This window comes from Lutjanus erythropterus, chromosome 17, assembly GCF_056507025.1.
Source record: "Lutjanus erythropterus isolate fLutEry1 chromosome 17, fLutEry1.hap2, whole genome shotgun sequence".
In the NCBI taxonomy this organism is placed as follows: Eukaryota; Metazoa; Chordata; class Actinopteri; order Lutjaniformes; family Lutjanidae; genus Lutjanus; species Lutjanus erythropterus.
The window spans coordinates 5662691-5783565 of record NC_139333.1 but is presented as its reverse complement, the minus strand read 5'-3'; the positions used below and the strand labels follow the sequence as shown (position 1 = coordinate 5783565).

The window sequence follows — 120875 nt, the reverse complement described above, 5'->3', positions numbered from 1 at the left end:
CTCCATTAACACAATTTAGCCTGATGTAGTCAACGCTAACTCAAGCCAGGCTACAACAAGCTTGCATTGTGAGTGTGCAGAGAAGACGTAAGCAGCCCAGAACAGCTGATTGCCGAAAAGAGGATTCTATGTCACAAAAAAAGGCAGAACAAACCCTGCAGATTTGTTCATTTGTCCCAAATCCTGTCCCTTTTATCCCTAAAATTAAATGTTATAGTAATAAATAATGAACAACGTATGTATGTGTAGCATGGCTCCTATCCCCACTCTTTTCAACTCCTCTGGGGTTGGTCCACAGCGGTGCATCCGACCGTGTTGTCAGCACTTTCACGTTGGAACTATTTGCTCTCTACCTTTGGCCAATCATACCACCGTGAAGAATGAAGTGTGCATCTACTCATGGACGAGAGGCTCGTGTAAACATTAATGGCGTCCTCCTTGACTGAGCTGTAACTGCTCATCCATGAGTAGATACATGCTTCCTTCTGCGCAGTGTGATGATGTGCAGCTCGCAGCAAAACTATCCAGATGGAGCAGTACAAACTAGAGGGAAAATATGTGGCGTTATGTGTTCCTCAAAATATACAAATATAAGGTGTGGGGTTATTCAGGTCCTCACAAAGAGTAGTAGCTGGATGGCGTGTGTTGATGAAGTGTGTTGTGCAGCTTCCAGCGTAAATGTGAGCTACAAGGTGAATGTGTGAGAGTGCTGACAAGTCCGTGATTGTGCAAATTTCCTGGGAAAGAGTGTCGATTTCATGACACACAGAGCTCATGCTCACGCTCACAGATCAGCCCCTGAGGTCACCTGTGCCTTCACACCTCTATAGCTGAATACAGGCATTTTGAAGGGGGTGTAAACTGGGATCCCACAGGGGTGCTTTGTGGGTGGTCCCCAGACAAAGGAGAAATAGAACATGTTCACTTTTATCATATTTTTTGACAGTTGGACCAACAAGTGAAGAAATAAGGTTGGCCGTGAGTTGTGTACTTATATTATCCCGAATGTTCCTGACGATGTTCACACACAGAGATTCATTCATTCATTCGTAATTTTATCAAGGTGAATCAAAGTGCTAGTTGCTATAACTTCCAGTAAAACTTGCGATACATCAGACTTGTCAGAGAGTTAATAAAACATGAATAAATTTTAATATTACGTCGTCCATAATCATGATTTCTTCCTTGTATCATGTCAAATAGATAATAATCACTACTCCTATGGTCCCACTTCACTTCAGAACATCATCAAATGTTGTCTCTTGTTATTGTTTTATTGCTTTAATAATTCTCTAACATTTGGGCTCAGTGTTTTAATGTGCATCTATGGTGGGAGTCCTTGAGTTTGAGTGTCCCTGGACTAATTTAGTGCATAAATTGACAACAGTTTGAGATCAGCAGTTACAATGATTACTTGTCGTTTCTTGCTCTGCGGGTAGAACTGGAGGAAGAAAATGCAATTGTGCTTTCCTGCAGGGTATTCAAGCAATTCTGCACACCAGTAGTTTAGCCCTGCCCTTCAATAAAGTTGCGAGTTGCAGCAAGAAAGAGAAAGAAATAAAAAGATTGATATTATGACTTTTAGTCACTACTATGAGCCAAGCTCCAAAACACTGGATCCCCCATTTCCCAGAGTATAACTGGATAGCATAGAATTGTAACATTTACTTTCACGTCATTGAATTTACTCAGTATCTTTTTTGAGTACAATGATTTGAGTGTCAATTCAAAACTTTAAATTTATCTAAAGAAGAAAAGTAAATTAACTCAACAAAACTCAGTAGTTGGTAAAACTCTTTTTAAACTCTTTTTAAACTTAGGAGTTTAATTTTTACAGTGTGGGATAAGCTAAGGGGTTAGTAAAAACATGAACAACGGCTGTGTTGTGTTCAAGTGTCCCAGTAAACCATGACAGGACCCTGAAACTGATGGCCATCAGTCATGTTGTTATTTACACCTGCAGTTTTCTTGCTCATATAATTGAGCAATCTTACCATGTCAGTTTACACTCAGTCAGTGGAGAAATGGTATCTTGTGACATACACATGAGCCATTACATCCCGCAGAGCCACCAGCAGTGATGGTAATGGACCTCACCAGAGGGGGAGCTCAGGTCTGTACAGCTGCGCCGTCTCTCCTGGCACACCAGGAATAACAGTAGCAGATACACACCCAGCAAAGCATCATGGGGCTGCACGGGACTTGTCTGTTAGGCCTGCTTGTACTTGCATGAGTGAATAAAGCACTTTAAAACCCAGCAGTCTGAACACTACGACGGTGCCAGGTGTGTATCTCTCAGTCTGTAGAACTGGGACAAAACTGGAAATATGCTGAGAAAATATATTTTAATGGATCAAATTCTTCGCTATTAAAGCCTGTAAATGGCCAGTCTCTTAGTGATTGTTTTTTTTTTTCTTTCAGATGGAAAATCTGACAGAGCTGACATCTTACAGAAATGAAAAATGTTACATTTTATCATTTAACAGTACAGTTGTACTGAGTAAACCAAAATTATAACCGAGTAAAACCATAAGTTTTTATTTAGCTTTGATTTAAAAAGACTATAGAGATGACATGTTATGGTTGAGACACATCTGATAACAATATTATTCAATATTATTTAATGAATTTGGCAAACAATAGGAAGTCTACCAGTGCTTGAGCAGTATTCCTGCCTTTTATTAAACCAGGAAGTGAGACAGGGGTCCTTGGGGTATAGCTAACACTTTTTATGCCTAATTAAATCATGTTTTTGTAAAGCAAAAAAAAATAAGAGACACAACTTTCAAATGTATTTTGAAACAAGGATGATTATAGTAGCTCAGGTTTATACCTATGTTATCAGTATCGTTAGTTTTAGATTGACACCGAAGGCTTTTAACACCTTTATTAATTGTTTAAAGTTGTGAATTCTTGTCTGACACAGTGCAAGTTTAGAGATTAAAAAAAGTACACCAAAACATTTAATGACTTACCTATTCTTCATATATAGAAATCATTAAAGAATATTTTTTCTCCAAAAAATTGGAATTAAAGTTTTTTTTTAATGCATTTGTCACCTTGTGTAGATAACAGTATGATATGGAATTTTTTGCTGGACTTGCCATATGATCAATTCAAGCGCTGGTGTGCAAATTTCCCATGGTTCAAGTGGCTCTTTAATGAATATTGAGGTTTTGCATCCAGGGCCAAGTCAAAGACAATAGAGATGGAAGAAAGATACACTATTCCAGCCACATCTCAAGGAATCTTTCCCTCAAAATCACAAATTTAATGAATAATTATTTTAAGTTGATATGCACTGCAATACTACAACAGCTAGAATCTTTCCTACCATGGCCCTGGATGTGATTCATCCCTCAGGATACAAGCAAACAGACTCCTGTAGTGGATCACTCGCAGTCAAACCAGAAAAAGTATTTTGCGGGGAAATAGAATTATGTTTACAGAAAGCCCAGGGTTAGCTTAACCTCATTTCACATTAGCATTCATTTAAAAATAACAAATGCTTGCAGAGATTTAATATCTTCAAAATGCTCACAGCATGTGACTTGTTTACTCTCACAACATAACAGATGCGTGTCTCTGTTCAGAGGCACTGGCCTCAGAACTCAAGCTTGCTGCCCCGTGGCTACCGGCCTTCTAAATAGCCAGAGTGGGTCAAATGTCCCTGCAGGATCAATGACTGAAACCTGATTCACGGTAGTTATTTCAACGTTTCCTTTTCAGGGATCTCTGAGAAAGGCCGGGGATAACCCGACTCTTGAGTGGCATTAGGTAAACCCTGCGATCAGGGTGCAGTATCCCACATTTGAGGATGCAAATGTGCAACAGCTGGTAGCCCAGTGCTAATGAAGCTGTAAGCTCTGGGCTAAAGGTTTCAGTGTGCTCCAACCAAAGTCGACCCACCACACCTTTCTGATGTTTAAATAGGAAAATATTTTGCTAAGTATTGTGTGTGATGTGACGAAACAGGCAGACAGGACGTAACGTTGGGAGGAATTTGATATTAACATTGAAAATTGGTTGCATCGTAACTTGACATACCATGCTACCATGCTAGCTAGCTAATGAACTAATGAATCTCTGTGCTGGTAAAAGTTGCAGATTGTTGCATTTTTCATTTCATCTTCTGTACAATGACAACATAACACGCATAAGATCAGTCATTCTGCAACTTGGAGCTCGACATGAATGCTATTTACAACTCAATTTCCGGTTACAGTGACTCATGACTTGAATGCGGCATTAGCCAGATGTGCAGAGGTGTGAAAGTAGGCCAGTTTGGAACCTCTCCCTTTAAGCTCTCTTTTTCCATTCGTCACATACCAAGTACAAACTTGTGAGTGTCTGCCAGGAAACATGGTCAAAGTCTGTCCCTCGTTACTTTATCTTAAGGATTAGTGCAGTTTGATGTGACCTAAAACACAGTGTATAGGAGGCAAGAATGCACCCTGAGAGCTACTGAGCTCCTTCTCTTTCGGTTTAGGCTTGCTGTTCTTGTGCACCCTGGAAACTGCAAGGTTATCATCCTGAGATAAACAGCTCTGAGATACTGAGCTTTTAAGTTCTCAGTAATCTTTGAGTTGTGGTGGCGGTTTATGTGTTTAATCAGTTTTGACAAAAACATCAGAAAAAGCATAAAATACCAAAGTCACGCTACTGCGAGCAAGTCAGTTCAGGTCAAATCATAGAAGACAGACTTTGTTTTGGGTTTGGTGCTGATGTGTTGGTTGTTGGTGGTGTGAAAGCAGTGGATAGAGGGATCTTTTTGTGTTCAGCAAACCCAGACAGCACTGACTTCAAACTGATCTACACTGTACTGGAATTCCTGCTCCACGGGCTGTGAAGGCACCCAGCAGTAAGGCTTTGTTAAGTCTCCTCCTTGTCCAACAGGGGATCTGATTACCAGACGTTAAGCCCTTCTGTTCTCTTCCTATGTTTCAAGAAGAGCTGACCTTGGCCCACGGGCCGACGCTTCTGTGTCCACGATTAGTTGGATATCCTCTCCTGATGCAGTGCAGGTAAAGAAAGCCGTCCAGCAGAGGGCCTGCACGGCGCAAACTGACCACGACATGTGAGGGAAGCCCTGTGTTGTATTTACACTGCAGGAGCTGTTACAAGTCCTCAGGTATCAGCAGTGTCACGTTATGCAAGTAAGGCCTATAGAGAGCAGCTCCGCCCCCCTCAAGACCTGTAAGCCCATTTATCTCTCCAGGCGGGCCAGGAGGGATTTCCCTCTGGCTCACTGGCTGCTGTTTGATTTAAACAGGAGATCCAAAGCTATGTTCGAATAGATTGTGTCACAAAAGAATATATTAAAGTTTAATGTTATAAATCACTAAAACTGGGTTACACCAACAGAAATGTATTTAATCTAAGATTAGTTCAAATCATAGCAGCAAACTTCCATTCCTTTAGAAGTGCTCACATCTTTGGCTCATCTTTAAATGTCTTTTACATCATCTGTCCTGAAAGAAACATATTGCTGTATATTGGCTACTATTGCTACTATTCCCCTTATGTTGATTTTGCTGCACTGTATGTTTTGCAACCTGTAAAACTGTCTTTTACATGAAACTGAACGTGCTGCCATCCTGACCAGGACTCCCTGGAAGAAGAGATCTAGTATATCCAGGCCTTCCTGGGTTAAAATGATAAGTAGAATAAAAAAATAAATAAACAATCAGAGTTTAGCAAAACTAGGTTTAAAATTAGCAAATCCAGATTTAGAATCTAACAGAGTTCTGTTGCAAGAGTTTACTGATGAGTTGAATATGGAGATCCTTGCTTACTCAAATTACAATAGATAAATAAAAAATACATTAGTGTGCTGCTGGGGCCTCTGCTCAGATGTCATATATATATCATATACATGGTGCAGGCAGTGTGGTTGCTGAGCAACAGTAACATGGATGTCAAAACAGGAAGGAAGGCACCAAGGCTAACAATTTAGCAAGAAAGCAAGTTGGTAACATAATGCAGGACATACAAAAGCACAATTAAAATATGAGGTTGTTGTGAATATCAATATTTAATGTAGACATATTATAACAGCATGAAAAAATATTAATTATATTAATTATTATTAATTATATTAACTTACCATCCACCATCAAACCACCAGCAAACACATCACAACTTGAACACTCTGAGCTATTTGAAGGCAGCAAAAGTAAATGTACAGAATGAGGGAAAACTGTTATCTTTTAGCTGCTCAGTATTAACAAAAAGCTGCATTGTTGGTAAGCTAGCTAAACACTTAACTAAACATTATATTGTTTGTTAGCTATCTAAAAACTTAATTAAACTTTGTATTGTGTGCTACTAGCTAAAATGTTAACAAAATGTTATATTCTTTGCTACCAAGGTAGCTAAAAAGTTAGTTAGCCCTGTTAGCCTACTTATAATAGCTTGACAGAAAGACTCTAGTTTCTAGTTCTGTTGGCCAAAGTAGTGGAACAATACAGCCAAATAATAGAAGAATGAAAAATGGACAACAGTAAAGTAAGGAAAGACTGCAACTGACAGCAACTGACAGACTGATGTAATGAATCAGTTAGCAAAACAAAGAGGAGACGCATCACAGTACTCAATTAGGTTACGTCTGTCCTCCAACTTTCTTTGAGAAATTTTATTTTTTTGCTCAAATCATCTAAAAAAGGCAACCATTTTAACAGTTAAACTTCCTCAAGAGTAGGTTTAATGCTAACACTAATACTAAACTGAGATTTAAAGTTTAACCATGATTTAATGAAGTATAAAACTTAATCCTTGTCAGTGCAACCCAACCTAAACCCTACAAAGAATTGAGGATGCTTAGGAGAACACTGCCTTTGTTAAAACGGAAAAAAAATGAATAAAAGCCACATTTAATACTGTGATATATGCTGAGTTTTGTCAGATTCGTTGTGCTCCTTGTATTTCCTTTTGTACGTTCCTGTAAACAACGACAACATATAAGCAGATCTCCTCTTGAAACCTGTTCAGTGTGTCACACCTGGTGTTTCCAGGGCTGTGCACGCCCTCTAGTGGTCAGCTGGGGAAAACTGTGACATACATACAAATGGCATTAGGATCAGGATTATGTATGTTACTGGCATTAATACTCAAGTAAGTTTTAGTTGTAGGAGTCGTGGTAGTAGCAGCTGTTTAAGCTACAATAATATATGTTTAGTATTGGCCTGAGAGTTAGTATTTATGTTGCCATGACTGTCCATGTTTTAGTGATATCACCAATAGTTTTACTATAAGAATAAATACATTCTGCGTCATTGTTAGCATTGTACAGCCTGGTAGCAGTATATGTATCATAACACAGTCAGGATTATAATCAGTAAGATTGGCAGTGATCCTTTGCTTAAGCAAAAAGTAAAGTAACAATACCTGATGGAAAAGTACTCAGCTAAAATCAAAACGTCCACGCAGCCTACAAACTTCACTAAATCTATACATCAAGTTCAGTTTATTTGTCAAGGGTATTACTTAGCCTCTGTAAGCAGTTGTATAATCTTCTGTGCCTCTGAAGAGAGCTTCAGCATAGACATGTAAAATGTCCTCATAATCCGTCCCAGAAGACTCTTTGTTTTGCTTTTTTGAAGTCGCTTTACATTTCTTTGAGGTCATTTTGCACCGTTTTAGTGTCATTTTGTGTCTCTTTGTAGTTGTTTCATCTTTGTGTAGTTTTGTGGTCACTTTGCGGTATTCAGTGTCTCTCTGTAGTTGTCCTGTGTGTCCTTGTGGTCATTCTATGTCTCTTCATTGTTGTTTTCATCTCATCTTACATCTCTCTGTGGTCATTTTTTTCATCCCATCATGTTCAGTATGTGTCTCTTGGAGTGACACTTTGCATTTCACATTAGTTTTTTCTTATTCTTATTTTATTTTTCTTTTAACACACGTATTACTGAGCTGGTAATTGGAATCACTCAAATAGGCCTGCACAGTCTATATACCCCCCACACGCCACCCATTGGCCCCGGTGTAACCCAGGGCAAGTTTTTTTTTTTTTTTTTTTTGGATGGGTCATTGTTCTTAAACTATAATAATTAGATGCCTTGTTCTAATTTCTATGGGTAGACTGCAGCCTGAGTTCTATACTATTGCAACTACAATTTGAAACAAATCCAGCAGTGATTTGCGGGCTAACAAAATAAACCTGACCTTCGACTGGCATGAGGGTGAGTAGAAAATGACTGAATTTTAATTTTTAGGTGAACTATCCCTTTAAAGTGTAAATGCGATACAGAGAGTGTCTGACATATTTTTCAAACTGTAAAATAGAGGGGTCTCACTAGAGGTTTTAACAATCGTAAAATCCATACTGGGAAATCTGCTTAGAATTTAAAGGGACATTTCACCCCAAATCAAAATTACACATATCCCCCCTAGCCTGTAGTGTTATTTACCCACCTAGACCTTTTTCGGTGTGAGTTGCAGAGTTTTGGAGATATCAGCCATAGAGACGTCTGCCTTCTCTCCAATATAATGGGAGTAAATGGTACTTGGCTTGTGGTGCTCAAATAGCCCCACAATTTTTTTTTAAATCTCAACAGCAAAGTCTGTTTCCAGAAATCATGACCTGGTAATTCAAGTCAATCCACAGACCTTGTTGTGAGCACTTTCATGTAGGAACTACTGTGTTCTGACAGTAACCACATGACATTTTAGGTTTCAATAACTTGAATAAATTAAGCTTGTACATTCACATTAAGTTAATGAGAAAAAATAGTTAATTCCACAAAATTCCTGTACGACTTTTAAAGTGTAATAAAATTATGTAAAACAACGATGTTCTAGTTTCTCAACTGCTACAGAAATCTGTGATCTGTGCGCAGCCAGAAGATGGAGTCATAGACGCGGTAATGTTTGCTCCTTTGGTTCATTCGGTTCAGGAAGAACAGGAGAACCGTTACATTTGATTTGACAAGAGGTGCAGAAAGTCTACAGATTCAATCAAGGAGTCTTCCTCAACTAGAGCACTGCCGAGAGATTCTTTAAAAACAACAGAAAGGTCTGAGGCGCGCTTTTTCTGCGGGGATTTTATTTTGAAAGTTTTAGTATGGGTGGGCGGGTGTGCGCACTTGGCATCTCCAAGCATTTGCGCTGTCGAAGCACATCTGGAGAGCGGGTTCGTTCTGAATTTGAAACAAGCTGCCTCATCCTGCAGCATGCGCCATACATTATGCTATACAATATAAACAGTGTTCAGATCTGACCACCTTCTGACCTGTTATTAGCCAATTATATCTTACTCATGTGATGTGTCAGCGTGTCAGAAACAGTGTGAAGTAAACTGCAAGTCGAGCCGTCGTCGTTGGACAGAGCAGCCAGGCTGCAGCATTCCCAACAGCTGGATGAGGGCTGGAAACATCTGCAGCGCCTGTTCCGGAGTGCGTAAAATGAAGCAGCAGCTGAATGGCTTTGCGCCGCTGGTCGCGGATGAAACATCCCAGGAATGAAGCATCACAGGCTGGTGGGACATGATAGGAAGGCTTTGTCCTGATTTAACATTATCTAAGCGCGAGTAGCCAAGTGGATCAGACAGGAATGAATCACATGAAACTTTCCTCTGAGGAGTTGCGCTCTCTCCCACCGAGACCCCCGGTTCTACCTGCAGCTTCACCCAAAAGACGTTTTGTCAAGTTGGGAAGGAAGACAAGTGATGGCTCTCAGAAGTGAGTATGAACCACTGGGCCACAAACACTTTGCACAAATGAATTCTATGACAGTTTGGATGATTACTCTGTCTTCTGTGACTTTATTCTTGCTTCTCATTTATAGAGTGAGTAATTTTCTTCTCATGCTCTTACATATTAATTGAGAAACACTCAGTGTATGTTCTCTCATACAGTTAAGTGTGTTAATTGTGGGAGACTTATTTAATAGAATTAAAAGCACAGGTAAAAATCTAACTTTAAAGTCATATTTTCTAAATAACATATTTTTAACAAACCACACAGCTGAAAAATAAAAAATACTTTTGCACAATTGTTATTCATCAGAAATCTTTAATATCCAAGTGATGGCGTAACTGCAGAGACCTTTGAACCGTAGTGATGATAAGAGGCTTATAGGCTTGGTCAGCAGTAAAACAACACTTCATTATTTCATTAATGTACTGAGGGAGCTGAGGGAGGCATGGTGACGGAGACTGAGGACAGACACGTATGTATGTGCTGCATTGTAGCATGGTGATAATACTTTGTGATGTGAGTTTATGGGAGCGATCCTTATGTGTTGTCTACATGAAGAATGTTTTGGGCACATTTTTCTGCTACCTGTGCTACTTTTTTCCCTTCAGCAAATGCCTGTTTTTCGTGTTACCATCATATTTACCTTTTATTTATGACTTTCTTCATTTTCTTCTTCTATCTTCTGTTTTTCCCTATTGTAAAAGTCAAGTCAACTAATATCAAAAGTTATCTCACTTCTTATATAGAGCAGGTTTAGACTGTACTTCTTATAATAGTATTTACAGACACCCAGCAATTCCCATCATGAGCAAGCACTGGGTGACAGTGGTGAGGAAAAACTTTGCTTAGTTCTTAATTCTGTTTTTCTATGTTCTATTTTTCCCTCGTGTACAAGTCAAGTTAAGCTAATTTTATTTATATAGTACCAAAGTATAACAGAATTACTCTGTAATATTATTTAGAGAGAATTCATTTATCTAAGTTCTTAATTTTGTTCCTCTAGCTTCTGGTTTTCCCTCTTGTACAAGTCAAGTCATTTTTTATGTAGCTGCAAATCAACAGAAGTTTTCTCAGGGAACTTTACACATAGAGCAGGTCTAGACTGTACTCTTTGTAGTATTATTTACAGAGACCCAACACTTCCTAACATGAGCAAGCACTTAGCAACAGTGGCAGGGAAAAATATCAATAACAAGAGGTGCAATATTTGCCAAAGACAAAATGTGTGTCAGCATACCATTTGCAGAGAATCTTATCCTACACCTTATAGAGACTTAAGAAAACATTCATTTAGTACAGATCCCTGCAAAAAAATATAAATATATTTTTCAGTGAAAATGGGAATAATTGTGTAAAAATTATAATTTCCTCTAAAGTTGCAAATCATATTGCAATTGCAATATTAGTTCAAATAACCACAATTAGGTACACTGAGCCCTGGGAACCAACTCCTTCATTTATCTCCTTTTAGAACAACGTTTCTTTCTTTCTCCCATCTCTTAATGTGATGGTGAGAGACTCTGTTCAGCCCCATTGGGAATCCTCTGACCTTCCTTCCACAAGAAGCAAAGTTAGAACCAAAGGTACCTAACAGTAGGTAAAGATTCAGTGTCTTGCTTAAGGACACTTCTACAGGATATCAAGGACTCTCATCCCTCTCCTCTGGTCATCAGATCAGCCTCGTCCACTGGCAGCTCCACCACCAGCAGGTCGGCAGAGGGCGTGGCCGTCAGACAGCCCAGCAAGAGCCGCATCCGTCGCCATACCAACCGCCTCTCGGGTGTCTTCCTCCGTGGCCCCGCCTCCAGCTCAGGCTCCATGGCGCTGACAGCAGGTATCAGGTCCTCACTGTCCCTCCAAGCCAGGAAGGGAAGCGGTACGTCAAGAAGAAGAATAAACTTAATTGATAATTTACTTAATCATACACAATAGTGAAATTTGATCTCTTAGACTCATCGTAAGGAGCAGACTGAGGTTGAGCATCATGGCCCAGTATGGAGATACTTGCTTACCCAAATTAAAAAGAAATAATAAAAAAATAAATGTGAGTGGTGTTGTGACGTTTAAAGTATAAAGAAAACAAAAGACCTTTTGGCTGCTCTTGATTCCTTAACAAAATGTTGCATTGTTTGCTAGCTAGCTACAAAATATTAGATTCTTTGCTAGATAACATTAGCTAAAAAATTAGAGAAGAAAAGATATAATTTCTCTTCCCGTGAGAAAAACTTGTTGGCTGAATTAATGGATATGGGCAAATACTAGAAGCTTAAAAAACGGACAACAGCACAGTAAGGAAAAAAGACACTGCTGTTTTAATAGATACAGTAGTGAAAAAACAGAGATGCATCATAAAAGTCAGTTGGGTTGAAGACTCTTTCTTTGTGGAATCTGACTTTTTTTTCTCAACCTATCTCAAAAAGGCAGCCATTGTAAAACTTAAATCGATTTAATGTAATCTAGGTTTAGAGCAGAACTTAATTTAAAGTTTAAAAGAGAGGTCTCAGTTTAATCTTTTCTTAATTTTAACATAGTTTTAAAGTTTATTAAGTTAAGCCATGATTTAATCCTTGTCGTGCAACCCACCCGTATGCCTATTTATAACAAAAAGCCTGTATTATTTGGTGGGGACATGGCAAGACAGACATGGCTGTATAACAAGCAGGGAAGGTCTAACAAAAAATGCTGTATGTTGCATTATGGGAAACATAGGATCAACCTATTCCAGAGCTTGAACCAGAGCAATAACACTTCTGTCTTTGCTGCTTCAATTCTGACCATTCTTTTTTTCAAACTAAGTCTCTTATGAGTCCCATAACATTAAGAAGATAATTTAAGGGCATTACACAGTTGCCGGAGGGGTCTGTAATCATGGTACACTAACAAAACTGTTGGTGAAACAAGTGGCAGTCAACAACACTGCATTTTATATTGTGTTGAAGTAAGAGGGAGGCAAATATCAGCTTTACCTGTTTTCCAAATGCATAACTGTGCACTAATTCTAATTATAGCTTGACTATATTTTATAGTTACACTGGAATATTGATTTTACAGAGTATGCACACAAATACCAGTATACATATTTAAATGGCCAGATTTTTAAATGTAGTTTTGAATTACGTAACTCCGTAAGAGAAATGTTAATACTGATACTGGTCAGCACATGTATTTTGTCATTTCTTGTTAGTACAAATCATTTGGTTTATTATATACAAACTGCCAAAATAGTGCACTATGAAGATCGACATATAGTGAATAAATTATATAAGTATTTCTGTTATATACAGATTGTCCTTCCTACTGGGTTCATAGTAAATGTCTATCTGACATCAGTGCTAATGAACCACAACTGAGACGCAGCATTAAAGCCGCTTTCCTTTGTTGTCACGCAGTGATCTCTGCAGATGTTTTACGAGCGGCCGACCCATCTGAGCTGTCCAATCAGATAACCGCTCCAGGAATCCTAAAGATCTTTGGGAATGAAATCTGTGAAGGAGCGCACTACAAGAGCGTCCTGGCCACCACACACTCGAGTGCAAAAGAGTTAGTCAAAGAGGCCCTTGAACGGTAAGGCCATGTGTTATCTGTGCACGACACGTGTGTGTGAGTCTGCCTGCCATATGTGTCTGCTTTGCATGTGGGTCCTTGTGCACAGGGTGAGTTATATTATGTCCATCCACATGCTTCCTCTGCCGTAGTATACCTTTGTGCTACATCATTTGTATATAAAAATGATCAGAACAGTCCTGGATGGACAAAACTTTGGCGGCTGATGAAAGGAGAGCGTGATCATGTTGTTGTGATTAGTATATTTCAGATGAACAAAATCGACTTGACCCATTGTTCTGTTTATTATAACTCCAGTACAGTGCACACAGTGTGCGAGTGTGCCAAAAGGTTCATTTAGTAGTTATGAAAAGGTCTAGAGAAAACCACAGACTTGTGTGAAAGACAGCCAGTGTCGGGCCGGGCTGTGAGGCAGCCTCTCCGGAGAGTGAATGTCGGTCAGTCTTTGCTTACGTTTCAGCCAAAACATAATGGAATGATTAATACACATGGTATTCAGCTTGTAGAGGAAAGAGTAAATCACTTTTCTTTTCCCTCAGTGAAAATTTACACTGTGGCAGTGACATTTAGCTATATTGTTTCTAGATCTTCTATTACCTCAGCCATGGGGGTTTTATTTGTCCGTCTGTCTGGTTGTCAGCAAAATTTCGGAAATACTACTAGCCCAGTTTTCATGAAATGTGGTAAAAGGGTGTAGCACTGGTCTATGAATAACCCATTAAATTTTGGAGTGGATCCAAATCACTGGATGGATACACAAATCATTTTAGACTTTCACATTGCAAGATAGGTCTATTGGACTTGGCAGAGGTAATGATAAATGATTGATAAGTTCAGCTCTTGTATGCAGGATTAATGGAATATCCATGATAAGGTGCTACTGATTAGTTTGAGGAAACAGCTAAAAACAACCCTCTATGAGTCAGCAGATCTAAATGTTTGCACATTGAAGTATTTTAAATTAAAGCTGATCAAGTCAATACTTCAAGACTGATGAAGTATGATGGATCAAAGCTTTGGAGTGTTTTCATGTTTTGGGGCTCTTTCATTTGTTTTTATAGCCAACATCTTTATACTCTCTTTTGGTTCACTCTTGTCACTCTCACTTCCAGCTGCAGCAGGCGGCTCTTTTTTGTTCGCGAAACTCTGATAAACCCTACCTGCCTAGCATCAGAGAGCAGACAGACAAAGCTAAGGACTAGCTGGCTAACAAAGTGGAGAATACAGGTGCTAAAGAGCCAGACGTTTCCTCAAGTTGGTTGAGACCTAAAAAATAGAGTGAATATTGTACTTAGCATGCTAATGTTTCTGGAAGTGCAAATATATCAATCTATACTGTATATCAAAAGCATGAATACGTTAGCTGTTGGTCAAAAGACCAAGTAAGACTGTAACAATAAAACACTGAGTGTATTCAATTGAACAAGGGTGTGTTTTCCAGCTTGTGAGAAGAAAAATGTGTTTATTTTTCTTTCAGAATTACTTAGTCTGACTTTGCAGCCCCTATGACTTGAATTGTTATGTAAGAATAGCTGCTTTCATTTAACTAAAAATAATCACACAAAAATGAGACAATGTTGGAGAGAATTGGTTTTGTCTGTGCTGCTTTCAAGTGATCCAGTCAGAAATCCAGCCTAGTGTCACGCTACAGCATGCCGCTCTGCTAGAGCAGTGGTTCCTAAATAAAGTCTGCTAAAGTTCAGGAAAGTTAAGGTGTGCCCTGGGATTTTGTGACAACCATACATTGTTACTGTATATACAATTTTACAAAAAGTCATAACAGTATTTTTTATTTACTATATCAGTACAGAACGATAGAATGATAGAACGAAAATTCACTCAATATCTACTGACCCCTGTGCTGATGTGAGGTTCACAAAACACACAGTACAATTGAAGTGAATGGTGACCAGTTTTAAAATGTAAAAAATAAACAAAAACAACAACAACAAAATGTCTCCATGCTGCTCGCGTGGTGTAATCCAAGTGTCCGTACGCTGCGACATTAAAATCTGACCCAAAAAGACGCCATTTACACCATGTTTTTAGCCTAGATGTCAACTGCAGCCTCTCAGACCGGAGCCGCGTGCACACACCTGAAGTGGTACTTGTATATCTCACTTGGACCAGAGCCTGTGTACCAGTGAAGCTTGAGTGAATTTTAATTTTTTGGTGAACTATCGCATAAGAAAATTTTCTTCAAAAACCTTCCATCAAAGTAAACTCCAGTTTTGATTATTGCTAACTTGACCACAGTAACAAGCTAAAGTGAGTCAGCGTCACTCTTTTCCTTGCCTGAAAAGTGAAACGTATGTGATGTTCTGGCTTGTTTATAACACACTTTGGGGTGATAGATACCAGGCTGCAATATCACTGGGTTGGACGCCTCAGGGATGATGGTACGGCGTCCATTGCTGTCTACTACAGTGTCTTCTGATAGGACCACTAGGAGTTGCCATGGTCTGAAATGTTCAAATCTTACACATAGGTGATTTAAGCAGAATAGAGACCAGAAGTTTCCAAAAGTTTTTATGAGCATAATGATAAAATGTAAACTGAGTGTGTCTTCCAGGTATGGCCTGGGCAAGGAGGAGGCAGAGTCCTTCGTTCTCTGTGACACCATCGGCTCCACTGGTAACCATCAGTGGAGGACAGAAGGGTTTCGAGTCGTGGGCGACAATGAGAAGCCCCTCCTCCTGCAGTCACTATGGAAACCCAGAGAAGGGCTGGCGAGACGGTTCGAAATCCAGAGGAGAAGCTTGGTAGAGGAGAAGACATCCAAAGACAAAGACACCATTACAGCCGGTACAGTGTCTGACTGTGGCCTCGGGGTGCACATTTCACAGTGTGCCACATCCTAACTCAGGGTGTCTGCATGTCCTGGAGTCGAAGATTTTACCATTAAATGAAACATTGCCAGTATTAAAACCAGTTTTAGAGTTCTCACAGTGAAAATGTGGTTTGTTGGCACGCTGTTTTTCCAGTGAAAATCAGCCAAGCCACACAGACCAAACTATATTTTAATAGGTCTACAATTTCTTGTTTTCTTTTCTTTTCAATTTCTGTTACAAATTTGGACTTTTATTCTTGAAAGAAACTTTAAATTTAATGAACACTGCAGACACCCTGTGATTTAATTAAACTTCTTCCACTGACACACCCTCTCTTTAACACTTAATTGTTTTAACATAACACTATAAAAGCTTTATAGAGCAAAATATTGTATCCACTTATATTCACAAAGCATGATGAAGCAAAAAATACCCAGAACTTTCCATAAATGTTGGACACAAACACTTTATGGCACCGTAAATGTGCAGGGTGGACCACTTTCTGTCATTTCTACTGGAGTCTCGAGCTGTGGTTGACACAGCTGTGGTCGTGGTGTAAAGAGTGCGTCCTGTTTTGTATTTTGCTTTTATGAATGACGCAGCTTGTGATAGCCTTCTATCAGTGTCAGCTTGTGGATGCCTGCCTGCTCCGTGGGTGAACTTTTTTTTTTTTTTTCATTTCCATGAGCTCTGTCTTTCTTTCCACTGAGGTCTGTTTCCTGTGTGGGGCTTCTCCGTGTTGACTCTGGCATAAACACACCATGTACAAATGACTGAACATATACAGGCTCACACACACTTCTCACCTTGCTGCAGGAAAAAAAATGGGTGTTGCCCTATCACTAAATTCCATTACCCCTGTGCTTAATGTATTTATATTAGAGCATGTATTAACAATGAATGTATGTATTATGTATGTATTAAGTATGTGGTATTAAGTTTATATTAGCTTGAATTGAGAAAAATGATCAAATAAATAAAATACTGCCTATAAAACTAAAACAATATTTATATAGAGCATAATATACAGAATATGGAATATATTCAAAAACATTTTTGGACTGATCCCTCAAAAGCGCCTAACAAATACATGTAATGGAGGCAGAATCTTTAAATCTGAAATAAGAAAAAGGATCAAATATACAGAAAATACTGCCTACAATAAAGCTAACGAAATAAAAACAACCTGCACAGGTTGATGCAAAGGTTTCATAGGCTGATATACAGATATACAGATATACAGTAGCTGTGATAGGCCAATATCACGCTGATAATATTAGTTAACCAATATATCGTTGGGCTCTAACAAAAAATGAATGAATAAATAAATAAAATAAAAATGAAAACAAGCTGCATTATGTTATGTAAATAAAAAAGTTTTCATAGACCGATATAGCTGCAATTAGCCAATATCGGGCCGATAGTATCAACCCATATATTGGTCATGCACTGACCAAAGAAAAAAAAAAATAGATTATAAAAATAAAATAAAAATGATGTGGATTATGTTATGTAACAAAAAAGTTTTCATAGTTAGTTTTCATAGCTGTGATGGGCTAATATCAGGCCATTAATATTGATTGATCAATATCTTCATGCTTTAGCTAAAAAACAAAAATAAAAACAATCTGCATTATGTTATATAAGAAGAAAGTCATAGATCGATATAGCTGTGATGAACCAATATCCAGCTGTTAATACTGATCAACTGATATATTGGTCAGGCTCAAACAAAATAAATAAAAACAACAACAATGACAACAACAACAACAACAACGACAACAAAACAACTTGCATTATGTTATGTAACAAAAAAAAAAGTTTTCATAGACAGATATAGCTGTGATGGGCTGACATCAGGCTGTTAAAATTGATCAACCGATATATTAATCAGGCTCTAACTAAAAAAAATAAAAACAAAAAATGAAAACAATCTGCATTATGTTATGTAACAAAAAAAGTCTTTATATCTGTCAGTATTGGATAAAATGCATGCCAGTACCGATATAGACAAGTATAGCTGTGATGAATCAGTATCAGGGTGATAATATCAGTTGACTGACATATTGGTCAGGCTAACAGAATATATAAATAAAAACAACCTGCATTATGTTGTATCACAAAAAAGTTTTTATATATGGGATAACATACATGCTGGTACCGTTATAGACAGATATAGCTGTGATTGGCCAATATTGCGCTGACAATATCAGCTGACCGATATTTTGATCAGTCTTTTTATAACAGTTCAATTTGCACATATTTTAAAAGCAGAGTTCAATGTAATTCCCAACAGTGTTATTTTTTTTGGTTCATACCCTGTTAGGTATCAATGCTCAGGCCCGAAAGCTGCAGAAGAGCCGCTCCAGAGTGACCTCCACCCTCCTCGAGAGGACCATGGGGCGCAGCCACAAACTCTGGAGGAGCAAAAGTGAGATGGACCTCTTAGATTCTGAGACAGAGACCAGACAGGACACAGATAATGATAAATGCCATCAGGATCGGAGCGAGAGCCTGAATCAGATTTCAGTGCAGACTCACGAGCGCCCCAAACCAACCCAAGAACAGAGTCACATTCACAGCCTCGCGGTTCCCTCCGAGGGGGACGGCGAGTCGCAGGCCAAAACAGAGACCCTCTGTCCGCCGCGGGCGAGGGGCGAGCGGGAAGGAGAGGAGTCAGAGAGGGAGGAGACGGAGAGCAGCGACGATAACACCACACAGTACTCCATTCACCCTCCTCACGACTGTCCGTACCTGCTGCTGCTGCAGGGCTGCAGCCTCACACAGGTATCTCATTCACACACACACAGTCTGGTTAAATCATCACTCTGATTAAGAACTGTGTTAGAAATACTTTGGTCTTTCATAGAGAGTTGTAGGTACAACCCTGTGTCCACACAAACCTGCAAGAAACATCCAATCACAGAGCTTTGATTTCTGTTATATGTGCCTCTGATGTAGAAGCTCAAGATAACAGATTTAATCAATGGTGTTTGGACTCAGCAAATATGGGGATGTGCTTTCTTCTAAATTGTAACAATGAAGTATTGTACTGAATTTGCTGCTGCCAAAGGAGGAACAAAGGGTGGGTAAAACACAAAACTTTGCCACAGGGCACCAGGGTTCAGTTCCTGTATGAGGCAAACAGTCAGTGTTGATTGATATTAAGAAGTAATTCTTTTTAGTTGCCAAAATCAACCCAAACTGTGACCATCGCCTGAACTGTTACTCAGCGAGCTTCATTTTTAAAGTCTAACCAGACATGTATAGTAACATGTGACAGTATGCATATACTACTAACCTGACTGCAGAGGGAGAGCATGTGTACTTTTAAAAACGTGACACTGACATGGTGAACCGATGGCTCTTGGAAGCTGTGTTCGGTCCTGGTCCAACTGTGTTCAATGAGAGACGGCTAAGCCTGGCTCTGTTGCCCACGGTGTAAGCACAGATCCCTCACCAGAAATCAGAGCTCTAGAAGCAGACAATCTCCCAGCTTTCTTTGCTAAAACTAGGTGGAAACAATAAACTTTGTATGGGTCTGTAACCTTTCCCAAAACCAAAAACACCCAAAGTATAGGGCTAAACAGTGTGTTCATCTGCTCAAACATAACCTTCAACTATTAGCAAGGCCTGCTAACTAGCGTACTACCTACAGTAGTGTAACGTCTGAGCTTGGTTGGAGCCCACCAAAGAGCCAAGGGTCATCTAGCCTGGGAATCAATCTGGGGATCCCTCGTAACACACGCAGCTGTGTTATCCATTCAGGTAAAAAGCCAGGCCCTTTAGCAGGCCCTAGCGAGCGGTCATGCAGCTGTTTTCGTGTGTTACAATGGCAACTGAGCGTTACTTCCAAGGTCGAGGATCAAGGAACAGCATAATTTGTTGCCGAGTGCTTTCCCACTGTGTAGTAGCCACTCCTGGATGCTATCACAGTTAATGCTAATGGCCAACATTAAAAGCTCTGTCTTGCTCTTTATCAGATTTAGAAAGTTCAGACTCCGACAACCCTGGCCAATTATTTTTTTTTTGCCAAACACATCAGATAGTTCTCATTCTAAAAGCCTTTTCTCTTGTTACATTGTGAAAAAACAAAAAGGTAAGCTGAGTGACCAAACCAGGACATGCTCAAATACTGAAACTGTTATCTTACATTTTCCTGTGTCATACTCACAGGCCTAACTAGCTCTGCCCTGCAATACTGCATGTCTTCTACATGGATCATCGTCTCACACAGATCACTCCCATGCTGACTGATTTTACAGATCTTTACAAAATATTCACATGTGCATTCTGTTACATTCAATCTGATCAGTGGATTAACTACTGTGTTCTACCCTTTACTCATTGTAAAATTCTTCAGAACTGTGGCTTTGACACCATGTTTTCTCAGTGTAAACAGACAGAGGGGAGACTCATTGTGTGGCGGGTCAGTGAACTGTAGGTAGAAAAACGGTGTGTGTCAAAACACTGATCAGGAAACAGAAAAAGACAGCCCTGGCACTGCTTCCTGGCTGATTACACATGGTTTTAACTGTGGCACAGCCACACACAGAGGCTAATCCTCACACACTGCTGTGGTTCTGACTCTGCGTCACAGTTGTTTTCCCAAAAGGCCCTTTATAAGAGAATAATCATCTACCACGAGAAATACTATTATGAGCAAGGTTTAGGGAGTTTATCTGTGAATTAATTCAGCTGGTTAAATCTGTCGCGTTGGAAAAGACAGGCATCACAAGGGCAATGTCAAACATAATAATCCCTGCACATTGTGCTGCCACTCACGGTGGTTAATAAAACATTGTTTGCCTAATCAGGCTCGGATCAAGACTATTATTCTAATACCTCCACATGATCAGTCTGCTTTCACTGAGAGACTGTTGTTATGTAGCTGCTGGTGGAAGTAATAAATCTCTAATTTCCTACTTTGTCACAGACTGATGTAAGAAAATAGCGATTCACCTTCAGTTTAAGTTTTGTAATACATGATGCACAACAAGTGATACACCAACAACTCACTGAATCATTTGCAGTGGTGGCAGAGTTGCTCTTTTGATTAAAGGTGGAGTAAGCAGTTCTGGACATAGACAGTTGCTTACTCAGCAATCAACTATCTTTCTCCAGAATCACTTATTCCACCTTTAAGTCAAGTATCAATACCACAATTCAAAAACATTTCATTACAAGTAAAAGTCATGCATTTCACAATTTACGTGAGAATCAAAAGTGAAAATAAAAGCAAAAGTAAGAACTCATTGTGCAAGTTTGCACTTTTTAAAAGGTTTATTATTACATACTTTATATTAGTATATTAGACTGGACAGAACGGGAGGAGGTGGGAGAGGGGGCGAAGATATCGCCAATCGCAGATGGATGGGCTGACGATGATCATTTGGAAAATTTTAAAATATCGCCCAATTCTAGAATGTAGGCTACTTGGTTGCTTTACACCACCGTTTGTTTGGAACTGAAGGAAAACAGAGGAGATGTAAGGTGGTTAAATAGTAAAAGCAAAGACAAAGACAAGAATACCACATTCAAGAACATATCAATAGAGAATCAAAAGAGGTTACAGTACTGAACACAATGAGTTTGAAAATATCCACTCCATTGTTGTAGATCATTTGCTTACTTGTCATTTTTCTCTGCACTTAGGATTTCGTCATCTACCTACTCGCTGGGCAAAACGTTGTCTTTGGTCGACAAAGTGATCATGAAGATGGGTCAAAGCCCGATGTCCCTCTCTTTGCTGATGACATCTTTCCGAGACACTGCTGTTTCCATCGCAACAGTGTTGGCAGCCCCACCATGCTCTGCCCTTGTCAGAACAGCATGGTCACGAGGAATGGTGAAGCGCTGGCAAAAGAAGTGCAACTCAACCCTGGTGATGTCATCGGGTTGGGACAGCGCTACCTGTTTCTTTTCAAGGATCCCTTAGCTCTGGCATACAAGGTAAGAGTGACATACAGGAGTAACAGTAAGGTGACAACAGAGTGAGATCTTTGTTCCTTGTCCCTTGGTTTTAAACATAAAAATACTTATAAGTCATGTTTTATGATTCTTGTTTCTTTCTTGGATGTAAAGGACATGAACAATGCTGCTCCTGAGTCCAGCATGACTGCTGTCCCCTGGATGCTGGGTCAAACCACTTCTGCTGCTGCAACAAACCATACTGGAGAAATGATCTTCTGTAACACCTGCATCACAACCTGCACGGACCTCCAGGACTCAAGCAGCAAACTGTCCCAAAACAGAGGCCCACCCTTTTTAAAATCACCTGAGGGACGCGGCATGATTCTGAAATACGAGACTGAGGATGAGAATTGTATTGTCAAGGAGATCGTTGCAACAGGAAGTAGCAGCGTCAAAGACAAACCACCGCTGACTGCTGCATTTTTGCTGTGCCTGTGTATTCAATATTCATCCACGTGTCTTCATACCTCAGACCTGCGTAGGCTGCTGTTGCTTATTGCAAGTGGAGTTCAGAGTGCCATGTGGGTGAGTTGTGGGAAGAAACATAAATTGGGAGATCTGCTTGTATTTTAGGATTTCCCTTTCACACTAGAACTGTCCTGGATCTGCTGAAATTCAGTGGGTGCAAAGGGCGATGCCATGTTCTTGTTCTGTCAGCCTGTTATTTTGGAAATGCAATGTTTAAATATGAACTTACAGAGTTACGTTTACTAGTAACTGACAATTAGCATGCCCTGTTATTTAAATAACTGTCAGCCAGCTTGTTAGTCCTGAGAGATTTTTCTCCCTTCCTCAATAAAAGAAATCTCTAAAATTAACAACTCAGTGTAGAGAAAATAGAGCTAGTGTATATTGTTTTTTTGTTTTTTTTAGTGCCTGCAGGTACACTGCTTGCTTGCATGTTAGTGTTTAGCTCAACACTAGCACTAGTTTACCAGGAAGCATTTCTTAGGGTCTTTTGCTCCCAGGGTGCCAAGTTCCCAAGGTCCTATGTTCCCAGTGTCTTATGCTCCCATAGAGGGCCCTATGTTCTGCTAATCCCCAACCCTAACCCATTATGTGCTATATAGAGCTGGGGAACATATAGGGACATAGGACAATGGGAACTTGGGACTTTGGGACCATGGACCATGGGGACATGGAAATGAGCCTGTCCTTTGAGTAGTCACTACATCACCAAGTTTCTAGAACCACATAGTTTGTGATGCACATGTACTTATTGCTGTGCCACTTTCTAGTGTGACCAAGCCTTTAAGGCCTGAAGTCCAGTATTTTCATCTGTTCTTCAGGCTTGTCGATGGGCCACAAATTAACTAACACACAACAAACCTGGGACAAGACAGTGTCTCTAAGATTATGAAATATCTTGATTCAATACCACAGTTGTTATTCTTACCTTCTTGTCATTTTTTACTTTATGTTTTCTCCTAAACATCTGTAATTTTGTAAAGATGATGGTTGTTTCTATGATATTATTACTACATTTTGATGTCCTCATTGTGGAGCCTGTGTTTGTTGTCATGCAGGAGCACACCAAGGACCTTGCTGCAGTTCAGCCTGAAGTGTAAGCACATAATACTGTTCCTCTTCAGCAATCGGTTATATCACAGTTCACAGACCACACTGCAGATCTCCTCTCATGTATTGCAGTCTTGATGGTGAAGGCTCAAACCCAGAGGACTTCCAGCTTCTCAGCCTGCATGAGGTGATTTCAGGACTGCGCCCGCTGGTGGTGTGGATGTCCAACAGCCTGGAGCTGCTGCACTTCATCCAGTTCCAGCTGCCTCTTATTCTGGAGTGGAGAACCCGAAAAGAACAGGGACAGGAAGATAAGGAAGAACAAGAAGAAGAGGTGGAAAACTTGGGTCAGTGTGACCGTATGAAAACTTAAAGCTGAACTAAGTATCTTTTTTAAGTGGAATGTCACCTGCTTTACGGTTGCAAAATGTAGAGGGTTGAAAGCTAAGAGTTTAAAAGTACAATAAGCAGGATTTTTAGTTTAAAACATTGAAAAATAAATGAAAACTATAAACAGAGATATGAAAGAGTAATGGTTTGATGTTATGTCAAAGACATCTGTGTATTGTACTTGCCACAGCCCATCTTGTCTCATATTAACACTTTGTACTTCAAAAGGCAATGGTGAGTCCCTGTAGCATCCAACATGGGTTTTAGCTCCTAGTACCCTGGGGCTGACCCCACCGTAACCCCCGCTCGCTCTACTCTTTCTCCTCACTGTCTCAAGCGCATCCTGTCCCCGCTTGTCGTGTCCTCGTCATTCCTGGAGTCAGAGCCTGGTCCTAGCCGCTGTAAATCGTGTCTGTACCATATTTCATGTCATCAAACTGTCCTCTGCTGGTCTCTGAGGCTGTGTTCTGTCCCAGTCCAGCCGTGTTCACTAGGAGCCTTTTGAGCCCGGTTCTGTTGCCCACTTGCCCACATGGGCCCAGTTCCAAAGTTCCTGTGCCTGCGATGTGAACACTCTCCCGATGCTCTGATCTACGGGGAGAGACACTAATATTTTTCAGCACCAAGCCCTTGTATTTGGAAGCCAAAGTACATTTTTGTGGCCCAAATGTAAACTTAAAAAACAAAAGGCAATTTAACAGAACTTGTTTTGTCCCCATGAACTGTGATGAGTTGTGGGCTTTTGGGGGAAAATGGCGGGACACACCATAGTACATTACATTCTTAGATGTGTCATATTCTAACTACGTAAACTCCTGTTTCTATTTGCTCCTTTGTTTTCATTGCATGAGAGTGAGTTTCGTTGTTGTTTTGTTTTCTGCAAGCTGGCTTTTGTGTTTTTGGTACTTCTGTCGGGACTGTATTAGCAGATTGAGTAGGCTTAGTAAACCCAGACTTAAGTAGACCCAACATGGGCCCTGATAGATCACAGGGCAATTGTTACTGTTGAACCCTGTGCCAGCTGCACAGTTAATTGAGCTAATGGCAGCTAGAGTAAGCAACAGTCAGCATTTACTGTGGTGTTGTGCTGCCCCCATTTGACTGGAGTATGATTTTAACCAGCTCTAACAGATTCTTACATATTACACTTTTTAATGTTACCTGCGAAAAAAAGGACATTTAACTGATGACATATTAGGTATTTCTGAGCATCTCACTTGCAAAAAGTATGAAGGTGAAACTAAAACATACATTCAATATGTCACTGGAGCATAACTTCACCTGTATCATTTATTGAAACACCGTATGTTTGTGTGTGATTTTCAGCACTGTTGGAGCTTCGTCTGTCCTGTGTCCGTTCAGCCAGTGAGGAGACGATGGCTGTCCTGGAGGAGGTCATCATGCTCGCCTTCCAGCAGTGTGTGTACTACATCACCAAGGTGAGAGGAAGACCAAGCACACAGCTGTAGCACAGTCAGAATTTAAATAGAGCTCCAGCACTTTCGTAGGAAGGTCAAGTATGGCTTAAATATATTTGTACTCCAGAACATCTACCTGATCTGACCCAACAAGGCACTTTTCTTGGCCAAAGGAGCTCTTTCTGTTCCTCTTACAGATGATGATGATGTGTAGGTTAAGAAAGGAAAATAATCAGAGGCAGCCCTGGAATAAAGAGCCCTGTTAACCACGCTGACAGCTTTCTAATAGAGCAACCAGCCACACCACCAGACCACACTGGGGGCTTTATGACATGGGAGAGAGACAGGACACCATGGGCCTTTGTGTGTGTGTGTGTGTGTGTGTGGGTGTGTGTGTGTGTGTGTGTGTGTGTGTGTGTGTGTGTGTGTGTGTGTGTGTGTGTGTACTGGGGGAGGATGAAGCCCTGGATTCCCGAGTGCGGCCAAGGAAGCTTTACATTGCATCCTATAATATTTCATCTGACAGAATGGAGCAGAAGATGTGTTGAAGAGCCAAAGTCTTTCCTGTGTAAAATACTGAAAGACGAGGTTTCATCTGACCTGTGACAATAAACCAGATGATTACATGTAGTGTCAGAGCAGTCACTGTTAAACCAAACCAGAAGTGACTCAACTTCAACTCTTCAGAGCTGCTCTCATCACTCACTTTACCAGACACAACAAACAGCTGTTTTTACCAAAAAAAACCCCAGCAGCATCAAACAACAGACAAATAAAATTAGCACCTAGCTTGAAGCATTTCGCAGCTACAGACACAGACAGGACAGGAGTTGTTGACCAAACAATGATTAAAAAAAAAAGTGAATATTGGATTTACATGTGTTCAGTGGTCAGAAATACAACTAAAAAAATGCTGATGTGGCTAATGTCTGCTCCATATATAATTATTAAGGGTGGGATCAAGTCATGTGAGTTGTTAGTCTGATTGATTTACAAACCTTAAGAGATTCTTACATTCTCTTATTGTAAAAATCTTTGTCATGGCCTAAATCTTCAGCTCAGCATCTGTTCCTCTGAATTTTGCTGGTGGGTAGGCTTGAGGCAAGCTGCCCAATTTTCTGCGAAAAATAGAGACAGATTTAAGACAGATTTTGTTTTATAGTAAAGCTTGCATAAACTTTTTAAATAATATAATTTTAAATCTTCACACCTGGGAAAAAAATAAAGTTTTTATGTTTTTGTTAAATTGAATCTAAAGTCATTAAATTTGTGAGTCCACACCTCAGATAATCACGTTAGCCATAACAATTAATATGTCAATAATGGTTGTACAAGTTGTTCCACTGCCTCCAAGTGGCCATAAAATGTACAAATATTCCTTTAAATTAATTTGATTCCAATAATGCCTAATTTCCACTGCATCGTACAGCTTGGCTTGGCTCAACTTGGAACTCACTTTGAACCATTCTTTTTGACTTTTCACCGGCAAAAGTTATGGATAACCTGGTGTCTGTAACTTTTTTTGGCATCCCCCTCGGTCGAGGTTCCAAGTGAGCTGAGCTGATATGCTGCAGATCACTGAGCGGCCAGACTGAATCATGGGTAGTGCGACAGACAACTGCAGTCGATTGTTGTCTCCGCTCTGATGGAGAATCATCTTAAACTGCTGAGCAACCACATCCCGATAAATCAAAAGCATCATCCCTTCAACATCCTCTTTTGTTCCTGCGTTTGTGTCACATTGAAGGTGATCCACAGCAGTTAACGCAGCATCGCTATGACGATCAACTAAAAATCCCGCCTACATTAAGGTGGTACTATCAAAATCGAGAACAGTACCTGGTATCAAAAGTGAGGTGAGTCGAGTACCATGGAGTGGCTCTTAACACTGGTGAACTTTCCTCCATCCCTGCATTACCTCATCACCACCACAATAAGAAAATTAATTTTTGGTCTGAGGAGAGGTTTAATGACACAGGATATCTGGGTAATGAAGTCTTTTCACATGTTGCCAATTAAGGCTCCCTGTCTGCGATGATAAATAGCATGAGTCTGAATGCTGTATTTGATTGTGAAAAGTTTGTCTCATTCTGTACTCTCACAGAGTTTGACTTGGAAGAAGAGTAGATGGTCTTTCATTGTAACCACAGTGCTCAGTTTCACTGAAGCACCACACCCAGTACATGGAATTGTGCCGGGAAAGTTTCAGACAAATTTCCAGTGGAGCTGTGTGGGTGTGGATAAAAAACACTCTCCAAAAAATTCTAATGAGGAGATGGTCTATTTACGTTCATACAATGACATCCGAACTGGAACTCTGTTAGGTGAGCTGCACGTCCAGTCAGACTCTCCTCCCTTCCACTGACCTGCTCCAAACCAGCAAGACCCAGAGCCAGGGAAAGGAAGCCCCGTCAAGCTTTGAGCCACATCAGAGATAGCATTAGCACAGCGCTGGTCCAACGGGCAGCCAAGCCGAGGTCTCACATGTCCTGCCAGTTGGGATTCAAACGGACTTTGTGCTTGATGCTCCTGCTCTGAGGTCTCCTCTCTTCCAGTTTCCCTACAGGATGGACGTCAGTGATATGACATTGGCTCTGTAAAGAGGAAACTATAGGAATCCCTCAGTAGTTGCTGTCCTGTAAGTTTTTAGACGGCACATTTTCTGCTCAGTCAGAGCAGGAGGATGTGGTTATCTAACTACCTGCCTCAGACAGCATTTATTTCTCTCAGCAAGTCTGCCTGATGAACCAAATGACTTCCAGATGTGGTTTGTCAGTAAATCCATAAATAATACAGAATTGTAACACAGTGTGCTCATGCTGTTTCAACTTGCAGGATCTCATTTAAATTTGAGGTTTAATTAGCATGTGGCGTTATGGTCTGAATTCCCTTGTCATGACAACTTATGAGTTGACAGATTTGCACCCCGGGACATGGGCAGGTACCAGGTTTAGTACAACCTTCTTATAACTGCCTTCTTATAATAGCTCAATTAAAGTAAGCTTTTATTTCAATTTCTAGAAAAATGGTTTGAAGAAACCAAAATTACGGATATCCACACATATTAAACAAAAGTTTGGTCCAGAATCATGTTATATCTCATTTATCTAGAGTCGAATAAAACTTGCTCATTAGAGGTAATTTGGTATCCTTCCCCTGGCAATTATGGTTTTTTCTATTACTGTAGGTATTATGATGATTTGAAGAGCTTTTCAAATGGAAACCCCCACTCAGTCATTAGAAAAAGCAGCCAAATTACAATCTGTACAGCAGCACTTCCACTCTATTGTCTTCAAAGTTGTGTTACATGAGTGTCAAAGTAAACGAGATAGAGGACCCAAAATGCAGACCACTAGGGAGAACCAGTTCAAAAGTATTTAATAAAGTGAACAAAGGAACAAAGGCTTACAAAAACACAGGAGAGTAAAATTCGGAGTCCAAAGAAACAAAAGAATCCACAAGAGGGAAAAACTCAAGAACAGTCCACGAAAAATGATACAAGGTCCAAACACAGGAAGGCAAAACAGGAGACGGCAGGATGACACACATGGGCAACAACAAACTGACCATGAAACAGAGAAACATAGGGAACAAAGAACTAATAAGACACAGGTGAACAGGACAGGTGAAACAAATCAAAAAGAGCGGGAAAAGGACAAAGACAGGATGTAAAGATAAAACACATGAGATAAAACAGGAAGAAAAATCAAACCATGACAAGTTGAAAAGTTCTTCAGCTTATATCTTTTCATCCATTGATATTCTCTCGTCTCTCTTTGTAATATTCAGATTTTTTCCGCTAACACCTCGAATTCCGTGTGATCGACTTTCATTTCTCGTCCAGATTCCTCATGGTGAGCAACTGTAAAGTACACAAAATACTGCTGTCTCCACAGTGTTTTCCACCTGTAGTCACTGCTGCCTCACAGAAAGAAGATCCTGAGTTCAAATCCCCTTTCTGTGTGGAGTTTGTATGTCGTTCTCCTGTCTTTGTGGGTTTTCTCCTCTCACAGTTCAAAAACATGCCCGTAGGTGTTGATCTGAGCATGAATGGTTGTCTGTCTGTATGTGTCAGCCCTGCAGTGAACTGGGTGTACCCCACCTCTCCCCCAGTGTCAGCTGGGATAGGCTCCAGCCCCCCAGCGACCCTTCAAGAATAAGTGGTTACGGACAATGAGTGAATATTTGGGATCCTATTGAATCAGGCCCTAAGAAGAACTTGCTCAACCAAAAGTCTTTGATAGTCTCTCCAACAATCACCAGCTGTGGTTTGGTTGAAAATAAATGCTTTAATTCACCGTGTTCGATGTGAAAATACCGTGGCTCTCCTCCTCTCTGATGCCTGACCTCCCTCTCGCTTTTCTCAGCCTCACATCTCTCCTGTCTCCGTGTTCATCGCTCCCGAGTCAGAGTCCTGATCAGAGCCGTTGTACATCAGCTACAGTACTCCCTGTTGCCAAACTGGTCCCAGTTCAGCCGTGCTCACTCAGAAGCTGCTGAGTCCGGTTCAGTTTGCCACAGTGTAAACATAAATTTTCCCTTTAAAATTGCCTGTAGATGTTCTCTCAGGGTTGACATTGTTCACTGTATAGTAATAGTTCACTCCTGATTTCATCAGGAAAAGGTTGTTGAATTTCCTGCACTGAAAGGCATTCTGTAATGGCCACCCACCTTGACGTGGTCAGCTGGTCGCAGGCACGACAGACTCAGGTTGCCTAGAACGATTGATTTGATTGGCAGAAGAGAGTCAGCACATGAATGTTTCATTTAAATTTAATGACAATCCATCAGTTATTTCAGTCTGGACCAAAGTGGTGGACTGACTGGCATTACCATATAGAACAAAAGCCATAAAGTATATGAAAACACAGTATTGGTAAATATGGAAAGATGGAGGGAGGAGTTTTGTTGTTTTCTCACCAAAAGAGATCTTTTCCTTTTATTTAAGTTCTTTCAGTGTGAATGGGGAGCTCTACAAAAACAGCACAGGGACGCACAACATTTTCAGATTCAACTGGCCCAGTGTGGACACGGTCTGAGTTTTTCTTGCCAGTTAATCCAGGCGCGTCGTGTCATCCATCATGACTGTCACTTCACAGCGAACTCACGTCCACTTCTCTTCTGAACTGACAGGCCAGAGTTTGTGAGGAATGTGGTGAAGTCACCAAGTCAAGCTGGATAAGGCCTGATGATTTACTGCAGTATCTCTCCTTTCACTTCACCACTGCACTGAACTGACATGATGATTTATGTCAGTGTTCACTGCAGTGTAGAGGTTTGTGCAGGGGAGGTTTGAATGATCCAGGTTGTAAACAAGGCAGATGTACATACAGGACGGTGTTAGGGCCAAGCACATGAAATGAGAGGAAGAATTTTTAAATTTTGCATTTTAAGAATAAAGTTGAAATATTGAAAGTGAGTCAAAATGTGAAGAATTATGTCAAACTGTTGAATTATTAGTACTAAAGTTGGGTACCGTTCATTTGAACTGATAAAGTACCAATACTGGTAAATGGACTTGTACTGGTACCCAACTTTTTTTGGGTATTTCACTCTCTAAAAAAAGCAATTTAAGTTGTAAAATATGAGTCTAAAATTCTCAATGTTTAATTTGCAGTTACAACATGTTATATAGAGCATTGTACACAACACACAACATGAAGTCCCTCCTATGTGATATCCTCCTGCAGTGCTTGCTTACTTTACTATTTCCTAAGTAGTAGTACTAGTAGCACTAAATAGCATGTTGTTATAGGATTTCAGAGGCAGCCAGTGGTTAACGCTATTAAAAATGCTAAGTTAATGTAAACCAAGACAAGGGAAAAAAAGCCCAGTTATCTCAAACAACAACTTATAAAACAAGGTAATTAATCACCTGAAGTTGTCAGTTAAGTTGTTGGTGACTCACTTAAAGTTTTGTTGTCCAGTAAGGGTTGAGTTACACTCAACGCTGGCTGCAGGCATGCTAACGTTAGCTGCAGCTACTGTGTGTGTCTTTGCTTTCAGGCTATAAAAAGTGGTGAACTCTTTAGTTTGAGATAAACTGCGTTTTGTGTTTGGTTACATGTGTTGCCCTCACCAGATTTGCATTTCGCATTTCAAATATTGCAGCGAGTGTTGCCTGCATCAAGTTTTGAAAAGTTGAACTGCCGGCTGCGGCTGGCTGTTGCTGTGGCTCACAGTGACTCGCTGCAGGGTTACTGTTGCTCTCTCTTTTTCTCTTTACTCTTTATTACTCTCTCATCCAGTTGTGCTCCCAGGTGATGCCAGGCACAGATACTGAAAGTTTGACTTTACTCTTGACGGTGACTTTATTCCTGACATTTCAACTTTTTCTTTAATTAAAAAAAAAGAAAGGAAAAAAGTCCTACTCTGATGCCAAATATTATTTCTTCTTATTATCATAATTTGGTTTGATTTTACTTTGACCTTATTGTCATCATTTCAACTTTATTCTCAACATTGACTTTATTGTCAAGACACTAAAATAAATACATAAATAAATCTTCCTCTGTTGCTTAGCACTAATACTGAATGTTCAAGTTTACTCTCAACATTTCTGTCTTCTCACCGTTTTGACTATTTTGAGAACATTTTGACTTTATTTTCAAAATGCAAAAAAAAAGGGAAAAAAAATCCTCTGATGAAACCAACAAGACAGAAAGTGGCACCAAACGCTACTATGTTCAGAGTAAAATCAAATCTAAGTCCAAACATGTTTGTAAATCCGTTTATTTTTGGAGTATTTCATATTCCTCCATCTGATGTTTAAGGGAAATTGCTGCAGGATGGAAAACAAAAGGCGCCACTGGTGAGTCCAGGACAGACGCACTTTAACAGGCTTGTGGGCAGACTGTGTGTTTACTTGTCCATCAAATGCAATGAATGCACAAATAAGCGAGCAACACAGAATACACAAGTTTTGACTCTGGCATACTACATGCCATGGATGCATGTGGTAATCCCAGCATGAATGAATCCTCTCTGGCTTGGCTCCGCTGAGCGATATTTTCCAACCAGAAACAAGATTATTTGGCTTCACGTTCACCCATTTCCATTGTCTCATGTGCGATGGGAGCCGTGGCTGCTCTGTTCTACTGTTCATGTTCAGCCTGCGTGCCCTGGCTGCGGGGCCTTACAGTAAATGTAAAATGATCTGCTCGGGGTGGATTCCTCCAGAACTCTTCACTCAGCAGGCCTGTCGCAGCGCCATGCCAAGCCCACATGAGCCATATTCAGCTTTTTAGGAATGTGGATCCACGGCTGGCGCTGGCCTCGGAAGCTTGGTGGGTGTAAGAGTGAGATCGGAGGGGAAGGGGGATGTCTGTGGACAATTAGCCCGAACAAAGCTGTCCTTGTCCGGGCTCGCTGCGAAGAGCAGTGAGGACCTTTGGCTTAGAAGGAGGAAATGTTTCAACCTCTGTTTCTCTAATTTCTGCTGATTTCTCCGTCTGATCTTAAATCAGATGTGTCGTAGTGTGAGAAACTCAGAGAGAAAGATGTGCACATGCTATTTGGGTGGTCTGAAATCTGGGTTAGAGGGTTACATGCTTTAGTTTACCCCAGCGATCAGAGCATCCACCGCACAACGTTAACTTTTCCAACCTCAAACTGACCCACAGGAATTGTCAACAATCTCCAGCTCCACATGGATGAATCACTCTCATACTGAGCCGCACGCTTTCACACTCTTTATCCAACCAATTATGTCTTATCAGGTCCTCTACCCCATCCTGCCGCACCTTCTCGACTGCAACCCGTTCAGGGAGAGGAGCCCCGATCTGCAGGGGACTGGCAAGCGTGCTCGGGTCCTGGGCGGCGGTGGACTGCAAGTCCCCGGTGAGATCCAGCATCTCGTGGAGGTTCTCACCGACACCTGGAGACTGCTGTCAGACTGTCGGCTCCACCCGGAGATTTCCTCACAGCTTATTGGCTACCTCTTCTATTTCATCAACGCATCACTCTTCAACTCACTCATGGAAAGAGGTACCAGTGCAGGAGTGTAGAGTGTGGTAGCTAGCTGGTACACAGAAGGTTATACAGGCCTACCATCACTGGAGGATAGACAGACAGACTGAAAGTTTGGAAATGGAATATTCTTGAATTTGAAGACACTTGAAGACAATCTTTTAATATTTGAAATGAAGTGAGCTCTTTACACAAAGCATTAAATAATCATAATCAAAACATGCAATCATAGTTTATATGAACAGCTGGTAAAAATAAATAAAGTGACAGTATATGCTGGTTTAAATTTTTCTGGGAGCTTTTTCTCTTGTTTATGTACCTTCAAAATGCTTGAATTTTACTCTTATAAAGCTGTATGAACCGTGATGACAAAACCAGCAGACAGAGGGATTGTACAAAGTACTGACATTTTTTGGAAAATAAAAAATAAATACAATTTTAACCATTTCAAGGTTAGCAATATACTTGAATTTGAACACGCTTGTTGAAAAATACTTGATTTACAACATAATCTGGTGTTTAACTGACACAATCACTCATGTAAACTGATCTTAATGATCTAAACATTCAGTAACTGGTAAAATAAATAAAGTGACTGTACACGCTAACAGAGTTTTTTGGATAAAGTTTTTGGTTCAGTTACCTTGAAATTGCTTGAATTTTACTCATGTAAAGCTCTGTGAACCCTGAAGACAAACAGACAGTCATGTTTGACTGTGACTGCCCTGCCCTCTAGTGGCTGTCAGGAGGCGTAGCAGTGTCCTCAGAACCTACAGTAATTCTAACACAGCTGAGCTGCGAGGACTGACGCATGCAGCGCATTTAAATGACAAATATTTCTGCTGCAGAACCGAAAAAGATAACTAAAGAAAAGAACTAAATAAAAGACACCAGCAATGTTTTAGTCCGTCTCTCTGCTTTCTGGCTTCACTAACCATATAGTACTCAGCCACAGGACTATTCATTCTGTCTGAAGACATAAATCTTTCAAGACCTTCTTCAGACTGAAACCAATGACACTGCAATTACATGGTGAGCGTAAACCTCACAACCACCACGATGCCACTTGTTGCTATGTTGATGGAGGTCTACGGCACTGAGGTATAAGCTGTGCTGGGGAGGAACTTGAAAGCACTACCACTTATCTTTAGTTTGGTTATTTAAAGTTACTTAGAAAACATAGCTGAAAAATAAAAAGTCGCAAATTTGACACTGAACATAATATACATAATACAAAATAAGTCACATGAAAGCTAAAATGCCACTTAATTGAATTTATTGCAAAACATGCTCACTTGTTCAAAGGTAATATAAAAAACAAAAACCTCACTATTCATGCTTTCCATTCATTTTCATTCATTCAACCTTTATTTCAACATTGAGATAGAGTCCTCATTTACAATGTAGCTGAGTGAAACAATACGACAAAAGATCCTAAACACAGAGAGACTTACATAAAAGTGCCAACAAGAAGTTAAAAAAAAAACAATAAAAAACACAATTTTAAGAATAAATGAAAACCTCAATAATGAATAAAAACAATCAAAATTCAAGGCGTATGAGTCGACTAAAACAGTAACACCTGGAAGTATAATGTGATACAGTTAAAGATTTAAATGAAAAAGATAAAAATGAAATTGTTCTGCATGTTGTTCCATGCTGCTGATGCACAGTATGAAAAAATATTTATACCACGGCCATCAGTCAGAAGAGAAAAGAAGCAATGGTAAAATAATAAGAAAAAATCATCGCTTTCCTTATGGCCTAAAGTTGTTTGTAGTTTCAGTACAAGTGGCCAAAGAGTAATGTAACTATGTGAATAAGTATGCAAATATGAATGTAGTTAAACTACCAGCAAGCTGCTGCAAACTGTAGTTCAACTACTAGTTTAAATACATGTCCAATCTGCATTACCTATTTTTCATACAAAGGCAGATGATGTCAGTGTATGAAACACCACGCAGAAACATGCAAAGACAAATAAAAAAAAGACTATTGTTGCTGTTTTTCTAAGAGTAAATGAAGAAAGAAGTGATTTTAAAGGGGATGTTCTCCTGGTGTGTTCACAGGCTCAGAGCCAGGGTTCTACCAGTGGTCCAGAGGCGTTCGCATGCGGGCCAACCTTGACTTGCTCCTGGACTGGGCCCACGCTGCTGGGCTGGGAGAACTGGCCTTGGAGCACACACACACTCTCTCGTCAGCTATCAATCTGCTCGCTACACCTAGAAAGAATTTACTGCAGGTAAAACACACACACACACACACACACACACACACACACACACACACACTGAGTATCATTTTTCATCCACTCTGCAGAAATCCCTAAATCCTCAGCCTGTTATGTCTCAGGTGATTATTTATAGAAGAATAAATCCTGGTCTGCTGAATGAGGAACGTGTGTGTGTGTGTGTGTGTGTGTGTGTGTGTGTGTGTGTGTGTGTGTGTGTGTTTGTACTAGTTTATATTACATATTTCATAAAATATGTACAATATAGATAGAAACATTGCATTCATTTTTGAAAGATGTATAGTGAATAATACATGATTAATAAAAACTGTAATTTTTAAATAAAATAATACCTTTTTTAAACTTAAAAAAATACACTTATTTAAAAAAATGTGTGAGTAGATGTTATATGTATTTACAAAATAATTATGGAAAATAATACAGTGATTTAAAGGTTCATTCCAGGCCTGTGCTGCCTTCAGGTCCAGTCCTGCAGACAAGAAAAAACAGCAGCAGAGCAAGCTAGCAGTGGGTAGTCACAAAATAAACAAATCTGAAGATAATTTTTTAAAATTATTTATCTAATTGTGGCTGTTTAGTGTAACTTCACCCCCCGGTCTGAGCCTAACTTCACCCACTGGAAAATTTCAGAAGGAAAAAAAAACTAAAAATGTGGGGAAGGGGGTGAGGGAGGGGTGCAAGGACAGGCTGAAGAGGAATGTCTGCTGGGAAGGAGATGGTGGATGTGTGAGACAGGAGTTGCTCAGTGAAGTGGGCTGCCCACCTCTTTTTTTTTTTAATATAAATTTCATGATATTAATTACTCACTAATGGTCAACTCTGTCAGCTCTTGCCTTGCAAAGCTCAGGATGATTTCAAACAGCAGATGTTCAACCAATGAAAAGCAGATCTCTAAGTGTTGAAGTGTGCAGTACCTCTTTACCAAAGGCTTTGTCAGTGTTGTTCATGTGAAATACCAAATTAAGCAAGACTTAAACTTAAAATAAAAGGATAGATTAAAGACTAGATAGGTTACTTTTGGTTTGTCTTTTCTATTACAAAAATGTATTTGCATAACTGAAAACTAATAAGCTGTCTTTGTGTGCATGCGTGTGTGTATGTGTGTGTGTGTGTCTAGGCATCTTGGGTGTCCTTGCGGTCTGACTACCCTGCCCTGAGTCCGGCCCAGCTGAACCACCTGCTGAGTCTTTACAGCCCGGCGTCTCCGTGCAGACACACATGGACTCCATCTGTCCATGAGCAGGCTGCAGCTCACACAACTGGTCAGGCACTGGTCAACACACTGGTCAGACATTATTCTCACCTTAATTCTTAATGCTTATGATGAATGATATATGGCTCTTCCTTCCTCAGCTGATATCCTGGAGAGTTTTGACACCCATCATCCTCTGGTGCTGCCAGATGGGGGTTACCAGTTCCAACTGGGGAGGGAGGTAACAGATTCAGCCCTGGAGGTAGAGCTGGACAAGCTGAAAGAATTCATTTCCACGCTTTCAGACTCACAGCCCAGTGAGGTCACAGCAACAGAGGAGCAAAAGGTACAGAACATGTCATGCCTTTTGATTTTCACATGCTACAGGAAGCAGATATACTGAACAATGTAGTCTGAGTAATACTGAAAAAAGACAAGAAATATGACGTATTTGGCCACAGTGGCAAAGCTGGCATATTGATTAAGACTGGGCGCCATAAGGGCTGATGGGAACCTGGAAAAAGAAAACATTTCTGAATAAATCACAATAAAAACACATGAGTTTCACATGTGCAAAGTCACATATGAAACATGTTCTCTGCATATGGGAAACATGCAGTTTTGGAGGTGTAATATGTGAAACCCATGTATATATTCCCACGGGAAACATGAATTTCTCATGTGCAAAATCACAAAATCACATGTGTTGCTGCTTTCCAGTGTTATAAAGTCCCACTGTTCTGGCGTTTGCATATTATATCATGAACATTTTCATGGTATAATATGTACATTCCTGAGTGCAACACATGCCACATGTGGTAACATGTTTCCTACATACATGTGGCCACATGTGGGAAACATGGGAAATGTGTGTTTTGTTCTATAGGAGCTGCTTCTCCTTCCTGTTTTGAGAACCTAGCACAGGTGTTTCTGCCACTCATCACTCCCCCAGAGACCTTATAAACATGTCTAACTGTGAGCAGCTACAGGCTAAATACACCTAAATTATAACATGCTACATGTTAACATTCTCACAGTGACAATGCTAACATGCTAATATTTAGCATGTATCATAGTTAGAATCTTCATAATCATACTTCAGTGTGTTAGCATGCTAACATTTGCTAATTGGCACTGAACACAAAGTACAGCTGTGGTTAGTGCAGGGGTCAGGTCATGTGGCTCTCCAGTAGCTCCCTGTGGCTTTGACAAAAAATTGAAAAAAGTGAAGAGTTGAAGCTCTGGAAAGATTATTTATTCCTTTTCTTTTGCCAAAAGTTGCCCTTTTGAGAGTAAAGGTTGCATGTTAGTGCAAGTGCAGTTTTGCTTCGATCTTGCTGATTTGGATTTGACGGTCACAGCTTTCAGCCAAGAAATAGTTTAGTCTTTGAACTTCGGTTTCTGTGAAGAATAAACAAGAGATGATGATGATGAGCCATGCTTTTTAAACTTTCAGTGGTCCAAAGATAGCTCTTTAGCTTTAGCTTGTAGTTTCATGTTGAACGGTTTCATCTTACTCTTACCAAGAAAGCAAGGAACAAGCTATTAGTCCACCAATTTAGCATCGCTCATTCATTCGCAATGGACAGTTTGTTAAAAGTAGTGAAAACAAAGCAGCAGAATATTGTCTTTTTTATTCCATTCACTCTTCTTTCTTTTTCACAACCAACATTACACAAAGCAACTTGACCACTAGTTTGGTTTATGATTCAGATGTGTTCTGCTAGTAGCGGCTAATGCAGCCTCAAGCTGCTAACCAGAAGCGATGATGAAGAGCGGGCTACACAGGTCTGGTTTCTAAATCCACATCCCCAGATTATGTTTCAGTTTCTAATTTGTAGTCTTCAATCCTACGCTGACTCAAGTGACTTCACTTGAGGCAATTTATCAAAAAACGATTTATACAACTTTATTCAACACTATTAAACACACTATGACTATCAAATGTGGTTTTGACTGAATGATCCTAATTGTTCTGATGCTATTTAACTTTCAGGATGGTACCATTCCCATGGAGGCTAAACTGACCAAGACTGACATCCTTCCAAAGGCCAGTCTGAAAACCTTGGCTACATCTCCAGTTAAGATGGTCGTATCTCAGGCTACTGTCCATGACCACCCGTCCCCTTCTACTACCTCTGGTGGCATACCCCCATCACCCCCATCTCCACCCTCTCCTTCCTCCACCCAGTACCTGGATGAGTTCAGCTCCTGCGGTGCCCTCCTTTTGTCCCAGAAGCTCAGAAATCTGGAGCTGCAGACCAGAGCGACTGAGAACAGCGAGATGAGGAGGTCAGCTCTGGACCCCTCCTGTCTCCTCACCCCACCCAACACCCCCCACATCGTACATCCTGTTGACTTGGATAAGGCCTACCAGGATAAATGGGTGAAAGGTGACAGTGAGACGCTCCCCTGGTCCTCTGGTGTAGATGATGAAGGTACAGTACAGAAACACCTTACCATTCATGTTTTTGGTCTGTTTAAATAGTAAAAGCAGTAAAAGAAATCTGAACGTGTCCTTTGTTTTGTCCTCAGGTGGACTTGTGTTTGAATGTCTGGCTGCACTGAAAGCAGACATAAAATCAGATCCCAGCCTCAGTATGAAAAGATTTGTTGAACTAAAAGAGGAAGAGGAGGAGGAGGAGGAGGAGGAAGAGGAAGATGACCATTATGATGACAATAATGATGAGCTTTTTAGTTTGGAGCTGGAGCGAGGTGAACGAGGACTTGGTCTTGCTCTGGTTGACACAAGGGTAAGTGAAAGAGCTCATAAAACAGTTAAAGGTGCAACGGACGTGAAACTTCCAACCAAAGATGACAAGAAAATACTGTGAGGATGCGTAGTTGCCCCAAAGCATTAAGTTATAGCATGTTTCCCAGCTGCTGATTGCAGTGGTCTTGCTTAATACTGGAACCACAGCAAATTATTGCCCCCATTAGTCACTTTCATACAAAAACATGGGGAGATACAGCCCAAGGTGAAAAACCAGTTACCCCTAAACAAAACACAAACTGTAATAGTTTACTAAAACAAAGCTAGAAAGTTAAGATTAAGTTGATACTGAAAAGTGTTTCCCCGATTTAACATTTTGACTGAGTTCCTTAGTCTTTTCTGCAGCATCACAAAAATGCCTAAACACTGTTTGTATAGGAGGGAAGTTGTTCAGTGAGTGTTATGGGCAGTAACTGGTGGAGGGTAGTTCACTGAGCAGACCCTCACCCGTCCACCGAGTTTTGTTTGCTTCTGATTACACATTCTTGGGTGTCAGTGAGTCCTTGACATTTTGACCTCATCTTCCAGGACACTTCCTTGAGGGTGAAAGGTATCTTCATCCGTGCAGTGGTCCCAGACTCTCCTGCAGCTCGCTGTGAGAAACTGGCACCAGGAGACAGGATCCTGGCTGTTAACGGAGTCAGTCTGCTTGGACTGGACTACCAGAGGTGAGGAAGAACTCAAGTCCAAGTCTGAGTAATCTCACGTTTAAAAAAGTCTGTTCAACAGTTTTTTTTTTTTCATCTCTTCCACCTCTTTGTCTCTGTTAGTGGAAAGGAGCTGATCCAGTCATCGGGTGACAGACTGAGGTTACTGGTGGCCAGATCTAACTGGATGGCCAAGGCTATACGGGCTGAATGCTGACAGTGTTTCTCACGCTTGTTGAACAATGAAGTTCAGGACATGGACCTTAAAATAAGGATATGGGTGTTAAGAAGACAGAAGTGCACTATAAAATGATGTCCTGGTGGAATTGTCTACTGGGTGTTAGCTGCTCAGTGTAATTTTGCAGCTTTTACTTTACATTGTAAGAGCATGATAGTGATTATTGATGCGGAGGGTTGGGTTCAATCATCATTTGTTTTCTGGACACCACTGTGCAAAGCCTTCATTTTAAACCAGTGGCAGAAGAATATTAGAACAACAACTGACTGTTTCCAAGCCCAAAGGCCCTCGATGCCACCAGCAGCAGGACAACAGGAGTGAGACGCCACTTTACCAAGGACAATGTGGAACATTTTATAACCAGCATGTCAACAGGCCTGGAGAGTCGGGTATGTTTAGATGTTTGCCCAAGAAAGGTCAGCTTCTGCTTCTACAAAGGCAGCCTTCTATCTCAACAAAAATGATTTAGTTCACTAAAGGAGAAGGGAGGCTTCCCACAGGAAGCTTCAGTGAAAAAATATAAGTCTCTCTCTATTTTTACATCCACCATTTGTTGGTCTGAAAAATAACAAGCACCCACTAAGGTATAATCTTGAATTTAGCTTTTTATTCATCATCTGGATTCAATGATCTGATGTGTGATTGCTGTTACATGTTGTTGATCCATGCTAGTCTGATAAATGAACCATAAAAACATACAGTCACATGCTTGTTTTCATGAGCTCTCACTGCCATGTTACACCACATGCAGCATGTATGCAGCATCTGCAGCAGCCAAAATATGTTCATTGGTAGCAGATAGTGTGTATTTACATCAGATGTGAATGCAGCACGTCGCTGCTGCAGCAGGTTTGCAGCATGCAGCAAATATAGAATAGAGTTGTATTTTTGCTGTGTGCCACAGGCTCGCTGCAGCACACAAAATAGTTTTTAAACACATTAAATTGTGTCAAAATAATGTCCTACACGTTATCTGATTTTTTTTAATCATCTGTGTATTTCTTGTATTTTTTTTTTTCTGATGGAAAATAAACCTGAATATGAACCTTTTCTGTCTCATTCTATGAAGGTACTGATTGAGTCTGAAAATATTTAACTGTTGTGCACTCGATTTAATTGGGTGCCTGATATTGTTCACCTTTTTTCTGCCAAAACTTTGGGATTCTCTCTTCAGGTTGTCCCCCGTTTGTGCAACCGCCCACAAACGCCTTAGCAACCAAGTGCGCACTACTCACAGCACGCCCCGTTTGTTGTCATCCCGTCTTTGTGTGAATTCAGTTGAGAAATGGAAGAGCAAAGACTGATTGTCGAGATGGAGAAACATAAAGAACCAGCTTAAAAAAAGATTTGGTGCACTGTTGCCGTCGCTGTTGGAGCTTCTGGTATGTATTAAATTGAACGTTTTCCAAATTAACATTAAAATATGAAGAGAATCGATTCTGTTGTTTCTGAACGGAGTCAGTGTAAAATGATGAGCTGCACCAGCCTTGCTGCATGCATATTGCTGCCGTACAGCATGCAGTGTAAAATAGTTTTCATTTGTCACAGAAAGTCCACCAGTTTCTTTTTCCTTTAGGGCAGGGTGCAGATTTTATTGTTATTATTATTTTTTTTATTAATAGGCTTCTTCAAGCTGCTTTTGTTGTTCATGCTCATGTCTGTTGTGTTTCAGCAATAAAAAAACATTTTGACCCCCAGCTGGTGTCACTTCCATTTGGTCACACTGAAACAATGAATTGGTCTTGTCCAGAAACAAAAGCAGAAAACACAGGAGGTCCCCAAGACTAGGGTTAGGGACGGGACAAAACAAGACAAGACAAGACAAGACAAGACAAGACAAGACAAGACAAGACATAAGTTCTAAAAATGAAAATGATGACTATTTTGGACATTAAAGCTTTGGAATGAATAGTGTGTGTGTGTGTGTGTGTGTGTGTGTGTGTGTGTGTGTGTGTGTGTGTGTGTGTGTGTGCCAGCTGGTATTTTGCACTGGTATGTGTTTATACACCTTATATGTTATGTTAGCAGATGTTTTTCCCCTCATGTGCACTACATGTCTGCCTGTGTGACTGATAGTTCTTGTAGACAAGAGTATTTTATGTGTGTTCAGTAACAAAGCAACAGGTGATTCTGTTCAGTTGGTAAAGTCCAAAACAGCCACTGTGACTGTGTTCCTCTGTATTTAACACAGCAAGACAGAAAAATGGTCATAATGGTCATAATGTTTTTCATTAATGTTATGGTACATTATTTCTGGTAAATCTATTGTTAGAAGAGGTGAACTCTTCTCGCTCAGAGGACAAAAACTTCTTATTTCAGACTAATCATACAGTAGAATCCAGTGATTCAACAGATGAGGAAATCTGCTCATCTATGGTGACAGTTAAGTGTGTAAGCAGGTTCTCTAAGGTTCCAATCTAATGGTCTGTCTATAAGAAGAATAAAACAGTCAAAGCTCATATGAGAACTTGAAAAAAAGTTGTCTTATTGTCAGTTCATTGTCAGTATTCCAGATAATCTCCTCTGAACTTTTGCTTCAACAAACCTCATAAAACAAACTGAATGTTAAAGTGATTATCTGCTGCATCTTCTTCACAGGTTTCTGTGCATCATGATATGGTGGAATAATTCTCATTACATTTATTTTAATCCCATACAAATTTATATTTGACATCTTTCATTTTGTCTTTGTAAACTGCATCAAAGTACTCCGCTTCAGCCACTGTTAGTTGGTTTTTCCAGTCTCCGGTTATTCCTGAAACACAACATGCAAAGAAAGAAATCATGACAGTGAAGAAATGCTGTGTGAGGTTGTGTAGAATTTTCTCTTTTTTTTGTATAAAGATTGTGTACAATGATGTTGTATGTAGTCATTTCCTGGTAATTTAATTTATAAAGATGACGTGTTTGGCTCCATAGATTGTACAACAAACATGTTCTCAGTGGGGGAGGTTGATCATTTTGTTCATGAAAATAAATCCCAGAATGACTTTTATATAGACTATGAGGCCATTCCTTCCAGCTGTTAAAGTAAGATTTATAAAATAATTATGCACCTCAATAAAACAGTTTCAGAACTTGAACTTAACCACTGTACTTACAGGAATCATCTTTTTTTTTTATCTTTTTTTTTTTTTTTTTTTTTACATTTTTTGACAGTACAGGTATAACACAGTGACATTGCTCTTGACAAAGAGAGTAATATATTCAATATTGTCCTTGATGAACTAGATCCAGTGTCATCTCTACTGTCATGTGAGCGCGGTCCATTTCTGATTTTATTGTTTGTTTGTATCAATGCTTTACTTATATTTTAAATAGTGTTTTTGTTTTTTCATATGATCTATTGGTGAAGTTGCCATTTCCTAAATGCCACACTTCTGGGTGGGTGGGTGGGGAGAGGGAGGGTAATTTTATCCCCACCAAGGATAAAAAATTATTCAGAATTCAAAAAGTACTCGGGCAGATTTAGGAAAAGATCATGGTTTGGGTTAAAATACTTACGAAAGTTCAGATATGGAACATAACATAATGTAACATAACATAATTTAATGTAACATAACGCAACGCAATGTAACGTAAGTATATGTAATTAGCATACACAAGTGACTTACATAACATCTTAAAAGGAAGTTGACTTTTGGTTTCACACGCGCCACAAACAGAGGTAGAGGAGCACAGAGACGTCATATCTGTTCAACCAAACTGTTTTAGATCCTGTATTCGCTGCCTGGGATTTGCAGCAGTTCTTCTTCTTCTCTGCTCTTTATTCTCTGTCACCTGACTTTGACAGAACTTTAAAACCTAATGTTAGAGGGGCTCCTCCAGAAATTATGCTACAGGGGAACCAACCTACAGCACCATAGTTGGCAGCACTGGGACACTGACTGAAATGCTGAATGGGCTGAATGTATAACATTGAAACAATACAAAGAGTACTGCTTATTTTTTTGATTGAAACTCACCTTTCCTGAGGAATTCTGACTTTGTCTGGTCCATAAAATCAGGAGGAACCATTGAGTAGTTTGACATGTTGTTCTTCTTCATGCTCTGGAACAAACATCGGTCTGCGATCTTCTCTATCACCTCAGCGTCCAGAGATTTCTCCAAGAACTGAGACATTCTGGCCACAGAGTCCTTCAGGTCCTGCACCACAGAGAAACAAACAGTATTCCATCTTCCTGCAGTGATTATTCTCATGAGACAAAGTTTTAGAGAAAATGTTTTCAGTAGATAGTTTTGAGGATTTGTGTGAAATCTCACCATTTTCATCTCTTCATAGGAGATGTACATTATGCGATGTTTGTCCTCAGCATTCAGCCAGCTCTTCACGTGATCAAACCACGAGCCAAACATAACTAGAAGTAAAGAAAGTTATGTGAAGTTTTCCATTATCATGAGTAAATTACAACTTTTTAAAAAATTAATTCTTAATGCTAATTATATTTGCATTAAACTTCATAGTCTTTGTGGTTAAACGACCATCAAATACAGCTCAGTTGAGGATTCCACTCCTTTACTGCGATGTGTACTGTATTGTGGTTGTATTATAAATAAATACTGGACACTGAACAGAGAACAACCTTTTCCCTCAAGGAACTTGTGGAGGAACTCGCTCTGTGGTCCTGGGTTGACCAGGTGGGATGCCATCCCATGAAAGTAAAAGGAGGATGTGAACACATCTTTGGGATTCCTCATGACATAGATGACCTGTGGTGATGATATGACACCATTGATCATTTAAGGACAAGTTCACAGAGTGTATTCAAGAGGTGTATTTCCATTATTGACTCCCCACTGCCATCTGGCAAGAGATACAGAAGTATCTGCTATCATACAACCATCAGAACGCCTTCTTCCCTCAGGCTGGACGACTTCCAAATCCCTCCTCAACACGTCACCATGAACATTTTATATACAAGTAGGATAAAGACAGCACAACTTCCGTCATAAAACCCTGTTGTAGAATAATAAATAAATGACTTTGTACTGTGTTGACACACATCTCCATGTGCATCAACTCCAAAGTTTCCACAGGAAATAAAGATTATACCACCTTAAGTGCCTAAACGATTTATGACACATATGTTTGACAGATTCACCTTTGGCTTCATCTCAGTGAAGGATGATGGCATCATGTTGTACTGGAAGTGTGTAGCAAGAATGCGTGGGGACGGCCTCTGGTCTAGGTTCAGTTTGCAAGTCTCATCCACCTCAAGCCAGGGAACACGTTCCCAGTTAGGAAGCGTCTCAACAGAAGCTGGATCTCCTCCACTCATGATCAGAGGGACAATCTCCTGCATCCAAGTCGTACCTAAACGAAGGAAAATCACTTTTTCATTCATGTCCTCAGCCCTTGTAAGACTGTAATTATTTGTTCTCCTTCGTCAAACCACTCAAAAAACTCACCTGACAACTTACTTTTCTGCTCTTATTTCATAAGATGCAAGTTATGAATTATATACAACATATAAAAACCAACAAGGAAGGTTTCTGGGACCACCACGTCTTCTTCTGGTGCCCATGCACAAAATGTTATCAATATTTTTAATTATTTATATTTATCATTGTGAAAAAGTTCTTGGCCTCTCTTAATGTCTGCTCTGATCCCTGAACACACACCTCAGTTTCTCATTTATTTCTGATTTAAAGTTTGATGTGGCAAATGAACATGGAGCACAGTAATTCAATAATCTTTTTAAAAATAAATCATCAAAAAGACTGATGAAGTTCCACTTTTTTGCTCTGCAAAGGCCTGTGAGGTGAGTGCAGCTGCCACTTTTAGCAGATGTTCATGCAGGGTAGAGCAGGAGTCGATGCAGGGATCAGAAATCCACAACAGAAATAGATGATGCACAAACACATGTTCAGCAACTTCATGAGTCACAAACTGTGTCCAAGCTTTGTTCAGCATAGTTACTATAAGTAACAAACCTGGAACAACGTCCGTATGTGATTTATATAATACCTTGAATACAGGTGATACCCAGCATGATAAAGTGCCCTCTTGGATGCCCTTCCAGGAGAGAAAACATGATAAAGTGCAACAGCTGAGCTCTGATGAGTGAGAATTCCCTGTATTTCCTGTTTTACCTCCTAAACATTGTTCCCCCACATTCAACAAGTAACAGTGACAACTCACCTGACTTGGGATAGGTTGCAATGATGACATCATCTGGGCGAAAAGAAAACTCTTCAAAGTATTTCAGGCACTTTGGAGAGTGCACACGAGCGGGTAGATAGACCCCCTTGTACACCATGTATAATTCTTCCTCAGTCATGGTCCAAAGTAAGAAAAGAACAGAATGCTGCAGCTGAAGTGACTCTGTCCAGGTGTCTACTGAACCACAGCTGTACTGTTCCACTCTTCCGGACTCTCCCTCTCTTTCTCTTGCTCGCCCCTCATAAACTGATAAAGCAATAAGTCTATATATGTATGTGAATAGTCAAATATTAAACTGCGCCACTGCAACTTTCCCCCCGCATTTCATTGAAGTTGCCAGCCATCATTTCTGACCATAAGTAACTAATTTTTCAACACCCACAGAATTTTGTTCTTTGAATATATTAACATGGAATAGAGCACAAGAAAGAACAGCAGTGACAGTTTCAGACACAAAAAACTTCATTGATTCTTTTTATAAGCACTTGAATGTTTGTTGGTTGCATCAAAAAATAAATTTTTAGACAAAAAAAATGAGAAAATGGCATTTTTGTGGAAAACAAAGGCAGAATATAGTTTTGGTTCTTCATCAGTTAATATTATTCGTGTGCCATCTTGAATCCTCAAATCATTTACCCATCTTTATATGTCATTTTACAATGATTTGCAAGAGATCAGGTGATGCACAGGTGACATGTTAAATCTCACTTTACTACTTTACAGCTGAACATTTCACATTCTAGTGGTGTGCCAAATGTAGTCAGGCTGAATATGATACTCTGGACATCTACGTCAGTGGTTCCCAACCTTTTTTTCCTTGGAGCCCCTTTCTTCTTGTATCTAAGGAAAGCTGAGCCCTCCCTAGCCTGAACACAGACTTTTGTATAAATTGCAGGTTGGTACCGTCGCTGGAAATCCTTGAAAACACCTGAATTTTGATGTAGTGGTTCGAGGTTGGAAAAGTGCCTGCCACTGATGAGATATCTCGTCATTTTAAGCTACAACCCTGTTGTTGTTTTCCCTCCGAGGCAGTAAGGGATGCTGTGATGCATTATCTGACAAAAATTTGTCACTCTAAGAAAAAGAGAACCACTGGAACTGAGCAGCAGAAGAAGAAGATGGTGTTGTCTAGCATGAAAGCATCGGTGCTCAGCTGCAGATCCGCGTGTCAGAGAACATCATGACCACAGAGTCCGGCAACAGAGCGGGGCTGCTCGCGCTGCAGCCCACGGACCTCCACAGCAGCCAAGGCATGGCGAGGCTGCTCACACCTGGGAGTCATGTCGCAGCTGAATCAGAGAGCGCCAAAATCCAGGCACAAAGCCCGGGCACTACCCACTTAAAATAATCTGAATTCTCCCTTTAAGCTGCTAAAAATGTTACATGTTGGCACACTGACTAGTATCTGTGTAATGGTCTCACAAACAAGAACTTCCAGTTCCACGTTCCAGTAACAAAAATAGTATTTGGAAAGACACTTCTCCCACGAGATGTCACTGTAATGCAATAAAAAATAGTTGATTTGCATCAAGCCAAGCCACACAAAAGTTTCTGTGTCTCCCATGTCATACAGAATCATCACAGCACCAGACAGGAAGCAGGACAAGCTACGGTCAATTTTTGTCCCTCACGAAACAAAAAGTATACACATGATTGTACTAATTGAATTAAGATGTGCTCTGTGAGTGAAATCAGGCCTGGTGCCCTCTGCTCTTCTCTGTCGTTTGGATTGTGATGCAATGAAGTGAACTATGATGTCTGCATGTTTTTGTTGTGTCCAATCATCACAGAGCTCATGAAATCATAAACTCATAAACTGGGGCAATAAGGAGTTCAACTTGCTCTGCCTGGTATTTCAGTCAAGCCCGTTGTCGTTGTCGGTTGCGCATGATGTAATCAATGTAAACATGGCTCACTGTGAACCATAGGCACCACTCTCCATAAAGTGGAGAGTCATGTGTGAAAGTGCGTGGCGTGTAGCGATCGAGCTTCTCATCTTCTGATCCTGCAGTCCTCCACTTTTGCACTTTGAATCTGCCTCCTGTTGTCTGCATTTGGATCCTCCTCCTAGTTGAACTGTAACACAAGCATCCTGCTCTGACTGAGATCCAGGTGGGATGGAAACAGTCTTCAGTAAACTTGTTGTGGCATGGAGTAAGCGTGCGGGCGTTGCATTTTTCTTTAATGATGTGTCTGATAGCGCTTCACCTACGTCACGTACGTTCCACAGACCCAGCTTTCTCTTCTGTGTGTGGATGAGGCAGATGAATGCTGGTACATGCTCCTGAGCTTTATGTTTCAAACACTGGCGATACACCGTTTAAAAAAAAAAACTTTGGCTTGCTGCGAATAAACCACAGCTCAGTGTGACTGAAAAAAAAAAAAAATTCAATTCCTTTTGTACCACATAGTGACATCTCATTGGACGAGTGCCTTTCCAAATACTGCTTTTGTTACTGTGACTGCTAACTGTTTCACTCTATTTATTTTTATATTATTATTATTAACACCTCCAAGTTTCACTTCCCATTTAAGATTTTAAAGTTCTTAACATAGTTGTCCTCTTTCGTTTGCCCTTAAAAGCAGCTTTATGGTGGTTAGAAGTAGGACTGCAGATTGTTAGCACTTTCCTTAATCGATCATTGACAACATTACACTGTAAAAAAAAGTTTAGACAAATCAAAATTTAAAAACATTATACTGCTCAAACTCTTAAGTTTTGACATAAACTAAAAACTACTGACCTGACTGAGTTTCTTCTTTACATAAAGTTGAATTTTTGAGTCTTACAAACTCAAACCTTGGACCTTATTTGTCATTATTTTGGTGCCTGAGAGCCAAATGGTTTTAACTGAAAATATTATACATGTCAAAGATAAAGCTCAAAGTTTCAAGTTTACTTCCTGAAGAAAAGCAAATTATCTGAACAAAAGATTAATAGTTGGTAAAACTTTTTCACAAGTTAAAGGCTCAAAACTTGAAACTTGAAGAGTTTTTTTTTGTTTTGTCTCTTAGTCAGTGTTTCCCAACCCTGGTCCTCAGGGCCCACTGTCCTGCATGTTGTAGATGTTTTCCTGCTCCAACACACCTGATTCAAATGATCAGGTTGTTATCAGGCTTCTGCAGAGGCTTGATGACGAGCTGATCATTTGAATCAGGTGTGTCAAAGTTATAATAGAGTACTGAGTACAGTATGAAAGAATTAATTATATGAATGAACCTTTCATCGGCATTTTTGTAGCCAATCAGGTGATCTGATCACAAACAAGCCAATAAAAACAACGACACACAAATGAAAAACAAAACAAAAAGGTGCAGCAGCACACATGTTCAGTGGCCAGTGAGTGTATATCTACATATAAAATAATGAATTAATAAATATTGCTATAATTAAATATTTGAGACCGACAGCATCACCCGCCTCCACAGGCTCACTCTCCATCACCTGTTGTGTCACCAGGTCCTCTTGCCCTTGCTGGTGATGACGTTGCAATACGCAGCCTGAAGCCGGGAGGGTACCGCCAGGGTCAGGCCTGGTCCGCGGGGTCTGTCCTCCACTATCGGATGCTGCTGCTGCTGCTGCTACTGGACCAAATAACGCAGTTATTTTGGTGCATTTGGAGGCCTCTGCTTCCAGTGCTTTCATTTCTTTCATTCGTTGCTTTTCAGCGTCACCTGGCCGTTTTTTCGGTGGTTGTTTTTCCATGACGTCTCCTCACCTAACCTGGCTCACTTGGCCTGACTGTCACCCAGCAACTGGGTGATTGACAGGCCCTGACTGACAGTTAACCAATGGGATGTGTCAATGGGCTGTGCCGAATGGCCAGTCAACAACTGAACAACAGGTCCGGCCAACTATGTTGGGGGGGGGGGGGGGGGGCAAACCTCTTGACCAGCCCCCACTAGATACCTTGGGTTGCCTGGTATGCTGGATGTCCAGTCCGCCCCTGCTTGTGAGCAAAATTTCAATACTCTTTCCACCACTAGTGTACATGTATGCAGTCCTTTGTATTAGACTACAGACTCTGTAACCGCAGGGCAGACGAAACAGAGAGAGAGAGAGAGAGAGAGAGAGACAGAGAGAGACAGAGAGAGAGAGAGAGAGAGAGAGAGCAGAAGTGAGTCAGCGGTCGTTCACTCTCAGCTGCAGACTCTCTGCTTGTTTCTCAGCCTGAAGCATGACTGAAGCAGAGCTGTACACTGTCTATAAAGGGGTCTATGTTCCCTCATACCTGCACCCACAGCAGAGCCTCAGATACTACGAGGAGTTCACTTTTCGTCCGGATGATATCATCATTGTAACTTATCCCAAGTCAGGTGAGGAGTCACTCTTCTTCTTCTTCTTCTTCTTCTTCTTCTTCTTCTTTGTACTATTATTATTTGTAGTAGTACTAGTAGTAGCAGTGGTAGTAGTAGTTGTTGTTATTGTATTGTTACTTGTACGACGTTGTCGCACTCATTATTGATATTAAATGTGTTTGAGTCCGGTTTATGATCCACCACCTTAATCCTGTGCCACGTATAGACGCTCCTGTTTAACAAGTAACACACTTAAAAGTGGAATTTCTTACATTTATGTTAAAGAGGGTGTATATATATACTTATATCAAAGGGACATTCAAGTATAGCCTGTTGTGTCCTAACTGGTTATACTATTTCTAATTCCTCGTTACGCAATCATTTGTCACACTTGCTAAATGTTTATCAAACAAGAGAAACAGGTCAAAGGTAGGTTTGTAATCTGAAAGACACTTGTCCTACATTCACATGTTGAACTTAACAAAGGTACCATTCTATTTTAAACAGCAGTACAGACAGACAGGGAGGAACTTATAGAAGAAAATGAAGACAGCAAAGGCTAAGAGGCATCAATTTATCAAAGACAGGAAGTAACTAAGTACAGATACTTTGTTACTGTACTTAAGTAGATTTTTCAGGTAGCTGCATCTATAGAGAATTTATTTTTCTGACACGTTTTTACTTTGACAGCCTGCATTTTAACACAAGTATCTGTACTTTCTACCTTGTACATTTTCAAAACAGGCTTGTGTCTTTAGTTTTAATGCAAGAATAAAATGACATAAAGTATTTAGACACAAATATGTGTGGAGGGTGTAGCAGGATGAAAATGATGTAACAAGATGAAAACCATATTAAAGATATAATGAGACAAAAAAGCTATAAAAGACATAACAAGACAAAAACGACATAACATATGTAACAAAATGAGAACGATGTAACAAGACGTAAGAATATGAAAAGGGTGTAACGAGATAAATGATGTAGAAGATATAACAAGATGAAACTGATATAACAAGAAGAATGTTATGTAACAAGACAAAAATGACATCAAATATACAACAAGACGAAAACTACGTTAAAGATGTGACAAGATGAAAACCACATAAAAGATGAAGATGAAAACAATGCAACAAGACGTAACAAGACAAAAACAAGAAAAAAGACGAAACAGGATGCAACAAGACAAAACTGACGTGAAAGACAAGTATTTGTGCTTCTTATCAAGTACAAAATGCGTGTACTTTTGCCAGCTCTGGATTTTGTTCGTACCTGCCAATATTTAGGGTTGATAGGGGAATATTTTTCAGGGGGGACGGGGGACGTGGGTGTATGCAGCACTTTTCCTTCCTGCAAGCCTGAAATCCCCTCATGAAATTCCTGCAGAATGTGAAGGCATCATGATACTGTGTTAGAGAGGAGCCCTGTTATACACAGCCGCTCACTGCATCTACCTGCATCATCTCAGCTGAGAAGAAAAACACAGACCTTTACACACAATAGACTGGTTGGCGTCCAGGTAAACATCTTTTCCAAATTTATTTTCATCCTTGAAACACATCGCAGTGCAAACGCTGCTGTGTGACATGAATTACTAAACTCTGACCATATATGGGTGATAAGTCTGGAATTTATTTTTCTAATTTCAGGCTGCGACAAGGGCGGATATTTCATGCAACAGCTGATGGGAATAATAAACATGTTCAGCTATGATGGAGTTGATTTGCTACATCGTTGCTATGCTAAAATAATACAGCAAATACAGCTACACTAACATAAAACAGTATGTCTGCACTAAAGTAGTAGTAAATAATGTAGCAAAAAATGATGCAGCTGTCTCGGTGATGCAAGAATTGGGACGATGTATGTAGGTTTTATTCCTTCTATGCTGCCAAAGAGGGTACTGCCTCTGATAGGGCAACTTGGCCTCAGATTTTATTTTGACATGAACAGGCTGAGCTGATTTTATCATGTGAGCCCCCCTCATCATGTGGCTGTGATGAAATAACTGGTGACATCATCTCCCCCTCAGGTTTCTCTATCCCTATTGCCAATCGGCTGCTGGGCCCATCCAAGGATTGGTCGGGCAGTCACGGTGACAATGGCCCGGCAGACATCATCCCTTGGTAATGGCAGGGGTGATGCTGCAAGTTGTGGCATCGACTGTGAACATCCATAGTTTTGCTGAAACAGGTTTCCTCTTCCCCTGTATCGGCCTGGTCTGCCTCTCATTCCTGGCCATCCTCGACAGTGTTAATTGCCTTCTTGTGTGTTGTACTGAGATGGTTGGTTGATGCGTACATGGATGTGGGGATTTTTGTTAGACAGCCAAATTTACCTGTTTCCTACTTTACCTTCCTGGGAACGACAGAGAAACACAGCCTTGGCAACAAGTCTTCCCCGTTTTCCCCTCTTAGTCCTAGACCTCTGAGGCAGCGGAAGGGTTATTTGAGATTCTGGAAACACCAGAACCCCCCAAAAATCAAAATAATTGTTCCCAGCGCACATGTGAAAATAATCTCTTCTTTTCTTTGCCACAACTTTGAATTGATCAGTTGTGCATCTTGCCTCTTTTCTGTATTATTATTATTTTCTCACTCTATTTACCCTACAAACTATTAACAATATCAAGCAGTCATGTTAAACATGAAGTGGACGACAGTGAAGTGTAGGCATCCACAGCACCTGCTAGCACCAAATGGTGCAAAACAGTGAGGTGGTACTTGGAGAGCTCAATATTTTCTGAAGTGGTAGGTGATGTAAAAACAGAGAAATGCCGTTATATCACATTATAGTGGCAGGGAAAGTTTTCAGGTCCTTTTCTTGAGTCAAATTAGTGGCATAATATTCCATTATAAGTACATTTTCTGCATTCAAAATTTTACTTAGGTGAAAGTATCATGAAAATTAGGTGCGGGTGATACAGCCCTAAAATAATATCACAACAGTTCTGGGATGATGATAATCTTGATGGTATGATAAAATACTACAGTATCTGTTGAGCTCTCTTTACGGGATTTTTGGCTTTCTTTCAAACAGATGCTTCTTTAGTTTGTTGTATTTCACCAATTTGTTGTCACAGTCGTCTTGTACTTCTTACATATTCCTGTGGTTTTGTTGGACATCTGATCTTTTGTAATCAAGCCACTTCGACAGTACTGAAGTTGGTTCCCTTTTTGGAACCTACTTCTCCACGTTGGAGCAGGTGTTAGTTTTGTTTGTTTCTATTTGAATTGTGTCACGAATTACACACATGATACTTGAAAGATAATTTTACAAGACAAGAAAGTCCCAGTTTGTGGTAGGCTTGCCGTAGTGAACTACATCTCTCGTCTCAAGATACGTCACAAACATAGCTGTCCTTTGTAATGTTATGTTAACTGAAATATTTTATCTAGTGACTCCTGGTTCTTTTATTAGCTGGGAAAAGAAATACCGGACAACAATAAAAGAGAGCAATAAATAGAAGGAAGAAAGTACAGTTCATGAGTGGCATTCCATCCCACAGTATTTATAGTGTGGGTCTGGCTGCAGAGTTGCGGGACAGCGGGTCTGCCAAATCATTGTTTGATATTTTTATAATAATAATAATATGTCTGAAACATATCCAACTTTTATTGTAAGCAAATAAACTATTTAGGCCAACACTACATTCACATGACGCAACACCTTGGGCAATCTTGTAGAGCTGCAATAACTAATCAATCATTAATTGATTATGAAATTTATTGCCAAATATTGATAACTGATGAATCAGTTGGAGTAATTTTTTAAGAAAAAAGGGTAAAATTGATTGATTTTTAAATGTACATATATTTTTGTTTCTTCACTCTTCTATGGTGGAAACAGTCAGGACTCCAAAGGGCGGGAAACCAGACAAAGACAGGAAGTGAGGACAACAAAGACACATGGGAAAACACCAAAAAATAAAGAGGAAGTGGCCTACAAAACCTAAACCCAAGACAGTGACATAACCTCCAGCTCCGGCGAGGTGTTAGCGTTAGCCTCTGCAAGCTAACATTAGTCATGCTACGACTGCTGCTGACTTTGCAGCTACAGGTTAGCACAAAGAAGAGAAGCCTCAAAAATATTCAATTTAATATATGTAGTAGGCTAAAGGGCCCGTGGCCTGAAAAACTACAATCACACCTCAGTAGCTGTCAGTTTGGAGGGCCAAAATAAGAGCTAAATTTAACAATAAATAGAGAAAATGTGCATAAGTCCTTGCTTTAACTACACATTTCAGAAAACCTCTCGTTCCCTTTGTTTAGGTACGACTTGGATGCAGGAGATGGTCCCTCTGATCATGAGTGGAGGAGATCCAACTTCTGTCGAGACTCTTCCTAACTGGGACCGCGTTCCCTGGCTGGAGGAACACCGGGCCTGCATCCTTAACCTCGAACACAGGCCGTCCCCACGCATCTTTGCTACACACTTCCATTACAGAATGATGCCACCGTCCTTCTTTGAAGTCAAGCCAAAGGTAAATCTGCAGCATAGTTTCTGTCATGGCTCATTCAGGTATTACAAATATAAAATTCCAAAATTAAAATATAGCTTGATGATGCGTTGGGGCCATGGTTCCCCAACACTCTACAAACCCCACAAACTGACACACAACCAACACCACTTTCATCTGCCCTAGTAGCCTCCTTAACGGTCAGTTGCAAACATACCATCCGCGACTCTCTCAGCTCAAATCAGCCCAGCAGTTCACTTCAGCTCAATTCAGTTCCGACAACCTGACACAGAAGAAAAACAAATACCATCCTGTCACCACTCTCTGTCTCTGGTGGCTCACACATGTCTGGCGCCCCCTGCGTTTCAGAGCAGAGAAAACAGCAAATTTTTTAAACGATTTTGAGACCTAATTTTAAATACCTAGTGATTTTTTTAATCGTTCGAATTTGGCTGCACATTTCTGTGGTGTGACAAACTAAGAACACAAATTTATCTTTCCTTCACACTACCTTTAAAGTCTCTACACACTCATAGTTCACACACACATTTGTTTTAACTTCCATTACCTGATTAGGTCTCTTCTCAGGACTGTGTGGGCGTGTACTAATGGTCTTGATTCACAGCTGCCCCCTTTTGTGACATCCCATAATAATTCCCATTTCGAAGCTCCACAAGTGACTCACTGCATATCATCATATCATCACTGCAGGTCCTCTATGTCATGAGGAACCCCAAAGATGTCTTTACGTCTTCCTTCCACTATTATGGGATGGCATCCTACCTGGTCAACCCAGGACCACAGAGCGAGTTCCTCCACAAGTTCCTGGATGGAAAAGGTTGTTCTCTTTGTTTAATGTACAGTTTTTATTTATAATACAGTGCAAATCATAGTAAGGGAGAGGAACCTGCAACTGAACTTTATTTTATGGTCTTTCACCTGGTTACAAGAAAAATTAGTCTTTATAAGTAAGGGGAAAAGTTGTAATTTACTCATGATAATGAAATACTTGTCACTGTCTTCTCCCTCTAGTTATGTTTGGCTCATGGTTTGATCATGTGAAGAGCTGGCTGAATGCTGAGGACAAAGAGCGCATAATGTACATCTCCTATGAAGAGATGAAAATGGTGAGATTTCACACAAATCCTCAAAACTGCAAAACTGTTTTCTCAAGAAAACATAGTCAGACTGTGAGGATCACTGCAGGAATATGACATGATGTGTGTTTCTCTGTGGTGCAGGACCTGAAGGACTCTGTGGCCAGAATCTCTCAGTTCTTGGAGAAATCTCTGGATGCTGAAGTGATAGAGAAGATCGCAGACCGATGTTTGTTCAAGAACATGAAGAAGAACAACATGTCAAACTACTCTATTGTTCCTCATGAATTCATGGACCAGACAAAGTCAGAATTCCTCAGGAAAGGTGATTTTTAATAAATAGTACAGCACTCTTTCAGTTTCACTGCTGTAGGGTGCTGATCTATAGAGCCAAACACACTTAATAAATGAAATGGAAACAGGGAATGACCACATACATAATACTACTGTATACACAGAGGTAAATGGAAAATATAAACACATTTTCTCATTTCGCCATTTCTTCATTTTCATCATGATTTCTCTTTTTGCTTGTTGTGTTTCAGGAATTGCTGGAGACTGGAAAAACCTACTGACAGTGAGAGAAGTGGAGTACTTCGATGCAGTTTACAAAGACAAAATGAAAGATGTCAAATGTAAATTTGTATGGGATTAAAATAAACTTGAAGTCTGTGTAAAGACAGTTTTCTTCTAAACAAATTACATGTTAGAAAATAATTGCAGGTCTTTGTAACATGAAGGAAAAAAAACAAAATTTATTGTTGTTTTTTACACAAGTCTAAGTCTTACCACCACACCATGATACACAGAAACCACTTAAATGATGTTCTGGCCTTATTATCAATAGATTTACTAAACATCATGTAATATCTCATTCACAAAATACACAGTTACCACACTTAAAAACTAACTACCTTAAACACAGCAAATGCAAGATATGACCATTATGAAGTTTTTGCACTTTTTGCATTAATTTAGTCCAATTTAAGCAGAGGTGGGAAAGTAACTAAGTACAAATTCTTTGGTAATGCACATAAGTAGATTTTTCAGGTATCTGTACTTCACCTTACTTGACTCGACTCTTGAGCATAGCAATTGACACAGAACTGTAAGCTTTTGAATGTGCTAGCTGTTAGCATTAAACATTTGTATTGTGCTTTATGAACAGTAATTTGCTGTCATTTGCCCTAATGTGCAATAATTTGTAAGTGTTTCTTTTTTCCCTCTATCTGTACTGCCTTGAATGTCTTGGATAGTGAAAATCTGGACTGTAAAAAAAACTTTATCTTTTATATTAAACTGGAACTTGCATCACGCAATCCTGCACACCCATGTTGTTTATGTTGTTCTTCTACTTCTTCTACTTTTGCTAATATTGTTGTAACCTGCAAAACATCAAGTTTTCACGTGGCACTTCAGAAAGGGTGACCAACACTGTGTTACATGATACCATAAGACAAATGAACTAACTAGGTCTGGAAGTGAAACACACTGAATGTAATCAAGTTTGTAATGTATGCTAATATTAATGTTAACTCCATGCTGGTTCAGTCCATGTCATTATGTGACATTATGCTCAGTGGCACACATATTTTTTGTGTAGTGTTCATAGCTCCGACACAGTTTTCTGTCTATTTCTGTCAAAATAAAAGCCCACTACCACAAAGATACCCACACCACACAGAGTTCAGTGACTGCCTGTATTACTGCCTGCCAAACTTCATTAACATATTGCTTAATTTAACTGGCATTAACATCAACTGCTTCTAAAATCTCATTGATGATCATTGATTGGAGACTTCTCAGTTTACTGAAGGTGAGTTAGCATTAGCTCACATCAGCCAGCTACACTTATAAAATCTGCCAGTGAGTCATTATTTTAGCCGACAAAATTCACGGTCGTTAGCTAGAAATGAGAGGCTGGAATCACAGACCTGTGTTAAATCTGCCACCGTGATCACTGTAAACTGTATAAATACAGTGTGAGAATGGAAAGTTTGGCTAATGAGAAATGGATGGTAATATGTTTAATTAAAATTGCACATTGTTAAAATTACATTATGGAAATGCTCGCTTGGGCTCTGACAAGCAAACAGAGAGTCTTTACATTTATTGCAGAGCCAGTGTGCTGTATGTAACATCCTCATCTTTAGCTTCAACCTGTCGGAGAACAGAAACAAAAGTGAAACAAAGGAAGAACAAAGATCCAAATTTTGACCTGAAACCCACTTTTTTTTTCTGCAGAGGGACTGAACAGTGCAGTGGTTCAGGTTACCTTGTTAAGAGTGTTTCTCGTGTACTTCACAGTGCTGTATGTTACTTCCTGTTCAGACTGGTGAAAAAAAAAACCACATGTCAGAGGAGTGAACATCAACGGTTTCACAATGAGAGACATTCATTTTCTCAAAAATCTATACATCATTTACAGTAGACTAATATAACCTATTCATATGTCTACTGACATAGTGAACATGAAATATAAACCTAAAGAACTTTTAAAATAACAAAAAATAACAAATATATGTGTGTTTGTGTGTGTGTGTGTGTGTGTGTGTGTGTGTGTGTGTGTGTGTGTGTGTGTGTGTTTGTTTGATATGTTCATCAGTGTGAGCTTAATATCTTAAGATTATTGAGCATAGTTTCTCAAATACAACTATAGTAATATCAAGTTTATTTGACTAGAAAAAGTAGCAGAACACCTCACATCTTTTGCAATATTAAACACTTCATTCAAAAATATCAGGGGTGAAAGTAACAAATACTCAAGTTACTTCAAAATTCTAATTGAGTACAAGTTGAATTAATATCCAAACCTTTCATCTGCAAGTTTATAGCCAATAAAAATATCTGACTACCAACAGCTTAATGAAAACCAGGACATATGGATGAAAAACTAAACACTGCAGCAGCACGGGCTTGAAGTGAGGATGATAGTGATTAATCGATTAATTGGCATCAAGAATTTACTAATTAAAACTAACCATGAATATTTAATCAGTCTAGAAATGGCAGTAACTGCACATCATTCGCACCTGATTTGTCTGGCGGAGTCTTTTGTTGAACAAGGAAACTAAAACTTAAAATACAACTTACTTAAACAAAAGAGAAAACTGAAAATAGTAAATGAGAAAAAAGTAAAAAAAAACAACAACTATCAACTATCAACTATCTGAAGAGAAGAATTTGGACTGAACATTTTAGGAGACACAAAAAGGTTTGATTGAATCTGTTAAACTTCAACAATTAATACTCTGAGTAGTTTTTGAGACAAATACTTTGTACTTTTACGAGTACTTTGACTTGTAATTGAGTAATATTTTAGTAATCTAGCAGTACTTGTACTTGAATGCAGATTTTCAGTACTCTTTCCACCACTGAAAACTACAATCATTTGTAAAAACTCAAATTTGTCACCATGCAGCACACACATGGTTCAACCAATCAGATTCCAACAACATTTCTATTGTTCTAATGATCTGGTCTGTTACACAAATATATTCACCAAACACAACACACACGTGCTGCACACTGATGAAAATAATCATCTCGCTCCATGTTGTAAAATCAGTTAAAGTTTTTAACAACTGCTTGCGCACTAAAATTAAAAATAACACACCGTTAGTGAAACCTGACACTCGAGCAAAATCTCAGCCTAAGCATATTTTCAGCCTCCCACTTCTTTCACAGCACTAAACACTCTTCTCTACATTAGACACTGAAGGTTGACACAACTTTGGGTTGACACAGAGACGTTGGACAGAGTTCAGCCCAACCTCAGCAGATGTGCTGTAATTTGGACATTTCCACATGAACACAGGGGAAAAACAACTTTTGTCTAAAATCAGTACAATGTAGATCAATTGTAAAAAAAAAAAATATATAATTTTAGTGAAGCAAAGTTTAGAAGGACAGAATTAGCAAACTTTTTTTTACTTCCTCTCTTAAACTCTGTCTGACCTCTGTCAGCGTCAACATAAAGTTTACATGGTCAACCAGTGATGCACAGTTGATAAATGTGGTGCAGCTAAACTCACCTGTTGCCTGGAGAGTTTTATTTTGAAAGGCTGTGCTTTGAAAGGGCAAAGAAGTGACATGATATTAGATTTCTAATGTAGAGAAGTGTGTTTAGTGATTTAAAAAAAAACTGTGTGTAGGTGTTTTGCAGAAAGTGTGAGATTGAAAGTGTACTTATAGTCATGCAGATCTGGGCTGCGGTTTTGCTCCTGGGGCGACTGGTTTCACTAACTGTGTGTTATTTTTAATTTGAAGCAATTGTAAAAAAAAAAAAAAACTGTAACCTTTTGAATCCTTCTTCAGCAGTCCGACCCCTGATTATTGTTAATGTTTGATAAAAATTGTTCAAAAAAAGTTTGAGGACCACTGGCCTAACAATATCTGTAAAATACCCCTGACTATTTCATTAAAAAGTAGAAATGTTAAAGCGATAGTTCACCCAAAAATGAAATTTCACTCAATATCTAGTCACCCCTGTGCTGATGTGAGGATGGGTAAAGATCTCCAGTTCACAAATAACTCACGGAGCTTCGGCGGAAAACAGCGTTGCAGCCAACTCCAGTACAATTTAAGTGAATGGTGACCAGTTTTAAAATGTAACAAAAAAATAACATGAAAACCCCCACAAAATGTCTCCATACTGCTCGTGTGGAGTAATCCAAGTGTCTGTAAGTTGCAACATTAAAATTTGACCCAAAAAGACACAATTTACACCATATTTTTAGCTTAAATGTCAACTGTAGCCTCTCAGACCTGATCCGCTTGTGTGTTGTCTTTTTTACATTTTAAAACTGGTCACCATTCACTTAAATTGTACTGGATTTGGCTGCAAGGCTGCAAGTGTTTTGTGAACTGGAGATCTTCACCCGTCGTCACATCAGCACAGGGGTGAATAGATATTGAGTGAAATTTCATTTTTGGGGCGAACTATCGCTTTAAACATGTTTTAGATACAGCAGTATCTAACTGGTTCAAACAGAACACTGTACCATGCAAAAGTCCTAGTGGCTACTTAAGAAGTGCCAGTGAAGTGTCCACGGTACCTGCAGCGCTGTAAAGACTTTGAGAAACACTGATCTATAAGACTAAATGCATTCATGTTTTCTTACAGTGAGTTTCATGTGATAGTGGTGCACTTGAGCATCTTGTGGCCGAAGTTAGTATTACAGCACCAAATACTTCTTTAAAAAATCCTGGCAAAACCTTTTTTCTCACCTGTTATTATAAGTTATGAGCACAGAAGAGGAAATAGTTTTGATCTGACATAGAGGAAGTTCTGCAGTTGCCTCTCAGGGCTTCCACAGAACAATGTGCAGGTATCTTTTCATCTTTTTCTGCATGAATTGTTAAGAATAACCCAGCACCTGCAAGTGTCTTACCGGTGTTGCAGCTGATGATTGTGCTTCGGTATTTTCTAAAAGTGAGACAGTAAAAACTCTGTTACTGACTCTCACTGTGCAGTGAAAATGCTGAACATGTGTACATTTCATTTCTAAATGTTACAATATGAAAGCTCAGAATAGACTTACTGTGTCTTCTCAACATAAACCAGATGAATGAGGTCACCATCATGATGAAGATCAGTAAACTCAAAGTCAAGATGAGACTCAGGTGGTTTGAAGCTCTGCTGCAACAGTCACAATACAGATGAGAAAACCAGGATCAACACAATACTCTTGTTTATTGCACACAATAACAGAATTATTTTAGAAAAAACAAAAATTACCAGGGTCAATATTATTAACCCCCTTAAGAACTGACCTTTTTATTGAGCCATAGCACAAACCACTGTTATGCAATGATGTGCTTCAACTTTGTAATGCTCAAAGCTTATAAAATCAAGTTAAAACTGAGGGTTATCTTCCTACTTACACACAGTATAAAAACTTCAGTAAGGGTTTGAGCTGTCACTTGAGAAAGCATCATGCCAAAAACAAAAAAAAAATCATTTTAGACTTGAGAAAAAGAATTGTTGATGCTCACAAAGCAGGAGAAGGATATAAAAAAGTTATCACAGTGTTTCCAAGTGTCAAGAACTGGAGTGAGAAGTATCATCAAGAAATTCAAAGAGAACCACACAGTACAAAACAAGTCTGACAGAGGTAGGAAGAGAAAAAATTCAAAGACTCTGGAAAGAAAACTAGTGAGAGATGTGTCTAGAAACCCCAGAACAACTGCCAAGACACTAGTGAATGACTTAGCCAAGTTGGGAATTGTAGTCTCAAAGAAGACAGGATTGGACTGCGAGGTTGCAGGCCAAGAAAAACTCCACTTCAACAGAAGAGGAGCCAGACTGAAGTTTGCTAAGGACAACCTGGAGAAAGATGATGCATACTGGAAGTGTGTCCTTTGGCCAGATGAGACGAAAGCAGAGGTCTTTGGCCACAGAGACGTTGCTTATGTTTGGAGAAAGACAGGAGAAGCGTAGAAGCGAAACCCAGCAAAAAGGATACCAGACTGATTATTAGCATCAGTGGGGCTAATAATTTTGACCCTGGCAGTTTTTCGTTTTTGTGAAATAACTTTTGTTTCTGTGTGCAAAGTAAAATAATGTAAGCATCCAAAATAAAACTAGGATGTTTGGAAAAGCTGTGTTCAATATTCCTTGCTCTGTTTAACAGCACTTGAGAAATTTTCATGGGGGGGGTAATAATTTTTGTTGGTCACATAAGTCAAATAATGTGTATATTGTCTCACAAGGACTGATTTATTTGCCATCTAGCTATTGTACCGCTGAATGTGAATGTAAAAGTTACTGACCTGTGGTTCTCACTCTGAACTGTGTTCACTTCTTCATGTGCAAAGACAAAAGTGTGAGTCACAGGATCAGGAGTGGGTGATGAGGTTGTTAATCTTGTTGTTGTGGTTAGTGTGGCTGTGGGAAACAACACAATGATTACCAGAAACATAACAGTAATGAACATTAACATCAGCTCTATATTAAATGCAAATGGCTGCTATATATACGCTCTCACTGGTGGTTAGCTGTGTTGGGGAGTACGACTGCACGATGCACCTGAGATGGACCTACTCTGGACACTTGCTAGTTCAAGGGGGACAAAGGAGGGATGTCCCAGGTTGGCCGTGGCCAGTGAGACGTCACTGCAGCCTGCTTGGTGGTGGGTTGGGCTCACTTTGGCTCTACTCCAGAGTAGGTCCATCTCAGGCATGGTACAGTGCAGCTCAGCACACTGAAAGTGATCATGGAAATGCAGTTCGGTGCAGTATGGTATTAGCTCGGTCCGACCAAAAGTGCCAGTGGAAAAGGCCCATACTTTACTTTTCATGACATTTACAAGAGTTTTTAGCTTCATGAACCAGTTTAAAAGTTTATTACTTACTAGTACTGGGTCTCTCTTTAACAGTTAGATGCACCGGCATCTGTAGGTCTCCTTGGACACATAAATACCAGCCGCTGCTCTCTGTCCTCAGTCCACTCATAGTCACAGTGGAGACATGAAGGACATTTGCAATGATGGTCACTGTTGTTCCATCTATTGATCCAGGCGACCACTGCACACAGGAACCTCCCAGCCTGCACCACTGAAAACCTCCAGAGGAAGTTGAATGGCGACAGTTGATGGTTACATCACCTCCATTAAATCCTGTGATCTCCTGATGATCCACAGAGAGTTGGGGCAAATCTTAAAGCAGAACAAATAGAATTTAATAAAACATTGTGGGCAGCCAACAGGTATGATTGGTAAAGGATTTGAAATGTAATTTAATAATGTAATGTAATAACACTGCATTACATAATAACTCAACAAAATGTAATAAATGTCCATTTCATTATTTTTTGCAATCAAACTAATGTCTTCTTCTATATACATATACAACATTTTTAACAATTAAGCTAAATTAAACTTTCTAACAGGGTTGACTGCTGTAGTGGCCTTTTGACAGAACATCAAAAAGCTTCAGCTTCTTCAAAATGCAGTTGGTAGACTGCAAACAGAGACACAAAGGTGAAACCACATCACCCGATGCTTGAGTCACTACACTGGCTTCCTGTCAAGCACAAATTCAAGGCACTGCTGCATGATTTTAAATTAATACAGCCGTGTGCACGTATGCACGTTTGTTTGTGTTGTATAACACAAGTTTCTGTGTCTCTGTGAACCCTCGATCACAGTTTCTTTTGGAATACAGTGACACTTAAAGTAGTTTTGGCTAATGAATGAAACTAATCTACTGAACTACTGGTGTCTTGTAAAATAAATTAAATTATAAATTCATGCTATGATACAAAAAATTAACATTATTATAATGTTATAACATAATTTTATATCAACGTATATTTTATATTTTAAGCCAAAAAGTTGTAATAACCCTACACTTTGTAATAACAATTTAAATTTTTTGCAAATGTATTAAAAAATGAGTTTACAAAAAATTGTTAACATGTTGTGTTCAAGCTGTGTATTGCAGGATGTAGCTGTTTATGACAGAATGATGGAAACGTGGATACACTGCTCCTATCTTTCAGATAAAACTGTCAGCTTCTGTTGGTGAATTCTTGCTAGACACTTCTGCTCTGCTTCTTTACTTCTGTGGTGTCCCACAGGGATCTGTTTTGGGGCTAACTTTAATTTAACTTGTGGTGACATACAACCACATTTTTTATTTAAACCTAACTTTCAGTGCCAAACAACTGTTGCAAAGTTATTAGGAACTGGATGGCAAATAATTTTTTGCAGAACCTTGGTACCCTATCCTTATTTTGCCATTTTAGTCAGGTAATCTTGGTGTAATTTTTGACCAGTTATGATATATTAGGATGCTGACTCAATCATCCTTCTGTCATATAAAGAACATACTCAAAATTAGTCTGTGTCAAGAAATAAAATGGAGATGCTAATGCATGCCTTCATCTTGTCACGTTTAAACTATTGCAATTCTCTTTTCACCAATCTCCCTCAGACCTTCTACAGGCCAAAATACTCCCAACACAATCCAACAGATGGTCAATTATTACACCTAAAATTAATTTTAAAATCTTGGTGCTCACTTATGACCAACAGTATATGATTATTATTCCTGTCTGACTGAAAAAAGCTTGAGATCCATTCAGACAGGAATGTGGGAAACAGAAGGTATTTTATGTTCTAATCTTGTGCTTCTATCTGCTCTGCCTCTAAATTTTATCTGGTGCTTTATTTTTGTTTAATTTAGTCAAACTCTATTTGATTTTATTTTTCTGACTATGAAGGACTTTGTGACTTGTCTGTGAAAGGTGCAATATATGTATATATATACATATATAAACAGTACTTGCTTGCTTTGCTAATGCAGTATTATTACATAATGCATTGTAAGATACTAAGTAAGTGTTCTTACCTCTGGTGACTGACAGCTGAAAATACTTCCCATCATCTGACCCGTCATTTATCTCCACAGCACACCAGTAATGAGTGTCATCCTCAGACAGATTATTAAAAGTCACAGTGAAGATTCTTTGTTGTTTGTCATCAGAGATTGAAAACTTTCTTGACCTGCTTAGTTGATTAGTTTTAACTTGGTAGGAGCAGAACACAAAATTAGATCCTTTACACAAGTATTTGACATGATGTGTGTACTTTGACTCATAGAGACATGGGACAGAGACGGAGCCTCCAGCCTTCACTGACACTTTACTGACTGTAGTTATGCTGTGAATTCCTGCAACAAGAAGCATTAAAACATTTTACTGTTAATATTAGATGATATGAGGTCATTACTCAACCTACTGATGTTTAATTAACTGTAATAGTCACATATTGTTTTGACATAACCAGCACACGTAAGGAAACACAGATATACACAAATAATGACTGACCTGTGAGTCCAGTGAAGATGAGAAGAACACTGAGATGAAGAGTCATGTTGATGAGCAGCGTAAGACACAACACGGGCAAACTCACGGTGACAATGATTTTCTACTTCCTGATTTTACCAAATGAACAATTGCAGTAGTGAACACCTCCTTTTTCTGTCAGTTTGTTGCTTCACACTGATCAGGTGATGAAGCAAGCACCTAGAGGATACAACATGATTTCACATTGGCTTGATGTTACAACTCCACAGTGTACTTTTTTATTAGTCACCATAGGCACAGTGTTTGATAAATGGTAGTGAAGGCTGTACAGTGGAAGAAGTATTCACATTTCATTTACTCATGTAAAAATACTCTGAAATCCTGCATTCAAAACCTTACTTAAGTGAAAATATGTAGGAAAATATTCTTAAAGTATATAATTTAAAAGTAGTCATTAAGATGCTCCCTCTCAGTGTGCTATTATATCTGATGTTATATTATCACTGCATTATTGTATACATTGTATATTACTGCTGCAGATATTTAAGGTAAGCTTATTTTAACTGTGTTATATACTGCTGGGTACGCTGTAAGAATAAACTATTTGTTTTAACTTAAAAAGTTTGTCTACAGGGTGCCTTAAAAATTAAGTTGGCTGAATTTGAAAAACCATGTTGAGGTGATTCAAAACAAATGAACTTTTCCAGACAAATCATCTTGATATTAAAGGAGCAATATGTAGTCAGACATGGCAGAGACAGGCAGGCTGCAGGAGGTCCACATGCATGCTCACAACATTGTAAATTGACTGCTGTCAGACACATATAGTATAAATGATTTGCAGCAGTGTTTCTCATCTTTCTTATAAAACCCAAAACTTATTCTACACTTGCGCACTATGAAAGTTTGGTGGTGCTGGTAAATGAAGAGGAGACACAGGAGAGGGAGGAGGGAGCGCTTGTTTTGTGTAATCGTGGCTGCAGGCAGGCAGAAGCAGAACGAGAGAGAAAACATGGGAAACTTGCAGTTGCAGCTCCCTGTTGCCAAAAATGAAACATAGCTTTTTACCGATACAGGCTGTCTGAACTGGTGCACTCGTATCTTACACATTAAAGTCTGATGCATCGGATGCATGAGTGAATCGTTATACCCCTAGTAAATATATTTCAATCAGGTAGAGACTAAGAGTAAAAGAAAATGGTTTATTGACATGTGCATGAGATATGAAACATGAAAAGTCTTTGGCGGTTAGACCCCATTGAGGTGAAACAATAAGCACATATAAAAACGGGGTTGATGAAGCTGTAGTGAAGAGAACCCCCCCGGGGTCTAGACACTGGTGGTGGTGGTGATGATGAGGTGCAAAGCAGAGACTGGTGAGGTGAAGTGGCTCTGGACTCCTGCTGCCTGGACCTGAAGGCTGGAGGAGAGGGCGTCAGGGAGGATCGAGGTGAACATCTTCTGCTACCTGGGTCCAGTGACTGGAGGAGAGAGGGGTGGAGGAGGGTCGCCCGACTGACTGAATGACAACTGATGGAGCAAAGACAGAGGCGATTTAAAGTTTGGCAGCAGCGAATTGACTGGCTATCGCGACCGTGGCAAAATCTGATTGGATAGTAAAGACGAAGGTGAACACCCACAAACAGCTGATTAGAGGGAATAGAGGAGAGAGACGGAGTAAAGGAAAGTTAGAATAATAGAAGGTCTTCCTGGTTGAACTTATGCTGAGCTTCATTACGGATTTCCCCTTTAATTCAGCTGTACTTAAGAATGCATGTTCAGTAAGCTCAAGATATTAAGTTGAACCAACAACTGTTCAGTGACACTGACTAACATCACAACTACATTTGATTTATTTGCGTTCTCTCAGTTTGAACAGTCAGTGCTTCTGTGCACACAAAGCTTACAGCTGCAGCAGCTCCTGAATTGACATTATTATTTATTTAAGTTTGTAAGGACTGAATTTAATACTATCCTGCATCATGGTTTTCAGTTTTTTTTCATTGTGTGAAAAAAACATTTTATCTCAAAGTGTATTAGAAACACATGTCAAGTTTTCATCATATATGTTTTCTTCAAACTATAAAAAGGTTTTAACTCTCACACAATGCATGCTGGGAAGTCTGCCGATATGCTGATCATGTTTCTTTAGAAACTTAATTATATATTGATTGATTGAACTCTGTACATTGCATTCATTCAGCTCATCAAAAGACTTCACATTAGAGCTCGTGTTTAGAAATTAGTAAGTGTTGTGAAATAAATACTACATTTTTTTTTAAGTATAATTATTTTGAATAACTAAAACTTGTATATTTATGTTAAATTAATGAGAAAAAGATTAGTTTATTTCACTAAAATCCTGCATGACTTTTGCTTTATTTTTACAGTGTTTTAATCTACAGCAATGCATTGTATAAGATCATGATATGTTTGTTTAAATTCCCAGGCACATAAAGGATCAATTCAAATTCAAAATCACCATATTTGTGGATACACAGTTTGTAAAGGAATAGTCTGAAAAAAAAAAAAAATCAATGAAGTAACTAGTGACAAAATCTGCCAAATGTCATGGAGCAATGAAATGCAATGAAGCAGAAGTACAAACCTGCATAAGATATATAAAATATATTTTAAAAAGTAAAGTACAAGAACCTCAAATCTGTATTTCAGTACATTACTTGAATAAATGTACTTAGTTACATTCCACCACTGGACATGTAAGGGTTGAACGAGACGTTATAAAAAAAAAAGTCTCAAAACCCAACTTTTCAAAAACCCTTTTTATTCATTCTCTTTTATTTCCAACATGTCTAATCTGTTTTATCTTATATTATTGTTGTTGGGTATTTTATTTTGGTATATTATTTTAATTGTCTGTTTTTATTTGTTTCATTGCACTCTTGATGTAAAGCGCATTTTAACTTTTGTCTGAAAGCTGCTTTTTAGATAAAGTATATCATTATTATAATTATTTGTAGTAGTAGGCGGCTGTTAAAATCTTATGTACTGCAACAAACCTCCCTAAGTGACAACTCGATTGACTCATCACTGACTGTTTCCATGACAACAGAGAAGCCGTGTCTATGTTTTCAGCGTTGAGGGATCCAGGTACATGGCATATGGACAACCTGCACCACCTTGAACACCCACTCAACTCTGATACACAAAAAGACAATGAAAAATGACACTGTTTCAAGAAGCTGGCACCTCTTGCCTACAGCAGCAGTGTCACTATGCTTGACAACAGCATCCTTGACAACCTGCTGCAGCGCCTGTTTGACCTTTGTGCCAATGGCAGCACTGTGCAGCTCTCGTTGGCCAAAACATCCTGTTATTTTATGTGGTCTATGCATGTTTATACGTATTTATAGCTTGCTAAATAATGGCCTGTTGAGCTACTTTATATGTGATAATAACTGGATGCCTAACCCAGCACATCTGAGAAATCATTTTTTAAACAGTAACGAGTTAAAAGTTCATTAATGTACTGCCTTTTAAATCATGAGAAAGATTATAAATGGGACTGTAAAATAAATATTCCATTTTAACCGTTGTGCATGCAGATGCTGCGGCTGGTAGCTCCAAAAAACTTCAGCAACACCAGTAACAGAAAACACCCTTAGACTGTTGTACCTTCTTTATTTTGTACATAGTTTTAATTGCTATAAAGCACTTGCAGTTTGTTTAGAAGAAAACCGTCTTTACACAGACTTCAAGTTCATTTTAATCCCATACAAATTTAGATTTGACATCTTTCATTTTGTCTTTGTAAACTGCATCAAAGTACTCTGCCTCTGCATCTGTTAGTTGGTTCTTCCAGTCTCCAGCAATTCCTGAAACATACAACAGGAGAAATCCTAATGAAGTTTTACAGAAGATTTACATATTGTATAAAATATGTGCACAGTAGTTTTACATGTAGTTATCTCTAATCATTTTAAGTTATAAAAAATAGTGTGCTAGAAAGCCTTTTTAACAAAAATCATGTCACATGTCAAGATATGAGTCATGTGATGAATGTGACATTATGCATCTTAAAACTTTTATTAAAGTTTTGGTTTTACATGGGACATAAATATGGTCTCCTTGGTGACAGTGCTTAGTTTGTTTGAGTTGTGTACACCATCAAAAGCCTGGTGCGTAACATATAGTATCAAATTAAAACTCACCTTTCCTGAGAAATTCTGACTTTGTCTGGTTCATGACTTCAGGCATTGTGGAGTAGTTCGACATGTTGTTCTTCTTCATGTTCTTGAACAAACATCGGTCTGCGATCTTCTCTATCACCTCAGCATCCAGAGATTTCTCCAAGAACTGAGAGATTCTGGCCACAGAGTCCTTCAGGTCCTGCACCACAGAAGAATATGTATCATCTCATATTCCTGCAATGATTCTCACAGTATGAATGTGATGTCTTGTGACGACAGAACTGTTTAGGAAATGTTTCGAAGAGAAGACTTTAGCAATGGGATTAGACTTCTACATTTTAGTCATGCTAGTGGAAAGACTCTGAGGATGGTTTTGTCTGTTGGATCACCACTTAGATACAGACTGAAATATCTCAAAAAGGGATTGTCATGAAATTTTGTACAGTCATTCATGGCCCCAGAGGAAAAAATATATAAAATGTTAGATCCCCAGATGTTTTATCTAGTATAATCATCAGATCCAGAGTCAGTTGGCCCTGTACGCACACTCTGCAAGTTGTGTAGGGCTCCGTGAGGCACGCAAGGGCCACACCTCCCACTTGTGTCAAAGCAGGTGCCAGTTTGACAAAATATTAATTTAACTACTATGTGGCTACCTGGACATTCCTGCCTGAGCCTCTCTAACAGACTGTCAGTCAACTCTTTCTCTGTGTTGGGGATCTGGATGCTGAGTCATTCCCCCAACATACTAAAATGACAAAAAAAAAATATTTACACCCTGTTTTTGGCCTGAATCTTCACTGTAGATCTGTAGCTTGGAGTCACATTCACGTGCATGTACACTGTCTGAACTGGGTGTGTGTGGTGTGACAGTGTGCAAACGGCATGTCAGGACTTTAGGAGACTTACATTATGATAGATGAGCCGTATGGAGGCATTTTATGTTTTTTTTCCAGTTGTTTTTTTTAACATTTAAAAACTGGTCACCATTCACTTCCATTGCCCAGATTCTGCAACACTGTTTTCCTGTGACACTGTGTTTTGTGGACTAACAAAATAAACCCGACCTTGAATCAGCATAAAGTTTTATTCACATTATGTTTAGTAATACACACCAAATTCCTGTCCAACTCTCACTTACATATCCCATGTTTCCCCAGACTTTGTAGCAACTAGCTAGCAACAGCTAGCAGGAAACACACTGTTACCGTAAATAATAATAAAATATAATAAAATAAAATAATATAAGTACAAAACAACAAACGTCTAGTATTTTTAGACATTAAATGTGGACATATTACATATTATAGCTTTAACAGTATGGCTGTAGACTGTTAGCTTGAGACAGTTTTGATGAATATTGCTGAAAATCTCACCGTTATCATCTCTTCGTAGGAGATGTACATTATGTGCTCTTTATCTTCAGCATTCAGCCAGCTCTTCACATGATCAAACCACGAGCCATACACAGCTGGAAGAAAATCACAGACGCTCTGTTATCATGAGTGGACTTGTCGATTCTTACTACTCCATCTATCAATGAAATGCAGTTCAGGTTGTTATATTTTAGAAATAAGCATGAAAAGCACCTTTTCCCTCAAGGAACTTGTGGAGGAACTCGCTCTGTGGGCCTGGGTTGATCAGGTGGGATGCCATCCCATGATAATGAAAGGAAGATGTAAACACATCTTTGGGGTTTCTCATGACTTTTATAACCTGAAATGATGTTGTCACACCCAGTATTAACTCAGGTATTTGTATGACACCAATAAAAATGAATGATTATAAAGATCCACGATGGGAATTGTACAGGAGATTTACCTTTGGCTTAACTTCGAAGAAAGATGGAGGCATCATGTTGTAGTGTAAATGTGTACTTAAAACTCGTGGGGACGGCCTCTCTTCAAGGTTCAGTTTGAGGGACTGATGCTCCTCCAGCCAGGGACAACGCTCCATGCTAGTAAGAGTCTCAACGGGGGCTGGGTCTCCACCACTCATGATCAGAGGGACGATCTCTTGCATCCATGTCGTACCTGAGAGCAGGAAGGCAGGAAGGTTTCGAAATCTGTAGTAAGACTTTAACGCACACATTTATTGGCTTATCTTTGCAGCATCCTTAGGGCTTTCAACAAGAACTAGAGGGCCAAACTTCACGGTCAGTATTGTTGTTGTTCTTGTGAAGCATAAAGGTCAAACGTTTGCCCTTAAAGATCTTGTAAAGCAACAATGAATGTGTGTTCTGACTTTGTCACACCACAGAGACGTGTTATTAACCACCTAGCCAAGTTTGCATGATTAAAAAAAATTTGCTAAGTACATAAAATTATCACGAAAAACAAGCAGTTTTCTTTGCTGTAAAAGGCTGGGGTCACGTCCGCTCTGCTGCCTCTGTGTCAAACACCAGTACGACCTGAAACATGGACACTCTGTCTAGCAGCATTATTGGACATAGGGCAAACTCTGTCTTCAGTAACTTGCTGCTGTCTTTTAGCACCCGGTCTGGTACACAGTCATATGGACCCCCATACATCCCATCCTTCCTGATTCCCTTTGCTGTTCCAAATAAAATACTTTCATGTGGGTGTGGTCTTCTTAGTGAAATTATAATACATTAACATATAATAGCATACATCTGTGGTAACATTAAAATAAAAAAAATAAAATAAAAGTAAAATAATTCTTAATAGAGAATTAAATATTTTTACTGTTGCGATTAACTATTATTTAACAGAATAATCACAACTGTCATTAGTAAAATCAAGGGGAAATAATCAGTAGATCTCAGCAATCTCATTTTAAGTAACTTTAGTAAGTGATTTATCTAGGTAGCTCTCATAAGAAAAAAATATGAAACTACCTTATTGAAGCTACAGGTAAAATATTTCAGACATCTGTCACTTTTTTAAATAATTAGGCCTCTTTATTTTTCTACTTTGATTCATTCCAGTTGTTTTGTGCTATAGGGACAGATTTTTCCACAGTAAAAACTTAATCACTGAGACTTTTTTATGATCCAGTTAAATCCATAGGTACAATTAGCACACGTCATTTTCTCAGTAACATTGTTCAGTGTTTGTCACAGACACACATACTGACTGGTCACTTTTACAGCGCTCTTATCCATTTCTGATACTTGTGACTGTGGATCGTGATTTGGGGCTGATCAAGTGGACAGCACGAGGCGCAATGGATTTAATTTATTCAAGGTGCGTTGTTGTGCGTACAAGGAGTTTTAACAAAGGCCTGCACTTTTTCCATAAACTTTTGGGCCTACATGTAACAATCAAAGCCTGAGACCACATGTTGGCGCCCAAAAGAACAAAGTCATCCGTCTTTCTCTGTGTGAATCAGCTGATTCAACCCCCAACACAGAGCCCCAGCTGACCAGCAGGGGTCCTGTGAAATCCACAGCTCCCTTTGGGTGAAATCCGGGGAAACGCTTCCAGCTGTGACTCTCATAGCCGATGGAAGTAACCAGTAACTGTTCCTAAAGTTTAGCAACTCGTCCCGCGTGGCGAACGCTTTAGAAAGAGTTACTACTGTGCACAACTAGACGCATTTTAGGCCTATGGATTTCCCTCGCTGGTCGAGCTGATCTCCTCTCCTCTCCCTCACTCTGAGCGCCGAGGAACACAGAGTAGCCCGGTACGAGACCATGGATTGACCCTCTCGCCCGGATGCCTGCAGATGCGAAGCTTGGTAGATAACAAGGACTGCCTGCTTCAAGAAGAAGGACAAGGGTCCTCTTCTTTCCACGAGTGATTCCCCGCTACGAGCCGGAATTAACTCGCCTCGCCAGAGACTTGCTCCCTCGCCAAGGACCCGTTAGCTGCTGTGAGCCGCTAACCACATTACCTCTGCCGCAAAGGCCGCACGAGGAACGACTGACACATCACTCAACCTTCTGCAAAAGTGAGAGGCTTTAGCTCTGGGCAGATATTAGTTAGTGTGTGTTTTCTTTTTAAGGTTTGTAAAGGGCTTATTGATACGGACCGCCGCATCCGTTTTTGGCTGCATCAATATTGTAAAAATATTGCTGCTGCCTGTTATTCTTCTGCTCGTTTGTGTCTGCTTGTGATACGTAGTGGTCCGATCTCATTGGACCGCTATTGCGTCGTCCCACACACGGGATTGATCAGTACTTCGGCTGTGTTGGTTCAATGTCCAGATTCACGCCACTCACCAGCTGAGCCGAGCACGTCTCTGCGTAACACAGACGGGTTATTGCATCTCATGACCGTCTGCGTGACCACACTTCTGAGTGCTTCCCTCTCGCTTGGAGCCGAGTAATTTGAACTTCCCTCGCTACCGGCTCCCCTCCTTTTGTTGTGAGTCACGTGCTTTCTTGGCGAGCTGCCATTACGTGCCGCCCCCCCCCCCGCTCGGGCTCACGCACCCCTCTCTCTCACATACCCACACACACACATTCTCGCTGACTCAACCACTTTCTTCAACACCCTCTCTCACACACACACACACACCCTTCTTGATGCTTGCTGATTTTGCGATGTGTTATAGTTGATAGGGTTTATAGATGTTGATGTTGGTTGTAAATTAATGTCATCAGTGTGAATAAACCCTGTTATACTGCAAAGAGAAGTTGCCCTGGTTTTTTGTGTGTATTGTGATGAAGCTGGTTGACAAAGTCAGTGCCTGAGCTCCGCTCCTTCCTGTTCGTCTTATAGTTGCTGATATCGCCCTAGAATCAGCTTCCTAAGTGAACACTTTGAGACTGAATTCACGCCTGATCATTGGTCCGGGTTTTCCCGGTGGTGCCCCGTTGTAAGCTAATTCGATTATTATGCTTATGTAATAATTAATTCATTATTAATTAATTAATCAAATATTTTAATAATCCATAATTAATATTAATAATTATGAATTATTGCCAATGATCGCATTTAGCTCCTCCTCTCCCCAACAGCGTCCAAATCCACCTTTGCCATCTTGTGCCAGGGGTGCAAGTGGTTTTCACTCCAATGGGCCAAGCACAAGATAGCAAACGCGCAGGGCTACCTGCTCACGGCCGCAAATGTGGCGAAATTGGCACTTGTGCCGCTGTAAGATAGCAAAACCACCTGCACAAGTGGCGCAACAGCTTTGCACCGGGTGTAAGACAGCGCCCATGGAGTTATATTGCTACACCTGACTGAACTTTACTAACATCTGTTGGACTTTTAGGTGTATGGCATTTATTCCACCAAAGCCAAAAGCCCTGTCTCACACCGTAAATGAAAGTGCCTATCAACCCCTAGCACATTTTAATGAAAATCAGGACAGTAGTTTTTAGAATTTCAGATTAGACATTAGACCACAGACCCCAATTTGAGAGGATTTTGTCTTAAATAATCCCCTCTGAGTAATTTTAAAAAATTTTACTTTTAGATTTGAAGATAGTACAGTTTTCACAGTCAGGCTTTAATCAAACTAGGATCAGTATGAAGTGCAGGATCCAAATGGATAACCCTGTTTTTTCCCTTGGTGTTCAACTTCCAGAAAATATGATAAAAGTTAAAATATTCTTTTTCCCATTTTGCTGAGGACCCCCTACAATCCACTCAAGGACCCCTTATTGATCCCCAGACCACAGTTTGAAAAACAACAACGTTGCTTACCTGACTTGGGGTAAGTCACAATGATGATATCATCTGTCCGAAAAGTAAACTTCTCAAAATATTTCAGGCTCTGTGGACTGTGAAAGTATGTAGGGACATAGATCCCTTTGTACACTGTGTACAACTCTGCTTCAGTCATAGTTCTCAGGAAATAAGGAAAGTAGCATCACCCAGGAACGGGAGTAGACTGTTGGGTCTTGCATTTATATGCTGATGATTTCGTCACTCTACTGGAAGAACCAGTATGAGGGAAGAGTTGAACAAATTCAACATGTTTGCGCTATAGAATTAAAAGATCCTCTTAGACTGGGATTCATTCATTCTATCTTTGTGGGCCCTCCTCACATGAAGGCCATGTACACTCCTCGTATGTCCCAGTAACCATCCCAAGATTTACCACAAAATTACCACATTATTCAATAATTATATTCCACTAATGAACCACCACTAGTAAAAACAAAAAAAAAAAACAAACAGAGGACATTAAAAACAATTCTATCTATTGTCCTGTGTAAAACGGCCATAGTTGCCTAATAAATAAAAAAAGAAACAGTTTTTTCCCATTATGTATCTCCCCACATTCCTATTTCTCTTCCTCTCAGTTTCATCCCCATCAACTTTCTGCCCCTGCAGCCGCCAACAGAAACCACCCCCACCCTCTGTTTGTTTGGGGCAGGGGGGGCAAACTGAATTTCATTCAGGACCACATCAGCATTATGTTTGTATAAGACCACATAAATGTATCTACTATTACATAACCGCCTCTGCATTCGATTATTATTGGACACCTTCGGTGTGCAGTTAACAAAATCGGGATGCATTGTGGGACATGTAGTGGATACCATACTCCGGGCTATACAATAAGTTTTGTTCCGCATAGCACTGGGGCTAGAGAGGTTGAAGGACACAAAAAAATGTTACTATAAAACCTTCTTTTGCCATCTTTAAAAACCACCACAAGCAGTTCATCACTTTAACAGGTGTGTGACTGCAGGACTGCAGACACAGAAATATTTATTATAATATTTATAATAAATTTGCCCTTAATGATAAAGTGCAGGGACACCTCTTGTTATACAAAACAAACATATTACACTTCTAATGAGCAGTACAAAAGTCCCATTAAATTTATGTAATAATACATAAAATATTAGTAAAAATATTGCAGTATAAACAGTTTTTGTCCTGTTATTAGGGATTTTTTTGTTTAAACATGGGACATGGAGTATGACTGGAAACTTCAACTTCTTTTAGTGTTTAGTCACAAGCTTTATTCTGCTCACCTCGCTTTTCCCTTCAGCCCCCGTAAATTGTTTTTTAAACATTTTATTGTTTTATTGTTGTAACGTTATTCCTGTAAAATTTTTAGTATTTTGTGTTGTTTTAATTTTGCAATGTGAAGCACTTTGGGCTGAAATAAAAACTGAAATAAAAACTGAAATAAATGCACAGAGTGCACCTGTAGACCGCAGCCAGCCGCTGTCCAACAAGGCCCGGCGGGCGTAAACCAGTTCAGCGTTCCAGCTAATTAATCCGAAGACTATGGTTGCTGACAAAGGCAAACACGCTGCATATACAAAAACAAGTTACACAAGTTGCAGAAACACGCTGCATATACGAAAACAAATGCAAAAGGAAAATGCTGCGTATCCAGTCAAACAACAGAAGCAGGGGCAGCGCTGAGCTTCCACCTGAGAGACAGACAACAGATGTATCAATGTGTGGTATGGAGCAGATGAGGGAGTGAGTGAGAAGAAAGTTATGGTTGGAAGAGGCCACATAAAATGGTATTCTTTTTTCTTTTTCTTTCTTTCTTTCTTTCTTTTTTGCTGTTTCATAATACTGTAACAGATTAAGGCGAAATGTAAAAAAAAAGAAAGAAACAAATGAAAATGCATTAAAAGGAATTAAAATCTAGATAAGGAGATGTCCTGCGCCAATAAATACAAACTGCCGTGGTGAAATAATAAGCTCTCTCAGTACTGAAACTGTTTTTAAAAAGATTTTAAAAGTGCCATAATTAAGTGGAAGTGCTAGTTGCCCTCCACAGCATGATATCAGTCATTTTTGTTAAAGTGAGATTACCAGGTGGAAACTATGTAAAACGCCGGTTAGCTTTAGTCTACATTACCCAGCTACACTTACGAAATCTGCGAGTGAGAGTCGTCATATTAGCCGACAAAACCCACAGTTGTCAGCTCAAAATGAGAAGCTGCTTCAGTTCATTTCTCTGTGGAATCAAAAACCTCCTGTTTCAACAGTTACTCTACAATTACTGTATTTGCAGTGCAAGAATGGAAAGCTTGACAGACGTAGCAACAGTAACTAAGGAAGGCGGGGCTTAGCGAAGGGTCAACTGCAGACACTGAAGTGAAGAGTTTTCCCCTCCTGTTGATAGTCAACAAACTATTGCCACACTCCCTGTTGATTTGAATATAATTATAATATATCACAATCAATACATCTAATATATTTATACAATACAATCAATCCAATAAATAGTGTTTTTAAATTGTTCATGTTGTGTTTTTTGGTTTAACTGGGACAGGATGGTCAAATCAAGAACCTGTGCCCACTACAGGCACTGCAGTACATGTGTTATATCTAGGTTTAAAGAAATAAAACAATTACATAAAGAACGTACAATGTGGCCCTTGTCACATAACAGCAAAGTTGAAGAATCTTATATACTCATCCTCCAAAATGTGTGAAGCAACTAACTTACAAAGGAAGGAGGTGTTAACCAGTGCAAGTTCTTATGTAGCTGAATTAGGGAAGTAGAAACATCACTGTCACAGTGAGTTTGTCCTTGTTGTGTCTGATTCTGCTCATCAACATGACTCTTCATCTCAGTGTTCTTCTCATCTTCACTGGACTCACAGGTCAGTCACACAGTTCATTTTATCAATCAATTATAATTAATTAGTAATTTAAATGTCAGTTGGTTGAATAATAATAATAATACTATAATATCTAATATTTTAGAGTAAAAATGTTTTAATGTTTCTTGTTGCAGGAATTCACAGCATAACTACAGTCAGTAAAGTGTCAGTGAAGGCTGGAGGCTCCGTCTCTGTCCCATGTCTCTATGAGTTAAAGTACACAGACCATGTCAAATACTTGTGTGAAGGATATACGTGGTTTTCCTGCTCGTATGCAATTAAAACAAATCAACCAAGCAGTTCAGGAAAGTTTTCAATATCTGATGACAAACAACAAAGAATCTTCACTGTGACTTTTAATAATCTGTCTGAGGATGACACTCATTACTGGTGTGCTGTGGAGATAAATGACGGGTCAGATGACGGGAAGTATTTTCAGCTGTCAGTCACCAGAGGTGAGAACACTTAAAGTACCTGTAAGCACATGTCAAATCCTTTATCAGTTATACCAATTCTACCAATAAATTGCTGCCCAGAATGTTTTAGTAAATGCTATTTCTTCTCCTTGAAGGTCGGCCCAAACTCTCTGTGGATCATCAGAAGATCACAGGATTTAATGGAGGTGATGTAACCATCAATTGTCGCCATTCAACTTCCTCTGGAGGTTTTCAGTGGTGCAGGCTGGGAGGGTCCTGTGTGAAGCCGCCATCTGGATCAATAGATGGAACAACAGTGACCATCAATGCAAATGTCGACAGTGTTTTCACTGTGACTATGAGTGGACTGAGGACAGAGAGCAGCGGCTGGTATTTATGTGTCAAAGGAGACCTACAGATGCCGGTGCATCTAACTGTTAAAGAGACACCCAGTACTACTGAGTACCAAACTACTAGTAAGTATAAATAACAAACATTAGATTTGCACTTAATGTAGAGGAGATATTAGTGTTTATTATTGTGATATGATTCTGATAATCATTGTGTTGTTTCACAGCTGCTCTTACAACAACAAGACGTTTCACCACTTTATCATCCACTCCTGAACCTGTGACTCACACTTCTGTCTTTGTAAATGAAGAACTCACCACAGTTCAGAGTGAGAACCACAGGTCAGTAAACTTTACATTCACAAATACAGTATTTAGAGTATGATGACAGATTTATGGGCAAATAAACCTCTTTGTGAGAGAATTTATATACATGTTTTTCACTGACATCATTTGACTTATACAGTAAATAAGTTTAGCCTAACTGGAACCCATAGGTGCATGGTTATGTTTTAAAACAGGAGAGTATACTTGTAAAGATATATATTCTGTGGGGGGTCCTCACCAGGAAAAAGAAAAGTAATTTAAAACAATTTTCCTGCATTTCTACACCAGCCAACATCTTAAGTCAAGAAACATCTACCTGCAGTGTGTTTACCTCCACCACATCACAAATAATAAAATCAACAGGGCTGATGCACAACAAAAGACAAACTCTTTGATACACAACATCTGGAGTCTGTATCAACATTAAATGCATCAATTCTACTTCAAGAGCAAAATTCAAAGTCTAAATCTATGAAGAAGTTTGTGATCCTGTAAACAATTTGATCCTAATAAAATGTAACAAGACGTAAACAATGTATAAGACATAACAAAAAGAAAACAACGTAAAAAATGAACATGATGTAAAAGATGCAACAAGTTGAAAATGACAGAAAAGTTCCAACAATACAAGTGATGTAAAAAACACAAAAAGATGAAAATGGCATTAAAGATGCAGAGAGGAAAATAACATGAAAGACACAACAAAACAAAAACAATGTAAAAAATGTAACAGGACAAAAATGTTGTTAAAGACGTAACATTATCTGGTCTTCCCTCGTGTGTCTTGTTTTTACGTCCTGTCTTTGTCTATTTTCCTGCTCTTTTTAATTATCACTAGTTTCACCCGTTTGTCCACCTGTCTGTCATTAGTTTTGTCTATTTAGTCCCTCTGTTTCTCTCTGTCAGTGTCAGTTCATTCTAGTTCCTCATGTCAGTCAGCCTTGTGTCTCCCTCCCGTGTTTCTTCCATGTTATTTTTCCCCTGGACTGTTTTTTGAGTTTTCTGTTTCTTGGACTTTGGATTTTTCCCTCCCTGCATCTGAGTAAGCCTTTGTTTCTTCTTTCTCTTCATTAAACCTTTTTGAGTTGGTTCCCTTGTGTCGTCTGCATTTGGGTCCTCGACCCTGTGAAACATAACAACATTACATGTTTTTGTCACTTGTTGAAAATAATAAAATTATCATTGATATGGGCTGCTTAAATATAATCACCTGAATGTTGGGTCTATATGATGAAGTTTACTTTAAAAATAAAAAAATAAAAAAATAAATAAGTAAAAACTCCTCACTAAATAATTAAGATACATTTGCTCATCTTGCTCCATTGATCAGGTGACTATGGTACCCGCTAAGATATCAGATTGTGTACAGCTGTAGTATATATGACCAGGAGGATGAATACTCAAAGGGATAGTTGGGATGTTTTGAAGTGAGGTTGTATGAGGTCCTTGAACACACCTCCAGTTTGGAGAAGCAGCAGGAGTCCTGGTTTAGGAAGCTAAGTAATGTTCTGCTGAGGACAGGGTCAGCAGCAAAACATGTTTCAACCACCTCATAAAATCAATATCAGTTTAACTGTAAGCTATATTAAGAATATTTTCACTGTTTTACCTCACTGTCTCCTCACTTTTCCAACAAGAACACACTGTTAAATACATGAAAATGTTCCAAACCTTGTAGTCTCCTTGGCAAAAACAGAAATTTTGTCTGGCAGGACACAAGAGTTGCTTGACTACTTCTGTTTCAATTCATTGGTTTGTTTGTGTTATTGTTTGACTTTTGTGAATCTGAACTGACCCTTTAAAACACCAAAGCCACACAATAACACAAACTAACTAACCAATGGATGCAGCATTAAATTTACTGTTTTTGTCAGTGGAGTCTGGTGGTTTTGGAGAGAGTGATATTTGGTTAATATAACAGCAGTTTCCTGTCAGAAAAGGTTGTCTGATGGCAAAATAAAGCAGTGAAAATATTTTAAATATAGCATACACTTAAGTTGATATTAATTTTTTTAGGTGGCTAAAATAGATTTTGCTGTTGACTCACTGACTACGCTGATTATGATAAGTACCTCGTTACCACTTCAAATAATCTGACCTATCCCTTTAAGACTTTCTGTGGGACTTGATCTTGGTTTTCTCATCTGCACTGTGACTTTTGCAGCGGTGGTTCCAGTTACCCACTGAGTCTCATCTTGAGTTTGAGTTTGTTGATCTTCATCATGATGGTGACCTCGTTCACCTGGTTTATGTTGAGAAGACACAGTAAGTCTGTTCTGAGCTTCCATACTGTAAATCCAGTCCTTCAGTATTTTCAGTTGAAATATGCAGCACTGTCATTGTACAATGAGAGTCAGTAACAGAGTTTTTACTGTGTCATTTTTAGAACAGACCACAGCACGATCATCAGCTGCAGCAGCGGTAAGATATGCTGATTATTATGATCATTTTCTTTTCTTTATGAAGAAGGCTGTAATGAACCTCAGGATGGAGGCAGAGCTATCATGCTCATTTGCGTTTTTACTGCAGTATTGGGCAATCATCAGGAGAGACACACACATATATACATTAAATCTTTGTTTTGTTACCTTTGACACCATCTCAGCTTCATGTCTGTACTGTCGCCATATTGGAGCGTTGAGCGTCACAAGACTAACTCGCTTAATTCTGAACAGATTTTCATGACATTAAGTTTTTTATGAATCTGGAAAATTGAACATGATAGCTGTTACTTTGCTGGGATTAAATTAATTTATTTGAATGAAGTTACTGGGGGTGATCTTCCACTGGGACATGCAGACTCTGACCTTTAAATCGGCAACATCAAGAGTAAATAATTTAGAATTTCTCCAAAAATGTAGATTTCTATACGTATTATCTTGTTGTAAAGACAGATATTTTGACTTGTCAGAGCAGGAAAAACACAGGTGGACTTCATAACAGTAAAGGCTCAGTTCCACTTTGTGACCCAGTAACAGTGACAGTGAATCAGCACAATAGAAGGAGCTCCTCCAGGTGGAACACAGCAGAAGTCATTAATGTTGGTGTGACATGTCACAATGTCACAATGTCTGCTGTGCAACTAGTCCACTGTGGTCTGAATACACCACCACTCACTCACTACTTGCCGCAGACACCTCAAAAAGTAAAAAAAAAAAAAATGCTAACACCAAAGACAAAGTCCCACATGAATGTCTTTCATTGATTCCTCTGACATGTGGTTTGTTCCTTCATCACAGGCTGAACAGGAAGTAACATACAGCACTGTGACGCGCATGAGAAACACTCCTGACAAGGTAACTACAGTCATTTCAAGATAAATCAAGAGTCAGGTTTTAACAGTTGAATATATTATTCTGTCCTATTGGTATTTAATATTTCTACAACCCCTAATGCCAAAAACGTTGGGATGTTGTCTAAAACGTAAATAAGAACAAAATGTCATGATTTGTAAATAATTTTCAACTCATACACAACTGAACACAGTACAGAGACAAGATATTTAATGTTCAAACTGAGAAACTTTATCAGTTTTTGTAAATATTCTCTCATGCCTGCAACACGTTTCAAAAAATTTTGGGACAACTTTGGGGCAACAAAAGACTGAAAGTTGTGCAATGTTCAAAAAACACCAATATTTGACAGGTTCACCACTATGAGAAAAACTTTGTGTCCAACAGTTTAAGAGTGTTGCTCAACACAAACCTGTAGGAATTTAGAGATTTCACCATCTGGAATCCATAATATCATTAAAAGATTCAGAGAATGTAGAGAAATCTCTGCACGTAAAGGGGCAAGACTGAAAACCAACATGACCATGCCCGTGACCTTTGACCCCTCAGGTGGTCCTGCATTAAAAACTGTGTTAAAAACCCTCATAAGTATATGAAGGATACTTCATGAGTTCAGGAAGACTTTGGAAAAAAGTAACACAGTTTTTTTGCGTCACAAGACTAACTCGCTTAATTCTGAACAGGTTTTCATGACATTAAGTTTGTTATGAATCTGGAAAATTGAACATGATAGCTGTTACTTTGCTGGGATTAAATTAATTTATTTAAATGAAGTTACTGGGGGTGATCTTCCACTGGGACATGCAGACTCTGACCTTTAAATCGGCAACATCAAGAGTAAATAATTTAGAATTTCTCCAAAAATGTAGATTTCTATATGTATTATCTTGTTGTAAAGACAGATATTTTGACTTGTCAGAGCAGGAAAAACACAGGTGGACTTCATAACAGTAAAGGCTCAGTTCCACTTTGTGACCCAGTAACAGTGACAGTGAATCAGCACAATAGAAGGAGCTCCTCCAGGTGGAACACAGCAGAAGTCATTAATGTTGGTGTGACATGTCACAATGTCACAATGTCTGCTGTGCAACTAGTCCACTGTGGTCTGAATACACCACCACTCACTCACTACTTGCCGCAGACACTTCAAAAAGTAAAAAAAAAAAATGCTAACACCAAAGACAAAGTCCCACATGAATGTCTTTCATTGATTCCTCTGACATGTGGTTTGTTCCTTCATCACAGGCTGAACAGGAAGTAACATACAGCACTGTGACGCGCATGAGAAACACTCCTGACAAGGTAACTACAGTCATTTCAAGATAAATCAAGAGTCAGGTTTTAACAGTTGAATATATTATTCTGTCCTATTGGTATTTAATATTTCTACAACCCCTAATGCCAAAAACGTTGGGATGTTGTCTAAAACGTAAATAAGAACAAAATGTCATGATTTGTAAATAATTTTCAACTCATACACAACTGAACACAGTACAGAGACAAGATATTTAATGTTCAAACTAAGAAACTTTATCGGTTTTTGTAAATATTCTCTCATGCCTGCAACACGTTTCAAAAAATTTTGGGACAACTTTGGGGCAACAAAAGACTGAAAGTTGTGCAATGTTCAAAAAACACCAATATTTGACAGGTAAACAGGTTAACTGGTAACATGAGTGAGTATTAAAGGTGCATCCTCGAAAGGCTCATGGATGGTTCACCACTATGAGAAAAACTTTGTGTCCAACAGTTTAAGAGTGTTGCTCAACACAAACCTGTAGGAATTTAGAGATTTCACCATCTGGAATCCATAATATCATTAAAAGATTCAGAGAATGTAGAGAAATCTCTGCACGTAAAGGGGCAAGACTGAAAACCAACATGACCATGACCGTGACCTTTGACCCCTCAGGTGGTCCTGCATTAAAAACTGTTAAAAACCCTCATAAGTATATGAAGGATACTTCATGAGTTCAAGAAAAATTATAGAAAAAAGTAACACAGTTTGTCGCTGCATCTACAAATGTAAGTTAAGACTGTACCACGCAAAGACAAAGACACACAAATGATTTTATATTTACAGAAAACAAGAAAGTAAATCAGTTTAAACATAAAACTAAGATATCTTTTTGTCTCTTTGTCTTTGCACTGTGTAATATTGAATACAGGTCGAAAAGCTTTTCGAAATGATTGCAATCTGTTTTTATTTTCATTTATTTTTGGAATAGTGATGAATGTTAAAGTGATACTATCTTAACCAGTATCTAGTCTTTGAGCATGTCTGTTTTTTTTTTGTAACAGTCAGTTTGAAGTCACACTTTGAATCTTTTCTTTCATTTTTGCTTCTGTTCTTCAACAGGTTGAAGCAAAAGATGAGGATACTACATACAGCATACTGGCTCTGCAATAATTGTATGACTCTCTGCTGCCTGTCGGTCTTTTCATCTGGTTTCTTTTAGTCTCAGTTTAAGAAAAGATCAACTTTACTGATCCCACACCAGAAAAATAAAAATAGAAAAGCAAACAGATAAAAAAATTAAAAAATATATGGATATATGGAAGGATATATGGGTATATATGAATAACTGCAGGATAACTGCACACAAGTTGTAATATTCACATGGTGTGTTGCCTTATAGTTAATATACAAATATGATTATGATGATTTACAGTTTTTATTTTCATACAGTGTCTTCTGTCTGTTGTTTTCACCTTCTCTCTGGCTCTCTGACCAGCTGTACGACATTAGAAAGAAACGTTGCTGTGTATAGTGCAGCGCTACAAGCAACATCTTGATAAAAATAAAAAGTGAGACAGACGTTGAGAGCAGCAGTGTTAGTGAGATTTGCATTCTCATTTCCTTAATCTGATGTGTGTCTTCCTCTGTGAAGAACAGTGGACAAACAGATAAAAATGCTTCTAGCAGGAAGTCCTGTGTGAAGAGGAGAAAATAACGTAACTCTTAAAGTTGCAGTAAACAGTCATCTTGAGAAGCAGTATTGAAGATAAATCCCCTTTTTAATCCCAGAAGTTCCAAACATGAACTGTGAGCTCTCCTCCTGCCAGTAAAGGAGTCGACATCAGAGCACCATGTGGTGTTTCTTTAGCCAGAAGCTCCAGTCTGTCTTTAGCTCTCTCCCCCCAAAACTCCCCGGCTCTCAGCAGCTGTCTGTCGGCTGTGTGCCTCAGCTCTGCTCCAGTCCTCTCCACACAACAGCAAAAGCCCCGAGATAGACGCAAATGAACGCAGCTGAAGGTGAAGTAAAAAGTAACCGCGTGAGCCGACAAACTTCTGGGCCGTTGCTCATTAACTAAACTCTTCAAGATTCTCTTTCTGATGATTCAGTCTTCCTTTTTTTTTTGAGTTCCTTTGAGTTTAGGCAATAGCTGCTAATGCTGGAATATTTTCCAGCAGGAGTTTCCATTCATTGAATCAGGCTTTCCACCCAGACGATGTGCACGCGCAGCCGCGCCAGCAGAACAGCCAATAGGAACGCCGAGGTCTCAGAGATGAGCTGTGATTGGTCAAAGTCTCCTGTCACAGACCAGATTTCCTAAAACCTGAAAACAGCCAAGAGGAGGTGCAGAAGTCTAGTTTTCTCTCAGATCACTTGATTTTCAATATGCTGAAAGGTTTTTATAGAATTATTACTCAATGATGCCAATAATATGTTTCCTACCACAGTTTCTGTTTGTCTCTGCTTTTCATTGAACAGAATCTGAGGTCTTTATTTAATATCTTAAACTGCACTATAACTTTTACTTTCCTGTTTTATATTATTTTGATCTTTTTTTAAATTTCTTTAAGCCTTTTAATTGTGTTGAAATGTCATTTTATATTAGTTTTATGTTCCTTTCATATTTTGTGTTAATACTTTTTATGTTTTATGTAAATAACTTTGAATTGCCTTGTTGTTGAAATGTGTTATACAAAATAAACTTACTTTGCCTTTAAGTACAGAAACTGCTGCACATTAGATCACATGACTGTGAATTACTCTACATTACTCTTCATGAAACACAATATGAATATCAAAGACTAACAACTAGCACACTCAAGTAACTAGCACAAATAACAACCATGCAGTACTTCTTTGCACCAGCTGGAAAACTGATAGAAACGGAGAAGTCAACCATAACTGGTGAATAAAAACACAATGAAACATGAAAAAAAGTAGTGGGGAACAAATCAATGAATCACAGATATCATACATTTTCAGCAGTGGAAAGTAACTCTTTTTGACTTTTGTTAATTGTCATGTTTAATCTGCAGCTGCAGTGTCTATAAAATGTCAGAAAACAGTGAAAAGTGTCCCAAGGTGATGTCTTTAAACGTCTCAAAACAAACATATTCATTTTAATATAATTAATATACAAAATTGGGAAATTTGAGAGAGCTGGAAAAGAGGCTGGAAACAGTCATTTTTGGATAGAAAATCATTTTCACGATTAATAGAAATTGTTCAACTCTTTTTTTTTTTTCTTTGGAACTCATTAGCCTGACTTTCCCAGTCAGGAAAATGACCCTGACATAAGTACTGTACATGAGTTTTCAGAGACCTGTACTTAATTATCTGACATCTCTAGTGTTCAGATAAGGATTTTACTTATAAAAACATATATGATGAATCCATTATTCAACAAGTGACCCCTTTCATGTTGTCATTTGATACTTTGTTATTGAACAAATGTTGATTATATCTGCTTTAAGAAAAATTAAAGTAATTGGTTCTCGGTATTTCTGATGTTGAAATCATGATTGCTATTTCTATTTCCTGTAGAAAGGCAAAAATGTTGCAGTGTTGCTGCTGTCATGTTAAACAAATGACACTTTGAACACGAGGGGTGCTGTTTTTATTTTAAGTCTTTATTTCTTTGTACATCTTGCAAGTGCGCAGTGAACTGTATTCTCAACTTATTTCTCAAGTTGTCTTCGTCATCTGACCAGTGTGATGCAACTATTTGCAGAAGAAGAGGAAGTTAAAAACTGGAAGTGTTTTTTAAATAAAATTGGGAAGTAGAAAATCACTGTCACAGTGAGTTTGTCCTTGTTGTTTCTGATTCTGCTCATCAACATGACTCTTAATCTCAGTGTTCTTCTCATCTTCACTGGACTCACAGGTCAGTCACACAGCTCAGTTCATCATCTGTGTTTCCTTATTTGTCTGTTTGTTACATGAGAAGAAAATGTGGCTATAATTAGTGTTATTTACATGCTTCTTATTTGAGTAATAATAAGAAAATATCTAATGTTCAGGGTAAAATAATGTCATGTTTCTTGTTGCAGGAAGTCACAGCATAACTACAGTCAGTAAAGTGTCAGTCAAGGCTGGAGGCTCCGTCTCTGTCCCATGTCTCTATGAGTCAAAGTACACACACCATGTCAAATACTTGTGTAAAGGATATAGCTGGTCGTCCTGCTCCACTGAAGTTAAAACAAATCAACCAAACAGTTCAGGAAAGTTTTTAATCTCTGATGACAAACAACAAAGAATCTTCACTGTGACTTTTAATAATCTGTCTGATGATGACACTCATTACTGGTGTGCTGTGGATATAAGTGGCGTTTCAGATGATGGGAAGTATTTTGAGCTGTCAGTCACCAGAGGTAAGAACACTTAAAGTACCTGTAAGCACATTTGAAATCCTTTTATAGATCGCTGTCCACAATATTTGATAATTTCAGTTTGTTCTGCTTTAAGATTTGCCCCAACTCTCTGTGGATCATCAGGAGATCACAGGATTTAATGGAGGTGATGTAACCATCAACTGTTACTATAAAACTCTCTCTGGAGGTTTTCAGTGGTGCAGGCTGGGAGGGTCCTGTGTGGAGCCGCCATCTGGATCAATAGATGGAACAACAGTGATCATCAATGCAAATGTCGACAGTGTTTTCACTGTGACTATGAGTGGACTGAGGACAGAGAGCAGCGGTTGGTATTTATGTGTCCAAGGAGACCTACAGATGCCGGTGCATCTAACTGTTAAAGAGAGACCCAGTACTACTGAGTACCAAACTACTAGTAAGTATAAATAACAAACATTAGATTTGCACTTAATGTAGAGGAGATATTAGAGTTTATTATTGTGATATGATTCTGATAATCGTTGTGTTGTTTCACAGCTGCTCTTACAACAACAAGACGTTTCAGCACCTTATCATCCACTCCTGAACCTGTGACTCACACTTCTGTCTTTGTAAATGAAGAACTCACCACAGTTCAGAGTGAGAACCACAGGTCAGTAAACTTTACATTCACAAAAACTGTATTTAATGTATGATGGTTAATTTATAAGTAAATCGGTCCAAGATTTGTAACAGAATCTCTAAACATACATGTTTTATTTACATCAGATATAAGATTAATTAGTAATAAGTCTTGATAATTTTTTTCAAACCGTAATCCAATATATAACTGAGAATAAATACATGTTAGATACTATTTAAAGAAGACTGGTGTCTTTATGATTTGTATTGTGTGCTTGTCATTTATATTCCAGTGTTTCCATTCACCTCATGAACAGTTTGATCATCCGTCTGAGCTTGTTGATCATCATTGTAGCAGTGGTGTCCTTGTTCATTTGGTTTAAGTTCAAAAGACGCAGTAAGTCTCTGCTCAACTTTGATGAATCCAACTCATGCCAAAAATGTTTCCTCTATATTTTTCTTTAAAACTAAAGTTGTGTGCAGCATTGTAGAACTAGATTATACTTTGATCCCAAAGCTATGATTTAGTATTTATTTAGTATTTATTCTGTGTATAGTTTGACATTTGGAAAAATATCTCTAACTCACTATAACTCTGACCTAGAATGTGAAGAAGCACAGTGGTTCATGTTTCCTATTTTAACAAAGGTGTAATGGATAAATCATTTAATCTTTGTGTAAATGACATTTTCTTTGCTCCTTCAACAACAGAGGCTGAACAGGAAGAAACATTCAGTCATGTTGAGATGAAAGAAACTTCAGTCCAGGTAACTAAACCACTGAACCTGTAATATGAATTACACAATACTATCATTACAGTAGAAAGTAGAAAAAAACACACTACATGATTTTCTTCATTCATTAACAACAAAAGCTCTTTTCTTTCTTTGTGCGTCTGTCTCTCCATCCACAGTCAGAGGTCACACACTGAGAGTGATGTGGATGAGATGTAACGTTCTGTGGTTTTACAATCATTGTTCTTCCATTGTCATGTTCCTTCTGTCCTCCACAGTGATGTTGTGTGTTCTGCTGTTTTGGTTTGGTTGTGCAGTAAATGTTGTTATAACTGCACTTGTTCATTTTGAGTTATTACACCTTGACTTTTGTATTGTATTTTGTATGTTTCCTCAGATTCTTGAAAGTGTCTTTAGTCATTGTTACATTTTAGTCCTGTTATCTATCTAATTGTAATTATTACATATTGCAGCATATTTACTGTCATTATTATTCCCACATGTATATAAAGAACACCATCCCACAATGTCATTTATAATGTGTAGCAGAGTGCAGCATTTTTATTTATTTTAACTTGGTCTACACTTTTTAATCTTAACTCCTCCTGGACTTTACTATTCCTATCTTATTCATATATTTTATTCCTAATTTGGATAATTTTCTTATTTGTACATAATTCTTGTATTTACCTTTTTTAACCTTTTAAGTTTGTCTCTTTAAAGTTTTTATCTTGTCTTGTTCTACTTCCCTGTATCACCAAGTCAAATCCTGCGTGCTAAAATGTAGTAAATTTGGTGAATAAAGTGATTGTGCTTCTGATCGTCTCTGTCAGTCTCATTCATGGATGTATTCTGATCTGCTGTGTCAGCAAACCTCCAGCAGGTGTCAGTGTTGCTGTGTGGACAGCATGAATACATGCAGAGAGACAGGGAAGTGTCAGCTGACAGTCTGTTTAGGAAAGAGATGCTACTGTCAACATAAATGATTTTTATCTTTTACAGATGACCTGGTCAGATTTGTTATATCGACTCTGTTAGGAAAATGTTGGTTGTTCACTTTTATCAGTAAAACTGATTATTCAGCAAACTGAAAATAAAATTAAATGATGGTACTAGAGAGTTTTTGTTTGTTTGTCTGGGCTCCATGAATATTTACACTGAAACGCCAAACGCCAAAAATGTCAACCTCATTGTGGCACTGGAGGAAATGTCAGAGGGATCCATGAATACCTGGAGCAAATTCCAGGTTAATCCATCTATTACATATTGAAATATTTCAGTGGACAAGTGAAATATTTGACCTGTTGGTGGCGCTGGATGCAAATTAAAGGCATCACAAAAACTCATTATGGTTTAGTCACAGCGGATTTCTGCACCAGATTTCATGACAACGGAGAACAGAGAACTTTGATCCTGTTTACAAAGACTAAATGAAAGATGGCAAGTTTATATTTGTGGAAGCAGAAGTGTTGGAGAAATGTGAAAACACAGACATGAACAAGCTGGCAGCTGTTACTTTTTCTTTTGCAGTGATGTAGTCAGGGTTCAAATTACACTGTGGCTTTAGGAGGAGCCCTATTTTCTGGTGCACACAGCCTCTAAAACACAGCATACATGGAAGTGACTGAATGACTCGGAAAATCATGGTACTGTTACTATTACAGATAGTTAATACTGTCAGTAACATTTCATAGAGTCTAAATAATAAGAATATCAGGCCATTGTTTCAAAATCAAAGAATGCATTTATTAATCAAGCAAGTAAGATGTTCTGTCTGTCTATCAGTCACCTCTGTTCTGTGTCAGAACCACAGACAGCGCCGCAGTCAGGGTGACAAACACAACAGCACACACAGCATGGTGTTCATTAGTGAAGACACATATAATGTGTGAATAAACACACAACATTGATCAGTTTTTATGTCAGGAGCATCATGTTTTAGAGCTCCCCTCAAATGTCCCAAATTAGGTTTTCAGGGGACTTCATGTCCTTTTCAGGTCATTTGCAAAAAGCAAAGATGGAATTCTGAAGTTCCCAAAGATCACGTCTATGAAAATTACAAACAGGATCAGAGACAAGGGGAAACACTGAGAACATTTCACTCTGTGCCAAGGATACAAACACCACTCTGACTTTGGTTATACAAGGACCAGATGGCTCGTAGCAACAGCCCTCGTACCCCATACTCCCACAGTACCCTCCACAGGATCCCCTGCAGGACATGGTCACAAATCCACAAAACACATGTAGACTGTGACTGCAGCAACCCTGCAAGTGTAAAGAGCTGCTCCACTGTTTCACAGCCAGGACAGAATCTGCATTGTTTCTTGTTCATTTGGGGCTTGACAATCAATCAGATCTCCTTTACTCTGGAGTAAAAATTCCCAGGGAGGCTCAACAGTGTGATACATTATATCCCTGGGCTGTAATAAAGTAAATAAAAACAGAAATGAGTCCTGTTTAATACAGAGACAGTGGTGGTAACCCAGCAGGGTGTTTTAAGAGCACAAGTCTCATGCAACTTTTGTGACTAGGGTGATGCACCAAACACAAAAGAAGGACGTGTTAACCACTGCAAGTGAAGTGCAGATAGCAAAGTGAGAAAGTAGCAAATTATTGTGACAGTGATCTCAGTGTTCTTCTCGTCTTGACTGGATTCTCAGGTCAGTTGTTATTCATGCTGGTGATATCAGTACATGATGTGAATATAATTACAATTATTTAAATGCAACCTGGTTGAGAAATAACCAAATATCAGGTCAGGCTGTTAAGATGTCGTAATGTTTCTTGTTGCAGGAATTCACAGCATAACTACAGTCAGTAAGTGTCAGTGAAGATGGAGGCTCCGTCTCTATTCCATGTCTCTATGAGTCAGAGGACACACACCATGTCAAATACTTGTGTAAAGGAAAAAGGTGGCGGACAGTTAAAACAAATCAACCAAACAGTTCAGGAAAGTTTTCAATCACTGATGACAAACAACAAAGAATCTTCACTGTGACTTTTAATAATCTTTCTGATGATGACACTCATTACTGGTGTGTTGTGGAGATAAATGATGGGTCAGATGACAGGAAGTATTTTCAGCTGTCAGTCACCAGAGGTAGAGATTCAAATGTGCAGAGCTGCCAAAGTGTTCCCTGTGACCAAGACATGTGTGACCAGCCCAGCCTGGTATGACATGTACACCACCTGATACAGATGCAAAAGCATGCATTGTACCCACAGTTTAGTATTTTGCACTCTCAGCTGAAATTTGAATAATAATGCAGGTCAAACATCTGTGCTGTCTGTCAATACTCTCTCAGCCAGTCACATGACAGCTCTCACAGCTGTGAAACAGCTGTGCCAGTCACAGGTAACAACAACTCAGCACAGCTGTACCTCAGGAAATGTCTGGATGGTTCAGAGTAACATGACATGAACACACAACACATCTGCAATCTTCTGACTTGAGGGGGTGTATTCTGACACCACATGAATGCACTGTAAGTACTTCTTACTCTCCTCTTGTTTTGAATCTTACTTAACATGGCTGAACACCCTGTGCAGTCCACTTCACAGTCGACTTGTAGATGATTGGAATGCACCCCTTGTGTGTGGAGTAGAAAGACCTCACTTTTGCTGTGAGTAGGACAGTAGGACACTGAATATTTTCTCTCCTTTTGATAGACAAGAAACTGAATTGTTTCCACACTCTCTGTTGATTTCAATGTATTTATAAAATAATAAATTGTTTTTAACTTTTAAATCCTTTCCTGTCATATCCAAGGTTTAAAAAATAAAATAAACCCATGAAAAAGTACAAAGTGGCCCTTATCATGTCAAAAGAAAGCAGAAGCATGTTGTACATTCATAAATATTCTTCCTCCAAACTGTGTGAAGCAGAAGGAGGTGTTAACCACTGCAAGTTCTTATATAGATAAACCAGGAAGTGGAAACATCACTGTCACAGTGAGTTTGTCCTTGTTGTGTCTGATTCTGCTCTTCAACATGACTCTTCATCTCAGTGTTCTTCTCATCTTCACTGGACTCACAGGTCAGTCACACAGCTCAGTTCATCATCTGTGTTTCCTTCTGTGTGTGCTGGTTATATAACAAGATAATGTGACTAAAATTATAATTAATTACTTATTTAAATGTCAGTTGGTTGAGTAATAATATAATATCAGCTAATATTAACAGTAAAATATTTTAATGGTTCTTGTTGCAGGAATTCACAGCATAACTACAGTCAGTAAAGTGTCAGTGAAGGCTAGAGGCTCCGTCTCTGTCCCATGTCTCTATGAGTCAAAGTACACAAACAACGTTAAATACTTGTGTAAAGGATATAGGTGGTTGTACTGCTCGTATGCAATTAAAACAAATCAACTAAGCAGTTCAGGAAAGTTTTCAGTCTCCGATGACAAACAACAAAGAATCTTCACTGTGACTTTTAATAATCTGTCTGAGGATGACACTTATTACTGGTGTGCTGTGGAGATAAATGACAGGCCAGATGACGGGAAGTATTTTGAGCTGTCAGTCACCAGAGGTAAGAACACTTAAAGTTCTCCTGTCATGTTTTAAACAATATAAAATGTTCTGCAGGAAGTCATTAATTCTATCTGATGGGTGTGTTTTTGCATACTAAGTTCAAATACCTTACATCCAGCTCTACACTTGTCTTCATTAAGTATTCAAGGCTTCAGGAATACACACACAGTCCCCACACTCTCCACACACACACACCACACACTCCAACACACCCTCCACCTGCTCCCACCTCTACACAGCTTACCTGCAGAACCTGCAGTGCTGCACACCAGCTCACCTTCAACTCTCCCCATCAAATCTTGTGTTTGATCACTGGATCATTTTGGAAACATTTGTAGTTATTTGTGTTACTAAACAACATGTCACAGTTCTCACAATAGTGTGACTTTCTGGATACATAGCTGCACCATACATTTGAAATCCTTTACCAGTTATGCAAATTGCATCAATATATGTTTGCCCACAGTGTTTTAGTAAATTCTGTTTGTTCTGCTTTAAGATTTGCCCCAACTCTCTGTGGATCATCAGGAGATCACAGGATTTAATGGAGGTGATGTAACCATCAACTGTTACTATAAAACTCTCTCTGGAGGTTTTCAGTGGTGCAGGCTGGGAGGGTCCTGTGTGCAGTGGTCATCTGGATCAATAGATGGAACAACAGTGACCATCAATGCAAACATCCTCTACGTTCTCATTGTGACTATGAGTGGACTGAGGACAGAGAGCAGCGGCTGGTATTTATGTGTCAAAGGAGACCTACAGATGCCAGTGCATCTAACTGTTAAAAAGAGACCCAGTACTACTGAGTACCAAACTACTAGTAAGTATAAATAACAAACATTAGATTTGCACTTAATGTAGAGGAGATATTAGTGTTTATTATTGTGATATGATTCTGATAATCATTGTGTTGTTTCACAGCTGCTCTTACAACAACAAGACGTTTCACCACCTTATCATCCACTCCTGAACCTGTGACTCACACTTCTGTCTTTGTAAATGAAGAACTCACCACAGTTCAGAGTGAGAACCACAGGTCAGTAAACTTTACATTCACATACAGTATTTAGAGTATGATGACTAATTTATAGGCAAATAAACCTCTTTGTGAGAGAATTTATATACATGTTTTTCACTGACATCATTTGACTCATACAGTAAATAAGTTTAGCCTAACTGGAACCCATAGGTGCATGGTTATGTTTTAAAACAGGAGAGTATACTTGTAAAGATATATATTCTGTGGGGGGTCCTCACCAGGAAAAAAAAATTAAATTTAAAACAATTTTCCTGCATTTCTACACCAGCCAACATCTTAAGTCAAGAAACATCTACCTGCAGTGTGTTTACCTCCACCACATCACAAATAATAAAATCAACAGGGCTGATGCACAACAATAGACAAACTCTTTGATACACAACATCTGGAGTCTGTATCAACATTAAATGCATCAATTCTACTTCAAGAGCAAAATTCAAAGTCTAAATCTATGAAGAAGTTTGTGATCCTGTAAACAATTTGATCCTAAACACACAGACAGAGGTGGGAAGTAATGAAGTACTTAGGTCTTGTACTTCAGTTGATTTTTACTTCCTACACTTTAACTGAAATATGTGAATCATTGATGATTATTTTTATTTGGCATCATTGTGCGCTGCCTTCCCAACATGGCGACTGATTTCAACCTAAATGGATGGAACAATAACACAGAAAAGATGATCCCTTAATGCATCATCAGTGCAGATTAAGCACAACAAATAAGATATAAGGAGTAACAAGACAGAAATGACTCAAAAGGTGTAATGAGAAGAAGAAAACAACATAAAAGACATAAGATATAATAAAATGTAACACAACGTAAACAATGTATAAGACATAACAAAAAGAAAACAACGTAAAAAATGAACATGATATAAAAGATGTAACAAGTTGAAAATGACAGAAAAGTTCCAACAAAAAAATGTAACAGGACAAAAGTGTTGTAAAAGACGTAACATTACAAAAATTGTGCAACTATGGAAACTGAATCAGAGGGAGACTTTACACAGAAACAGTCAGTAGAAATGTTCTTCTTTTATACTTTGAGTACATTTCAGGGCCTGTACTTTTTCACTTTTACTTGAGTAAAGTACCACTACTGCTAGTCTTTTTTTAAACAAGTATTTGTATTTCTACTTGAGTAAAGAATGTATGTACTTTTGCCACCTCTACATGTAGGTTGTATTGATATGATGGTGGTGACACGTCGGAAAGTCACACATACTGTAGCAGAGTGGTGTCATTTTCAGGACATTTAATGAAGTGAAACTGTGCAGAATAGTGCTGTGTCCAGGTGTGACACTTCTCACATATTAGCTCTGTGTGTGTGTGAGAGAGAGTGAGAGAGAGTGATGCAGACATTGACTGATATTCAAAGCATGCTGTGGTAAATGATCAGCAGTGCAAAAATCTATTATTTTATTACATTATTATTATGTTTTGAAGTGACGTTGTATGAGGTCCTTGAACACACCTCCAGTTTGGAGAAGCAGCAGGAGTCCTGGTTTAGGAAGCTAAGTAATGTTCTGCTGAGGACAGGGTCAGCAGCAAAACATGTTTCAACCACCTCATAAAATCAATATCAGTTTAACTGTACGCTATATTAAGACTATTTTCACTGTTTTACCTCACTGTCTCCTCACTTTTCCTACGAGAACACACTGTTAAATACATGAAAATGTTCCAAACCTTGTAGTCTCCTTGGCAAAAACAGAAATTTTATCTGGCAGGACACAAGACTTGCTTGACTACTTCTGTTTCAATTCATTGGTTTGTTTGTGTTATTGTTTGACTTTGTGAATCTGAACTGACCCTTTAAAACACCGAAGCCACACAATAACACAAACTAACTAATCAGATCTGATGGCAAAATAAAGCAGTGAAAATATTTTAAATATGGTGTACATTGAAGCTGATATTGTTTTTTTTTTGTGTGGATAAAATACATTTTACTGCTGACTCTGTCCACAGCAGTACATTGTTTAGCTTCCAACACCTGAACTCCTGCTGCTTCTCCAAACTGGGGACGTTAGACCTCCATCTACTGTAGCTGATACACTGACTATGATAAATACCTCATAATAATCCGAAATATCCCTTTAAGACTTTCTGTGGGACTTTTTAAACAAGAGCATTGTGTTGATCTTGGTTTTCTCATCTGTATTGTGACTGTTGCAGCAGAGCTTCAAACCACCTGAGTCTCATCTTGAGTTTGAGTTTGTTGATCTTCATCATGATGGTGACCTCGTTCACCTGGTTTATGTTGAGAAGACACAGTAAGTCTGTTCTGAGCTTCCATACTGTAAATCCAGTCCTTCAGTATTTTCAGTTGAAATATGCAGCACTGTCATTGTACAATGAGAGTCAGTAACAGAGTTTTTACTGTGTCATTTTTAGAACAGACCACAGCACGATCATCAGCTGCAGCAGCGGTAAGATATGCTGATTATTATGATCATTTTCTTTTCTTTATGAAGAAGGCTGTAATGAACCTCAGGATGGAGGCAGAGCTGCTATCATGCTCATTTGCGTTTTTACTGCAGTATTGGGCAATCATCAGGAGAGACACACACATATATACATTATATCTAACAATGATTAAACTGAGAGATTTAGACTTTTCATCCTGTTCATTATTAAGTTTATACAGTTAAGTGAACCCAGGATGCTTGGTTACAATCCCTTTACACTACTGCAAAAAACTGAGACTATACTGTACAAAAACACTTTATTAAAAACTTTGCATAAAGAAACTTGCACTGTCCAAACTTTAGTCAAAACCTGCAAATCTCCTGTGTGCAACCAGGTTAGTGATCAGAAGGTTTCTGATTGGATCCCGCAGTATGATTCTACTGATCGTGATTTCATGTTCATGATGTCAACATAGTGATAATATGAATAACTTAATAATATTCTGCTGTAAATGATGTATGGATGAAAATGCATGATGGTGAGAACATGAATGTCTTTCATGGACTCCTCTGACATGTGGTTTGTTCCTTCATCACAGCCTGAACAGGAAGTAACATACAGCACTGTGACGCGCATGAGAAAGACTCCTGACAAGGTAAATACAGTGTCACATTTTAAATAGTTGAATATTCTGCTCTGTCCCATGTGTTGCAGCCACTCTGGAAATTTTATTATGCTGCTGTTAATCCACTCATGTGTCTTGGTCTTAAGACGTAATATGGGGGACATAATGTCCATTGGCAGGACAGCTAATGTTAGCTGGGGTTAATGGCCACACTCTGTGTGTGTGCTCAGCCTAAATTGGTTCTTCGTGACTTCCTCGCCCAGTGTTGATCCACCAAGTCAGCACCACCTCTTTCACCGCTCAGAGTCTCTGGGGTTTGGAGCAGCTCGGTCCTGAGATCCCACCGCTGACCTTGCACTGGACAGGGTTGTCTTCAGCGTTGTCTTCTTTGGCTCTCATCCAGTGGTCCATTTGGTTTTGTAAGACAAAGACATTAAGTCAAACACAGATAACTCCTTAGAGAGATGAGCACTTCTGCAGTCTTCTTCTGGGTGACTTTCCTCTCAACATGAGCAGCGAGGCCATAACACAGTTCACAACTCTGAATGGTGTCTCTCACACGGTGGAGGCCACAGTGTCCCACGAGACCCCTGTATAAGCCCCTGTTCTGTCACATACGTCAAACCTAAGTGCCACAGTTGCTAAGCAACTAAAACTTAAACTTTTTATTTACATTTTCAGTATATTTAAGTTCATTTCCTATATTTACCCCTTAGATAAAACAACAACATCCACCTCCTACTCAGCCTCTAGATAGAACATCAGCAACTACATTGTTCTCACCTGCAATGTGCATCACTTCAACATCATTTGGCTGTAAAATCAAACTCCACCTGAACACTCTGGGGTTGGCACTCTTGAACTGACCAAAGAAAGCTGGAGGATGGACTGGTTGCACAGCAGACATTTTGACTTATCAGAGCAGGAAAAACACCAGTGGACTTAATACCAGTAATTCAGGCTCAGTTCCACTATGTGTCCCAGTAACAGTGACAGACTGAACCAGCATGCACAATAAAAGGAGCTCCTCCAAGTGGAACTCAGCACTCATTAATGCACCTGTGGGTTTTCTGGTATGTCAAAATGTCTGCTGTGCAACTAGTCCACTGTGGTCTGAATACACCACCACTCACTCACTGTTTGCCACGTACACCTCAAAATGTCTCACGGCTAACACCAAAGACAAAGCCCGACATGTATATGTTCCACCACAGCAAGTTTCCCCTCAACATTATTCTGCAGCAGCACCATCCGTCGCTGTACCCTGGGCTTAGCACCGCCCAACACGTCTGTGATTGGTTTAAAGAAATGCAAAAGAGGCAGGGCCTTTCTTCTGCTATAACAGAAAGTGTGTGTGGAGCCAGACTTCTACTGTGGAGAGACGTGTGGCTGTGTAAGACTAAGATGAAGGTGGTCGATTGTTTGGTATTATGAGAATAAATCTGAGATCTGTTTAGTTTGGTTTAGTAAATGATCCAACTATAATTCTACTGACCATGATGCATGATGGTGAGAACATGAATGTCTTTCATGGACTGACATGTGGTTTGTTCCTTCATCACAGCCTGAACAGGAAGTAACATACAGCACTGTGACGCGCATGAGAAACACTCCTGACAAGGTAACTACAACTGAAAACCAGCATTAAATGTGCTTGACTTTTGACCCCTCAGGCGGCCCTGCATTAAAAACTGTGTTAAAAACCCACATTATTATATAAAGGATACTTCATGAGCTCAGGAAGACTTTGGAAAACCGTTGTCAGTAAACACAGACTTGACTTGTCCACATTTCAGATTGTTTTCAAAAATCATGTCCTCTGAGCTAAAGAGAAAAATGATGATCCAGATATCTAACTGCCACATCTGTGAAGGTCCCATTAATGCTGAAAGGTACATACAGGTTTTGGAGCAACATATGCTGCCATCCAGACGTCTTTTTCAGAGACGTCCCTTCTTATTTCAGTAAGACCACGCTGAGACACGTTCTGCATGTGTTACAACAGCGTGGCTTCATAGTTAAAAGAGTTCAGATACCAGACTGAGCTGCCTGCAGTCCAGACCTGTCTCCCATTGAAAATGTGTGGTGCATTATGAAGCACAAAATACCACAACAGAGACCCCGGACTGTTGAGCAGCTGAAGTCGTATATCAAGCAAGAATGAGAAAGAACAATGAGTGTCCTCAGTTGTCAAACACTGACTGAGTGTTGTTAAAAGAAAAGGTGATGTATCACAGTGGTCAACATGCTCTTGTCCCAATGATTTTAGAACATGTTGCAGCCATCAAATTCAGAATGAGTTCATATTTACAAAGAACAAGACACTCAGTCAGTTTCAACATAAAATTAAAATGTGTTTGTAGTAGTATCTAGACTTTGATTGAGCATGTTGGTGTCTAAAAAGATTTTTTATAACAGTCAGTTTGAAGTCACACTTTGAATCTTTGTCTTTTCTTTCATTTTTGCTTCTGTTCTTCAACAGGTTGAAGCAAAAGATGAGGATACTATATACAGCACACTGGCTCTGCAATAATTGTATGACTCTCTGCTGCCTGTCGGTCTTTTCATCTGGTTTCTTTTAGTCTTAGTATAAGAAAAGATCAACTTTATTGATCCCACACCAGAGAAATTCACATTACAGCAGCTCATAAAAGTACAGGTAGGAAAAAGGGTTGAGTGATAATAGAATACTTATGAAGTCAAGATAAAATAGAAAAAAATAGTACTAAATTTATCAAAGCTAAACACAAAAGACCATATGCACCTTTCACTTATACTGATATATGGACATGTATATGGGTATATATGAATAAGTGCAGGATAATTACACACAAGTTGCAGTCCACACATGGTGTGCAGCATCATAATGAAGATAAAAATCATGTAAATATTGTTGTTTTGTAAAGGCAGATTGTACAGAGAAACAGATTGGATTACACAGAATTCAAGCTGAGCATGTTGCTCATTAACTCGACTCTTTAAGATTCTCTTTCTGATAATTCTCTCTTCTGGTTTTTGAGTTGCTTTGTAGTTTAGGCAGTAGCTCCCTAAGCTGGAATAGTGAATTTGTTAGGTTCTGACAAGGCCTGGACCCCGGATGCAGAGACAGAGGCAGAAGAAGTGTTCAAAAAGTTTATTTTCCAACACGGGACCAAAAAGACAACAAAAGGTGAGGGCAGGTGCAGGCAGTGGTCGGCAGGCTGGCGTGGCAGGTGAGGCAGGAGGAAGCCGAGCAGGCGATAGCTCAAGGCGAGAGTGGCACGAACGGCCGGAAGGTTCGCTGGTGCTGGACAAAAAACACAAGAAATCCACGAGTGCAAAAGAGAAGAGCTGTCACTACTGTACCGACTGGTACGGAACAGTCCTGCGCAGGAGTGGCGTCTCGACCAGGCTTATATTGCAGGTGAAATGAGTAGACGAGCGCCAGGTGTGTCTCGTTGAGCCGAGCCAGCCAATCACTGCCGCCGCTGCACACACACACTGCCCTGGAGAGAAAAAGGAGGGGGGAAAGGGAGACAGGGAGAAAACACAAAACATACCCAAACAAACCAACAAAGCCTACAACCATGACAGAATATTCCAGCAGGAGTTTTCATTCATTGAATCAGGCTTTCCACCCAGACGATGTGCACACACAGCCGCGCCAGCAGAACAGCCAATAGGACCGCCGAGGTCTCAGAGATGAGCTGTGATTGGTCAAAGTCTCCTGTCACAGACCAGATTTCCTAAAACCTGAAAACAGCCAAGAGGAGGTGCAGAAGTCTAGTTTTCTCTCAGACCACTTGATTTTCAATATGCTGAAAGGTTTTTATAGAATTATTACTCAATGATGCCAATAATATGTTTCCTACCACAGTTTCTGTTTGTCTCTGCTTTTCATTGAACAGAATCTGATGTCTTTATTTAATATCTTAAACTGCACTATAACTTTTACTTTCCTGTTTTATCTTATTTTTATTTCTTTAAGCCTTTTAATTGTGTTGAACTGTCATTTTATATTAGTTTTATGTTCCTGTCATATTTTGTGTTAATACCTTTTATGTTTTATGTAAATAACTTTGAATTGCCTTGTTGTTGAAATGTGTTATACAAAATAAACTTACTTTGCCTTTAAGTACAGAAACTGCTGCACATTAGATCACATGACTGTGAATTACTCTACATTACTCTTCATGAAACACAATATGAATATCAAAGACTAACAACTAGCACACTCAAGTAACTAGCAAGTGTCAGTGAAGGCTGGAGGCTCCGTCTCTGTCCCATGTCTCTTTGAGTCAAAGGACACACACCATGTCAAATACTTGTGGCCGTGTTTACTGGTTAGCTTCAATGCTATAAACAGCAAGCAAAGAATTTTACCTTTGTCTTTTTCTACTCATCAAGGGTTCATAGAGATCATGAGTGGTATTCTACCGACGTCCCTTATTTTTTCCTGAATTGTGGACAAGATTTCTTCTCTCCTGTTTTCTTTGTTTTCAGCAGTTCATGTACCTGTTATAGAGTGTTAGCACACAAGATTTGGTGCAAATCCGTCCACCCGTTCAGAAGTTATCGCGCAAACAACAAAAATCTGTGACGGATGGCCAGACGGAAGGACGGACGCATGGACTCACATACGGCCGGAGAACAGTATGCCTCCAGCCCGGCACCTTCAGCAGGCAGAGGCATAAAAACTAAGTATTGTTGTTCTTAAAGGTGTTATTTACAAGGTTTCAGCCTGGTTGATAACGTCGTGGACGATATTGAAAACATTCCTCCTTCTAATACTGAAGGTAAGTACTGAATGTTTTTTTTTTCAGTGATGGTGTTGAGTTGGTGCAGTGGTTAAATTTTAGCTATAAATTAATTTGCTGCAATTAAACTCTAAACAGCCCATGTCTTAATGGTTTCAAACTGCATACCTTGTTTACTACCTGACTGAATTAGTTTGTTAAGTTTTAGATTAAAAAATAAAATAAATCAGACATTTTGCTGAGCCAGATTTTATAGGAAGTTAATAATTAATAATTAATTGATTCATTTTCAATAAGAATTTTACTGATTAAACATTATTGCTAATCGCTAATTAATCAATAGCCTACAAATGACTTTAATTGGGCCTCATTTGACTTTGTTTTGTCCAGCGGAGCCATTCACTGGATAAAGAAACTTCAAATTAAACTTAAAATAAGAAAAAAGAGGAAAAACAAAAGAACAACAATTAGAAAATATATTTTAGCTCATCAAATACTCACAGTTCAGATGATGTGACCTACCATATTGGTTTGTGACATCATCAGTGATGTCACAGCTGGATTCCTATTGGCTGGCTATAGGCTTCTCCTGTGATGTCATGATGATGTCACAGTTTCAGAAGTTTATAAATACAGGTTGAGAAGATGATTTGTACTGAGTTGGAGTTGACCCGATTCCCTTAGATGGGATGCGTGGCGAGGACGTCCCCTACACGTTCAGAGGTGAGCGAGTTGAGTCGCTGACTTTGCGTTATAGTCAGGGGGTGTAAACTGGTCTTGGGAAAGCTGGTCTCAACTCACTTTGACCCTCCTCTGTTGATGTGGGTGGTAGGACCTCATGGCGTCACAGTCCATCTTCGTAAGCACACGCGTGTGAGTGTGTGCATGAGACACGTGTCTCCAACAGACATGACTGATGTCATCATTTGTGTGCTTCAATAACAGGGTTAACCTGTGGCTTTACGTCATTGATGATGTAACTCATTGCTTCTCAACCTGGGGCCCAGGCCCACCTTAGGAGGGCGCCAGAAATCACAGTCAGTCCTCAAGACTTTGTGTGTTCTGAGGTCCACAAAATCAGATTTGCACATGTCAACTAAAATCACACTTTCAGGGTTCATACATCTTTTCCAAAATCGAAGTCGAGCTCCTTTCAAGCATTTTTAATGTTCATTTTCAAGCTTTTCCAGCACTTTACAGCTGATAAATGACATATTTACATACCAAATGATTATTTCACCTCTACATCACATTAAATCAGATGTTATTGTGGTCAGTCAGTGTCTTTTATATTCACATACAGCTTAGCTTAGAGACCCTGTGCAGCCTGACACTGTTCACACACTGTTACTTTTATTTTTAAAACAGGCGACAACATCCCCACTCCAACTAACACAACACCACTGGTTACCTCCATGTGCAGACAGATCTCCTGTAGCAGTGATGAGAAGTGCAGTGGAAAGAGAACTGATGATTGAGAGAAAGTTTTCTGTGTCAGCAAACCTCCAGCAGGTGTCAGTGTTGCTGTGTGGACAGCATGAATACATGCAGAGAGACAGGGAAGTGTCAGCTGACAGTCTGGTCAGGAAAGAGATGCTACTGTCAACATAAATGATTTTTATCTTTTACAGATGACCTGGTCAGACTTGTTATATCGACTCTGTTAGGAAAATGTTGGTTGTTCCCTTTTATCAGTAATATTTTGAACCAAAGTAAAGGACAAACTGAAAATAAAATTAAATGATGGTACTAGAGAGTTTTTGTTTGTTTGTCTGGGCTCCATGAATATTTACACTGAAACGCCAAACGCCAAAAATGTCAACCTCATTGTGGCACTGGAGGAAATGTCAGAGGGATCCATGAATACCTGGAGCAAATTCCAGGTTAATCCATCTATTACATATTGAAATATTTCAGTGGACAAGTGAAATATTTGACCTGTTGGTGGCGCTGGATGCAAATTAAAGGCATCACAAAAACTCATTATGGTTTAGTCACGGTGGATTTCTGCACCAGATTTCATGACAACGGAGAACAGAGAACTTTGATCCTGTTTACAAAGACTAAATGAAAGATGGCAAGTTTATATTTGTGGAAGCAGAAGTGTTGGAGAAATGTGAAAACACAGACATGAACAAGCTGGCAGCTGTTACTTTTTCTTTTGCAGTGATGTAGTCAGGGTTCAAATTACACTGTGGCTTTAGGAGGAGCCCTATTTTCTGGTGCACACAGCCTCTAAAACACAGCATACATGGAAGTGACTGAATGACTCGGAAAATCATGTTACTGTTACTATTACAGATAGTTAATACTGTCAGTAACATTTCATAGAGTCTAAATAATAAGAATATCAGGCCACTGTTTCAAAATCAAAGAATGCATTTATTAATCAACAAAAAACAAGAAACAAAATCACAAAATCAGCAGAGAGACACAAGCAACGTTTTTCTGCTTCTCATACACACACCTTCATGAATATATCAACATCATCATCTGATCTTTGTGGATTTAAACTAATGTGGAGATTTCTTAAATCATTATTAACTCACATTTGTTTTTACATGGGAGGACTTCATAAAGTATCACAGGCACATAGAAACAGCTGTTTTGCTGCGTGCATCTCTCTCACACACTCTCTCCTCATTGGCTGTCCCTTCACTTCCCTGTCGTTTCCCTTCTGTCTGTGGATTTTTACAATCCTCAGAAAGTGGAATCAGGGCCGAAAGTTCACTTTGCAACAACGGAAAGCAAACAGGAACCAAAGCAAGTAAGATGTTCTGTCTGTCTATCAGTCACCTCTGTTCTGTGTCAGAACCACGGACAGCGCCGCAGTCAGGGTGACAAACACAACAGCACACACAGCATGGTGTTCATTAGTGAAGACACATATAATGTGTGAATAAACACACAACATTGATCAGTTTTTATGTCAGGAGCATCATGTTTTAGAGCTCCCCTCAAATGTCCCAAATTAGGTTTTCAGGGGACTTCATGTCCTTTTCAGGTCATTTGCAAAAAGCAAAGATGGAATTCTGAAGTTCCCAAAGATCACGTCTATGAAAATTACAAACAGGATCGGAGACAAGGGGAAACACTGAGAACATTTCACTCTGTGCCAAGGATACAAACACCACTCTGACTTTGGTTATACAAGGACCAGATGGCTCGTAGCAACAGCCCTCGTACCCCATACTCCCACAGTCCAGTGTGTAAAATTTAGGGGGATTTAATTGTATTAAAAGGAACATAATAAGTGAATTAGCAAATGTTTGTTTGTGTTATGTTGCCATTACCTTAGAATGAGCCTCTTCCATGGAGTCTGCTTCACACCACCATGTTTCAACAGTAGCCCAGATCAGAAAAAAACAAAACTGGCTCTAGATACAACCTTTTGCATTTAGCATGAGCTTCACGGCTTGGAAGGGAAGAGTGAAACAATCCTTCGCACTGGTCCTTTAAACCAGGATTACAAGATCCTAGATCAGACAATCAAAATAAAACACCCAACAAAAATTTTACATATAAAGAATAATAACAGCACAGACGAAGTTGGAAGTAAAAGAGTGTACTAAAATGAATTAAAAAAAACTTTCACACCCAGACTATTTTTATGTTTCAGGCCTCTTAAGTGAGACAGCTGTGAGATGAGACATGAACAAACAGAGACAGTCTGTTCACCCAACAGACGTTTTATGTACGTAAGTATCATGCAGCCCTGCAGCCCTGTTATAACTCTCACTACCATGTACTCAGTATTGCGCCTAAGATTTTAAGAAATAAAACAAAGAAAAATAAAAAACAGACAATGTGGCCCCGGTCACATCAAAACAAAGTGAAACCATGTTCTAGCTTCATATATAGATGTATTTGCGTCATCACCCGACCAGTGTGATGCAGGTAACTTACAAAAGAAGAGGGTGTTAACCACTGCAAGTACTGATTTAGTAAAGTCAGGAAGTAGAAACATCACTGTCACAGTGAGTTTGTCCTTGTTGTGTCTGATTCTGCTCATCAACATGACTCTTCATCTCAGTGTTCTTCTCATCTTCACTGGACTCACAGGTCAGTACTTATTATGGTGATAAATCAGTTGGTTGAGTAATAATATAATATCAGCTAATATTAACAGTAAAATGTTTTAATGTTTCTTGTTGCAGGAATTCACAGCATAACTACAGTCAGTAAAGTGTCAGTGAAGGCTGGAGGCTCCGTCTCTGTCCCATGTCTCTATGAGTCAAAGTACACACACCATGTCAAATACTTGTGTAAAGGACATTGGATGATCTGCTCCACTGAAGTTAAAACAAATCAACCAAACAGTTCAGGAAAGTTTTCAATCTCTGATGACAAACAACAAAGAATCTTCACTGTGACTTTTAATAATCTGTCTGAGGATGACACTCATTACTGGTGTGCTGTGGAGATAAGTGGCGGGTCAGATGACGGGAAGTATTTTCAGCTGTCAGTCACCAGAGGTAAGAACACTTAAAGTACCTGTAAGCACATGTCAAATCCTTTATTAGTTATACCAATTCTACCAATAAATTGCTGCCCAGAATGTTTTAGTAAATGCTATTTCTTCTCCTTGAAGGTCGGCCCCAACTCTCTGTGGATCATCAGGAGATCACAGGATTTAATGGAGGTGATGTAACCATCAACTGTTACTATAAAACTTTCTCTGGAGTTATTCAGTGGTGCAGGCTGGGAGGGTCCTGTGTGGAGCCGCCATCTGGATCAATAGATGGAACAACAGTGACCATCAATGCAAATGTCCCCGGTGTTTTCACTGTGACTATGAGTGGACTGAGGACAGAGAGCAGCGGCTGGTATTTATGTGTCAAAGGAGACCTACAGATGCCGGTGCATCTAACTGTTAAAGAGAGACCCAGTACTACTGAGTACCATAACCTTCTGACCACCAGTAAGTAAGCATGAATACAATATTTCCCATGAATTATATTCAGTATAGAGGAGATATTAGTGTTCATTCTTTTGATATGTTTCTGGTAATCATTGGGTTGTTTCCCACAGCAACACTTACAGCAACAAGACGTTTAAACACCTTTTCATCCACTCTTGAACCTGTGACTCACCACAAGTCAGTAGCTTTTGCATTCACTTTCAGTAGTACAATAGCTAATTTAAAGGTAAATAAATCAGTCTTATTTGACTCATGTGACATGTATGATAATGGAAGTTAGCTTCATTGGTCACCCCTAAGATATAAGATTGTGTACAGCTGTAGTTCATAAGTCCAGGAGGATGCATACCTAAAATTATATTGTGGGACTTTTTAAACAAGAGCACTGTGTTGATCTTGGTTTTCTCATCTGTATTGTGACTGTTGCAGCAGAGCTTCAAACCACCTGAGTCTCATCTTGACTTTGAGTTTGTTGATCTTCACCATGATGGTGACCTCGTTCATCTGCTTTATGTTGAGAAGACACAGTAAGTCTATTCTGAGCTTTCATAAATCCAAAGCTTTGATATTTTGGACATTTTTAATTAAAATTGTAGATGTGTGCAACATTGTCACTGAGTGACAGTCACAGTTTTTACTGTCTCACTTTTAGAACAGACTGAAGCACGATCATCAGCTGCAATGGTAACAATAATGGTAAGTTAATTCTTTTAAATTGCATATATATTATTTTCCTTTTAAAAAGAAGGCTGTAATAAAGGAACTCTGCTGTGCAATGAGTTTCAGGCCACTCCCATGACCACGCCCCTTTTATCCCATTGGTAGAATCAATTAATCAGCTGTCCTTTGACTCATGACCAACCTTTCTATTAAATCTTGTTGGAGTCTGTGAATCCAATTGGAAGTTATGCACTTTTTGACAATAGACCACTCCCACTGTAACGCCCACTTTTAGCCAATTGGCATGAACTCAAACACACACCTTCACACATACACACTTGACCTGTGGGCCCACACACATTATTTAGCAACATACAAAGAAAATAAACAATAGGAAACACACAAAATGAACAAAGGAGATCAACCAATCAGAACACAATAATCATGTAACAAGAAAACAATTATACATAGAAAAGTAAAGAAAAGAAAGCATTGGAAATGATCAAGATCTAATTAGACCTCATGAATTATATGTAATGAGAATATTCATATCCTTTCAAAAGATAGCTGATAATGTGCTTTAACATTCCAGATGTGAACACTGTGATATCTGAGGGAATGTTTCATTTTGCAAAAGGTTAACATGAAGGTGGTTGACATGTCTGGTATTATGAGAATCAATTTCAGAATTTAAGTTGCTTAAAGATGGTGAGAGAAAGAGGATGGAGGAAATATTTATATATAAACACATATTTCTGTCTTATACTGAAAGTATATGGTGTAGTTCTCTGATCATCTCCAGTAACCATAAATACAAACTTAACTGAACTACTGGCCATGATTTTTTGTTTTATTTTAACAAACATGGTGATAAATTGAATAACTTACATTGTTCTGTAGTCAATGATGTATGGATGAAAATGCATGTTGGTGAGAACCTGACTGGCTCTCATACTGAAACCATTCATGTTCACTCCTCTGACATGTGGTTTGTTCCTTCACCACAGGCTGAACAGGAAGTAACATACAGCACTGTGACATACATGAGAAACACTCCTGACAAGGTAACCTGAACTACAGTGATATCAAGATAAATCATCTGTCAGGTGTTTTAGTGTTTCAGCTCACAATTTGTATCTTTGTTCTTCCTTTCTTTCATTTTTGCTTCTGTTCTCCAACAGGTTGAATCAAAGGATGAGGATGTTACATACAGCAGATTGGCTCTGGAATAAATGTCTGTAAATGTAATGACTCTCTGCTGCCTGTCTGTCTTTTATCTCTTTATCATTGATTATTTTTTAAACAGATATCTCAATATCTGAAGTCTGTGACAAGCTCTTTTAACATTTAATCAGTATCAGTAATAGCAACTGAAGATATCAACAACTGCTTTTTGACTTAATGATATCTACAACTCAACTCTCACTTGTCAGAGTATTAAAGGTCATGTAAAGCAACAATAAATGTGTTTTGAGTTCGTCACAGCACAGACAAATGTGTTATTAACCACTTGGCCAAACCTGAATGGTCTGACGAAGTGGTTAATAACACATTAATAACACATCACTACTAAGTATATAAAATTTGGTCTCAACATCATGAAGAAATGATCAGTTTCCTGTGCTCTGAAACACTGGGGGTGTGTTCACTCTTTTTAAATGATTTTGTTTTAATAACTATATGATTCTTATTATGGTATACCTACAACTATATGGTTCATAGGGTAAATGCTTTTCTTTTAATTTTCTATCTTTTTAAAATTTGCACCTGTTTCCTGTGCATTGCTTTAGCCCGTTATTCATGAGGCAGTTACAATCTTTTCTCTGACATTTTGTGCCCACTGGACCGTACACTCGGTCTGTTTTAAATGTTACAGACCTCTTAAGTGAGGCACCTGTGAGATGAGTCCTGTTTCATAAAGGAAAAATCAGAAACAGTCATTATCACCCATCAAGCTGTTTTAAGAGCGTGAAGCCTCATCCAACCCTGTTACACTCACATGCTCCCATTTACTCAGTCTTGTGTCTAAGGTTTTAAGAAATAACACAAAGCCATTTGAAAGCAAAATGAAAGCATGCTTTAGCTGCATCAATATTTATCTGGTCATCTTACCAGTGTGAAGCCACTAATTGCAGAAGAAGGTGTTAACCAGTGCAAATGCAAATAAATCCAGGAAGTAGAAACATTATTGTCACAGTGAGTTTGCCCGTGTTGTGTCTGATTCTGCTCATCAACATGACTCTTCATCTCAGTGTTCTTCTCATCTTCACTGGACTCACAGGTCAGTCACACAGCTCAGTTTATCATCTGTGTTTCCCTTTATGCGTGTTTGTTATATCAGAAGATGACGTGACTATAATTACATTTCTTTAAATGTCATTCGGTTGAGTAATAATACTATATCATCTAATATTCATAATAAAATGTTTTATATTTTATTATATTATATGTTTTATATTGTTTTAATATACGTGCAACATTAGTATTCATTACTGTGATATGATTCTGGTAATCACTGTGTTGTTTCCCACGGCAACACGTACAGCAACTAGATGTTCAGCCACCTTCACACCCACTGAGCCTGTGAAAGTGACTGTTACATCTATTTCTGCACATGAAGAACGCACCACAGTTCAGGGTGAAGACAGGTTAGTAGCCTTTACATTCATATAATCAGTAGTATATAACAATATATATGATGGATAATTCATAGGCAAATAAATCAGCCATTGTGATATTTCTTATGTGACCTTCATGATGACTGTAGTTTAGCCACTAAGTCATAAGATTCTTTACAGCTGTAGTAAATTACAAGAGGGCTGAATATGAATGGAGTGGATGGATTATTGTAAGTGTGGTTGTATCAGGCACTTATCCACAGCTACAGTGGATGGAGGTCGACACGTCTCCAGTATGAAGAAGCAGCAGGAGTTCAGGTGGAGGGAACTAAACAATGCACTGTCTATCACTATCAGCTTGAGTGAAGTCTGTATTTAGAATATTTTCACCACTTGCCAGCAGCCTTTTCTGTTGGGAAACTGCTGTTATATGAGTCGGATATCGACCACTGCATCAGCTAGTTACTACAGTGGATCCAAACCATCCCATTAAAACACAGAAGTAACACAACTACACAAACAAACTGACTGTTTTGTGAGTTAAAATGACTGAGGAGGAGTCTGGTTGCTTTGAAGAGACTGAAAAAATGGTTTCCTGTCAGACAAGGCTGTGTGGCTGCAAGATAAAGCTGCAAAAATTCTAAATATACCACAAGGCTGATGATTGATCTTTTTTTTTTTGGTGGCTAAAAAGCATTTTGCTGCTAACCCTGTCCCCAGCAGTACATTGCTTCGCTTCCTACACCGGCACTCCTGCTGCTTCTCCAAATTGGAAAACAGATTTTTACAAAGTAATGTCAATTAATTAAAAATAAATAATGTAAAATAAGTAATTGCATGAATATTCGCCCTCTTTTAAATGACTGACCTAATCCAACAGAGGTCCAGCCAATTGGTGCTTGTAGTTTGAGTGCAGTGAATGTGTCTCAAGTCATTCTCGTAAAGACAACTGTGGCTTCTCATCAATCCGATTCAGTCTGCAAGAGAACTACCACTTGGGAGAAGATTTATTTTCCAGCAAGACGATGACCTGAAACATACAGCAAAAACTACACAGAAATGACAACAAGGTGAATGTTCTGGAGCGTCCGACTCAAAGCCCAGACCTCAGTCAAATAGAAGATTTGCGGCTGGACTTGAAAAGGGCCGTTCACACCCGATCCCTGTACGACCTGACAGAGCTTGAGCAGTTTTGCAAAGAAGAATGGAGTAAAATTGGCATTTCCAGATGTGCAAGCCTGACTGAGACCTGTCCACACAGACTCAGTGCTGTGATTGAAGCCACGGGTGCAGCTACTAAATGCTCACTTGAAGGGGGTGAATATTTATGCAATTACTCATTTTACATTATATATTTTAATTTAATTGACATTACTTTATAGAAATCTGTTTTCACGTTGACATTAAAGAGTTCTTTTGTCTTTTTCTTGTCGAAAAAGCCAATTTTATATGATGAAGATGATTCCACTTCTAAACGCAGTAAGAGAGGAAAACATCCAAGGGGGTGAATACTTTGTATAGGCACTGCAAGTCCCTCATACAACCACCCTTCAAATAATCCAACATTTCTACCTTAAAAAAGAGCACTGTGTTGATCTTGCTTTTCTCATCTGTATAGTGACTGTTGCAGTATTTCCATTTACCCACTGACTTTCATCGTGACTTTGGCTGGGTTGATCTTCATCATAACGGTGACCTTGTTCATCTGGTTTATGTTCAGAAGACACAGTAAGTCTATTCTGAGCTTTCATAAATCTAAAACTTTGATATTTTGAATTGAAATGTGCAGCACTGTCGTTGTTCAATGACAGTCAGCAACAGATTTTACTGTCTCACTTTTAGAACAGACTGAAGCACGATCATCAGCTGCAACAGAGGTAACACATGCCGATTATTATGATTATTTTAATGTTTTTTGGGCAATGATCAGGAGAGACACACGTCCATATTATTTGAGTCAAGATTCAATGATTTATCACCATGTCAATCAGGCAGTGACTGCAGTCTGCCTTGGTGTGTGCTCATAACAATCATACAAAGACAACAACAAACACTTTCACATAGACATATAAAAAAAAATATCCGGCAAGATAAGAATAAAACAGCAGCAAAGACTACTCTATCAGACTTAACTGTATAAACTAAATCAAATATACTCGGTCAGAGTAAATAAAAGCAGATGAACTCTCTCAGAGTAAATATAACTCTGTCTAGTCATTAAAAACCCACTAGGGGTCACAGTGAAGTGGAATACATTAACAGAACTGAGGAGTTAAAGGGATGGTTCACACAAAAATGCTGATTGAAGGTTGGGTTTAATTTTTTAGTCCACAAATCACTGCTGGAGTTTCACACGAAAACAGCATTGCAGAATCTCCCAAACAATGGAAGTAAATGATGACCAGCCTCACCCAGTTCAGACGGTGTGCACATGCACAGAAACATGGCCGCAAGCTGTGGATCTACAGTGAAGATTTAGGCTAAAAATGTAGCGCAACTCAGCTTGGCATGTTGGGGCATTAGGAGACTTGGATTACACCAGACAAGCAGTATGGAGGCATTTTATGTTGGGTTTTTTTCTGTTTTGTTTTTGTTGTTTTACATTTGAAAACTAGTCCTCATTCATGCACATCTGGAGATTTTGCAATGTTGTATTTTTGTGAAACTCCAGCCAGTCAGTGTTTCGTGGACTAAAAAACTAGACCTGCCCTTCAGTTGGCATGAGGGTGAGGGTCATTTTTGGGCAAACTATCCCTTTAATACTGTGTAATCTTTTTCCTGAGGGAAGAGGAACAAAGAGTGGATCAGCAGGATGAGGGGGGCCTCTGATAGTTTTAAGACTCATGCTGTTGTAAACATTGCAGATGCTTGGAAAATCTTGACCAATGATTTTTGATGTTGTTTTCACTACTTCGTCCAGACCACACTGTGATAGACTCTATCACACTCTTTCACAGCTCTGTAAAAGTCACGCATCCCTGCCTTTGATACCTTAAACTTCCTGAGGTGGCATAGAAAGAACAGCTGTTGATGTGCTTTCTGCACAACATGACTGACATTGGCAGGCAGGTGTTCGGTTATTATTGTGATGGTAATTTCATGATCTTTTTTTCTAAAGATAGCTGATAATGTGCTCTGACATCCCAGATGTGAACACTGTGATATCTGAGGTAACTGGCCATGTTTTACTGAGATGGTCCTGTCTGCTGTTATGAGAATGAATTAAAACAGAGTATATATTTATATATAAACACACATGTCTGAAAGGATGTGAGGTAGTTTGCAGATAATCCCCAGTGACCATAAACAGACAAAAACTTAATGGAGCATGATGATGAGAAAAGAAATGTCTCTCATTGTGAAACTGTTCATGTTGACTCCTCTGACATGTGGTTTGTTCCTTCATTACAGTCTGAACAGGAAGTAACATACAGCACTGTGACACACGTGAGAAACACTCCTTACAAGGTAACCTGAACTACAGTCATATCAAGATAAATAAATAGTGTCACGTTTTGAAACATTTGAATATACTGATCTGTCCCTCTGCAGAACAACACTGCACCATTAGACAGATTTCTAAAATTTCTATTATATTAAATGTAATAGAAGTAAATATATACTCATATGCAAAAGCACCAACCAAAAAGTTGTGTTATGATCAGGCTTTGGGAGTAATAGATTACAGGTAACAGGATTATGTAATAGAAGGTAACTTTATTCTATATATGATCGGATTAGAGATACATTGAGTCAGAATGGGGATTATAAACAAGATTACATTTTTAAAATAAAGAACTATATATTACCATGCACACTGCACACACAGTTACAAATTCATTATATAATGACCTCTAGTAAAAAAAAAAAATGTTTCATTGGATGGAAATTTCACTATTTTTTTTTTTTTAATCTTTAAATCAATCAGGAACAGCTGGACAAACTAATAAACCTAACAACGAACATAAAAACACTCGAGCTGCATCTATTTCAATAATCAATTCTTGTTTTGAGTCATTTTGTGAGGAAAAAAAAAAGTCATAATTCTCTGATTCTAGCTTCTTAAATGTAAATATTTTCTGGTTTCTTTACTCCTCTCTGTCAGTAAACTGATTATTTTTGGGTTGTGGACAAAACAAGACATTTTAGGATGTCATCTTGAGCCTTCTTTAAATTTTTTCACCATTTTCCTGACATTTCATGGACCAAATATGAAAATAATTATTAGTTGCAGCCCTAAAACACTATATTAGGCTAAAATCTATTTTATATTCAGATAATTCAAAAGTAATGGAAAGTTGTCAAGTTACATTACTGCAATATTGTGATACTTGGATTATATTACTGACTGCGTTGTTTAACAGGTATTGGAATACTTTTTTAAAGTCACGCTCCCAACCCTGATTATAATGATTATGATTGCAGGCTTCAGGTCCCAGTCTGAATCTTTGTTCTTTCATTTTTGCTTCTGTTCTCCACCAGGTTGAAAGAGAATATGAGGACGTCACATACAGCACGTTGGCTCTGCAATAAGAGTCTGTAAATGTAATGACTCTCTACTGCCTGTCTGTCTTTTTATCTCTCTATCTATTGTCGGTGTCTTCCTCTTTAATCGAAATATGTCCCCTCTCTTGTTTGAGGTTTCCTGACCAGCTGCACAACATTTGAAAGATTCACTTACCTGTTTGTGTGATTTGCATTGTGTAGTGCAGTTCTACTAGAGGCTGAGAGCAACACATTGCTGCAACATAACCATACAGACTTCTACATACATCTGACTACTTCTTTAGGAAGTAAGTGTCCTGTTATAAGGACTCATTACACATTACTGGTGTGTTGTTTCCTAGTTTCTTGTTAGCAAAAGTCACATCTCATGTTTTATTCTTGAAACACAACGCAGTGCCAACACTGTCTGCGTGACCACGTGCAAAGTCTGATACTGATGATCATCCCAAAATCAGTTTCTTTATATTTTACTGCCTGATGGAGAATCATTCTCCATCTGTCTTTGGGTGAAGATTTGTGGTGATGTGTGTTTCAATGCACTGAGCCGTGCAGACATTTCTTGAGGTGATGCTGTCACATATAACTGTATCTAAGCTATAAATAAATAGGAGTTATTCTGACTGTATCTGCTGTACACAGTTGCTTTATACTGTTTGAAAACTGTCTTTTTCAGTCCTTTAAATCCCTGCAGCACCTGAAAGCAACAGCACATTTGAAATCCTGTATCAATTATACCAATTCTACCAATAAATCACTGCCCACTGTATTTCAGTAAATTCTATTTGTTCTGCTTTAAGATTTGCCCCAACTCCCTGTGGATCATCAGGAGATCACAGGATTTAATGGAGGTGATGTAACCATCAACTGTTACTATAAAACTCTCTCTGGAGGTTTTCAGTGGTGCAGGCTGGGAGGGTCCTGTGTGCAGCCGTTGTCTGGATTAATAGATGGAACAACAGTGACCATTAACGTAAGTGTCCACGATGTTCTCACTGTGACTATGAGTCGGTCTAAATTTGCCCAGTTCTCCATCATTATATGTTTTGGTTTACCTGGTCTGTCCTGCAGCCTCTGCTGCCGTCTGATCAAACTCACCGCCTGGTGGTGATCAGTTGACAGCTCCTCTCTTCCAGGGTCAAAGATGTAAGATTTACAGAGATCGATTGACTGTACAAGCTGACTGAATGACACTGAGACTGACTGTACAAGATGTTACATTTAAGAGACCCTGTGCAGCCTGACACTGTTCACACACTGTTACTTTTATTTTTACAATCATTGTTCTTCCATTGTCATGTTCCTTCTGTCCTCCACAGTGATGTTGTGTGTTCTGCTGTTTTGGTTTGGTTGTGCAGTAAATGTTGTTATAACTGCACTTGTTTATTTTGAGCTATTATATCTTCACTCTACTTTTTGATCCCACTTTTTAATCCACTTTTTTGAAATATTTTAGTTTATTTACATGTATGTTTCATGTGTCATTAAAAAAGCAATTATTTCAGTTGAAATGATCCTTTCATTCATATCTAACATGAAAAATGTACATTAGTAGAGCTTTCATCATGTACAAACATTTTTGAGTGATTTGAAAATACATATAAAAATACATTATAGGCAAACTAATATTATCCATATTTTGGTTTCCTCGTAAAGCAGCCAGCCTCAGAGGTGCATGCTGGGTGGTTTCTAGTTAATGAATATATTTGGCAGCTTATGTGTTTGTTAATTGCTCTTTTTTTCTGTTGTATCTCAGTGTCATTCAGTCAGCTTGCCTTGCAGAATGCAATATGTGATCATATTTTGATTATGTACCTTTTATCTGAAGTCAAACTACACAAACAGATTTTCACCCTGTTATTTATCGTCTCTGTCAGTCTCATTCATGGATGTATTCTGATCTGCTGTGTCAGCAAACGTCCAGCAGGTGTCAGTGTTGCTGTGTGGACAGCATGAATACATGCAGAGAGACAGGGAAGTGTCAGCTGACAGTCTGTTTAGGAAAGGGATGCTTCAACATAGACTCTTGCTTTTTGCAGATCACCTGACACCAGTTATATCTGCTCTGTTAGGAAAATGTTGGTTGCTTAATGACATTATTAACATTTGAACCAAAGTAAAGGACAAATTGAAAATAAGATCAAATGATGGCACTAGAGATACAGCCAGGAGGTCGAGGCAGCATGTTTTTTATTTTTGTCTGGGATCCATGAATGTTTGCACTGTATTTCTTGACAATTCATCTCACAGATTTTGTGATATTTCACTATACCACAAAAAATGTCATCCTCATGGTGGCACTAGAGGAGATGTCAGAGGGATTCTTCCTCTGGGAACCAGAACTATCTGTAGCAAATTTCAGGGCAATCCATCTATTAAACATTTATATACTTAAGTGGATGAGTGAAATCTTTACAACAACTAAATTAAAGATTCCAAATTTATATTTATGGGATTGAAATACTTGTTCCGCTTGTGGGAGCAGAAGTGCTGCCTTCTAAAAGACACTAGGATCTGCCAAAATAACTTAAAATAAGAATGACAACTCTCTCTCATATCTTATGCTCGACCTTTCTCACAGACAGAACATTGTCTGTGTTTTAGAAAACCTTTTTATATGTTGTTTATTTTCTACTGTACTCTTGAGATAAGGAGTTTTTGATTTTTTCTTTTTTTTTTCTTTTAGAAAGATTTGTCCAACTCTTCTTGAAGCATTATCATTGATTTGTGTGAAGGCCACAATGATTTTATGACCTGTTTGACTGAGATTTATCCAGACATCTCTATCGTAACAGCCTTGATTACTGTATTGCCTTGTATATGTGTATTTAACAAGAAATAAATCTTTCTCTTCGGACTCCGAATTTCTGATTCCCACACTGAAGTTTACCATTCTCCCTGTCTGTGTTTACTTGGACACTTTAATAGTTTTACAGCAGATATACTGATAGGAGGGCAAACACAGGTACTACTAAGGATACTAGATAAGGTCCCTTTCCAGGAAGCCAGTGTGCACAACAGCAGGATCCTGGCTCCACTGACCTGAATGGAATGGGACCTTCATTAGCATTATTGTGTCACATGTGTTTACACTACAATTTCATGTCAAAAAGGCTGCTGTGAACAAGCTCCATTGCTTAACTTTTTAATGCACCATAATCGTGGATTGTGTTCACCTTAGACTTTTGAATTTTATCGGCCACGCGTTTATGAGAGGTTGTGTCATGTATAAAGCCCCAAACAATTACTCAGTTTTTCTCATAATGGATCCAACAATTGGATGATACTATGTGTAAAATATCTATATATATATATATTATATTTGTTTTCACATTATTTTAATATATATTTTGTTGATTAGTCTAGCATGAATCCCAGATTTTTCTATTTTGTTTTGGATTTTTATTGTTCTTTTTTTGTCTTTTCTTACACTTTTACCATTTTCTACTGGGAGAGTTTACCCCAGTTTCATGTAGGAACTACTTTCCTTCTGCAGTATAATCTGCCAGAACTATTTTAGACCAGAATTACTTTCTTTATGTGTCAGAAAATAGTTTCTAACTGAAACTGCTGAGTGACCAGGTCATGATTTTTGGAAGGAGACACTAGTTTTGAATTTTTCAAATGTAATTTTTGCCATTTCGTATATCTCAAAAACTTGGCAATGCACACTTAAAAAATTAAGATAGATAAACAGCACTAAATGCCAGGATTTGGGGGCGAACTATGCCTTTAATAAACAAATATACCTACAATTTGATATTTAATATTTTCATTAATTTAATTTGCACCTCTGTGTCCTGTGCTCTACTTTAGCAGTTAGAACCCTAACCAACACAATGCTGCATTCAGGCTACCGGTACGAAAAACCGTCTGACATTCACGGCCTGTTCACGTTGTTCCCTGACACCCGCAAACTTGAAAGTTTAGTTGTCTGTTTGTGTGCAACCAATCTGCTGTTTCACACTGAAACTAATATTAATCAAGGGGTGATGCAGACTGACTAAAATATACTCCTTACTAGGTACAACTTCGATATTAAAGCTTCGATATTACACACACACTATAGCTTATTAACGCAAAACATTCACGCACAAAATAAGAGTCAAGACAAAACCTCCATTATCAAGAAACAGAGCGGGAATGAACAAGCATTTGTGGCTGAAGTGAATAATATCTGTGAATAATTTTTGTACATAAACGTTTTTCTCGATGAGAGTCCCGTAGTTTACTATCGCTGTTGTGTAACATGAACGCACCACGATGTTAGCTTGGTAGCTGCTAGCGGTGGCAAACAATATGAAAATCTTATGAGTTTCGCTTCTTAATTTCGTACAATATAACAATTAATTGCAGCAATGTTAAGATTCGGAAATGCTAGTACTGTGAGCCTGACCATTTTAACGCTCGGTATAGACCGACTGACGCTAATGTGATTAAATTACATCGTTATACATCTGGTTTTGTTTGCTAACATTAGCCAACATATCAGGTGCGCTAGCTGAAGTAACGGGCGCTAAGTCTGTCCCATTGCTTCTGCACTGCAATGGTTGTTCCTTCGG

The 120875-nt window shown here is 39.0% G+C and overlaps 7 protein-coding genes and 1 long non-coding RNA gene across 8 annotated transcripts; 4 read left to right on the top strand and 4 right to left on the bottom strand.

The window, feature by feature from the left end:
* The first annotated feature begins 9122 nt into the window (after positions 1-9122).
* On the top strand, positions 9123-41756 carry radil2b (Ras association and DIL domains 2b). The gene is made up of 18 exons (XM_084741263.1): positions 9123-9677; positions 11369-11571; positions 13085-13259; positions 15832-16064; positions 18417-18877; positions 21746-22042; positions 22175-22588; positions 23590-23627; positions 23714-23928; positions 25298-25410; positions 33108-33375; positions 35427-35599; positions 36726-36870; positions 36962-37146; positions 38797-39238; positions 39336-39553; positions 40102-40241; positions 40344-41756. The coding sequence occupies exons 1-18, from the start codon at positions 9550-9552 to the stop codon at positions 40435-40437; spliced, it is 3942 nt and encodes a 1313-aa protein (XP_084597389.1). The 5' UTR covers positions 9123-9549; the 3' UTR covers positions 40438-41756.
* Positions 41757-42600: 844 nt separating this feature from the next.
* LOC146311592 (sulfotransferase 2B1-like) lies at positions 42601-46864 on the bottom strand. Its single transcript, XM_084740740.1, has 6 exons — positions 46601-46864; positions 45561-45772; positions 45042-45168; positions 44722-44816; positions 44424-44604; positions 42601-43213 (listed from the first exon to the last, which is right to left on the bottom strand). The coding sequence occupies exons 1-6, from the start codon at positions 46737-46739 to the stop codon at positions 43104-43106; spliced, it is 864 nt and encodes a 287-aa protein (XP_084596866.1). The 5' UTR covers positions 46740-46864; the 3' UTR covers positions 42601-43103.
* Positions 46865-50736: 3872 nt separating this feature from the next.
* On the top strand, positions 50737-57285 carry LOC146311591 (sulfotransferase 2B1-like). The gene is made up of 6 exons (XM_084740782.1): positions 50737-50938; positions 55192-55403; positions 56091-56217; positions 56412-56506; positions 56621-56801; positions 57022-57285. The coding sequence occupies exons 1-6, from the start codon at positions 50800-50802 to the stop codon at positions 57129-57131; spliced, it is 864 nt and encodes a 287-aa protein (XP_084596908.1). The 5' UTR covers positions 50737-50799; the 3' UTR covers positions 57132-57285.
* A 1293-nt stretch (positions 57286-58578) lies between these two features.
* Positions 58579-61904, bottom strand: LOC146311590 (uncharacterized). Its single transcript, XR_014772181.1, has 3 exons — positions 61870-61904; positions 58752-58808; positions 58579-58636 (listed from the first exon to the last, which is right to left on the bottom strand). It is a non-coding gene; the product is annotated as an uncharacterized LOC146311590 (long non-coding RNA).
* Positions 61905-62519: 615 nt separating this feature from the next.
* LOC146311589 (polymeric immunoglobulin receptor-like) lies at positions 62520-66387 on the bottom strand. The gene is made up of 5 exons (XM_084741518.1): positions 66309-66387; positions 65831-66151; positions 63832-64134; positions 63251-63365; positions 62520-62526 (listed from the first exon to the last, which is right to left on the bottom strand). The coding sequence occupies exons 1-5, from the start codon at positions 66352-66354 to the stop codon at positions 62520-62522; spliced, it is 792 nt and encodes a 263-aa protein (XP_084597644.1). The 5' UTR covers positions 66355-66387.
* Positions 66388-69909: 3522 nt separating this feature from the next.
* LOC146311588 (sulfotransferase 2B1-like) lies at positions 69910-76239 on the bottom strand. The gene is made up of 6 exons (XM_084740753.1): positions 76054-76239; positions 72260-72471; positions 72028-72154; positions 71815-71909; positions 70460-70637; positions 69910-70123 (listed from the first exon to the last, which is right to left on the bottom strand). Exons 1-6 carry the CDS (start codon positions 76190-76192, stop codon positions 70014-70016), a joined length of 861 nt encoding a protein of 286 aa, XP_084596879.1. The 5' UTR covers positions 76193-76239; the 3' UTR covers positions 69910-70013.
* A 2525-nt stretch (positions 76240-78764) lies between these two features.
* Positions 78765-85731, top strand: LOC146311587 (uncharacterized). Its single transcript, XM_084741517.1, has 9 exons — positions 78765-78935; positions 79070-79390; positions 79507-79833; positions 79950-80043; positions 82193-82293; positions 82415-82449; positions 83268-83324; positions 84567-84623; positions 85681-85731. The coding sequence occupies exons 1-9, from the start codon at positions 78890-78892 to the stop codon at positions 85729-85731; spliced, it is 1089 nt and encodes a 362-aa protein (XP_084597643.1). The 5' UTR covers positions 78765-78889.
* Positions 85732-88321: 2590 nt separating this feature from the next.
* LOC146311586 (polymeric immunoglobulin receptor-like) lies at positions 88322-108540 on the top strand. The gene is made up of 9 exons (XM_084741516.1): positions 88322-88442; positions 88609-88929; positions 89024-89344; positions 89446-89560; positions 89823-89926; positions 90241-90296; positions 107499-107673; positions 107769-108086; positions 108203-108540. The coding sequence occupies exons 1-9, from the start codon at positions 88397-88399 to the stop codon at positions 108538-108540; spliced, it is 1794 nt and encodes a 597-aa protein (XP_084597642.1). The 5' UTR covers positions 88322-88396.
* The last annotated feature ends 12335 nt before the right edge of the window (positions 108541-120875 follow it).

Excerpts from the sequence above, each read along its gene's own strand:
- radil2b (XM_084741263.1), top strand. The coding sequence starts at position 9,550 with ATGAATCACATGAAACTTTCCTCTGAGGAGTTGCGCTCTCTCCCACCG. Across the intron at positions 13,260-15,831 it reads GTCAAAGAGGCCCTTGAACG|GTATGGCCTGGGCAAGGAGG; the intron begins GTAAGGCCATGT and ends TGTGTCTTCCAG. Across the intron at positions 37,147-38,796 it reads CAGCAACAGAGGAGCAAAAG|GATGGTACCATTCCCATGGA; the intron begins GTACAGAACATG and ends TTTAACTTTCAG.
- LOC146311587 (XM_084741517.1), top strand. The coding sequence starts at position 78,890 with ATGACTCTTCATCTCAGTGTTCTTCTCATCTTCACTGGACTCACAG. Across the intron at positions 79,391-79,506 it reads TCAGCTGTCAGTCACCAGAG|GTCGGCCCAAACTCTCTGTG; the intron begins GTGAGAACACTT and ends TTCTCCTTGAAG. Across the intron at positions 84,624-85,680 it reads TGAGAAACACTCCTGACAAG|GTTGAAGCAAAAGATGAGGA; the intron begins GTAACTACAGTC and ends GTTCTTCAACAG.
- LOC146311589 (XM_084741518.1), bottom strand. The coding sequence starts at position 66,354 with ATGACTCTTCATCTCAGTGTTCTTCTCATCTTCACTGGACTCACAG. Across the intron at positions 66,152-66,308 it reads CATCTTCACTGGACTCACAG|GAATTCACAGCATAACTACA; the intron begins GTCAGTCATTAT and ends TTCTTGTTGCAG. Across the intron at positions 63,366-63,831 it reads TAAAGAGAGACCCAGTACTA|CCACACTAACCACAACAACA; the intron begins GTAAGTAATAAA and ends TGTTTCCCACAG.
- LOC146311586 (XM_084741516.1), top strand. The coding sequence starts at position 88,397 with ATGACTCTTAATCTCAGTGTTCTTCTCATCTTCACTGGACTCACAG. Across the intron at positions 88,443-88,608 it reads CATCTTCACTGGACTCACAG|GAAGTCACAGCATAACTACA; the intron begins GTCAGTCACACA and ends TTCTTGTTGCAG. Across the intron at positions 89,561-89,822 it reads GTTCAGAGTGAGAACCACAG|TGTTTCCATTCACCTCATGA; the intron begins GTCAGTAAACTT and ends TTTATATTCCAG.
- LOC146311591 (XM_084740782.1), top strand. The coding sequence starts at position 50,800 with ATGACTGAAGCAGAGCTGTACACTGTCTATAAAGGGGTCTATGTTCCC. Across the intron at positions 50,939-55,191 it reads TGTAACTTATCCCAAGTCAG|GTACGACTTGGATGCAGGAG; the intron begins GTGAGGAGTCAC and ends CCCTTTGTTTAG. Across the intron at positions 56,507-56,620 it reads CCTATGAAGAGATGAAAATG|GACCTGAAGGACTCTGTGGC; the intron begins GTGAGATTTCAC and ends TCTGTGGTGCAG.
- LOC146311588 (XM_084740753.1), bottom strand. The coding sequence starts at position 76,192 with ATGACTGAAGCAGAGTTGTACACAGTGTACAAAGGGATCTATGTCCCT. Across the intron at positions 72,472-76,053 it reads TGTGACTTACCCCAAGTCAG|GTACGACATGGATGCAAGAG; the intron begins GTAAGCAACGTT and ends TCCTGCTCTCAG. Across the intron at positions 72,155-72,259 it reads TCTTCGAAGTTAAGCCAAAG|GTTATAAAAGTCATGAGAAA; the intron begins GTAAATCTCCTG and ends ACATCATTTCAG.
- LOC146311592 (XM_084740740.1), bottom strand. The coding sequence starts at position 46,739 with ATGACTGAGGAAGAATTATACATGGTGTACAAGGGGGTCTATCTACCC. Across the intron at positions 44,605-44,721 it reads CCTATGAAGAGATGAAAATG|GACCTGAAGGACTCTGTGGC; the intron begins GTGAGATTTCAC and ends TCTGTGGTGCAG. Across the intron at positions 43,214-44,423 it reads GTCAGAATTCCTCAGGAAAG|GAATAACCGGAGACTGGAAA; the intron begins GTGAGTTTCAAT and ends GTTGTGTTTCAG.